This window comes from Haliotis rubra, unplaced genomic scaffold (assembly GCF_003918875.1).
Source record: "Haliotis rubra isolate DU_JTF1 unplaced genomic scaffold, ASM391887v1 Scf275, whole genome shotgun sequence".
Lineage (NCBI taxonomy): Eukaryota > Metazoa > Mollusca > Gastropoda > Lepetellida > Haliotidae > Haliotis > Haliotis rubra.
The window spans coordinates 879,404-985,658 of NW_025766836.1; the positions used below are offsets into that span (position 1 = coordinate 879,404).

At 40.5% G+C, this 106,255-nt stretch overlaps 2 protein-coding genes across 5 annotated transcripts; one reads left to right on the forward strand and one right to left on the reverse strand.

Annotated features, from left to right (window-relative positions):
* The first annotated feature begins 4,489 nt into the window (after positions 1-4,489).
* Positions 4,490-34,061, forward strand: LOC124280858 (N-acetyllactosaminide beta-1,6-N-acetylglucosaminyl-transferase-like). The gene is made up of 3 exons (XM_046716849.1): positions 4,490-4,590; positions 22,533-23,683; positions 33,748-34,061. The coding sequence occupies exons 2-3, from the start codon at positions 22,618-22,620 to the stop codon at positions 34,038-34,040; spliced, it is 1,359 nt and encodes a 452-aa protein (XP_046572805.1). The 5' UTR covers positions 4,490-4,590; positions 22,533-22,617; the 3' UTR covers positions 34,041-34,061.
* A 4,111-nt stretch (positions 34,062-38,172) lies between these two features.
* On the reverse strand, positions 38,173-95,970 carry LOC124280857 (carbohydrate-responsive element-binding protein-like). Of its 4 annotated transcripts, XM_046716848.1 has the most exons (18): positions 95,543-95,970; positions 79,189-79,295; positions 76,422-76,513; positions 74,136-74,261; positions 70,655-70,853; positions 69,750-69,839; positions 69,053-69,147; positions 66,805-67,284; positions 60,985-61,108; positions 59,876-60,108; positions 58,539-58,647; positions 58,221-58,339; positions 51,909-52,025; positions 49,113-49,194; positions 48,100-48,199; positions 46,040-46,163; positions 45,313-45,442; positions 38,173-43,770 (listed from the first exon to the last, which is right to left on the reverse strand). In XM_046716848.1, the coding sequence occupies exons 1-18, from the start codon at positions 95,857-95,859 to the stop codon at positions 43,640-43,642; spliced, it is 2,775 nt and encodes a 924-aa protein (XP_046572804.1). In that variant the 5' UTR covers positions 95,860-95,970; the 3' UTR covers positions 38,173-43,639. The 4 variants fall into 4 exon arrangements, with proteins under 4 accessions (XP_046572804.1, XP_046572803.1, XP_046572802.1 ...); XM_046716847.1 differs by lacking the exon at positions 95,543-95,970 and having other exon boundaries at positions 51,897-52,025; positions 70,655-70,832; positions 76,422-76,496; XM_046716846.1 differs by lacking the exon at positions 95,543-95,970 and having other exon boundaries at positions 76,422-76,496.
* Between the last annotated feature and the right edge of the window lie 10,285 nt (positions 95,971-106,255).

The following is a 106,255-nucleotide window of genomic DNA, read 5'->3' on the forward strand; positions in this document are numbered from 1 at the left end:
GATCACTGGATTGTCTGGTCCAGACCCGATTATTTACAGACTGACGCCATATAGGTTGAATATTGCTGAGTGTGGCGTTAAACAACCAACCAACCAAACAAGTAGTGCTGGTATTGGCATACAACCTGCGATACGATGCATCACGATGCTAAACTTTTAGTCACGACGATGTATTGCCAAAGTATCGTGCACTGAAGCTGCGATACGATACGAATCCCGATATAATGGTGACGATACGATACGCATCACGATACTAAAATATTTAATTCTAACACCAACTATAAAACACCCGAATATCAAAACAAAACCATTTAAAGTATTTCGTCAAATTCCGCCAGCGTTTTTTCAATGTTCATTCGGAAACGAGATAATCAAGTTTATATACACGGACTTTGTGAATGATAATAACATGTGAGCGCTATGTCTGACACAGTTCTTGACGCAAGAATTTCCGAGAAAATATTTACTTATGAAGGGAAAATAAGTAAGCAAATATTTTAATCATCAAACAAAAGTGAGTCTTTTTTCTTGACAGTTATCGCGATTCGGCAATATTCAAAGTGAAACATCGATGTATCGTTGCACATTTGAAGTATCGTATCGGGATATACGACAATGTAAAACTGTGTATCGATTCACTGTATCGACGGCCCATGGATCGATGTATCGATGTGTATCGATGAATCGTCACACCACTACAACCAAGTAAAAGAGTTTTACACCAGTACGATTTTTCTCTGAGTTATGAACTTTCTTATCAGCCAATCAGCGTCGAGGCTTCTATGTAATCGGTACGAGTGAGGAAGCATTCGAGCAAACAATCTGACTTTTTGTATTTCGACTTATAGTTTTACGCCGCGTTTAGCAATATTCCAACAATATCACGGCGGGGGGACACCAGAAATGGGCTTGACACATTGTACCCATGTGGGGAATAGAACCCGGGTCTTCTGCGTGACGACTGAACGCTTGATTCACTAGGCCACCTCCACCGCCCCGGATCGGGTAGTAAGGCAAGCAGACTAGGCTGTAGACTAACAACTAGTCTCTAAAATGAACATCTTTTACTGAAAAAGAATTCATAGTAAAAATAAATAAAATACATCATGTATAATGAAAAGGAGCCCTGAGACTTTCTTCATTTTCAGAAGCTAAGGAAATCTAGACTTGCCACATTTTCTAAACTTGCGTGGGCTTTCTTGGAAATATTTACTTCAGGGTCTGTATGACAGACTAACTAGGCTGTTGCATGTTATCGTATCCCTTTGCGTAGATCGATGTTCATGATGTCATTCACTGGATTGTCTGGTGCAGGCAAGGTTGTTTACAGATCACAGTCAAGTTAATGAGCATGGCGTTAAAAAAACAAACAAAAGAAACCGGCCACCGTCATATGGTGAGTGTGCATTTAACAAAAAACAGACGTATTTTCATTGATCACAGTCCGTGTGCTGTCCCCACCAGTGTACATGAAGAAGAGAGGCCACCCCTCTACCCACTGACAGACCTAGTGAAAGGGAGTGAGTGTGGTTTTACGCCGATTTCAGCAATATCCCAGCACCACAGAAATGGGCTCCACACATTGTACCCATGTGGAGAATCGAACCCGGGTCTTCGGTGTGACGAAAGAACGCTTTAACCACTTGGTCAAGCCCATTTCTGCTGTCCCCCATTGTGGTATTGCTGGAATATTGCTAAAAGCGGTGTAAAACTCGCGCACTCACTCTAAGTAAGATTTTCGAAGCTGTCTTCAGCGCTAAGATAGTCGTACAAGTGCAACTTACGACTATCCTGGCGCTAGGAGAGCTTCGAAACACTTGGTCTAGTGTTTTGTGCTTACCCAGGGTTTCTCTGCCTAGTACTGTAAACTTTATTTTCTTTTTTTTAAATATTTGTTAGATATAAACTTCTGTGCACTGCCAAAGCAAATCCCTAACCAATAAACTCAACTGGTCTGCCCCGAGCGGCAAACCCTCTGTGGGTTATCCTCCACTGATGTGTTGACCCTGAGCGTTTCGGAGTAGTTTTTCAGAAATTCAGCAATTGGAAGCACAACCCTGTCGCACTGATATACACGTGGACGTGAGTGGACGACTGGCCGCCTTCATCAGGTATCTGTTTCTTGAATGGTAAGAGGTAGCCTGTCCGGAGCCTCGTACGGAATGCTATAGACTAATGTTTATTCTCTAGAGCCCTAGAAGGACCAGAGATTCAGAGATTCTGAACCTGAGGAAATCTAGACTTGCTTCATTTAGGGCTTGGCAGTAGGGAAAATAATGTGGTTCAGGGACTGTGAGACAGACTAGGACTGCTAGTCTAACGCTTAGATTCTAAACATGTATAGTTTTTATAGAAACAAGTAATTTCTTATCACTTGAAAAGGAGCGCCAGCTAGATGGAACCTGAGGATATCTAGACTTGCTTCATTTAGAGCTTTAGCACTGCAGAGAGGGCTGGGCGAAGGAAAACTAATGCGGTTCAGGGACTGTGAGACAGGCAAAGACTGCATCTCCGCCCGATTGTCTTGACACTTTTGTTAGCGATAACCTCATCAGTTCCTTGGAGACAATTAACAGTGGACCTTGGGTGTCACAGGATGCCTGAAATCAGCCTAGGGTCAACTGGCAAGAGATCTCCCAGAATACTCCCTGGATAAACATACAGCAAGTACAAATCTTAATTGCATGGTATGCCGTCTTAAATTTTACAAACCGTTTACCCTCTAATAAGCGCCGGGCCGGGCGTTAGTCTAGTTGTAACCATTGAGGTACCCTTCAAAGGGGAGTTAGGCTATTTCGCCACGCCTTGGTTACTGGAGATTGTCTGTTTTCTAACGTCGCACTCAGCAATATCCCATCCAGATGAGTGAGTGAGTTTAGTTTTACACCGCTATTAGTAACATTCACGCAATTTCACGTCGGGGAGACGGGAAATGTGCTTCATTTAGTGTACGCATGTGGGGAATCGAACCCTGGTCTTCGGTGTGGCGAGAGAACGATTTAACCACTAGGCTACCCCGTCGTCCTGCCATCTATATATGCGGCTTTCTGAACCAGACAATCCATTGAATGACATCATGGGTACCAATCTGCGGTATACGACGGCCACGACCAAGTTACGAAGACATTCGTGACCAACTCGTGTTATTCCGGGACAAGCCGAATAGCGTCTTCTTGGAGGTTACGGAAAGGGGCGAGTGGTGACGAATGGTTACGAAGACTGAGAACCCGAACCATTGTGCCACCGTTCACGACAAGCTGGGGATGCTGGGATCCTGTAGTCTTTCGCAGACATGTGATAAAGTATGTATAATAACCTGACCACCCGATCCCCTCATTCGCCCTATAGGACAAGTATGTTTTATGACATGGATGCCAGTTCTAACCCGGGAGCGTGGGGGTAAAGGGGGTGGCGGGGGGAGCTGCTTTAGTCAGTAATATCCTACTCTAATGTGACGGTTGCATCTCGATGTGGCCATTGAGAGAGTGTGAGATACTCCAATGATTCATGCTTTCGCTCTTCACATTATGGTTGTTTGGTTGGTGGTTTTTAACGCCACACACGCATTACACAATCCAGTGATCAACAGCATGAGCATCGATCTTCGCATTTGGGATACGATGGCATGTGTCAACAAAGTCATCGAGTCTGACCACCCGATCCCGTTAGTCGCCTCTTACGACAAGCATGGGTTACTGCTTTTGTGTGTGTGTGCGTGCGTGCGTGCGTGCGTGTGGGTGGGTGGGTGGATGGGTGGGTGAATTCACCTTGTCCAGTGAAGCTGACCCTTATGTTCCTGCTTATAAACTGACGTTGTATGAAGGCTTCGTTGAGTGTCCAGCAGTGCATGTTTGTAGGCTTGCTTGATAGATGCTCCTCATCACTTCGGTTTGAGAAAAATAATTAAATGTCCGATCTCCCTCCTTGCTTCTTAGAAACATTTGCCCTGGAAACAGCTTTTGAGCAGCCTTATTGAAAAGAAATGTTTGTCATTCATGAACTGTAAAAATTACTTAAACTTGATAAAAATTTAACCTGTTTAAACCTCCTGGCTTCTGCCCCAACTGATTCAATCACTTTGGTTTGAAGAGAAAATAATTAAGGGTCCCACGTCCCTCCTTGCTTCTGAGAAACATTTGCTCGAAAAACTGTTCTAGTGCAGCCTTACTGAAAAATAATTATTTAAACTTGATAAAAGATTTGTTTTAACTATTTCGACAGCTTGATTACTGCCTCAACTGTTTCAATCTCTTTTGTTTGTTGAGAAAGATAATTAAAGTTCGGACCTCCATCCCTGCTTATGAGAAACAGTTGCCCGAAAAAACGGTTCTCTTTCAGCCTTGAATTTTTTTTATTTAAACTTGATAAAAAGTTTGTTTAACTGTTTAAACCGCCTGGCTACCTCCTCGGCTGATTCAACCGCCAATAGGGCATCTGCAGTCTCAACCTACTCTAACTCCGCTGTAGCAGGATGCAGTTGAGTCGGGCAGTTTGGTCTTCAACCGCCAAGCTCACAGCTTAGCAATAGGCAAGGTGGCTGTTAGCCTCGCAAGCGCTTTTCATATGCAGTGGGAGCAGACAGACTAAATGGTAAGTGACAACTACGCTTGTGACTGATTCGAACTTTGTTGAAATCATCGTGCCATTTTCGTATTTAATGCACATGTGTTATATATTCATTTTAAAACTTAAAAGTTGTTATCTTTTGAATTATACAGTTTTACTGATGTTTGTGTTTTATCTGAATTATGTACTTGAAGAATCAGGGTAAGAAATTGTGTGATAACAGGCTATGTTGAAGTATTGTGTTTCTGTTGCAACGGTTAAGATCGTAAATATTTAAGAAATTTACAAAATATCGTCATATCTATGAGACAAGCGTGAGAAGGTACAAAATATCGTTATATCTATGAGACAAGCGTGAGAAGGTACAAAATATCGTCATATCTATGAGACAAGCGTTAAAAGGAAGGTACAAAATATCGTCATATCTATGAGACAAGCGTAAGAAGGTGCAAAATATCGTCATATCTATGATACAAGCGTGAGAAGGTACAAAATATCGTCATATCTATGTGACAAGCGTGAGAAGGTACAAAATATCGTTATATCGTTGAGACAAGCGTGAGAAGGTACAAAATATCGTCATATCTATGAGACAAGCGTGGGAAGGTACAAAATATCGTTATATCTTCGAGACAAGCGTGAGAAGGTACAACATATCGTCATATCTATGAGACAAGCGTGAGAAGGTACAAAATATCGTCATATCTATGAGACAAGCGTGAGAAGGTACAAAATATCGTCATATCTATGAGACAAGCGTGAGAAGGTACAAAATATCGTCATATCTATGAGACAAGCGTGAGAAGGTACAAAATATCGTCATATCTATTAGACAAGCGTGAGAAGGTACAAAATATCGTCATATCTATGAGACAAGCGTGAGAAGGTACAAAATATCGTCATATCTATGAGACAAGCGTGAGAAGGTACAAAATATCGTCATATCTGTGAGACAAGCGTGAGAAGGTCAAAATATCGTCATATCTATGAGACAAGCGTGAGAAGGTACAAAATATCGTCATATCTATGAGACAAGCGTGAGAAGGTACAAAATATCGTCATATCTATTAGACAAGCGTGAGAAGGTACAAAATATCGTCATATCTATGAGACAAGCGTGAGAAGGTACAAAATATCGTCATATCTATTAGACAAGCGTGAGAAGGTACAAAATATCGTCATATCTATGAGACAAGCGTGAGAAGGTCAAAATATCGTCATATCTATGAGACAAGCGTGAGAAGGTACAAAATATCGTCATATCTATAGGACAAGCGTGAGAAGGTACAAAATATCGTCATATCTATTAGACAAGCGTGAGAAGGTACAAAATATCGTCATATCTATGAGACAAGCGTGAGAAGGTACAAAATATCGTCATATCTATGAGACAAGCGTGAGAAGGTACAAAATATCGTCATATCTATGAGACAAGCGTGAGAAGGTCAAAATATCGTCATATCTATGAGACAAGCGTGAGAAGGTACAAAATATCGTCATATCTATGAGACAAGCGTGAGAAGGTACAAAATATCGTCATATCTATTAGACAAGCGTGAGAAGGTACAAAATATCGTCATATCTATGAGACAAGCGTGAGAAGGTACAAAATATCGTCATATCTATGAGACAAGCGTGAGAAGGTCAAAATATCGTCATATCTATGAGACAAGCGTGAGAAGGTACAAAATATCGTCATATCTATGAGACAAGCGTGAGAAGGTACAAAATATCGTCATATCTATGAGGCAAGCGTGAGAAGGTACAAAATACCGTCATATCTATGAGAACAAGCGTGAGAAGGTACAAAATATCTGAAGAAGAAAATTCACCTGTACAACTTAATCATATATATGTACATATAGTTATTACCAGAAAAGCACGTACGACAACTTGAGAGAAATTATGTAATCAATCCAGGCTTAATTCCACAAACATTAGTTTCCTATGCAATGATTACCAACGTTCCCAGAAACGTTTTCAGGCACAGACAGTACCCAACCCAAACTGTAATTATATAGCAAGAATATATATCAAGAGGCTAAAACAATCAATTCCCCGTTATAACACTGTTATATTCTCCCTGTGCATTGTGCAGTACATATCGTATATTTTTCGAACGCGCCTGTTCAACATTATGACATGTTACAGGTCGTGTGGCAAATAGTATTAAGTGTTCCGAGTTCCGTACACTAACTATAAGTGCACAGATGGGTTTGTTTACAAAGACGCCTATACATTTCAGTTGGACAAAAATACTCAAGGAGGTAAAAGGGTCAGTTATAGTTTCAGAATATGGATTTAAAATGATTAAATTTTAAAATTCTAAATTTAAATGAAAAAAATATCCGTCTATTAAATTGCTTTCGTTAAATAGTGATATACATTTGTATAACTTATGCATTTACACTCCTGGCTTAATTGTCAGTTGCTTCCAATCGTCCAAGAACAATATTTTCCTTGAAAATATGGTTTACTGAGTAAATCCATCCATGTGTCGAGTTCAAACAGGAAAAGCGCCTACCCTTTGCCAGGAAATGGACACTAAACCTGAGAATCCCGTTTTGACGATATATATAAATTAAATCTATGAAACTTTAAATATCAAATTGCGTCCATTTAATTTAATTCGACACGTCGACTTGAACCTCAATACTAAGGTGTTATTGAGGTAGCAGAGAACAATTGAATGTTTGTTTACATATTCAATTAATTTAAAGTTTCATTTTTCTGAGTTAACGCACATTATGAGAAAGTTATGAATATCCATATGGCAAACATGCGTACGGCCGAGATAATGTGTTCCTACTCGCTTATGTTATACTTGGAAAAATTCCATGTGGTAGAAATTGAAAATTCAAGTGTGTTCGTTTGGCTTAGAACAATATACGTCAGACCACGCTGTTCTGAATGAAATCCGGCTTAGGACACGGTGCTGTTGAAGTTTAAACATACAATACCACGCAGGCTTACTGAGGATACCGAGACATATTGGCGTTGTTTCAATAGCAAAGTTTGTATAGATTCCGTGTTAATGCGTTGTTGGCAATATTTACCAGGTTTTTAAAAGTCTTCCTCTTTAATTTGTTTGTATGAGTTTAAGAATAAATATATTCAACCACAGGCAGTGATGATAGGATTTAAACAGTGTACAAACAGAGTATGTTACGCGATAAGTTGTTTATTTGTCACGACCTGAGGGCACTTGTTGGGAAAATAGCATCAAGGCGCTGATTTTACGCCAGTCAGCAAGGTTTCATTTTCATGGCGGAATGTATTGTGATCATGTCAAACAGTGTCAAACTGTTTGTTTATTTGACACCTCATTCAGCAGTATTAAAACCATATCACGGAGGCTGTAAATATCCGAGTTAGACCAGACAAACTTGTGATTGATAATATAAAATTTATAAGCAACGTCCGGACCTTCTTTGCGGTTGAGGAACATCTCCACCCCATTTAGGGCAGTGAGGTAGCCTAGTGGTTAAAGCGTTCGCTCGTTACGCTGAAGACCCGCGTTCGATTCGCCACATGGGTGCAATGTGTAAAGCCCATTTTTGGTGTCCCCCCCGCCGTGATATTGCTGGAATATTGCTAAAAGCGGCGTAAAACTAAACCTCACTCACTCACTCACTCACTCACTCACTCACTCACTCACTCTGGCTTCTGGGGGGTCTTCAGGACACGGTCGGGGAGGGCGGCCTTTGGACTCCGGCATCTCAAGGCTTCTTTTCTCATGGGGTTGGAAGCACTGCACATAGTGTCAATCCGATCTCAATGCATGTAGTTTCATGTTATTCCTACAAGTCGTTGATACGTACAGGATATGTACTCGGTACTGTATTCAATACAGTGCAGCTCTGTGGACACAGACGTAATTATACCTGTGAAAGCCAAACACACCCACGCCTACAATGACCCACGTGTTGGTCGGTGTTTCAAAGGTTACTATGCCAACGCCATGCCAGTACCAGACATGAATGAAAGTGAAACACTCGCAGAATTCAGTAACTGGGAGAAAATGCGGCTGTTTCCTGTTTCTCAACGATTTTAAGGATGCACGTGATTGTAACTTCTTTGAGTGACGTTTTAGAAGTTGTGGTACAATATTGACAAACTTTACAGATTCTTGTACCGTTGTTAAGCTGGGTTGTCAAGAATCGGTATCGAAACGCCGCACTCACGAAATAAAAGAAGTTGTTATTTATAAACTTTGTCAATGGGATTGTACTTCGATAGCTATTGAGGAGACGATTGTTGTGAACTTTTGACTTTGGAGTTTAGTTAAAGTTCAGGGGGAACCTACAGACAGAGCGGATTTGGGATTAATCTTGACACTATAACTTCGATCGATGCCCATACAGAAATCACTGGATTGGCTGGTTCAGGGTAGATAATTTCGAGACCGCTGTTATACAGTTGGAATATTGCCGATGGCGGCACAATCAAGTAATACACAACCATTAACAATTCTTACAGATAAGGTATTGCAGAGAAAGCTTGTTGCATCTTGAAAATGACCTCAATTGATACGCACGCACACGCTCACGCACACATATATATATTCACACATACATTCACATACCCCAACCAAACTTTGTTATTAAAAGGGAGTTTAGTGTATGGGGTGTTTTTAAGTAGTGTTGGATTTCTCTGAACAAAAGCGTCAGTCGTTTTCCAGTAAAGCACAGCTCCTTCAGAAGACGCATTTCCAAAATCTTGACGAGTAAAGAAATGGACTCATTGGTAACTTCTTTCGCATCAACGGCTAATTGCAAATGCCAAACTGATGTTGAAAATACATCACTGCCGGATGTAAATCAGTTTTAACAATTACAAACCTGTCTTTCGAAACGATGATTGTATTTCGAGCGTATTTGTCCTTCACTCAAGTTGGTTTGTTGGTTGTTTAACGCCGCACTCAGCAATATTCCAGCTATGTGGCGGCAGTCTATAAATTATTGAGTCTGGACCAGACAATCCAGTGATCACCAGCATGAGCATCGATCTACGTAGTTGGGATACGGTGACATGTGTCAACCAAATCAGCGAGCCTGGCAACCCGATCCCGTTAGGATCCCTCTTACAAGTATGGGTTACTGACGACCAATGCTAACCCGGATCTTCACAGGTCTTTCAGTCAAGTCGTGCCCCACGTCCGCGTGACACCGGCGTTATTCAAGGTATGGGGGCAGTGAGGTAGCCTAGTGGTTAAAGCGTTCGTTCGTCTCGCCGAAGATCTAAGTGTGATTCCCCACATTGGTACAATGTGTGAAGCCCATTTCTGGTACCCCCCGTTGTGATTGTGCTGTAATATTACTAAAAGCAGCGTAAAACAGGTTAATAGTGCAGTGAAAAGAGATGCGTTTTATGTTTGAACGCAACAAAAGATGGACACAGTTTTAAGGCGACGGGTAGTTCATTCCACAACGATGGAGCACAAACACTGAAAGAACGCTTTCCATAAAAGGCCAGTCTCTAAGAAGGAGTTAACAATAAGAATTGATCGCAGTTGGGGGGTTGTAGGGATATAGCAGTTCACTTAGATATTCTGGTGTTATGCCATTTAGACTCTTGTATGCGATACAGAGTACTTTGAACACTATCCTCGCCGCAACTGGAAGCCACTGTAATGACTTCAGTATCGGCGTAATGTGAGGGTACTTTGGGGCACGTGTAACGATTCTTGCCGCTACATTTTGGACTTTTTGAAGTCTCCTCATTGATTCTATGCTGATGCCTAGAAGCAAACTGTTCCCATAGTCCAACCTCGAGGTACCAAACACGGCACTAATGTCTTGGCTGCGATAAATGATATCAGATGACGAACCTTACTGATACATCTGACATGATAAAAACAGGTCTTCAGGGCCGTAGGGAGCCCAGGGGGGCAGTTGCCCCCCTAGAATCTTTTTACAGATTAATTTTTGTGCATCAAACTACATGTATTGATAAAACACTGTTTTAACGTGGATGGTACACGTACACACACGTACACACACACACACGTACACACAGACACACACACACACACACACACACACACACACACACACACACACACACACACACACACACACACCTATTAATAAAAGTTAACTACGGCCCTGGTCTTGCACAAATTGTCAACTTGAGAATCATGGTCACGTGATCATACTTTCCGGCATTGTCGACATTACCGTATTTGTGTATTCCTATCCGTAAATTGTTACCAAATCTCAGTTTGAGTTTTGCTTCTGTTTCAGTTAGTTTTACATTATGTCACAGCCTGGTTTCCAAGGCATATAAAATAACAGGTAGGGGTTTCGTTTTTATCATATCAAAAGCAAAATGGGCGGTGCTTGATTAATGTTCATATGTATGCATCACGGCAGTCAGTAAATAATCGAGTCTGGACCAGACAATCCAGTGATTGACATCATTAGCACTGACCATTGCAACTGGGATACGATGACATGTGTCAACCAAGTCAGCGAGCCTGACCACCCGATCCCGTTAGTCGCCGCTTACAACAAGCACGGTTTGCTGAAGATTAGTTCTAACCCGGTTTTTGATGGGTGGAAATTTAAGAACGGACTTGGAATGTATTTTGTTACCACTAATAGTAGTTCTAATCCTTTTCTCTGGAATGGCATGTGTTCATTCTGTAGGTACACAGGCACTGGTTCTGTAAAATTAGTTATTGGGATATTTCATGATTCTTTTTCAAATATCGAAGACTGTAATTACTCGTGACGTGACAAACGGCAGCTGATAAATGTTAAGCGCCATTTGGCATACAACTACGGCGAACGCATTATTTGCAACATGCAGTTCTCAAACTGCAGAACGCAATCTGACATTTAGAGTTGTTTGATAGCGGAAATGGGAGTTATACCTGTCTAAACTGCCAATAAAAATAATAGTTTTTTTAGAAAGAAAGATTATACTAATTGATTGTTTATACCTAAATGTCGCAAGTTAAGTCACTGAGCCAATTAGTGGTTGACAGCAAGAGCAACGGCCATGCTGTCTGTGCAAGATGACACGCAGTCAGCATATCGGGTAGGGAAGAGTTCGCACAAACACAATATCATGCATGCATTAAGGCAGAAATTGCCGGCTTGAATGGCATTCGTTCCCTTGTTTTCTGAACACAGCAGCACAGGCCCTCGTGTCTTTGCGAAGATTAAAGATTAAGAAAAATAATTTTTTGAGATGACCCCTGACTCGAAATGCTTCACAGTACAATACAATATGGTCATAATGTATTGTACTCTGAGGAATTTCGAGTCGGGGGTCATCTCAAAAACATTTTTCAAAATCTTTAATCCTCGCAAAGACACGAAGGCCTGTGCACAGCAGCTATGGCTAGGTTAAAGAGAGATCAACGACAACAAGCCATTGGACGTCTAGACACTGGTCAACGTGGCTTGTTGTCGTTGATCTCTCGAACTATGCGAACTCTTCCCTTTCCACAAACAAACACATGCACCAGAATACAATACATGGCTTGGCACCGCGGCCGTTACGCTTGTTTGGGTGTGGTCCCGTTTGCTATCTTTACATTGAGTTGGATCGTAGGAGAATAAACATAGAAGCGTTAATTGGTCCCCTGTCTCCTTAAAAAGAGACAAAGGTGCGAGGTTTTTCTTATTTGTGGCAGTATGAAGCGTCTACCACTAGGCACAGTGTATGTAGTGAGGTAGACTTACACAAGTCTCTAAGGTAATAATAATAATAATAATAAGAAGAAGAAGTTTATTCGTATTCAAGGCCTCGTGGCCAAAAGTACAGAAGTGTACATAATTTCAGTGCGCATGGACATCGAAGTGATTATTTACATGTAATACAAATTAAATTGGTAGATTTCGTTTCAAAAAGATTGCAAGATTTTTTAAGCATTCTAGATTTTGCGAAGACATTAACAAATTAAACTTTTCATGTGTGGGAAAGGTATAAAATTAACTTGGTAACAACAGTTTTCTGCTTTCATCATAGTATGGACAAACCAATAGAAAGTGACACACAACTTGGATGACATTATAATAACATTTTCTACACTTCAGTTATTCAGTATTTACATTTTTATCATATCGATATTGCTGTACATTAAGTTAATGGCTCATGCATTTAAACTTACACAGTATACGTAGTAGGTCTCTTTTCGGAGTTAGTTTCGAAATGTACAGCTCTGGTTCAAGAACAGTCATGTAAGCACAATTATAATTATGTAGAAATGGCGATGAGCTTAATTTACTTTGCCATATATGAAAAACCAGTCTCCATGAACAAGGTACGAACACGTGACACCCACTTGACACCACCATGGTCGTCATATGACTTAAGCATTTAATAACATGCCTTTGGATAGCGATTAGTTTCCATGTTTAATAGCCTTGTCCAATATTTAATACATCTGTCAAAATAGTTAATACATAGCTTTGGTCTTCCACCTTCACCAAGTATACCTGTACTAGATACAAATTTACTGACACCAAGATATTTCATAACCTGACTTGCTTCATGTAGACGTTAGCATTGCAGGGAGTTGGGAGATTCATAACCTGACTTGCTTCATGTAGACTTTAGCATTGCAGGGAGTTGGGAGATTCATAACCTGACTTGCTTCATGTAGACTTTAGCATTGCAGGGAGTTGGGAGATTCATAACCTGACTTGCTTCATGTAGACTTTAGCATTGCAGGGAGTTGGGAGATTCATAACCTGACTTGCTTCATGTAGACTTTAGCATTGCAGTGAGTTGGGAGATTCATAACCTGACTTGCTTCATGTAGACTTTAGCATTGCAGTGAGTTGGGAGATTCATAACCTGACTTGCTTCATGTAGACTTTAGCATTGCAGGGAGTTGGGAGATTCATAACCTGACTTGCTTCATGTAGACTTTAGCATTGCAGGGAGTTGGGAGATTCATAACCTGACTTGCTTCATGTAGACTTTAGCATTGCAGTGAGTTGGGAGATTCATAACCTGACTTGCTTCATGTAGACTTTAGCATTGCAGGGAGTTGGGAGATTCATAACCTGACTTGCTTCATGTAGACTTTAGCATTGCAGGGAGTTGGGAGATTCATAACCTGACTTGCTTCATGTAGACTTTAGCATTGCAGTGAGTTGGGAGATTCATAACCTGACTTGCTTCATGTAGACTTTAGCATTGCAGGGAGTTGGGAGATTCATAACCTGACTTGCTTCATGTAGACTTTAGCATTGCAGGGAGTTGGGAGATTCATAACCTGACTTGCTTCATGTAGACTTTAGCATTGCAGGGAGTTGGGAGATTCATAACCTGACTTGCTTCATGTAGACTTTAGCATTGCAGGGAGTTGGGAGATTCATAACCTGACTTGCTTCATGTAGACTTTAGCATTGCAGGGAGTTGGGAGATTCATAACCTGACTTGCTTCATGTAGACTTTAGCATTGCAGGAGTTGGGAGATTCATAACCTGACTTGCTTCATGTAGACTTTAGCATTGCAGGGAGTTGGGAGATTCATAACCTGACTTGCTTCATGTAGACTTTAGCATTGCAGGGAGTTGGGAGATTCATAACCTGACTTGCTTCATGTAGACTTTAGCATTGCAGGGAGTTGGGAGATTCATAACCTGACTTGCTTCATGTAGACTTTAGCATTGCAGTGAGTTGGGAGATTCATAACCTGACTTGCTTCATGTAGACTTTAGCATTGCAGGGAGTTGGGAGATTCATAACCTGACTTGCTTCATGTAGACTTTAGCATTGCAGGGAGTTGGGAGATTCATAACCTGACTTGCTTCATGTAGACTTTAGCATTGCAGTGAGTTGGGAGATTCATAACCTGACTTGCTTCATGTAGACTTTAGCATTGCAGGGAGTTGGGAGATTCATAACCTGACTTGCTTCATGTAGACTTTAGTATTGCAGGGAGTTGGGAGATTCATAACCTGACTTGCTTCATGTAGACTTTAGCATTGCAGGGAGTTGGGAGATTCATAACCTGACTTGCTTCATGTAGACTTTAGCATTGCAGGGAGTTGGGAGATTCATAACCTGACTTGCTTCATGTAGACTTTAGCATTGCAGGGAGTTGGGAGATTCATAACCTGACTTGCTTCATGTAGACTTTAGCATTGCAGTGAGTTGGGAGATTCATAACCTGACTTGCTTCATGTAGACTTTAGCATTGCAGGGAGTTGGGAGATTCATAACCTGACTTGCTTCATGTAGACTTTAGCATTGCAGGGAGTTGGGAGATTCATAACCTGACTTGCTTCATGTAGACTTTAGCATTGCAGGGAGTTGGGAGATTCATAACCTGACTTGCTTCATGTAGACTTTAGCATTGCAGGGAGTTGGGAGATTCATAACCTGACTTGCTTCATGTAGACTTTAGCATTGCAGGGAGTTGGGAGATTCATAACCTGACTTGCTTCATGTAGACTTTAGCATTGCAGGGAGTTGGGAGATTCATAACCTGACTTGCTTCATGTAGACTTTAGCATTGCAGTGAGTTGGGAGATTCATAACCTGACTTGCTTCATGTAGACTTTAGCATTGCAGGGAGTTGGGAGATTCATAACCTGACTTGCTTCATGTAGACTTTAGCATTGCAGGGAGGGCTAGGCAGTAGGGAAAATAATGTGGTTCAGGGACTAGAGACAGACACGTCCCCATCACCAGCAGTTTTGTTTTATCCTTTCAGAACCGAACGCCACGCAAGGGTTTTCATTGAAATTGATAGGCGATCTAGTGGCTTAATGGTTAAAGTGCGTCCATCAGGTCGAGGTCTTTGATTCTCAATGATCGTCTGCCCAGACACGATTATTTACAGACCTCTCGTATGGCTGTAATATCTAATATATCTATTTCCTACAGCTACTTCCGTGAAGATCCGGGCTGGAATTGTTTTTTCCTGTAAAACAGGGGCTTGCAAATTATTTTCAGAACCACGTCAAAACCACCGTTAAGAAACACCCGTGAAGATCCGGGTTAGAATTTGTCTTTAGCAACCCATGCTTGTTGTAAGCGGCGACTAACGGGATCGGGTTGCCAGGCTCGCTGACTTGGTTGACACATGCCATCGTATCCCAACTAAGTAGATCGATGCTCATGATATTGATCACTGGACTGTCTGGTCCACACTCGAATATTTGCAGACCGCCGCCATGTAGCTGGAATATTGCTGAGTGCGACGTTAAACAACAAACAAGCAAAAGCTACGTCACTGCATCTTCTCGGAAAACGTTCACGCCTCTTGTGACCTTAAAGCTAAAGTAGAATGCTTGACAACGGTACAAGAATCAGTATCGAAACGTCGCACTCACGAATAAAAAGAAGTTGTTATCCATAAGGTTTGTTCTATATTGTACTTCGCAACTTCTAAAATGCCACTCAAAGAAGTTAAAGTAGAATGGTCTTATGTGTAGAATATCATGAATATTCATCAGTGGGCGGTGATCATATGAACATGTCATACGTGTTTCCTACGCACTACTTCTCACTTAAACACGGAAGTGCCTCTACTTCTGCTTAGTCGTGTAAGGTTGAATAGCGTGCAATGAGGGTACATTTCGTGCTCTACAACATAACATAAACAACCTTTCCTTCTTTACTGCCGTTTAAATATTCGGGGAAATATATCAATATCCAAATGTTTGTTAAAAGTTCGATAGTAATTTGTTTAAGCAATGGTGGTATTAGAGCATCAGGGAACTTATTCTAGCTTTAAGGTCACAACACCCGCCTGATATTGTTATCGACGGGAGGGATCATGCTGAGGGGCCGGTTCTGTAGCCAGTTATTATTTTTATTTAAACAACAAACTAGCAAAGCGATCCTACAGCGACGTTACATAGAGAAGGACGAGGTCAATGTAAGTCTCAGTAAACGTGAGTGAAGAGAAGTCTCACAGTCCCTGAACCGCATTACTTTCGCTTCAACCAGAGACCATATAATAGATAATAGATCTATTATATGGTCTCTGCTTCAACCCAGTATTATCTGCAATGCTAAAACACTCAATGAAGCAAGTCTAGATTTCCTCCATCAAACTGGGGCTCCTTTTCAATTTAAAAGGAATTATTTGTTTCTATTAAAATTATATATATTCAGAGACTAAACGTTAGTCTGGGGAAGTTATAACAACCCACTTTGCATACTTTTTCTGAGAAGTCAAGTGTGATAATGTATATCAATTTAGAGTGAGGTGTATAAACAAAGGAAATGACTCAATTTCACATATGGCACCAATTCCTGAAACATGTCGGTAAGGACACCGCATGCTAGTAGACTTGCCGCGTCCCATGGAAGAATACGTTTCTACATAGCGGTGGACGAGGGGTTCATGTACTACGCCACTGGACCCGTGAACATCCGGGCTAGAATTGGTCTTCAGTACCCATGCTTGTAGTAAGAGGTGACTAACGGGGCTCGCTGACTTGGTTGACACATGTGACTTGCATAAATCGATGTTCATGCTGTTGATCACTGGATTGTCTGGTCCAGACTAGATTATTTACAGATAATATTCCATATAGTTGGAATATTGCTGAGTGTGACGTAAAACTAAACTCACTCACTCACTGCCTGGTGATCGACATTGATGAAAAAACTCAGGTCGGCTTGGAGACAGCGTGTGTGAGAGTAGTCCGGACAAGTACACACCCTCACAAATCATTCGTGACCAACTCGTGTTATTCCGGGACAAGCCGAATAGCTTCTTGGAGGTTACGGAAAGGGGCCACAAATGACAGAATTATTACTTGCAAAGGCACACAGGCACGCACACACACACGCGCGCGCGCACATGATGAGAGAATCGCCCACCGCGATAATTGCAGTAACTTTGAACGCGGCGTAGATAACGCTGAGTCTCTGAATGTCCATAATGTGTACAGAAACAAACAATTCCATTTACGTTGAAAAGGAGACCCATTGAGATGGAACATTAGAGCCAAAGAAGTCGTGACTAAGCTTCATTTACTGCTTTAGCAATGCAGAAAGGGAATGTGGTTCAGGAACTGTTAGACAGACTAAACGCCACGATAACCGCATTTCACCTCATCGCACCTCATTAGTCGGCTCGTACAAGCCCGCGATACTGGGATCTACACTGTCCTGGACTTTGTAGTACCACGGGTTGGTACAGTTACAAAATAGTATCTTGTTCAGTATGGGTTTGTTATGGACCATATGTATCTGTCTCAAGAGGGTGAGATGAGGTGAAATGGGGTTTAACGTCGTACCTGAGATAACTTCGCTCATATGACGACTTGCATGCGTGTGTATGTGTGGCTCCTTGTACTAGCCCAGTGAGTGAGTGAGTTTAGTTTCACGCTGCACTCAGCAATATTCCAGCTACATGGCGGCGGTTTGTAAATAATCGAGCCTGGACCTGACAATCCAGTGATCAACAGTGTGTACGATGACATGTGCCAACCAAGTCAGCGAGCTACTAGCCCAGACTTAAGACTTTTAGTGCTAGCTCACTGCTATAGCATGCCGCAGTTATGCATGAATACCCCACTCAGACACTTTATACTGACTCCGAGCCGACCAGTCCTTGTTGTATCCATTAATGCCGAGCGCCAGGCAGGGACCAACAAGTACCATATTTTAACGTCTTTTGTTATGACGATCGAACTCGGGGATCGAACCCGTGACCTTCCGCTCTCCGGGCGGACGGACGCTCTAACCACTACACCACGGAGGCGGCCGTCTTAACAGGGGATTGTGAGGTAGAGGCTATTGGGGGGCAAAAAGTTGTAATTACTGTCTGTTTGTTTTTGTTATTCTTTTTTAAGTTTTACTCGTTTTATAATCTTGTAAAATAACATGTTTATCTAACAATGTGATCTGATAAAGTTGATATTGTCTTACCTCGTAATAATCTAAAAACAATGGTGTGATTGTTTAAAAGCACATCCGTTTCAAAGTCCAAACGTGAACGTTTTGATTTCTTTCATTTGTGGAATTCTTCACTACACTCATCATGTATTACAACTCCATTGTGGGAAAAGTATTCAAGGACAGGTAGAAACATTGTTTTGATGTCGTTTGTACACTCCTCAAGTTTTAAAAGAAAGCAAATTCACCATAAGCCAATAGATGGTATCGAGGGCAAGGCAACAGGAAAGTACATTCACAGTCTGGCGCCAGCGCAACATACTCAAGGAACCAGACTGTGAATTGACACGCTTGATAATCTGAACACATATCATCAAACGTAGAAGACTGTTAAGCGAATGAGGTAGGTGTCAGACGATTTGAAGAGGTTTTTTTTGGTTATATTGGCCTATCAGCTTATTTTAGCAATTCTTACACTTCTTAACCTCTTTGAGTGGCACTTAATTTAGAAGTTGGTGTGATGAACAAGGGGGGTAGTTCTATGGATATACAATTTTTGTATTTCAATATATACGACGTTTCGGTCTAGATGATGTTATTAAGCAAGTGTTGTGTATCTGCCACTCTTCCGTGTATATGTTAACACTGTTATTAAGCAAGTGTTGTGTATCTGCTACGCTTCCGTGTATATGTTAACACTGTTATCAAGCAAGTGTTGTGTATCTGCCACGCTTCCGTGTATATGTTAACACTGTTATCAAGCAAGTGTTGTGTAACTGCCACACTTCCGTGTATATGTTAACACTGTTATCAAGCAAGTGTTGTGTATCTGCCACGCTTCCGTGTATATGTTAACACTGTTATCAAGCAAGTGTTGTGTAACTGCCACACTTCCGTGTATATGTTAACACTGTTATCAAGCAAGTGTTGTGTATCTGCCACTCTTCCGTGTATATGTTAACACTGTTATCAAGCAAGTGTTGTGTAACTGCCACTCTTCCATGTATATGTTAACACTGTTATCAAGCAAGTGTTGTGTATCTGCCACTCTTCCGTGTATCTCTTAACACTGTTATCAAGCAAGTGTTGTGTATCTGCCACGCTTCCGTGTATATGTTAACACTGTTATTAAGCAAGTGTTGTGTATCTGCTACGCTTCCGTGTATATGTTAACACTGTTATCAAGCAAGTGTTGTGTATCTGCCACTCTTCCGTGTATATGTTAACACTGTTATCAAGCAAGTGTTGTGTATCTGCCACGCTTCCGTGTATATGTTAACACTGTTATTAAGCAAGTGTTGTGTATCTGCCACGCTTCCGTGTATATGTTAACACTGTTATCAAGCAAGTGTTGTGTATCTGCCACGCTTCCGTGTATTTGTTAACACTGTTATTAAGCAAGTGTTGTGTATCTGCCACGCTTCTGTATATATGTTAACACTGTTATCAAGCAAGTGTTGTGTATCTGCCACGCTTCCGTGTATATGTTAACACTGTTATCAAGCAAGTGTTGTGTATCTGCCACACTTCCGTGTATATGTTAACACTGTTATCAAGCAAGTGTTGTGTATCTGCCACGCTTCCGTGTATCTCTTAACACTGTTATCAAGCAAGTGTTGTGTAACTGCCACTCTTCCGTGTATATGTTAACACTGTTATCAAGCAAGTGTTGTGTATCTGCCACGCTTCCGTGTATATGTTAACACTGTTATCAAGCAAGTGTTGTGTAACTGCCACGCTTCCGTGTATATGTTAACACTGTTATTAAGCAAGTGTTGTGTATCTGCCACGCTTCTGTATATGTGTTAACACTGTTATCAAGCAAGTGTTGTGTATCTGCCACGCTTCCGTGTATATGTTAACACTGTTATCAAGCAAGTGTTGTGTATCTGCCACGCTTCCGTGTATATGTTAACACTGTTATCAAGCAAGTGTTGTGTATCTGCTACGCTTCCGTGTATATGTTAACACTGTTATCAAGCAAGTGTTGTGTATCTGCCACGCTTCCGTGTATATCTTAACACTGTTATCAAGCAAGTGTTGTGTATCTGCCACGCTTCCGTGTATATGTTAACACTGTTATTAAGCAAGTGTTGTGTATCTGCCACGCTTCTGTATATGTGTTAACACTGTTATCAAGCAAGTGTTGTGTATCTGCCACGCTTCCGTGTATATGTTAACACTGTTATCAAGCAAGTGTTGTGTATCTGCCACGCTTCCGTGTATATGTTAACACTGTTATCAAGCAAGTGTTGTGTATCTGCTACGCTTCCGTGTATATGTTAACACTGTTATCAAGCAAGTGTTGTGTATCTGCCACGCTTCCGTGTATATCTTAACACTGTTATCAAGCAAATGTTGTGTAACTGCCACGCTTCCGTGTATATGTTAACACTGTTATCAAGCAAGTGTTGTGTAACTGCCACACTTCCGTGTATATGTTAACACTGTTATCAAGCAAGTGTTGTGTATCTGCCACGCTTCCGTGTATATCTTAACACTGTTATCAAGCAAATGTTGTGTAACTGCCACACTTCCGTGTATATGTTAACACTGTTATCAAGCAAGTGTTGTGTAACTGCCACACTTCCGTGTATATGTTAACACTGTTATCAAGCAAGTGTTGTGTATCTGCCACACTTCTGTATATATGTTAACACTGTTATCAAGCAAGTGTTGTGTATCTGCCACGCTTCTCTGTATATGTTCACACTGTTATTAAGCAAGTGTTGTGTATCTGCCACGCTTCCGTGTATATGTTAACACTGTTATCAAGCAAGTGTTGTGTATCTGCCACGCTTCCGTGTATATGTTAACACTGTTATCAAGCAAGTGTTGTGTAACTGCCACACTTCCGTGTATATGTTAACACTGTTATTAAGCAAGTGTTGTGTATCTGCCACGCTTCTGTATATATGTTAACACTGTTATCAAGCAAGTGTTGTGTATCTGCCACGCTTCCGTATATATGTTAACACTGTTATCAAGCAAGTGTTGTGTATCTGCCACGCTTCCGTGTATATCTTAACACTGTTATCAAGCAAGTGTTGTGTATCTGCCACGCTTCCGTGTATATCTTAACACTGTTATCAAGCAAGTGTTGTGTATCTGCCACGCTTCTGTATATGTGTTAACACTGTTATCAAGCAAGTGTTGTGTATCTGCCACGCTTCCGTGTATATGTTAACACTGTTATTAAGCAAGTGTTGTGTATCTGCCACGCTTCCGTGTATATCTTAACACTGTTATCAAGCAAGTGTTGTGTATCTGCCACGCTTCCGTGTATCTCTTAACACTGTTATCAAGCAAGTGTTGTGTATCTGCCACGCTTCCGTGTATATGTTAACACTGTTATCAAGCAAGTGTTGTGTATCTGCCACGCTTCCGTGTATATCTTGACACTGTTATCAAGCAAGTGTTGTGTATCTGCCACGCTTCTGTATATGTGTTAACACTGTTATCAAGCAAATTAGCTCGTGCATGGTGCTGAAAAACAAGGCATCATTATCAGGCAGAACATATCTTCGCGCTCACAATGACGGGCTTCTGCTTCCTCGAACGTCAACACTGACGGTTGTGAAGGTGTAAAGACATAAACGTATTTTAACCAAAGCGAGCTACACATCCATCAGACCGTTCCACCTAGGTTACCACCTTGACTGATATATTTTCCAAACATATCACTTTCAGTCATAACTACTACAGCCGGGTCAGCTAACGCCATCATTGTGACACAATCACATACGAATCGTTTCTCGGTTCGTAAATAACTAGCTCCAGTCTCGTGTTGCTTCCAAATATCCGCCACTGTTTCTGTTGAAGTGTTGACAGGGCGTAAACTATATTTCTTCACTCGCTACTACGAGGTACAGAACTCGTCGGCCCAGTATATACCAAAATAAACGCCGACGTCTCAACGCGAGTGCCGCTAAAACCTACCAAGAAGTAACATTCATCCCTTGGTTCACGAACCTAACAGCGTTCACGCTTTGCCAGTTACTGACAGCAAAATGTAATGGGGAGGATTCGTATCGGCAAGATATTCCCCTAAAGATTTTTTTTAATCAGCTTCGAAACATTGCAATCATCCTAATGTTCAGATAAACAGGCAATGAAAATACACGTTACTTTATCTCTTTCAGATACACAGCTACACACGTGCTCATCGCATCCCCAGGCTCCTGACACGGTAGAGAGTACAGACCAAATTCTCTGCGATTCCTGGCAATGCCCCGCTTCAGAGGCAAACGTGCGTTATTGTTCCTCATGGGATTTTTCTCATCGGTTTACTTGATGTCAAATCTGTCTCTTTTCACTCAAGTGTCTTTTCAATCCCGGATGAGGAGGGAGATCCTCGCAAAGACAAAACACCACATCGATAAGCTTGTTACGCTGACTCCTCTACAGTGCTACGCAGCACACGTGCAATATCACAGTACGGAGTTTAAGTGCGATAAGCTCTTCAAACAAGATGTTCGTGAGACTACTCGTTCACGGGAATATCTGGAGAGAAATAATTTCAAATTTCCGGCGTTTCCTGAAAGTGTGTTTATAAAGGTGACGAAGGATTGTGGGGCATTTAAGAAAGTTCTGGGATACAAAAGGCAATATTCCAACATTGAAATTGAATTTCCACTTGCATTCTCAATCCTGACACATGATGGAATCGAGGCCCTAGAGAGGTTGCTGAGAGTGATCTACGCACCCCAAAATTTCTATTGTATACATGTGGATAGGAAAGCGTCGCCATTATTCTTTGATGCAGTCCAGACGCTCACAGACTGTTTCCCCAATGTTTTTATTGCATCCAGACTTGAAGATCTTATTTATGCCCATTTCAGCAGACTGAGAGCGGATTTGAACTGCATGGAAGAATTGTTGATTAAAGACAGAAAGTGGAAGTATCTCCTAAATTTTGCATCGACTGAAATACCTTTAAAAACGAATTTGGAAATTGTTAATTTTTTGAAGAAATGTAACGGTTCTAATGATATTCGTGAAGTATATAGAAGACGTAGACTGGAGAGATTTGTTTTCCGCTATTCAGTGTCCGAGGGGACATTGGTCAAAACTGACCAGCACTTGCCACCACCTCCTCATAACTTAACCATCACCAAAGGTCTCGCATACGGTGCATTTAGTCGACATTTCTTGGAATTTGCTCTAACCAATCAGATTGCTCGAGACTTCTTACTTTGGACCATGGATACTCACAGTCCCGACGAACACTATTGGGCGACACTGAATAATCTCTACCACAACCCGTTCCTCCACAGCCCCGGGGGGTTTACAGGTAAGAGTGAGTGTGTTTGTGGGATGAGCAGGTATACTAGTGGTCACTAGGCCGTTAACGAGCAGCCATACGATGGGCTGGTTTTGAGATCAGCATTTGTTTTCAATATTTGGAGCTCATGGTTTTTAATAACATAAACAGGTGGTCGGTCTGTTTGTTTGTTAAGTAAACGCTACTCGACCTTCTCGACCTGAAGGTCAAGTTTCAGAACGAGTTAGGTCGAGTCAGATCGAATCAGGTCTACCAAGTTTTTGAAATGTTTTTGACATGTCAAAAATTTTCCCCGACTTCCTCCTCGACCTTCGGTCCGAAATGGGGTCGAGGTAGGTTGAGTTTAGGTCGACATTAGGTCGAGTTTGTCGAGTTGAAGGTCGAGCTGGCCTGACAGGCCGATCTGTGTTCGTCTTAGAGTCGATCTGTACTAGGCATCGACTCGACCTTGAGTCGACCAACTCGAACTTGACTCAACTTGGACTCAACCTGGAGTCGACCGACTCGACTTGAAGTCAACCTATCTCGACCTCAACTCGACCTAATCTAGTCCGCGCCGACCGCATAAATGGTCGCCATCTTCCCAATTGCTTCATAAAAGCCAAACGGCAGCCAGTGGTAGCACATCATCTCCACACCAACCTGCTGCCACCCAGAGGTCCACCCTGAGCACACCAACCTCTCAAAGACGCCGCAAAGCAGCGGAACAGGCTGGTATCTTGCCCAACTTTGACCCCAGTGCTGCAGCAGGTATATCTCTGTACCTGCCAAGCGGTCTCTTGGACCCTACACACACCTCAGAGGATCAGTCACATGTTCAGGACTCACAGCAAGGACAGTGAAACTGAGAAGTAGAACCTGACACTCATATATTGTCATGATCACTTTATAATGATGTGAAATGTTACCTTCAGATTATTTAAATGAGTTTCCAATAAAAGATTTTTTTCATCTGATATGTTTTGTGTATTTTCCATCCATTGCTAAGTGTAAATGTAAATACATCTTGTACGATTGTAATAAAGTTTGTTTTGTTCATCATGTATATAGTTAGTTTTAATTGTGTTTTTTTCGCATTTACCAATTGTAAATAGTGTAAATAAAAAGCAAACAAGAGTTCCTTTGTAAATGAAGTAGTCCTAAATAATAGAGTACACTTTAAAGTCATTTGGATATCATCTTCCCTTGCCAATGAACAGCTCCTGGGCCCATGAAATAGTCCTTCAAATAGTTTCTTTGGTTGGCGCCATCTAGTGGGGTAACGTTCCTCGCACCCCGGTTATCCCCATCAAGCAGCTGTGTGCAGGAGCGCCACTCGCCTGGGGTGAGTGAACAGTCCTCATTCCCCTGGTCTATGAGGTTCATCTGACTGTTCCGGTTCCTCGTTCTCAGCATATTGTGTGAAGTGACGCAGGCCAGAGTTATCTGTTCAGCTATTTAGGGAGCCGAGGAGGATTTGGAACCTCATAGTCAGAATCCCGAAGGTATTCTCCACCACTCGTCTGGCCTGAGACAGTCTGCAAAAGTCACAAATTAAACATTTTTAAGTCAAATGCATTCAAAATCCAAAACCTTTCATATAATATTGCATGTACCCAAAGATAGTAAGTTATAATTTGATTTAGGTATTTATGGAAAAGAATAATTACCTGCAGTTGAAGATCTGCTGATCGGGGTCCATCTGACGCATGGAAAAGGACTTCATCATCCAGGGGCGGAGTGGAAAGGCATCGTCGCCGATGATGAAGTATGGCACACCATATCGGGAATACAAGCTCATCGCCCGCCCTCCATCCGATCTCGTGAATGGTTGAAGACCATCAGCGTCTGATGCTGATCCCTTGGCCCCGACGTTGACCCACGTGAACTTGTAGTCGGCATCCGCGAGTGCCAGCAAGACGATAGAGAAAAAGTTCTTGTAGTAGTAGAAGAGGGAACCGCTTTTGGGAGGCTTCTTGATGCGTATGTGCTTGCCATCAAACGCACCGGTGCAATATGGAAATTGCCACCTTTCCTTGAAAGCACGGACTACAGTATTCCATCTGCTCTGATCGCACTCATCTGACCGATACTCAGCTTTGAAGGCATCAAGGATGGGATTGATGTGCTTACGGCTGAGGCTTTGGCTTAGGAGGAGGGTTTAGCATTCTCCAGGTCATCCACCAGTTCAAGCAGGTGCCAGGCTATCTGCACCCAAATGGTAAGCAGTCTTCGCTTCTCGGGGATCACCAGGTTTACGTCAAGGTTCCTGATGGTGATGTTACTACTTTGCAGTCCTCTAATTGAATGGGTACCTGGTGAAAATGCACCCTGTAATTTATACAATTTGGAAACCAAGGGTCTACTCGGCAGAAAAATGGAATTTCCGTCGAGAACCAGTCGCTCCGGTTGAACACAGGTCGCGTAGAGGTCGGGCAGGTCGACTTAGGACGAAATTAATTCGAAATTAGGTCGATATACAGGTCTAGCTGTTCAAGTATAGGTCTTCTCAACTTAGCCGACCTGAGTCGAGATATGTCGACTGAAGTCGAACTAAAATCGAACTAAGGTCGTAAAGGTCCTTACGAGGTCGTTGTGAGGTCGAGATACCCCCCCAGGTCGAGTAGTTTGCGAGGTCGAGTCGGTCGAGCTCCAGAGGTCGCCACTGGGACCGCACCATATAGTCCGCAAAGATATTTCCAGAAATTCGAGGCATTTGTACGTGTTCTTTTTCTTTAAAACCGGGGCTTGAAAATCAGTTTTAAAACCACGCCAACCCAAGAGGGGCCTAATAATGGGATCGAGTGATCAGGCTCTCTGATTTGGTTGACACATGTCATCATCATATCCCAATTGTGTAGATCGATGCTCATGCTGTTGATCACTGGATTGTCTGGTGCAGACCGCCGCCATATAGCTGGAACATTGCTGCGTGCGGCGTTAAACAACAAACAAAAAAAACTATGGAGAAAAAAAATAAATGGAGGCTTCCTTAATCGTTGACAGTCGCTGAACCACACTACCAGGTGACGGAGGTGCGGTAGTGAGGTATCCCCTCATCTGTTCGTCCTTAATACCAGTCGGGCGGTTGTGTAGCCTAGTGGTTAAAGCGTTCGCTCGTCACGCCGAAAGCCCGGGTTCGATTCCCCACATGGCTACAATGTGTGAAGCGTATTTTTGGTGTTCCGTGATATTGCTGTAATATTGCTAAAAGCGATGTAAAACTCACTTGTCTAACCAGCCATTCAAAGCATGATCTAATCTGTGAAACTGATCCTGAAATTTAAAATATCCAAAATTCCTTTTCTAGCTAAGGAACCGTTCATATAACTGGTGTGTGTGTGTGCGTGCGTGTGTGCACTCAAATGGTAGATAATAATTATATAGATGGATAGATTTAGAGACATGTGGGAAAATAGATAAACAGGTAGGTTTATAGAGAGGGTGTGTGTTGTTGATGTTGTTGTTGTTGTTGTTGTTGTTGTTGTTTACCAAAGACGTCTTACGATGAAACAACGTCAGCCATGTCACCGAGTCTTACCACCTGATGTAGTCGCCCTTTACAACCAGCACTAATTGGCAACAACTCTAACTCAAACTCCCGCGTTGTCCTGAGCTTATGAATGCCAAAACGAGCATGGTAATCAAGATATTTTTATGGATTAAACTTCTTTTTTATTTTTCCCTCACGACGTTTCGGGACCATTCCAGGTCCCTTCATCGGGTGATGAAGAGTTTACCTTATGAAAAGTTCACCTGATGAAGGGACCTAGAATGGTGATGAAGAGTTCACCTGATGAAGGGACCTGGAATAGTGATGAAGAGTTCACCTGATGAAGGGACCTAGAATGGTGATGAAGAGTTCACCTGATGAAGGGACCTGGAATAGTGATGAAGAGTTCACCTGATGAAGGGACCTGGAATGGTGATGAAGAGTTCACCTGATGAAGGGACCTGGAATGGTGATGAAGAGTTCACCTGATGAAGGGACCTGGAATGGTGATGAAGAGTTCACCTGATGAAGGGACCTGGAATGGTGATGAAGAGTTCACCTGATGAAGGGACCTGGAATAGTGATGAAGAGTTCACCTGGTGAAGGGACCTGGAATGGTGATGAAGAGTTCACCTGATGAAGGGACCTGGAATGGTGATGAAGAGTTCACCTGATGAAGGGACCTGGAATGGTGATGAAGAGTTTACCTGATGAAGGGACCTGGAATGGTGATGAAGAGTTCACCTGATGAAGGGATTTGGAATGGTGATGAAGAGTTCACCTGATGAAGGGACCTGGAATGGTGATGAAGAGTTCACCTGATGAAGGGACCTGGAATGGTGATGAAGAGTTCACCTGATGAAGGGACCTGGAATGGTGATGAAGAGTTCACCTGATGAAGGGACCTGGAATGGTGATGAAGAGTTCACCTGATGAAGGGACCTGGAATGGTGATGAAGAGTTCACCTGATGAAGGGACCTGGAATGGTGATGAAGAGTTCACCTGATGAAGGGACCTGGAATGGTGATGAAGAGTTCACCTGATGAAGGGACCTGGAATAGTGATGAAGAGTTCACCTGATGAAGGGACCTGGAGTGGTCCCGAAACGTCGTGAGGGAAATAAAAAAGAAGGTTTAATCCATAAAATATCTTGGACATCTATGTACAACTTCTAAATGCCACTGAAAGAGCATGGTAATGTTTTGTATCTGATGGTGATAGATCATCTGTCACCTCATGCACAGGAATTCATGTAACAAGGGTTTCAACTGAATATTATGCATGAAATACTTGTCGTAAATGTCAAGTGTTGCCATGCTTCACATTTCGAGTATCCTAATCTACAATATAAGCATCCTAGGACAGTAGCTGTCATAAAGTCAATATAGACGAGCCAAAGGTGGGTGGTTGGAATCCTTTGCTTTATCCATAACACATTAAAAAGTGGTTCTTTAAAATTGTCAACTATCTTGACAGCACTTAATTCAGGAATTTGAACAACCAATGCTCATCATAAGACTGCCTGACTGACTGAGTTTGGTTTTACGCCGCTTTTAGAAATATTTCAGCAACATCACGGCGGGGGACACCAGAAATGGGCTTCACACATTGTACCCATGTGGGGATTCGAACCCGGGTCTTCGGCGTGACGAGCGAACGCTTTAACCACTATACTACCCCACCGCCCGCTTATCATAAGAGGCAACTAACGGGACCGAGTGGCCAGGCTCACTGACTTGGCTGACACATGTCATCGTATCTTCGTAATTGCGTAGATAGATGCTCATGCTGTTGATCACTGGATTGTCTGGTCCAGACTCGATTATTTACAGACCGCCGCCAAATGGCTGGAATATTGCTGAGTGCAAACAAACTAAAGGAATTTGACATTAAAGTCCACCTCCAAATAACGCATCTTCCAGTTATTCTACATCGTTGTGAGCTAAATATTGACAACCATACCAAAACTTATCGTTGGAATATGAACCCAACAATTATAGATTATTTATAGTGTTTAAGGACTGACACAGACTCCACTTGACACAGACGCCATTGTTCGTTATTCGGTGCCACGGCCCGGTCGTAGAATCTGAATTCATTTCATCAAGTGGTTCCGTTTTCAAATGATCATTGAGAGGTGAGTCGCTTAAAACTGACGAAAGTGGTTTTTCAAGTAGTATCTTTAAAAATACGTATGTTAGTTCGTGATCTACACAATGTTGAGTGCACATCGTTATGATCTTCCGCCTTTGTGGTCTGATGCACAAGACCGTCCGCCGAATAAGATTCGATCCCGTACAGCGTCGACCAAAAGCCGTCAAAAGATGGTAGTTGTTGTTACCACGCCTGGCGCTAGACTTCATAGGGATGAAATGAGTAAGTCAGTGTGCTGTTACACCGCTTGTAGCAATAACCCACCAATATTACGGCAGAGGACAGGTTAAACTGGGGCATGGTATCTCAGCGGACTAGCTCTGGAACTTTATTACAACACGCACCGTGAAGGCGGTATCAGCCGATGAAAACATGGAGACGTGAATACAGAGATTCCCCCGTCAGATAGATAGACAGATAGATAGATAGATGGATGGATAGAAATTCATTGCAAAGTGAAGCTCCTGTTCAATTAGCTTGAGAAGAGTGAGTGAGTGCAATATTCCACCAATATCAAGGCGGGGAACACCAGAAATGGGCTTCACACATAGTACCCATATGGGGAATCGAACCCGGGTCTACGGCGTGACGATCGAACGCTTTAACCACTAAGCTACCCCACCGCCCCGGCTCGAGGGGAGACCATTGTGCAGATATTGGTGTATATTAACCTGGACTGAACGTATAAAGTCGATCTAAATTAAGTAGGTAAAGTGTCATTGCTCGGAACCTATATCAACATATTTTAGCCTCATTAAGAAGATGTTCCAGTAATGATTACATAAATGCACACCTACCTAATGACAAAGCGTGAGAACCAAAATCACGAAAACATTACACATATGCCCCTACTCTGCACACGCTGACTCCAAGGATATTAGCTGTAATGTTTGGTTCAGGGACCCGTTCAAGAAAAAAATCCCAGCGCTACAACTGTCTTAAACCAATTTCAGGAGTTGCGATAATTAAGCATTAAGATCGCTTTGTGGAATTGGTCCTACGTCCACTTATACAAAACGATCTTGGAGCTACAAGGATCATAAATACTTATACCCGTGAAGATCCTTATACCCGTGAAGATCCTTATACCCGTGAAGATATTGCACGCCGTTAGAGGCGACTAACGGGATCGGGTGGTCAGGCTCGCTGACTTGGCTGACACATGTCATCGTATCCCAATCGTGTAGATCGATGCTCATGTCGTTCATCACTGGATTATCTGGTCCAGACTTGATGATTTACAGGCCACTTCCATATAGATGGAATATTGCTGAGTGCGGCGTAAAACATAACTGACTCTCTTATTAATCCTTAAGATCCGCGGAAGCGCAAAAAATTCAAACCTAGCTGGGGCAACGGATATATCCATTAAGGAAGATTTTCATCAGCTAATCAGCTATCCGGTCATTCTTGACACGGCAACACATACATAGGTCATATTGAAGTTAAACTTTAAACCACTTCCTTGCCACACGCAACAACCTATATCGTACAGTGGGTCACGAGGGACATTGAAACGGTTTCACAATGTCAGTGCGGTTTTCGAAGTAATTTGTTTTACACGTTTTTAGACTTCGTTTCAGCAAATCATTACGCTCATTACACCGGAATATTAAAAAACATATAAAACATTACATGAAGTCAAATAAAAAAAGTTATAAAATACTGAATATTGATAAATGTGTTTCGATTGATGAACATGAAACACGGAAAGAGAGTTTATTGAAACGCACCAAAGTCTCACGAGAATCACAGAAAATAGGAAGTAAACTCAAATATAAAGAAAATATAGTCCATCTCACCACAGTTCAAATGCTGAAAAATATTTAGAGCAGAGAAAATATTTTTAATAGTCTCCTTTATAAATTTGATCTTCCGTTTTACTTTTCGTTATTCGCGTTAAATGTTTATTGTTCTTAAGTGTTTGGCAATATTGAGTGTTTTCCGAATATTTCATATTTTCATATTTATTTTGTACTATTCACACTTTGCTACGGATCAAATCCTGGATTCAACAGAAAACTATGATGTAGGGTCAAATCTAAGCTTATTGTAAGCATGCATGGATCCTAGGTTTCAGTATGTCATTGCATTTTGTGGATCCCATACCTGCTATTGACAGGTGTTGTGTACTTGTCAATGACTCGTTCCATGATTTGCAAAATGGTTGATTGGTGCCATGAAAGCCGTTTTGATGGTTACTCATGTATCAAGTGCATAAGGTTAGATTAAAGTGACTGTTTGCCTAAAGAGGGGTTACCATATTATTATTTATCCAGTTTTAAATGGATACAATTTCAAATTATAAATCTACGTTTAAGTAAAGTTGTGAATTTCTGTGATCCTTAGCAAAGTGTGAGTAGTATATTTTCCTACGTATGTGTACTGCTTAGTCTGTCATACAGACCCTGCAACAAATATATCCAAGAAAGCTACAAGTCTAGAATATATGGCAAGTCTAGAATATATGGCAAGTCTAGAATATATGGCAAGTCTGAAAATGAGGAAAGTCTCAGGACTCCATTTCAATATACATGTATATATGTTACAGTGAATATGTAAAACCAGGGATTATGTAGAGATAATTTTCAAGATTATGTATAATGTCTGATTCACTCAGTGATTATACATAATCACTGAAATTTTCAGGGCTTATACATAATCACCGAAATTTTCAGGGCTTATACATAATCACTGAAAAATAGACAAGAATTTTAGACATATTCCCTGAATCACTTGTGTAGTTTGAGGTATATTTCATCCTAAAAGATGTGGAATCCGTTTCAGTTAGTTATATATTTTGTTTCCTTATGAACTGTTTTTTTCTGTAAAAACTGTTCTTTCAGAGACTAGTTGTTAGTCTATGTACAGCCTAGTTCCCTAATTAAAATGGCAATGCCAGTGTTTATCCTATCCCTCGTTGACATACTATATATTTTGACAACGACGTACTTGCGACGTACTTGACCGACATACTACCTGACTCAATTATCGGCGGGATCGAAACAGATTTAGTCGCGGAGTAATGTAATACTTGAATGAGAAAGCGTGATACTCACAATGTGTAGACGGCCGGTGGGATAGCCTAGTGGCTAAAGCTTTCGCTTGTCACTGCGAAGACACGGGTTCGATTCCCCACATAGGTACAATATGTGATGCCTATTTCTGGTGTCCCTCGCCGTGATACTGCTGGAATAGTGCTTAAAGCGGCGTCAAACTATACTCACTCACCCACTCACTCAGAATATGTCGGAAACGTTTCCATGTCCCATGTGGGCCACCGACTGACAAGTATTTTCTTAATCGTTTCTCTAATTAATTTCATTTGCGTGTGTTTGAAATCCCCCCATACAGATATTACACGAATTAAATCGGAGAATGGTATCCTGTGAAAGCATACAAGATGGCATCTTGATAATCTAAGTGGTAAATATATCTTGTCAGACTTTTAATTTAAAAGCTCTACATCATGTATACTGTACGTGGCGAATATGCTTACGTGGTGATAGTGCAGAAATCTTTTAAAAAATCTCCACTAGTATTTTCGCGGAACATATGTACCGAAGTCTACAAAACCGAAATTAGCTATGGTGCGTTGGTCCTTGGTTCGAATCCCAAAATATTTAGGTGCTTATCGCCACCATTATTCGTGATCGATACATACGGACTGACTGACTGAGTTTGGTTTTACGCCGCTTTTAGCAATATTCCAGCAACATCACGGCGGGGGACACCAGAAATGGGCTTCACACATTGTGCCCATGTGGGGATTCGAACCCGGGTCTTCGGCGTGACGAGCCAACGCTTTAACCATTAGGCTACCCCACCGCCCCGATCGATATATAGGAATGTGGGACTATGCCTGTATGTTTCACCTTGTCAGCAGACCATGTTGTTAGAAGAGACGACTTACCGAATTCGTTTGTGTTTGTTTGTTGGTTGGTTGACGCCGCACTCAGAAATAGCCAAGCTATATGGCGGTGGTCTGTAAATAATCGAGTCTGGACCAGACAATCCGCAGATCAATAGCATGAGCATCGATCTACACAACTGGGATGCGATGTCATGTGGACAACTGCCTTCTGGACGATTAGCGCTTGGACAGTTACCTCCTAGAACAGCAAACCCAGCAAAAATTACGCAAACAAAAATACTTCGTTTGTTCGTTTGGTTCCTAAACGTTTGTTCCGTTCTGACTTTCACTCTGACAAAGCCTTTGGTATGTTCCCCGAGAAATATTGCCGACGCGGTAATGTAATTTCAGCACCCATTAGCCTGAGCAAGCCGTAGGGTGAAAAATAGCTAGTCCTCTGCTAAGCGGCGGTATGTCTTCTTGGGCGATGGAGGAACGTGTCAATATTTACGATGTGTGTGCATGTATGTATGTGTGCTATTGAACGCGCAGCGCTGAACAATTGCCACTTAGATTTCTGTTTTGTTTTACAGAGCATCCAGACAAGAAAAGGTTTATTTCTAGATTTGTTATTTGGAACGGAAAAGAACAAAGGTATACATGCCATGGAAGGTACCGGCATAATATATGTGTCTTTGGACTGGGGGATCTCCCCTCTTTGAAGGTTGCCCGGAAACTGGTTGCAAACAAGTTTGACCTTCAGTATGACCCTGTGACGTACGCGTGTGTGGAAGAAATTGTACGAAATCGAACTGTCAGCGGATTGGTGTTATTAAACCATATACATTACATTTGTTATATTATTTCTTCAAATTGCAGTCTCTAAGTAAGTGAGCTGTACATTTACGTTTACAGCAGTCAGGTTGTCAAGCATGAGTGAGTGAGTACGGTTTTAGCAATATTCCAGCAATATCACGGTGCGGGACACCAGAAATGGGCTTCACACATTGTACCCAGGTGAGGAGGTGAGGTGAGGTGAAATTGGATTTAACGTCGTGCTTGAGAATATTTCGCTCATATGACGACGTGCATGCGTGTGAATGTGCGGCTGCTTGTACTAGCCCAGACTTACGCTGGTTTTATAGTGCTAGCTCACTGAGGCGATTAAAAGGATCAAAGAGGCTTAGTGAATCATAGCATATCACAAGATTTTCCGGTCCATACTTAAAGACATGCCAGCGGACTGGGGCACCTGTTCTGTGGCAGAATCCCTACCAGGATGCAACAAGGAGTGAGTGGTCTGGATATACCAGGAAGCCTTTGAACTTTACTCTAGGTCCCCTATCCCCAAAGTGCTGAGGGTAAGCAAAACTCCAATGATAGCTGTCCTTATTGATTAACAGTGAGTGAGTATGGTTTTACCCAACTTTTAGCAATATTACAGCAATAGATCACATGGACACCAGAAATAGTGGTGGTGGAATTGGGTTTAAGGTCGTGCTTGAGAATCTTTCGCTCAAATGACGACGTGCATGCGTGTGTATGTGTATGTGCGGCTGACAGTACTAGCCCAGACTGAAGCTGGTTTTATAGTGCTAGCCCACTGTGATACCATGCCGCAGTCTATCTATCTATGACGCAGTCGGGGATCGAACCCGCGACCTTCCACACTCTGGGCGAACGCTCTAACCACCACACCACGGAGGCGGTCGACACCACAAATAGGCTTCACACATATGGGGAATGAAACCCAGGTCTTTGGCCTGGCACGTGAAGGCTACCTAACCGTCCCAGGAAATGTATGATCTTGGTTGGTTGGTTTGTTGAAAGCAATATGGCGGCTGTCTGTAAATAATCGAATCTGGACAAGACAATCCAGTGACAGACACCATGAGCAACAATCTACTCAACTGGGATACAATGACATGTGTTAACCAAGTCAGAGAGCCTGACCACCCAATCACAATAATCGCCTCTTGCTGAAAACCAATTCTAACCTGGATCTTCACAGGTAAGGCAATGTATGAAGCTACGACAGACATGTCAAAATACACTGAAAACAGCACATTGGTTTCTCTTTCTTGACATTTAATGACATATGTACATCAAATAATATGTCCTTTTTATATACAAATCTATAGTACACAAAAAGGTTACAGGTATTATTTCAGCACTGACAACTGGACATCTTTAACAAAGGAACAGGGAGGGCCAACACTACAAACGCCCAACAGAGACATGTCCACCTCATGATAAGGTATAAATAAAAACAGCTGCAGTGACTGAAGCATACATATCAAACACACATTCATTAATCACGTTAATTACACATTCCACCAGATCAAAGCTCTGTCATTTACCTTCATTTGTTTATAGTTACCAATGGTTGATATGAATCATGATAATATATTGATGCAAGTGAAAGGTGGACAGTGATGCCTTGTTGTAATCCAGTGAAATTATTCTAGGGCCAAACCATGGTTGCAGAATTACCCTCTAGGCTTTTATATCTTTCACCCAAAACAGCATTTTCCAAAGTAAATGGTCCAGGGACCCCTCCACAAAGTGTTCGTAGCACTACATCTTTCAAAAGCCAATGATACAGTATAGAGCTATGTCGTAACACTACGAACACTTGGTGAATCAGGACCCTAATGTATAAATTACCCTTTCATATGTTTCACCCAAAGATTATTTTCCAGGCTAAATGGGTCCAGGGACCCCATCCACAAAGCGTCTGTAGCACTACGTCATACCCATACCTAAGCCAATGATACAGTATAGAGTTACTATACTTCGTATCACTACGAACGCTTTGTGGATTGTGACCCTCATGTATGAAGTTTCATTGTATGTTTTAATCAGCACGTTTCTAGTTGCACAAATGACACCAGCAATGCCAGTCCTGAGACTGGCAAACCGATGGTGAACCATGTAATGTAACATATAGGGTGCAGATATACATCGGTTCAATTAGGTATTCCCTAGACCACATCTGAAAAGGCACCAGACCTGGATAACTCATGGCCAAACTGATGTTCCTTCTAAGGGCACTGTACAGGGACAACTGATCAAGCCTATGTTAAGGACACATGCAACTTCAGCAAGTTGATTAAACCATCTTCCTTGTGTTGCATTTCACTGTAACTACTGACCATCACAAACACTTTGTTAATGTCACACAGCAGTATTACAGCCAAGTGACAGCAGTCTGTAAACAATTGGAGCCTGGACCAGACAATCCTGTGAGCATTGATCTACACAAATGAATATGAAGACATGTATCAACATTATTGAGGCTGACCACCCATTCTTGTTAGTCTCCACTTACAAGAAAAATGGATAGCTGAACACTAACTCGAACCCTGATGTTTTACAAACACTAACTACCCCTATGTTCCTGTAGGGACAAACAGAGATGTACTCCTGTAGGAATCATGTCTTACACCAATAAACTACAGGAACATAGTGGGTAATTTTAAAAAATAAGCCCAGCCAGAATAGAGAAAAAATCAACACTAATATATTCTATTCCATTTTCCTACCATTGGAAAAACACAGATCAAAGACTGAACATATTTATACTTCAAAAGTTTACATTTTCATGATACCTCAATCCAAAGATCTAACATGCTGAAAATCTGTGATTCAAATTCCCAATTTGACTCATGACAGTTCTGATCAAAGAACAATTTGCATATAATTTAACTCATGAATTCCAAATTGTGTCCATATTAAAGATCCATATAAATTTTTACCATAAAAAAAAGTGAAAGAAATTCCTGAACCACTTCTTTAAGCATAAGGGATTTATGCTAATACCTTTAATGTGTCTAAAGACTAAGATTAACGAATAATTTAATCTCAGTATGTGTAATGCTTTTTCCAAATGAGCGGCAAGATTTGCAAGTAAAGATTAAGAAACTTGTAAAAGATAGTAAAATCTGAAACAAAATTTCAACCTTGATACAAGAGTGTAGAACACAATGCGTTGATTCTGAGATGTAACTGTGTTACATACATGTGGTACATAACCCATCTAGGAAAAACTGAAGAGTAATATCATTGAAATCATAACTATTGTTTAGACATTGCCATCATGCAGTCAGGTTTAAATATTTAAAGAATAACTATTGCTACACTATCTAGATGATAAATAGAAATATTCAACACAACCTGGAAGAAAATCAAACTTCATAAACTAGTCACAAATGTGACCATAAGGCCAGACCAATTTTATTTCTTGTTTTATGTTTTTTTGTCCTCAGAAAACACTAAGGCAGGAGGGGGGAAAAACATAACCAGTCAAAGTAGTATTCCTTTTAAATACTAAAAGTATTTTACTTTTGGCAATTTATGAAGTGTATATGAGGCAAAATACAATCTAAAATACATTTTCTTGAATGTTTATATTTTTGGCCAATAAAAACAGGATTTTATTTTTTGAGTGGGGAAGTTAAGGGACTGTTCATAATTTATGGCAGAGACCATATACCGATATCGGTATATGGTCTCTGTTTATGGCTAGGGGGAGGGTGATGATGATTTTTTATGGAGAAGCATGTACAATGTGAATGATCCCCTCTAAAATTTACGTACAACATAAGTGACCCCCCCTGCAAGTCATGTACAAAATCAGTGACCCCCTTCCTCCCCTTCCTATAATTTCTAAGTATAATTTTAAACATATTTTTATGTACAAAATTGCTGACCCCCCTAGTAAGTGTGTACAAAATTGCTGACCCCCCTAGCTCCCCAGAACAAATTTGGTGACCCCCTTAAAATCATCATCACCCCCCCCCTAACCATAAATTCAGAAAGGTCCCTAAATTGTTTTTTTGTTTTTTTCTTATTCTTGAGAAAACACAACCGGCAGATCCTTAGAACAAGAAACAAAATTGGTCCGGGCCTAATGCAATTAACAAACAAATACAGCTGCCAGGTTTTATACACTGTTAAGTATACTTTTATCCCAAGAACTACAAATGATGTGTTTACAAGGAATAACTTTTTTCATATTGGGGATTGTATAATACACAAGACAGGGACTCATTTGCCTGGCATCTATGTTTGGTAGAGTGACTTGGGTTTATCCCTGCACTGACGTACACTTCATGTACACGACCACCTATCAGCCTAAGGTGGAGCAAAGCCTTTATTTATGAAGGACTGTGTTATGTTCTTAGACTTGGCGGAACTTCATAACAATATACCACAGAACAAATGGAGTGTGCTGATATAACGTGTGCTTGGCTGTTTATTACCTTTCTCAACAAGAGTGATACAAGGGGACGTAACTCACATTGTAAGATCTCAGTCTGACACAGCAGTAGAGCGCCTAACCTTATATTATCGTCAATACACTACATCTCCTCTGTTGTTAATTTAAACGTACAACTTTAAAATGCTAATCAAGATCTTACTGTTTGTGATGAAGTCAAAAGGTATGGAGCTGAATACCAAGACACACAGTCATGGCATATCTGGGATTTCAACCCATCATCATGGGTTTCTTGCAACGGATGCAACTCTGCACAGAATATTTAGGACCCTTGTCAAACTACTGTGTAAGTCTCCACAGGATTATTATGAATTGTTAGATTTATAAAAACAAAACACTTACACATGCACACAATGAGGGTGTGAAGTGCCCTGTCTCACTGAGATCATCTCATAGTCCTTACTACCGGTGCACAAACATCAGAGGGCATCTCAGTGCAAGTCACACAGAAAGACTTTTCACCAACTTTGACAAACTAGCAAGAACTGCCACCTGCACCACACCTAGTCCCCTTTAAACACTGTCTTTCTTGATGCAATAAAACTACTGTCAACTGAACATACTAGGTAGAAAGCACCCCTTAAAGGTTTCTATCCGGCACTAACAAGAAAACAGTTACAATGCCCTTCTGTATTACTGTATTCTCCCATGACACTTAACACCTATATTAAAAACATATATGTATTACCACAATTAAAAAGACATCCAGACAAAAGCAGCTGGAACAAGGAAACCATGGCCCTCCTCCTCAATACAACAAACATACTGGACATTTGGAGATATATTTTGGAGACAGGCTCAACTTTATCTATACCTAACTTCACTCCATGAAAGAGTCTAAAACTAAACATTTCAAGTGCAAGAAGTCCGAAGTAGAAGTGAGTGAGTATAGTTTTATGCCGCTTTTAGCAATATTCCAAGCACTATCACTGTGGGGGATACAAGAAATAAACATCACTTGCTGTACCCATGTGGGGAATCGAACTCAGGTCTTCAGCGCGACAAACAGACGCTTTAACCACTAGGCTACCCCACCGCCCGACTAAGTAGAAAAGGCACTGCTTCACTATACTGTAACTGTCAGTGTGTGTTACATCCTAGACTAAAACATATAAGTAGGCAGCACCATTTTCAAAACACATAACTTGAAAGAAGGGATGCACCATATTACTGGCTTTCATTCACTACTGATGTTTTCCATCGTGATTAACTGACAAATAGGCATACCTTACATACTATAAACTGCAAAAAATGAATACAGAATCCCTAACTATTCAACCTAATTTTAAAACTGCTGTTATGACAACCATGACTATATATTTTTTCGGGATTAGTATGTAGAAAATAGGCTCTGCATGTACAGTGTCACTCACTGTCAAAAACTTAAGCTCCCAAAATATCTCAATAAATATTTTAATAAATTTAGTAAAAAAAACTTGTTTTTACAGCAAAATCCCTGATTCGCATATAGATAGATATACAACAGCAGTGAGCACATATACACCAACCCTGAGGCAGCGTTTTATGTTGGAAATGAACATAAGGGAGATAACTCCAACCAATAAGGTCATCATTCTTTACCAACATTCCTATCAATTTGTCCGGTCTCTACTCAATATCTTAGATAAGATTTCCTATTCTAGATAAGAATGTACGTGCGATCATTTTATCTGCAATATTAAAGTGTTTAATAAATTAATTGGACAGCTTTGGACAATATTCCAGGTATATCCTGAAGCATCAGTTTCATGTAGGAGTGAGTAAGTGAGTAAGTTCAGTTTTACGCCACACTCAGCAATATTCCAGCTATATGGTGGCTGTCTGTAAATAATCGAGCCTGGACCAGACAATCCAGTGATCAACAGCATGAGCATCGATCTGCGCAATTGGGAACCGAGTTTCATGTAGGAACAAAGCCTGAAGTGATGAAGAGAAGTCTCACAGTGTGTACTGCTTTGGAGGAACCCATGATCATGGTAGGGTTATAACATACATAAACATTTCTAACAGTAAAAGTCTTGAATTATGGATGTGATTGTACCGATATACAGCGGATACAGCTTTCCAGAATACTCGTAATCATGGTGGCTCAAACTTAGTTGGTTGGTGGGCTTGTTGTTTAACACCGCACAATATTCCAGTCATATGACAGCGGTCTGTAAATAATCGAGTCTGGACCAGACAGTCCAGTGATCAACATCATGAGCATCGTTCCACGCAATTGGGATACGATGACATGTGTCAACCATGTCGGTGAGCCAGCCTAACTGTGAAACTTTGTAACATAATACTGAAAGCTAATTGCTGACTGGACAAAAAGTTGAATGATAGACACTGGGGAAAACATAACAGTTAATCATGCCTTACAAACCACATATCATGGATCATAGAATTATGCCATATCCATCATGGATCATAGAATAATGCCTCATGGATCACTGATCCAAGATCATAGGACAATGTCATCTGGATCATAGAATAAAGCAGTATGGAACGTGGCTCAAAGATCATACAAATCATATCATCATAGGACAATGCCTTATTCACGGGTGGCAGATAATAGGATAGTGTTTTTTTTATTACATATCAGAATAATGACATGAATCATGAATTCAAGATCACAGAATAATGTCACATGGATCTTGGATCACAAGATACTGCCTTATGGACCACAGATTGTGTCTTATGAATCTTGGATCACAGGTAATACAAACAATTCATAAAGCTTATTGCTGACATTTAACATACAATTCCAGTCTGAAATGTCCAAAATCAACAAAAAGTTTCAAACAATGACATAGTGAAAACACTGCACCCAGATTATCTGTGCAAAGGAAAAGCATCGTGACAGTTTGTACCTGATTACAAAGACAAGCTGGATACTGATGAAATGACATCATTAATCCCAACAGTGCACATCTTGTATGCCTTTACAGACGTGACCTTTCCTCCGAGGACCTTGGAGATGTGATAAGATCAGATAGCTGCTTATTCAAAGAGAAGGTTTATTTTTACAATTCAGGGTAGAATACATCCTCTTTCTGAGACACTACATCTGGCTACTGAGGATGGAAATTAAGTATAATTCCGAAGAAAATAAACACAATTAACACAATATTCAATATTCTGATTCATCCATAAATAAATAAATAAAGATTATTTCCACCCAGACAGCACAGCAACCCCTCCTGCAGTGATACAGACAGGCACCACTGTTTACAATGCCACGAATGTGTGTCCATACTTTCTAATGAACATAGGTCACACTAAGTCCATCACAAACTCATTAACACACAATCACCATCACTATGTTCCATCAAGTTTATTGGCCATGATTCATGTTCCATCCAGTTTCCTGGCCATAAGTCATGTTCTATCCAGTTTCCTGGCCATAACTCAAGTTCCATCCAGTTTCCTGGTCATCACTCATGTTTCATCTTCTTTCCTGGTCATCACTCATGTTCCATCCAGTTTCCTTGCCATCATTCATGTTCCATCCACTTTCCTGGCCATAACTCATGTTTCATCCAGTTTCCTGGCCATAATTCATGGCCCATCTTCTTTCCTGGTCATCACTCATGTTCAACCCAGTTTCCTTGCCATAACTCATGGTCCATCTTCTTTCCTGGTCATCGCTCATGGTCCATCCAGTTTCCTGGCCATAACTCATGGTCAATCTTCTTTCCTGGTCATCACTCATGTTCCATCCAGTTTCCTGGTCATCACTCATGTTCCATCCAGTTTCCTGGTCATCACTCAAGTTCCATCCAGTTTTATGGCCATAACTCATGTTCCATCCAGTTTCCTGGCCATAACTCATGTTCCATCCAGTTTCCTGGCCATCACTCATGTTCCATCAAGTTTATTGGCCATGATTCATGTTCCATCCAGTTTCCTGGCCATAAATCACGTTCCATTCAGTTTCCTGGCCATCACTCATGTTCCATCCAGTTTCTTGGCCATGATTCATGTTCCATCCAGTTTCCTGGCCATTATTCATGCAATGTTTAGACGTTCTTGGTTTGAACATATGTTCAAGTCACCTCCCTTGTAATCAGTGTGGTTCAGATCTTCCACTGATCACTGAGGAATCACTGAGGCATCCATAGTGTCTCACCTGAGCTCAGGCCACAACTGTGATAGTCATCAAACCCCAGCCACTATCAGATAACTTTCCATGTGCAGTGGGATATTTGAGTCAGTTCAAAGAAATACATCCAAGATGGATCAGCTAACATTCAACTCAAAGCAAGACAAATTTACTTTCATTCAAGATCAACCCAAAGACATCTAAAACCTAACTTTCACTTCCAGTAATAGGTCACCAAAATATAAAAATTCAGGGCAACTGCCAGCTTCACATGACACTATGATTGAAGTTTAATAAGACCACATTCTAGATAAAGAGGCATCATTCACAGCCGACTAATGAGTCACAACACTGCCTCCACTGTACACAGAGCAGTTGTAATAGCACCATTAGAACAGGAGCAACAGTGAAAGCAGGAACAGTGCTTGGGCTGCAATATTCTAACTAAATTTCCCCCCAAAGTCCAAACAATCGTCTCCTCTCACATGACTTAACAACAAATCCCTGATCTTGATTACATCCCGAATCTGTAAGCACAATTTTGAAGTGCGATACGAGTATTATAAAGAACACATCCACTGTTTCTGCTATAAATGAACATATTGACAAGTTGTTTTCTGTGGAACTGCCCATGTACAGATTTTCTAGTGACACATCAATACATCTCCTCACTCTCAGTATGTAACGCCTCGTTCTTCTGCAATCTGCCAACTCTCATCACCCTCCATACACCTCACCACAGTCCCTGGTGAGTCACCTTAGTGCTCCTTGCCTCTAACATACTCCCACCACAAGGTGGAGCTTCAGCATCACTTCAATTCAAACTCAACAAGCCCAAATCTTGAAAGGAAGCCTAAGACACAAATCTTGAGACTGATGTTCTTCCATACCACTCAAAAAACACAAGCTTCAGCACTACATCAATGCTTGAGTTCAAATTTTGCAGGCAAGCTTCAAAACTGATAAAGGTATAAGTTCAAAACAAGATGAACATAAAGTCCCACTAACACTTGTCAGTGTGAGCTCCACTACATCTTTGAGCACTGTTTGTAAACTGTGACAGCAAAGGTCTGTTTTCTTTTCCAGTCCTCTCCCAATGGGAGAGAGAGAGTTATCATGACCTGGTGTGTGTGGAGGATAACTGAGAATCCTTCGTGACAGCCTGTGTCGCTTGCTCCTTCATCCGAGACGGCTCGGTCAAGATACTGGTTGTCGTACTTAAATGCCGTAACGCATTCAGAACAGCTGCAAGAAAAATACAGCTTTTAGAGAGATAGTCAAATGTGTTCTTCAACGCTGATTAAATATGGTCCCATTACAACATGACCCTTTATCTTCTGTGTTTTATATCCTTCTGATCATGATATCGTCTTACACTCATTAGCTACCATGGCTTCGTTTTCACTCCAGTATTTCACGGACCATTTTCAATTAAAGTGACTCTTTAAATAGCTGTCCAGTCAGTAACTGTCACAGGTGAGAGAAGAATAAAAAAAATTTCAGGAAAGTGACAAGTGTGTGCCTTTCCAAACGATGCAATGGTAGCAAACTGTCCAAGGGTATGTTTCATAATAAAACAGAATATCATAAAGTGGATCATCCTCGATAATCTCCAGGGTATACATTCCGATAAATCTCCACTAGTACCCTGGATGCATCTTCGGCTCTTTGTTGGCTTTTTATCCAAACAGGTGTCTACGCTGGGAAGTTGAGAGTACCAATCACAAGGCTTCTATCATAACTCCAAAGGTATACCCTGGAGATTATCGAGGATGAAAGTGGATATAAAAGTAACTAATTCCATCGTCTTCAATCTTTCCAACATCGGCAACTGATGCTCTTTTTGTCTTAGTTTCGGTAAGTACACATGGTAATCATAATCTTGGCACATTTATTAATGCCTTGCAGATCTGGGGACATAATTTTAACGCTAAATCTTTATGTCAAGTGATGTTTTTTCATGAAGTTTGTTAATGCATGCTCCTTCATAGCTGAAGTGACTGAAGGGCTACAATGTAGTTTTTTCTGCACACAATACTAAAAAAACATTTCTCCCAAAATTATGACACCTGTCAGTGTATGTGATCATTAACATAGTTAGTGGTTTAATGTGCTCTGAATATTCATTCTCAGCACCCTCGGAAGTATACAGTCGAGCACCGTTGTCTCGATTTTCATAGGACCAAGACAAAAATATCGAGTTATCCGAACTTTGAGACATCCGACCAGGGCATATCGTCACATATCACTATGAAAGAAAACAAACCGCTTCTCAGTATGTTTTGATTCGAAACTATTTAATCCGTTATCAGTCGTGTTTAGTCGTAACAGTGAGTACTTCCTAATTATTTCCTTCTTAATTAATCCTTATTACATAACAAACAAGTGACACCTTCAACTCAATTAGTCCTAATTAGTTTACACTACCGCATGCCTTTGATTCATGCCGCACCATGTGTAAACGTGTGGAAACCTCAGTTCAGAGGGATACTTGCCCACGACAGGTAGGTGAAGATCAAGTTTCTTTGCAAATATCGAGTTAAAAGGGTAATTTTGCTTGTGGGGACCATGAAATTATATCGAGATATCCGAAATATCGAGACAACCATATCGAGTTAAAAGAGCTTGAATAATGATAAATTATGAAGTATTTTGCCGGGACCGAGATGTTATATCGAGACAACCGAGATATCGAGTTATCAGAGTTCAACACAACGGTGCTCGACTGTACTACCAAATCTCTGACAGGTAAAAAGTCACATGACCACCTCTTCCATGTACACTTACTTGGCCTGAGCGAGACAAGGGAACAGTTCTGGTCCAGCCAGGCTAACACAGTCCGACAGAGTTCTTCAATACTAGCCGTTGATACTGTGTTGTTGAATGAACCAAAAAGGTTCCTGATAATTATTGAAAACTGGTCAATTGTTAAGGACATGACATCAAAGAACACAGATATTACTGCTACTGATTTGTTCAGGAAGTATCAGCAACAGGTTTGAGACGAAAGAGCAATGCCCTTGTCAAATCCAACTAGGCAGCTTTCTAACAGATCATGACATTTTTAAGGCAGATTTGATATGACACTGTGGCTCTCTTAAAAGATTGTCTATAAAAGTATAAGTAATACATTTCTATTGACAAACCAGAGGTTAATAGATGAGATATAAGAGAGTGAGCTAAAGTTTCACATTGCATCGACAATATCTCAACAGTAAGACATTAATAACATAGATCATTAGATTGCAGATCAACACAATAACGCAAATATCATAATCATGAGCGGTATAAGAGTCTATCAATCTATGTTTCATCCGTGCAAAATTTTCATATTGACTAACCATTCATGAATGAATAAATTCTTATGTAATAGGAGTAGTATATTCAGTATGTTTTCTTTCTAACTTTCTTCAAATGTATGGTTTAAATTCAAGCTTAGGTGACAGGAGAAAATGCATTTCTCACTGGACAGCTTCACCCTACTTTTCAAAAACATTCAATTCAGAAAGGATACAATCCAAAACTTCCAGTTGGTGAGAGTACGGTTTCGGACATAGCTATCAAACATGTCCTTCATCTGGTCGACCCTCTGCCTTGTAACTGGTACACCGGTCTCAGGCAACTGTGACTGGACAACACTGCAAGGAAAGGTTAAGATTCAAGGACACATCATCTTTTGATAACACTGAAAGTCATTTAATGAGGGTTAGTACAGATTATCAGCCATCAAATATTTAAGGCCGTTTTAGGGGCTTTTCAAGGCCCAAGCAACAATTGTAAGGAACTATCGAAATACAGGTAACACATGAGTAGTTGAATACACACAAGGTTGGTCAAATGTGAGAGCAACCATCAGAGGGAGATAACTCCTAGCTACATCACTGCACTGGGAAAGTAACACCCACTGACATTGCAAGGTATTTATATTATGCATTAGTTTCCGGAAAAATCTTAACTTGACCGATTTTGGCAATTTGGGCCTTTCCAAGGCTAAAACATATTTAAGGCTTTTTCAAGCCTGTGCAAACCTTGCTAATGGTAAAATCAACAGTATTGCAGCATTGTTACTGAGTCAAGACTAAAAGAGTACAGTCTACCACAAGCAATCTGGTATCTGGAAACATTGCAAAGATCTACACAGTGTGAATTTGGCACAAATCAGCCAAGTCACCAAAGGCTCACCTTAGCCAGCTCACAGAGGACATATTCCTATCCTGGAGTAAATGAGTGAGTTTGGTCTTACGCCGCTTTTAGCAATATTCCGGCAATATCAAAGCGGGGGACACCAGAAATGGGCTTCACACATTGTACACATGTGGGGAATCGAACCCAGTTCTTAAGCGTGGCAAGCGGACTCTTAAACATTAGGTTACCCCACTACCCCTCTTACCCAGGAGGCTGGGTGCCTGCGCATGTCCTTGCTTATACTTACCTGGACAAGTGCCTCTATCAAAGTGCTACTAAGGGACCGTTCATAATTTATGGCTAGGGGGGTGATTATGATTTTAAGGGGGGTCACCAATTTTGTTCTGGGGAGCAAAGGGGGTTCATCAATTTTGTACACACGTACTAGGGTCGGCAGCAATTTTTAACATAAAAATATTTAAAATTATGCTTATAAATTAAGGGAAGTGTGTGTGTGTGTGTGTGTGGGGGGGGATTGATTTTGTACATGACATACAGGGGGTCACTTATATTGTACATAAATGGGGGGGGGGGCATTCACATTGTACATGATTCTCTATAAAAATCATCATCACCCCCCCTAGCCATAAACTATGAACAGTCCCTAAAGTTAGATACTATGCCACAGTTTAAAATGGAGAGCCCTTCGAGAGACCATCTACTGACTCTGAGCTGACGTATTTAGGTTGATCCCCATTAAGGGCCAGACATGTTAACAACCACATCTGTAATCAGTGAGCTTCAATAAATCTGCTTGTGACTCACAGTCCTGGTTTTATGCTGTTCTAAGCAATATTCCAGCAATCTCACAGCGGGGGACACCAGAAATGGGATTCACACATTGTACCCATCTGGAGAATCAAACCAGGGCCTTTGGCGTTACCAGTGAATTCTTTGACCACTAGTGGTGGTCCGATTAATTGAAATAATCGAAGATTGGTCGCAGTGACTAAACGACCAAACTATCGATCATGTTTTCTCATAATCGAACACAAACAAATTCTGGAACACTTTTTGCATTAATAATATTTTTCACAAGGTTGGTTTTGTCTGTTACATTTCATGAGCACTACAAGCTCGTTCCAAGTCATGATAGAATTTATCTTAAAGGCCCCAAGAAAGTTATGTTCCTAACATATTAGTCATCCTTTCAAGATGTGAAATTTGCCACAAAAAAAACCCTAAGAACTACCTGTTTTTTCTTTTTGTTTTTGTGCATTAACAAAAATAACCAGGAAAAATTCATAAATGACGCTAACCAATTATTTTCGATGATTGATCGGTTGTAATGAAGCAATCATCAATTATAAGATTTTAACCAGTTCCCAACACTATTCACCACTAGGCTACCCTAACACCCCCTTAAAGTCAAGATAGTAACATAGATACCTGATAGCTGCATTAAGAGACTCTATTTCTTGTTTTAGAATCTCTGCTTCCTTCTGCATTTGACTTCGTTCTGACTTGAGCTTCTTGCAATAATCAGCAGCTGGCAAAGACAAAACCAGACGTAATGAGTGACAGACCTAAATGTATAGACTTCAGAGACTGACATGAAATTACCTGTATTTCAGGTGTGGTACATCAAATAACATTTTGTAATCAAATGATACTATATATATATTGACAGGATTTCAGTGTACATCTATGTTTGGATTTCTATGACAACCCTACAAGACTAAAAGCAAACAAACATTAACCTGAATTGAATATTTCCATGTCAGAGTTTGCCAGTTTTGTTTTTTAACTTGTGCAGATTCATTTGTTTGTTTTTTTGTTTGCTTGTAATGCTATACACAGTGAAATTTCAGCCTGATGACATCAGTGTGTAAATAATTACGTCTGACCTAGATTGATATCAATCCAACATTGGGTTAAGTTGACACGCTGTGAACCAAGTTAAAAAATTTAACCTGTTGCCTCTTAATCAAGCTTTGCTGTAGACATATGTAATTAAAATCCCTATTGGGAGATCAATTTGTTTCTCAGACAAAAAACAGTTTAAATCAACCTTTCCTTACACAGTAATTGTAAGAAGAGTGAGTGAGTGAGTGAGGTTTCACACTGCTTTCAGCAATATTCCAGCAATATCACAGCGGGGAACACCAGAAATGGGCTTCACACATTGTACCCATGTGGGGAAAGAAACCTAGGTCTTCAGCATGATTAGCGAACGCTTTAACCACTAGGCTACCCCACTGACCCCACAGTAATTGTAAGAAGAGCGAGTGAGTATGAGTGGTTTCACACTGCTTTTAGCAATATTCCAGTAACATAACAGCAGGGGACACCAGAAATGGGCTTCACACATTGTACCCATGTGGAGAATAGAACCCAGGAACAAGGGGACGCTTTCACCATAAGGCTACCTCACACCCCAACGTAAGAAGAATTGTACTCACTTTTCTGAAGCATGGCTGCCTTGCTGACCTTGGGGTTGACACTAAGTGCCGGCACTAGTGTATGCAGCATGTCGAAGCCACTCTGTGGAGACAAGGAGTTAATACATGTACACAGAGTAGAGCAAGGAAGAGGCAAGCAGGGAGGGGGAAGCTGGTGTCGCCTAACATTCTCCAACAAGTCACAGGCATTATCAGTTTGTAAACAGATCCTATAGGTTTGGCAGCTGGTGTTTTCACACACAAATATGTTTTGTCTTCACTTCTCTAGAATGCACATGCCATTTTGCAGCAAATGTAAGTAAAAATCATGAGATGTGTACACAGTATTGGTCGTCAGGGACCAAAAACAGATTGACAACCATTAACAACCATTAACATGTCAAAATTAAGTAAAAAAACTAAAATGTTGACCACAATTTTGTTGAAAATAAAGACCTACCAGTATTCTAGACATGGCAAAAGTTTGTCAAAAATAACGAAGTATTTTGCAAAATTTTAAAATCAAAACTAGTGCGGTTTGCTGACGATTAATTTTAATCTGGAATCTCAAGGGACAAAAACATCAATTTAATAACAGGATTGCAAATGGAATGATACATGACCTCTTGTCCAACAATCTATACATATACAGTCTATAAAGTGTACACAGTCTACACAATCATTCATTCGACATCCTTATCTTCTGATAATAATGTAAGTGAGTCCCATTCAAATATAAATACAAGACATTCCGTCACCCCCTAAAATACTGAATGGTTGGTCCCTTAGAATACATTGACAGAGGTCTGTACCCCAAAGCAATCAGTGAGTGAGTGAGTGAGTGAGTGAGTGAGTGAGTGAGTGAGTGAGTGAGTGAGTGAGTGAGTGAGTGAGTGAGTGAGTGAGTGAGTGAGTGAGTGAGTGAGTGAGTGAGTGAGTAGTTTTATGTCGCCTTTTTCCAGCAATATCAAGGCAGGGGACAATAGAAAAGGGCTTCACACATTGTACCCATATGGGGAATCGAACCCAGGTCTTCGGCGTGACAAGCGGACGCTTTAACCACTGGGTTACCTCACCTCCCCCACAGCAGTCAGTAGCACTGCTGCAGTTGCAAGTCTATGTTAAAATATGCGAGGTCACCTTATTCATCTTAGCGCTATGATCACTTTCTGAAACACACCCCTTGGTTTTCAGTTATCAGTACCCAGTTATAAATGTAGCTAGGAGCTCACGAAGGATTTGTCCAACCTCACTTCACTGATCAAGCTATTATTTTATTTTACAACATAAAAACAAAATACTACTAAAGCTTCCGCCAATAGCATATGGAGATGCAACACTAACAGCCGAATTACTTAAGCACAGATACCATTGTCCCAAAGAAATATTCGCAACAAGCAAATACTATCTGTACATTAAAACCTCATATTGAACTCAATATGCTCTAAGTGAGTGAGTGAGTGAGTATGGTTTTTACGCCACTTCTCACTACGCCAGTCCCTGAGTAAGTCAGCTGTACATTTACGTCTACAGCAGCCAGGTTGTCAAGTGTGTCAAATAATTCAATCAGTGAGTGAGTGAGTATGTTTTTTACGCCACTTCTCACTACGCCAGTCTCTGAGTAAGTCAGCTGTACATTTACGTCTACAGCAGCCAGGTTGTCAAGTGTGTCAAATAACTCTGTGAGTACGTTTTTACGCTGCTTTTAGCAATATTCCAGCAATATTACGGCGAGGGATACCAGAAATGGGCTTCACATATTGTGCCCATGTGGGGAATCGAACCCCGATCTTTGGCGTAACTAGCCAATGCTTTAACCACTAGGCTACCTCACTGCCCCTCAACAGAATAAAATGTGAAGATATATGTATATCTAAATAGCGGTAAAAGTGATGCCATGATAGGCCATAATATAATAATCAACAATAGACACTCATCAACGGACAAGAAAAAGGTTGAATTAATATATTTTGGCCTTGCAAGGGAAGAGAAGAAGGATAGGATACAGAAGCTGTGAGCGTAATTATTGAAATTAGATCAATGTTTCAATTTAAATGGACTATCACATGAACATTAATCCCATCTATAGAAATTAATCTGAATCCTTAAGGAATATAATTTTTATAATCACTACTTGCGGATTTGAAAGGAGTGAGTGAGTATAGTTTTACGCTACTTTTTGCAATATTCCAGCAATATCACGCTGGGAGACACCAGAAATGGGCTTCACACATTGTTCTCAAGTGGGGAAATCGAACCCGAGTTTTTCAGCTTCAGGAGCAAATGCTTCAATCACAAGGAAAGACCATGTATCTACAGCACTGTATCTACAGCACTGTATCTACAGCACTGTGAGAAGACTATGTAGCTGAGAAGCCTTCATCCTACAAGCTCCAACCTCTTGCAGTGCTGTGGAAGCTCAAGTTTCCAAACCCATCCTAGAGAACTACAGCTCTAACATAAGCAAAGCCAAACACTGCTCCATAACCATGCTAAACATCTTACTGGATAAATGACTGGGTTCAGTGACACATTCTGGGTTAAATAAACACAAAATGGTTAGCCTCAACTCCAAAATCTCACTACCAAATTATATTCTCTCACAGAAAACAAATTCATTTCTCTGAATCATCCATTATATAGTCCTACTTTTACAATTATTCGTTAAACAGAACACGAGATACATTGAAAGAGAGGGTCTATGCAGGCAAGGGAGTCCCTGACTGTCAGAGTTTCAGGGTTGGAGATTAAATGCAAGCAGGTGCACAAACTGAAGAGGATTTAAGAAAATTGAATGATTCTCACATTGGGGTTTACCTTGAGATTACATCGCCGTTTCTGCTCCGCAGACTGGTGGGCCATCCTCCGCTGTTCGTGGTACTGAACCTTCTCTGGCTCCAGCCCAAAAGATATGTCCACCTGGCCAGGGCTCATCTGAACAGTGTTTGGAAATTTCTCAAAGTGTCAAGACTGACTGAGTTTGGTTTTACGCCGCTTTTATCAATATTCCAGCAACATCACTCCGGGGGACACCAGAAATGGGCTTCACACATTGTACCCATGTGGGGATTCGAACCCGGGTCTTCGGCGTGACGAGCCAACGCTTTAACCATTAGGTTACCCCACCGCCCCCAAAGTGTCAAGAGTAATCCCCCCATCAGTGTCTTGCCAAGAAGATCAAGAAATGGGGACAGTGGCCCTTCAGCACAAATACTTGGTGTCCGTTTCCAAACCTATGGTGTCATACTGTTTCATGTACATAGTGTCTATTAGGAACCGTTCATAAGTTATGGCTAGGGGGGGTGATGATGATTTTAAGAGGAGGTCACCCATTTTGTTCTGGGGAGGCAGGGGGGGTCAGCAATTGTGTACACATGTACTGGGAGGGGTTTTGTACAGAGAAATATTTAAAAATTATGCTTAAAAATTATGGGAAGGGGGGGGGGGGGAGAAATGTAATTTTCTGACTAAAATTGATATTTTATACTTATCCTGACTCATGCTAATTATGCTTGTCTCCTTCCTCTTGCGAATGATAGTGGAACACTTGAAATCCCTTGAAGTTCCCTTCTAAAAAAGCGGACGTAAAATCACTCTCACTCACTCATGTAGTCTCCCTTTCCTCCATTTTGGCGCCCTTTTTGGTCACATGACCAGCCATGTTTGTCACTCTCTCCGTATGTATGCCCGACACCCGGATTTACAGGGAAATCCAGAGTGCCATAAGAGGGGAAGTAGGGAGGGCTAACCTCATGAGTCAGGAAAAGCATAAAATATCAATTTTAGTCAGAAAATTACATACTTTTCCTTATCCTGACTCATGCTAATTATGCTTGCAGAATCCGTCGGAAACGGTGGTAGGTCAGGCCACATTCTGGATTCACTAGTTGTAGATTTACGTCCTGTATTACCCCCAATGGGAACTTATGACGGCACTGTTGAAGATTCTGTTCTTTCAACTTCTCTCTGATGAGTCTGGGGGGAACCACAACTTGTCAGATTTCTTCCGAAACTTCTCCTGACATTTCCGTGTGGATTTTAGATATACTAATCTAATACATTCAAAGTCCAGAGCATGTATTTCTGACATCCGTGCAGCTGTTGCTAGGGCGATCAGGAACAGCGTTTTCTGAGTTAGTAGTTCAAAGGATGTTCGTTCTAGAGGCTCGTAGGCATCACTGGTGAGATGTTGTAGAACTATCTTGAGATCCCAGACACGAGCCTTAAATTTCTTTTGTTGGTCTTCCAACTTGAACGAGCGTAGTAGTGCCAGAATCTCTGGTACTTTGGTCAGCTTGATACCCGTTTTCATGGTGATAACTGTACTGAGGGCAGCCAAGTAAGTTGAGAGTGTTGAACCTTTTAAGTGTCTCGTCTGTCGTAGATGACATAAGTATTCCGCCACTTGAGGATGTGTTGCTTTCACCGCTGTAAAGCCTTTCCTCTTTGCATAATGTTCAAATCTCTGCCACTTGTCGTCGTACAAGTTGCAAGTTGATCTGCGTAGAGCTAGTGTAACTGCTTTCGCTGCTCTGGCGGAGTACCCTCTGGTCTTCAGGCAAGCTTTAATACGCTCCACTAGTGTAGATGGGACAGTGTCTGGTTCCCGTGAGCTTGCTTGGTGTGTGGATGGAAGAGTAGGTTCGACCACTCTGGTAGTTTCAGGGTTGGACTTCCGAGTTCTTGTATGAGGACGGGAAACCATACCCTCGCTGGCCAACAGGGCTCGACCAAAATCAGTTGCAACGTAGTCGTCTGCTTGATTTTCTGTAGTACTTGTGGTAGCAGTGCAGGAGGTGGAAACACGTAAGCGTTTAGTCTTTCCCATAAGATGCTTAGAGCGTCTGTTGCCCATGCCTGAGGATCTGGAATCGTTGAGACGAATGTTGGTAGCTGTTTGTTAAACTATGTTGCAAACAGGTCTATTAGTGGGGATCCTATAGTCTGTATGATGAACTGGAATGCTATGACATTCTTTGCTCCCGGAACGACTATGCGATTCACTGGTGTGATGAGTCGGAATTCCTAGAAATTGCAGATCTTGTTTCGGCTCCAGTTCCGACTTGAGGAGATTTATTAGCCATCCTAGTTGTGTGAGCAGCCTGATGGTGAAGTCTAGTTACAGTCTGAGATGACTGGGATCTTGATGAGCTTGAATCCCGTCGTCCAGGTAGACAGCAATGCGTAGTCGCTCGAGTAAACAATCGGGGGGCAGACGATATTCCAAACGGTAGAACCTTCCACTGGAAGTGATGTCTGTTGAAAAGGAATCTTAGGTATTTCCTCGAGTCTTGATGTATCGGGATGTGGAGGTACGCATCTTGTAAATCTATGCTGGCGAGGTAGTCTGCTGGACGAACGAGATGTCGGAGCTGAGGAAGATGTATCATCTTGAATTTTGCTGGTCTGCGTAGATACTCCCGGTTGAACTTCCTCATGTTGTAGATGAATTCTTCTTCGGTACCTTGGAATGCTTCTTTGGGTATCAGGAAAATTGGGGAGTAGAACCCGGGCGTGATGAGATCTTGATCTATCTCTTCTACTGCCTCCTTGTCGAGTAGGGTCTTGATAGTGTCCTTCAGTTTCTCTATCTGGTCGGCTGCATAGTTGAAGGCCATTGGGTTGCTTGTGAGCAGCGGGGTGGCTTCCGACTGTATCTTGTACCCTCTGCGTAGTATCTGGGACACGTAGTCGTCTTGTAGGATTCCCCAATTTTCCCAGTATCGTTGAAAACGTCCACCCACTGTCGAAGGTTGTACAGGAACGGCTGGGGGTGGAAGACTCCAGTCATTCCGAACATGGCCTTCAGCGCTTGATTCCTCTTGCACCCCTAGGTGCTCGGCCTCTTCCGGGGTTACCTCTAGGAGCTCCGGTTGGGCCACGAAAGGAACCTCTCCCTCCTTTCATGCTGGAATACTTCTTTTCTCTGGCTCCTGCAAACTTGGATTTGCTGGAGTAGCGTTGGGACGTCTGACGAATCACATTAGCCAATGTGTCGATGGATTTAATCATCATAACCTCCCTTGAGTCATGAGAGACTTCTCTGACGACTTTTTCAAATCCTCCTCCGAAGATGTAAGATGCTGACCATGGGGCTCTGTATAAGGACTTGGTGAAGCATTCACTCCAAGTGCATGTTGACAATAACCCTTGTCTTCTCAGGAGAGTCAGGCCCACTGATGTGGATGCTAGGTGCTCCGACATAAACTGATGGCCCTCTTCTGCATTAGTAGAGTGGAGTATATCATCCGGTCTTCTTTGGCGGAGGAGTTCTTGAACTTCGAGATGAGTGTTTCATTGATAGCCCTCGATCTGGCTAATCCGAAGAAGGTACGTCTGGTGGTTGTCCTCAATCTTGTAAGTTCTCTGACGGGAGTCGGTGATAATCTTGTAGTCATCATCAACCTCTGGAGCCTTCAGGAAGGGTTCCATCCTATGTAAAAGGAATTTCCTGGCGTTGAACGTCGGGATGTGCTGATTCTGAGACTTGGTGGCTTTATCAAAAGCTGCGCTGAGGTTGTCTGGTACTTGAGAGATCAGGTCGATCGGTGGAAAGGTGAGCGGGTTAAAATCATCGTTGGAAATCTTGTAGGTAAACGCCTCATCTGTGTCCTTAGAAGGTGATGCTAAGTCCAAGCCATTGGCGATCCAGGAGTTAACTTCCATATCGGAGAATATGCCTTCACCTTCTTCCTCTGATTTGGACATCTCTCACTCTATGGATCCACGATGACTTGAGTCTCTATGGGATGATCTGCATGATGAGCCTCGCGCAGGCGAGCGATCCCGATGCGATCGTGTATCCTTTCTGGAGTCTTAAGATGATTCTCTAGGTCTTCGTGAAGGTGGGTTTCTGGACATAGCTTCCCCTCTGTAGTAGTGCCTTCACGCAGGTTCTTGATGGGCGTCAGAGTCCGATGGAGATGAAGACTCATATCTGCGATGTCTATGGGGTTCAGGAGAACGCCTCTATTTCTTCCTGCGTGGAGACTTCTTAGCAGCAATCCCTGGAGCTTCTACGGCTGAACTGATGTTGGTAGCTGTGTCCAGACTCCTCACTTCAGATGGGGAAGATAGTCGTGTCCGTGAGCCTTCGCACAGGCTTCCCTCTTTATCCGGATGCGGTGGAAGAGACTTTAGAACCTTCACGCAGTCTAGTAGTATTTGTAGAGGTCTTCATAGCATCCTTCTCCTTAGCGAAGCGACGTTCCATCATCGACATCATCTGGTCTGTAAACTGTTGCATGAACAGTCCCGGGTTGAAGTTCTGCGTTATCTGAAGAGACTGCTGCAGGGATGATGCATCTGATGCTGAAGAGACGTCATCTAAGGCTCGCTGCACTTGTGAAGAGTTGACGCTGCTGCTATCTCTGGTACCCGATGTCTGCATTGATAGAAGGTCTTCTGTCAATGTCTGCGCTGATAACAATGCCGATGTAGCTGTAGAAGCAGGCTTCGTCTTCTTACTGACGATGGAGACTTCAGGTATGAGGATGGGTGGATCATCATAAACGTCTGCTTCTTCCGGAGGAACAATCTCGGCTGAGAAAGACTTCGTCTTCTGCGTAGAACTGAGCATAGACTTCGATGAAGTCTCCATGGTAGTAGCCTTCTTCTTCTGCGTAGAAGATGATTTAGCCTTCTTCATCTGCGACGAGGTCAGCTCAGTAGACGATGATCTCTTATGGCCTCCGGTGTTCACCACTGGTACAGCGACCTGCTCCCGAGAAACATTCAGCAATTCACTGGAATTATGAATGTCTGCAGCAGTGGTTAACACACGGTTATCAGTGCCATCACTTGATTTAGACATGACTTGTGAATACCTTCGTACCCAGGCCTTAGCACGTTTAAGGATGGAAAAAAGGTAATTAGTAAATTCAACAGAGGTTAAATTTACACAAAACTTACAGCGAGAGCTGAAAGAACATGAAATAGTGATATTAGGACATAATAAATGAGGGTCAGCCGCAGACACTCGGTACCTACAACGAATACAGGTTTTCATCAAATGTAAACACAATGAAAACACACGTCAAAAAAGGAAAATTATATCAAATTTCAAACCATAATGTAGAATGTAATCTTAAAAACCTAATGTCGATCAAATTTCAAACCATAATTTAGAATATAATCCTAAAAACCGTATACAGCAATAATTTTGATGTAAGGTCCGAAAATATAAAAGGATATATGCCGTATAGGGACCCAGGTGCTCTCACAACCGTCCTCAAGGGCGAAGAAGGAGAGAGTGACAAACATGGCTGGTCATGTGACCAAAAAGGGTGCCAAAAGCGAGGAAAGGGTGAGTGATTTTACGTCCGCTTTTCTAGAATGGAACTCCAAGGGATTTCAAGTGTTCCACTATCATTCGCAAGAGGAAGGAGACAAGCATAATTAGCATGAGTCAGGATAAGGAAAAATATTGATTTTACACATGACATGCAGAGCGGGGTCACTTACTTTGTACTCAAATTTTAGGGGGGTCATTCACATTGTACATGCTTCTCCATCATCACCCCCCCCCAGCCATAAATTATGAACGGTCTCTTAATTCATCAGCTGTGATTATAGCAACATCCATCAGAAGGGTCTATTTTATATAATTATGTGAGTCATTGTGTGTTATAAATATGTTTTCATCTATACAGCTGCTTCAATTGCTTTCTTTGCCATATTCCTTTTGATTTACTGTCACTGCTTTTCATCGGATCAAAGCCATAAATGGTCCAATCAGAATTCTCTTAACAATTTTTTTCAAGTCTAGTGAACACATCTCTGATACTGCCAAAGATGATGCTTCTGTTTCACTGACCCTGGTACTGTTAAAAAGTCCCAACACAACTTCATGGAAACAGCCTGAATTTTGTATCACATGATTTGCAATAATGGTTTTTGCTTTGTGATATGCACCATAATTAGTTGCATCCATTTTCTAACCATTAATTGGCTATGGCCATGAATAATAAAAACTTCCCCTACAGATTTGTTACAAATTTGAAATCTACATGATTGTTTGTTTGCTTCTTTGTATGTTGTATAATACCGCAGAGGGCAATAGTCCAGTTATCCTACACAACTCAAAAGGATCAAATCATGTAAACAGTTGAGGACATCATGATAACTTACCATGCCAGAGAGAGGCGACATGACATCAGATTGTGGGGAAGGTGGTTGCCGTGGCGATAGATCCAGCTGAGGGGATGGCGGACTTTGTGGCAAAGGACTGACTGTTAAGATATTAGCGGCTGGAAATACACATCGAATACTTTAGTACACAGCAAAGAACTAATATATAGTATTACGTCTACCATTCTACCTTAAAACCACCACAATAATCAATGTTCAGTGACAAAAGAGTAGTGTCAGGTTATACTACTTAGAATGAGTTTTTCATGTGAAGTGGCGAGCAATCTTGTTGTCATGGTAACAAGTTCTTCAACTCACATGGTTTTGGTGACATAGACAGCACATCTCTGGAGGAGACAGTAGAAATGGTGCTGAAAGCCTGACTGGCTGCTGCTATTAGAACACTGGTGGGGAAACTAGAGGGCACCTGTAACAGATAAGGCACATCACAGATTAATGAAAGACTTAACTGCAAGTTTCTAGTAAACTTGAATTAACAATGAATGTATAAATATTGCTTCATGCCACATCAGCAATCTTCCAGATATTCGCAGCAATTGAATCGTCTGTGAATCTTACCTCAAAAGACTGGAAGATTACCTTTGTAAGACCTACAGGTAATCCACATGATGGACTAGGGGCTTACCTTTGTAAGATGTATTGGTAGTCCCAGTGATGAACTTTGAGACCTACTATTGTAAGATGTACAGGTAATCCTGGTGTCAACCTGTGAGGATTACCTTAGTAAATTCTCTAGCTACTCCTGGCAACAAACTGGAGGCTTACCTTCGGAAGATCTAAAGGGATCATGACCACGGACTGTGAGACTTAGCTTTGCAAGATCAATAGGTAATCCAGGTAACAGACTGGAGCTTACCTTTGTAAGGTTTATGGGAAATACTGGCGACGGACTTGACACTTACCTTTGTAAGATCTATGGGTAATCCTGGCGACGGACTGACACTTACCTGTGTAAGATCTATGGGTAATCCCGGTGACGGACTTGACACTTACCTTTGTAAGATCTATGTGTAATCCTGGCGACGGACTTGACACTTACTTTTGTATGATCTATGGGTAATCCTGGTGACGGACTTGACACTTACCTTTGTAAGATCTATGGGTAATCCTAGCGACGGACTGACACTTACCTTTGTATGATCTATGGGTAATCCTGGTGACGGACTTGACACTTACCTTTGTAAGATTTATGTGTAATCTTGGCGACGGACTTGACACTTACCTTTGTAAGATCTATGGGTAATCCTGGTGACGGACTTGACACTTACCTTTGTAAGATCTATGGGTAATCCTGGCGACGGACTGACACTTACCTTTGTAAGATCTATGGGTAATCCTGGTGACGGACTTGACACTTACCTTTGTAAGATCTATGGGTAATCCTAGCGACGGACTGACACTTACCTTTGTATGATCTATGGGTAATCCTGGTGACGGACTTGACACTTACCTTCGTAAGATCTATGGGTAATCCTAGCGACGGGCTTGACACTTACCTTTGTAAGATCTATGGGTAATCCTGATGACGGACTTGACACTTACCTTTGTAAGATCTATGGGTAATCCTGATGACGGACTTGACACTTACCTTTGTAAGATCTATGGGTAATCCTGATGACAGACTTGACACTTACCTTTGTAAGATCTATGGGTAATCCTGGCGACGGACTGTGTGCTGGTGATAAGGACCCAACAGCCACTGCGGGGCTGCCGGGCGATGGACTGGATGGCTGTTTACTGTTGGAGCGTGTGGGATCAGCAGGGCGGATAGGCTGGTATGTGGTGGTACTGGGGGATGTGGTGGGGGTGGTGATCTGGCCTGACACGGGCTCCTTCTTTACACTGATTATTGCACCTGGGTAAGTTCCTGCAACAAAAAACATCATAATGATACAGTGCTCCTTTAAGAGCTTGGCACAGCAGCTTTTTCACAAATGGCAAATATAATTAAATTGGGGTTATATTTCATTTGTAAAATAGTTTAACTTTTAATAACACCAATCCAGTTTTCATAATATTCACCATGGTTGCAATAAACTTGAACATATACTGACAGAAGCAAACATGCCATTACAAAAGCTATGTCTTCATGGCAGAGCCTTCATGGCAGCATCATCAGCATATTACTACATTGTCTCTGTGGTGGTACTTGTTGTTACCTTGCCTTTCACTCCATATAAGGAGATGAAACAAGGTGGGGTGAGGTGAAATTGGGTTTAACGTCGTGCTTGAGAATATTTCGCTCATATGACGACGTGTGCATGCATGTGTATGTGGATGTGCGGCTGCTTGTACTAGCCCAGACTGAAGCTGGTTTTATAGTGCTAGCCCACTGAGATACCATGCCGCAGTGAAGCATGAATACCCCACTCCGACACATTATACTGATTCCGAGCCGACCAGTCCTTGTTGTACCCATTAATGCCGAGCGCCAGGCAGGGACCAACAAGTACCATATTTTAACGTCTTTTGGTATGACGCGGTCAGGGATCGAACCCGCAACCTTCCGCTCTTCGGGCGGGTGCTCTCACCACTACACCACAGAGGCGGTCAGATGAAACAAGGACTAGGTGGATCGGAGTGAGTATAATGTGCGAGTACACCACCCTAAAATAGGGAAATGTTTATAATCTGGAACACTTAGGCTTTCCTCCCACATTGATCCAGCACACTGATAACACTGATATAATGTTCATAGCTGTCACTCCTCTGATTCTGGGAACTTGAGTAAAGCAGTAGTTACCTTTAGTGAGTAGTTGGGCGAGGTATGTACTGTGCACTGAGGGGGACGATGAAGGCGGTGATGAATTGATAGGAGGGGCAGGGGCAATGATTCTGTTCTTGCGTGGTGTCTGGACTGGCTTGCCCTGAAAATGGATCATCATCATCATCATCATCATCATCATCATCATCCTTCACAACAACTGATTTAAATTGTGCTACAACAGACCTGAAAAATGTAATTTTTGGAGTAAAATTGATATTTTATACTTATCACTGACTCATGCTCTTTTTGCTTGTCTTCTTCTTCTTAGCGAACATGAATGGAACACTTGTATCTCCCATAATTGAAGCTCCCTTCAATTTAAAATCACTAATTAGTATTCACCACGAGTTACCTCCCCTTTCCACAAGCACGGGAGCCTCCTTTCCACAAGCTGAGCCACCTCTACCCATGTGCCTCACTCTCTCCTCATATACTGAGCCCAACATTTGAATTTACAGGAAATCCAAAGTGTTATTTGGGGAGGATGGGAGGGCTGACCTCATGAGTCAGGATAAGTATAAAATATCAATTTTACTCCAAAATTACATATTTTTCCTTATCCTGACTCATGCTCTTGCTTGTAGCATCCTCACAGGACGGAGGTGGGAATATCTAATACTTTGGATTTTTAATAATTAGTGATTTGAACTGTGATGATTGTAATAACCCTATGGGAACTTCATAAAGGCACTGAATTGATGAATTCCTGCTGCTAACTTATCAGCTGCCATATAAAAGGTTATTACCATGTACTTATTATGATAAAGTATATATAACATTAATACAATGCTTAAGACTAATAGACTTAAGCTTGTTAATATGCTAGTATAAACTCCTTAGAGTTTGTTAGCTAAAATACTTTAAGATATAACATAGTACTAAGCTTAAGATATGATTAAACTTAAGCTAATTATATAATAGCAAACTCTTTAGAGTTTGTTAGTTAATATACTTATATGATATAGATATAATGCTGAGCTTAAGATATGAATAAGCTTTAGCTACATATATAATAGCAAAAACTCTGTAGAGTTTGTTAGCTAATATATTTTTATAATATGAGTATAGTACTGTGCTTAAGCTATAATTAACTTAAGCTACATATATAATAGCCAAACTCTGTAGAGTTTGTTAGCTAATATATTTTTATAATATGAGTATAGTACTGTGCTTAAGCTATAATTAACTTAAGCTACATATATAATAGCCAAACTCTGTAGAGTTTGTTAGCTAATATATATTTATAATATTAGTATAGTACTGAGCTTAAGATATAATTAACTTAAGCTACATATATATAGCAAAACTCTGTAGGGTTTGTTAGCTAATATATTTTTACAATATGAGTATAGTAGTGTGCTTAAGATATAATTAACTTAAGCTACATATATAATAGCAAAACTCCATTAGAGTTTGTTAGCTAATATATTTTACAATATGAGTATAGTAGTGTGCTTAAGATATAATGAACTTAAGCAACATATATAATAGCAGAACTCCATTAGAGTTTGTTAGCTAATATATTTTACAATATGAGTATAGTATTGTGCTTAAGATATTATTAACTTAAGCTACATATATAATAATAAAAACTCTGTAGAGTTTATTAGCTAATATGTTTATAGTGTAACCATAGTACTAAGCTTATAGTACTGAGCTTAAGTTATGATGAAACTTAAGCTATATATATATAATAACAAAACTCCGTCGAGGTTTTGTTAGCTATCTGCTATAATGTAACCATACTGCTTAAGATATGATGAAAACTTAAGCTAATTGTATAATAGCGAAAACAACCCTTTAGAGTTTGTTAGCTATGATATAAACCTAGTATTGAGCTTATGAAGGAAAACTTAAGCTACATATATAATAGCAAGAACTCCGTGAGAGTTTGTTAGCTAATACATGTTATAATGTAACTATAAAGCTTAAAATATGATGAAACTTAAGCGAAATATATAATAGCAAAACCCTCTTTTAGAGTTTTGATAGCTAATATACCTATATGATATAAACATAGTACTGCGCTTAAGATATGAATAAGCTTAAGTTACATATATAATAGCTAAAACTCTGTAGAGTTTGTTAGCTAATACATGTTATAATATAACCATATTGCTTAGAAATATGATGATACTTAAGCCAAATAGCAAAAACTCTTTAGAGTTTGTTAGCTAATCTACTTATATGATATAAACATAGTACTAAGCTTAAGATATGAATAAGCTTAAGCTACCTATATAATAGCAAAACTCCTTAGAGTTTGTTAGCCAATATATTTTAATAATATGAGTATAGTACTATGCTTAAGGTATAATTAGCTTAAGTTACCTATATAATAGTAAAACTCCGTAGAGTTTGTTAGCTTAATTAACTTAAGCTATGTATAAAATAGTCAAAAACTCTGTAGAGTTTGTTAGCTGATGCATTTATCATGTAACCATAATATTACTCTTAAGATATGAATAACTTAAGGTAAATATATATAATAACAAACTCTGTAGAGTTGTTAACTTATATATTGTATGATGTAATAATCATAGTACTGTGATGATAAAAGGAACTTAAGTAAATTATATATAGCATGAAGCTATTTAGTATTTTTATGCTGGGTAGGTTATTTTCCTGGTTGTCGTGAAAGTAATTTCAGTTTTGAATATAATTCCGACTTCCTTATATATAAGGGTATAAACAACTTGCAAGTTGTGAGCTTGTAGACTGTATACATGAATGTATCGTCATAATTGTAGAATTAACGTTGAACTTGTTGTACATATTTCTTCTCAGAAACTTTGACGATTAAGAGTTATACTCGCTGTAACAAGGCTGCTGTTCAATTTCGATATTGAATTGTCTGCAGATATGCGTAATGGTCCGCATGTGTAGATAATCGTGATCGTCGTCGAGGGATTGTATATTAGCAATTTATACGGAATAGTTGATTTCTGTGAAGATCTATGAAATGTCGTTGACTAATAATACAGCGGCGTTCTGTGTTGTAAATAGCCTGAGCAATTATCTTCGTGAAGCTTATAGGCGGCATCTGGCATACAGTTGATAATCAACTTATGCGGCGTCTTGAACGGACTGGCAGTAGCTATATATGGCGAGTGGCTGGTATATGGAAACCTTGGAGGAGACTTCCTCGGTGAGCGCCCGGAGACTCAGCGAAGTTCTCGAAAGTATCCCTTCTAGATCTTCTGGGTGAAGTAGACTTGGAGCCACTTAGCCTTAGCGACCATCGCGCGAAGGTGTCGAAATCAAAGCCCGATTAGTATATATATATATATATAAATATATATATGGCTTGTTGTTTCGTGAACAGCCTCTGTGTTTAACAGGATGTGGGATCGTGGCGCTTGCCTAAGTAGGGGCCGCATGGATCATCTTATCATATTCAGAAGTCGTGTTACACGAAGTCTGGTGATAAGTGTCTAATTGATCGTTCTAGATCTATTTAGGCCAGCGAACATCGTCTCGTCATGGATTCAACAGAACCAATATACGATTGTAGTTCTTATACTTGATATCGATGATCAACTTGTCTATGGGTTGATCTTCGAGGAGACTTGTGAGGGGAGCGTTGATAGTTTGCGAAGCTCTTGTATAGTCCCTCGATGTCCTTCTAGATGATGATGATCTGGATTCAGGTGTCGCCAGCATGCCTTGGCGAAGCTTCCTCTGCGTCGGTCGGAGGAGGCACGCGATATGACCTTCGCGAAGGCTTCCGTGATGTCTGATGGTCCGAGTCCACATCTAGGGATGAAACCGCGCCAAAGGTGATGATCTATCCTGCCTTCGCGAAGTCCTTCGCGAAGGCTGTATCTAGGTTCTTTCCGCCTTCGCGAAGGCTGTACATCTAGGTCCTTTCCGCCTTCACGAAGGCCTTCGCGAAGAGCTGTACATCTAGGTCCTTCGTCAAGGTGGTCCATTGACTTCCTTAGCGAAAGGTGACATCGTCCTGGCTGCTTTCGTTGGCGGGGGTGCCTCTGGGGTGCTGTCGTTGGAGCCTTCGCGAAACTTTCGGACCCTGCTACGCCAGATATTGGTCCTCCATGATGTTCATAATTTGTCGCATCATGTCTTCTGGGATGGTCTGCGGCGAAGGTCGTCGGTGCTTTATCTGCGGTGTTAATGGAGGTCCACGGAAAATCGTCCGACATCAGTGTAGAGGCATCAGGCTGCATGGTGATCTCTGCTGATGTCGTTGTAGCTGTCGATGTCGTTTCTTGTGGCGTCGTCGGGGATGATGATCAGCTGATCATCGTAGAGGTCCAGGTCATCGGCTGGAACAATCTCGGTTGAAAGTCCTAGTAGACCGTTGATTTTCCCTCAGAGGTCGGCGCTGCCCTGGGTGTCGCGGCGTCTGCGTTGAGTGTTAGTAATGATGGGACCCTCAGGGCGATCATCGCCATATCTCGCGTTGGTACATCAGGCTGCATGCTGATCTGTGCGACATCGGTCAATCTTAGATGTACATCCGGTATGATGACGGCTGATCATCATACAGGCCCAAACTTCGATGGGAGCGGTCTGGGTTGTTGAGATGTAGTAGAAAAACCCTCTAGTCTTCTGCTGCGGCGATGGGATGTCTGGGGAAGCAGAATGCTTCTTGGAGATGGCGGACTACGTCCCACACCTCTCCACCACTCTAGCGGAACACCACCGCGGGAGAGTGACCAACAGCAGTAGACTGGCGAGGGTTCCGTGTATCAGTCATACTAGACTCTGCATCTGGCGACCTATCTGCTGTGCGTGCCAAGCGCCAAAGTAAATATTAATAAAGAGGTAGAATTGGATAAATTAGTACGCAACTGCAATGTGAATATAATAAACATGGCCGTACATCATATTAAAGGTGGATCAGCAGCAGCATAAAAAGCGTAATCTGCAATAGTACAGAATTTTCATCAAGCGTAATCCACTGAAACAAACCGGCGGCGTCCGTGAATAAACTGTAGAAAAGCGACTAAATATCAATATATAATGGTTGAAGGATACTAGCTAAACCTCTATAGATGTCTATCACGGGGTAACTAACTAAATATAATCAAAGGATATAGTGTGTCGGGAGACACAGACGCTCTCACGTCCAGCTCACTGGGCGAAGAAGGAGAGAGTGAGGCACATGGGTAGAGGTGGCGCCCTCGTTCCCGCGCTTGTGGAAAGGAGGTAACTCGTGGTGAATACTAATTAGTGATTTTAAATTGAAGGGAGCTTCAATTAGGGAGATACAAGTGTTCCACTATGTTCGCAAGAAGAAGAAGACAAGCAAAAAGAGCATGAGTCAGGATAAGGAAAAATAAGTTGTTTAACAATCTGTCATTAAAATATTGACACAGTTCACTATTTGTTACGAGGGAGGAGTGCAGAGAAAGGGACAGTCAGGTGTTCGAGAACGGATGGAGACGGCACAGCACAGGTTAATGAATAAATAACTTTGTCTGTGAACGTGCTTCTCGAACACCTGGCTGTCACTTTCTCTGCACTCCTCCTTCGTAACAAACAGTGAAGTGTGTCAATATTTTAATGATAGTTTGTTAAACAACTTTATTATTTTTGGGACAAAAATTCTGCAAAAACCTCACAGAGTGGGTATGATGTTTTGATTATGATCAGCGTTTCATTGAGTATGTTATGTTTATTAGTTTTCGAGTTAGATTGCAATTCATCGGTCCGCTTTTGAGCCAAACGGACTGTACATGCGAGCAAGGGATACTCAAACCTTTCTCAATAATACATGGATGCTTTGATATCATGACTTTTAGTACTAATAGTGTTTCACATTACACTCACCTTTGGTACAACAAAACCATCCTTCTTCTGAGGCACAAACTCCTGCTGCACTAACCCTCCTCCAACCCCACCCGCTTGGGGCTTGGTAGCCATACGTGGCACCGAATCACCTGTCTTTCTGAGCACATCCTGTGATGACGTCACTGACGTTGGAGCAATATGAGCACTTGGTAACACCTGTGCAACCCTGCGAGTAGAGGACTGCTCCATTATAGGCTGAGACTTCACTTCAGGTTTGTTCATGACATTAGACTGCATGAAGTCAGTGTTTTGTCCAAACTGATCAGTCTGTAGATCAACAATGAGGCCTGACTGACCCATCCCAGCACTGCTAGGCTGACCAAATGATCCTGTGTTGCCAAGTGCCTGAGACAACTGGTATTCCAGGACTCCTGTTGGATCGGGGTAGGCCTGCTGCTGTAGGGCTGCTAGCTGCTGCTCCACTGTCATGGTAACCTGCATCGGGTCAGAGTTGCTTGACTGAAACCAACAAGAAACACCTTACAGGGTTTGTACAGATTATCAGCCATCAAATTTAAGGCCTTTCTAGGGACTTTTCGAAGGCCCATCAACAATTGTAAGGAACTATAGAAACACATATAACACACAAGTAGTTGAATACACACAAGGCTGGGCAAATGTGGGACCAACCATCAGGGGGAGATAACTCTTAGCTACACCGCTGCACTGGGAATGTTTTGCTTCGCGATGAAGATTAATTAACACCCACTGTCATAGTAATGTATTTATATTACGTATTAGTTCCCTGTAAAATTATAACCTGACACATTTTGCTAAATATAGGGTCTTTTAGGGCAAATCACTGGCAATTAGGGCATTTTCAAGCCTAAAGTGAAGGTAGATCCTTTTTAGGGTAAAATATCCAAATTTCACACTTTTTCAAGCCCGTGTGAACCCTGCCTTAGTTTGACCCATTGAAGTATCTAGGGCTTTGATTCTCCCCTTCATTTATGCACATCTAGCACATATGGTATCTCTATACCTCTTTGTTCACACATCGGCATATGGGTACCTGGTAGGACATGGCAGTGTCATTGTTAACCTCCTGGCACCACAAAGACAACTTGGTTTGTATACTCCCCAGGGAGGTCACAATGACAACTGAATACAATATTGAACAATGGATAACAATTTCTCTTATTTCATGAGTGTGACGTTTTGATACACATTCCTGTACCATTGTCAACAACGGAAATACCCTGTGTGACTTCACGACTTCTAAAAAGCCTCTCAATGAAGACAACTGAATACATGATGATCCATACTAAAAATAATGTAACGCCATGAACATTCATTCACAGTAATATGGAGTGTCAAAAATGGACCAGACAATCTAGTGACTAAATGTTAGTAACAATCAATATCGAAGGGTTGACCCTGACCATTTCATATATTTGGTCAACTCTTACACTTGTTCGTTGTCTAACACCACATTTAGCAAATCTCCAGCTATAATATGGTGGCAGTCTGGACCAGACAATCCAGTGATCAACATCATACATATCAATCTATACAGCTGGGATGCGATGACATGTGCAGAGGCCCAGATAAGCTGCGTATTCGGGTAAAATTTCACATAGAAAATTTCCAATTACACACTGAAAAATAATTGTTGCGTACCAATTACGCATTTAAAATGTTAGATACGCATAAAAGTTTAAAACAAATGCGTACGGAATATATTTATAAAAATCGCTTGCGTAATGAAAAAGACATCGATTGCTATCAAGTTGTACTGTTAGTATAGGACAAGTGTTGTACTGTCAGTATAGGATGAGTGATTTTTTATGAAATAATTTCCATTATACTTAAGTTGGTTTTGATTAGGTATGACATAAGGCAGAACATACCTGCTTAGTAAACTTACTCAATGACATAATACTTAGGTGAGTAAAATGACTGAAATACGCACATTTTTTAAAGCAGTGGGTAATGGAAAATGAAATACCCACTCAACATTCATAATCCCCACTCCAAAAAAATACAGTGCGTACAGTACCCACATGAGCTAAATCTTATCTGGAGCTCTGCATGTGACAATCAAGTCAGCAAGTGTGACCACCAATAAAATTTGTTGCCTCTTATCACAAGCATGGGTTGCTGAAGACCAATTCTAACCCAATTCTTCACGGGTTACCTTTTATGACTGACATAGGTTGCGATGGACCTATTCTAACCATGGGAGGAATAACTAGTGGCAATAAATCTCTGTGTTCTCCCAACCTACCTGCAACGCAGACCCTGTAGGCATGATATCAAGCGAGCCTGTTGATCCAGACAGGAAGTTGGTCATCTGTGTCCGAGAGGAGTTCATAATCATATCTGAAAAGACATTCCATTCCTCCAAATAAGTCTTTGCTCACAGGTAATTTTGTCGGTAGATATTAACATTTTTTTCTGGTGACTATATTTTTTCCCATTCGAACTAGCTGACTGGGTATTTTAAACTAATCAGTTGACATTTTAAAAAGAGAAATAATATTGAAAATTAACACAGACCTGTATGGAAACACAGGTACGTAAGATGAAAAGGACACATTAGGTAATTAAGCAAGCAGTTCAAAATCAACTGGGAAAAGGTGAATGTAATTCAAATGTTCTGGAGATATACTGCTCATGCCTGGCCCTGAGGTCAGGAATGAAAGTGATATTTAGTGATAGAATGATTTAACTCCAGTACTTCCGTAGGTGAGTATGGTTTTACGCCGCTTTTGGCAATGTTCCAGCAAAATCACTCCAGGGGACACCAGATCCAATTCTTTAACATTGACTTTCGAATCTTCCTTGAGAGGAACCTAACCTCTACATAATTATCATAATCATCTCTATTCTAAGTTAGAAATATTCATAACTGTCACAGCTGAAAGAAACCTTGATAATGGCCCTTTCTATATAATCCCCCCTTAAGTGTAAGAAGGACTCACCGTGCACACTGTCCACATCCATGAAGTCCTCAAGGTTGGGCTGCAGTTGAATCAGTCCTGGCTGGATTAGGTCAGCACAGCCGAGTTGAGCTGCATCGACAAGGACATAGGAGTGAGTTTAGTTCTACTCTGCTTTTAGCAATATTCCAGCAATATCATAGCGGGAGACACCAGAAATAGGCTTCACACATTGTACTCAAGTGGGGAATCAAACCCAGGTCTTTAGCGTGACGAGCGAACGCTCTAACCACTAGGCTGCCCCACCACCCCAACAAGGCCAAAACTGAAGAATTGTAGGAAATGGCATTTTACACCAATAGTCCAGCATATTTGGAAGCCTTTCCTAAATAGTCAACCCCCGTCTTGAAAATCACTGGTTGACTTCATAAGCAATGATCCCAAGTGATTGTGGCGTCCAGATTCCACTTTCAGTTGACCCTTATGACAAGGATGGCATTTGGGAGACTTACTCTGTTTCGAAGGCTAAAAAAAGAAGGTTATAATCCCTCAACTTTCTATATTGATGAACTACAAACCATACACTTGTGCCTCAAAATGGGACCTTTTATGATAGTTTAATATAACAGTCACTATCAAATTTTGTAATCCTTTCTTGTCGAAGTGGAAAGCTATATTCCAGCAAAGGAATATCTGTTCAGTTACTGATTCAAGACATACAGTATTTTATTATGTTCTACCTCTTTTTCAGGACAAATGGTATGTCCAGATTTTTTTTGATTTCTTTCATTTCGGCAAATATAAAAAAATATCTTCTGGATGAATGCCTATTTAAAAAAAACAAATACCTTCCAGAAAACCTAATTGCCATGATCAAATCTGTTACCTGACCTAAACATCTACTTGTTTTTCCTGCAATATAAATGGGCATATTTCTATACACTTACACAATTCACGAGGATTGGGAAACTGAAACGGTTCCTTCAGTGACGAGAAAAGATTATCTGTGAAATCCATCTCCTCGAAATCATTTGTGATCAGTAAGTCTGTGGCCGATGCTTGAGACGGTCTTGGGATCATTGTGGAATCCTTGACCCTTTCCAGCAGTTCAGCAATGGTTGCCACCTGGTGAGGGAAATCATCGTCCTGTAATCGGTATTAGTAATAGTTAGAGCATGCGGGGTTAGTAACATAGATACAAGTCTCAGTAGTTGAGGTGAGTGAGTGAGTGAGTGAGTGAGTGAGTGAGTGAGTGAGAGTGAGTGAGTGAGAGAGAGTGAGTGAGTGAGTGAGTGCGAGTGTGAGTGTGAGTGAGTGAGTGAGTGAGTGAGTGAGTGAGTGAGTGAGTGAGTGAGTGAGTGAGTGAGTGAGTGAGTGAGTGTGTGAGTGAGTGAGTGGGTTTTGGGTGGGTGAGTGAGTGATTTTTATAACCATTCTTTACTCATGTCATTCAATTTGTCTATTTTTGGGTCTGGGTATATGAGTGAGTGGGTGAGCGAGAGTATGAGTGAATGAAAGACAGTGAATGAAAGAGTGAGTGAGCAAAAGAGTGAGAGTGAGTGAGTGAGTGAGTGAGTGAGTGAGTGAGTGAGTGAGTGAGTGAGTGAGTGAGTGGAGTGAGTGAGTGAGTGAGTGGGGGTTTTGGGTGGGTGAGTGAGTGATTTTTATAACCATTCTTTGCTCATGTCATTCAATTTGTCTATTTTTGGGTCTGGGTATATGAGTGAGTGGGTGAGCGAGAGTATGAGTGAATGAAAGACAGTGAATGAAAGAGTGAGTGAGCAAAAGAGTGAGAGTGAGTGAGTGAGGTTTTACCCTGTTTCAGCAATGTTCCTACAAACCGGTGGTTGATAGCATGAGCAACACTCCATATGGATCAAGTATGGTGACAGAACCAGCCATGTTACATTTTATGTTCTACAAATAAGATTCTGAAAAGAACTCTCCTCCAATTTAAATACAGGCCCTATGTATTGCTTTGAAAACGCACACATTCAAATGTTTGGAATTTCCTGTATAACAATGCACCAGCTCAGTTCTTGCCTAATGTCTGTACAATGTTTTATGTGGAAGTATAAAATGAACAGCCTGGAGAATTGAGTTCTTTTCTGCACAACAACTGTGTTGAGAATAACGTTCAAAACTTAAACAAAAAATGTTATAGTAGCCTTGTGAACACTGTAAAACCTACTGGGTTATTTTGCACATGTTATCTTATCAACCTACTGGTTTGGTTAAATGTTGTTTGTAATCTGTAGAATGCATTAGAAACAAAGAGAAACCTGCTATCAGAGCAATAAATTTACTTTCATTAAGGCTACAGGCATTAAAAGCAGTGAAGCCACATGCATCAAAATCAAAGAGGCTACCTACATGTACTAAAAGCAATAAAAATGCATATACTATCCACAAAAAGAAAAGAACTCAAAACATATATTGTAACTAGATGTGTACATGAATACAGATGTATAAGGCAAAAGGTGAAATGAATTGAACATTTGCATGAGCTACGTTTCATGACGTCAGTGGTTTTGTGCACGTTTGTGGATGTGCACCTCAATGAAATTGTGTGGAGCACATAATGTCAAAAACTGCTGTCTATTTGGGAAGTTGTTATGACATTTGATTGTTAAAAAAATGAAACAACTTATGAACCACACATGAAGCCAAGGCTCATGACTGAACGTACAAGGCTATTGCAATGGACCGTGGGGAGATGTCTCCAGGTTACGTGGCTGCGCAAATCACTATTTCAGCACTGTTGACTATCTCAGATCAATAATATAGTGCTGATCACCCATGTTCATGAGTCCACACATGACAAGAACGGGTAACCAATCTCTTGCACAGGTTCCATACTGCAGCGACCACTGCTCGGACCATTCCAGGACCATTCTACCCCTACAGGCACCACTCACATCATTGATACAACCAGGTCGTCCCTCCATACAACCTATCCTCATGCAACATCATCAAGAAAGGTAATCGGTTGTGGTGGAGGATGAGTGTAGATTTAATACTCTCATAGTGACAGAAGTCAATGTGTCTACAGACATCTTGGGCATTATGCTCAAGCTTATGTCATGGAGAGGAATTCAGTTGTTTCCGTTATGATTTAAGGTGGGATAGGTGCACGTTAGAACACCTTCAGTTGTTTACCTCAGTTTGACAGGTAGGGCCAATAAAGATCAGATTCCTGGACCAATTGTAGCAATTCTGTTTTTTCAATGTCATGGCTAAGGACTGACATTCCAACAGGAAAATGCACGTCCTCACATGGCTATGGCTGCAATGGCTTTTCTCAAGAGCACCATGTTCAAGTACTGCCTTGGCCTACCAAATCACCAGGGTGCCATTGTTCAAAACAACCTTAGGGCTAAGGCTACCTTAAGTCAGTGTTAAAGTATGGGAGTTACGGTCACCTTAGTGCTAAGACCGCTTTGTACAACGGCACCCAGATCTCTCCCCTGTAGAGCATGTGTGGGATGAAATGAAGTGACGTCATCACCATGTACCAAATCCGCAAGATAATCCTGCCAATTTGACAGATTTATGCATTGGTGATGCAGTGCTGTTCTCGCCGCTCACGGTGCAGTAACCCATTACTGGATCCTTGACAATGTTGCTTGACAACATGCCTCGAATTTGGACTGTCATGGACATTAAACATGCTGTTCTGTCACCATCTTATGACATCAATATCTACCTAGTAAAGTTTACATGCAAACTTTTCATTGTTGTTATGGTTTCAAATTCAGAAAGAATTTAACAGTGCATACTTTCTTTTAGTGGTCAGTATACACCAAAAGCAATTAGGTCACTTGCACTTAACACAATGAGGCTACATGCATCAAAGGACTAAGGTTACTTGCATTCAAAGCAATGAAGGCTATAGAATTTCAAGCTAAATATTAGCTCTTCTCAAAAACAAAACATGCTATATAACAAGATACTTTGCAAAACCAAAAAGCATTTATCATGTAGTGAGTGAGTGAGTTGAGTTTTACGCCGCACTCAGCAATATTCCAGCTATATGGCGGCGGTCTGTAAATAATCGAGTCTGGACCAGACAATCCAGTGATCAACAGCAGGAGCATCGATCTGCGCAATTGGGAACCGATGACATGTGTCAACCAAGTCAGCGAGCCTGACCACCCGATCCCGTTAGTCGCCTTTTACGACAAGCAGTCGCCTTTTATGACAAGAATGGGTTGCTGAAGACCTATTCTACCCCGGATCTTCACGGGTCCATTTATCATGTAACTTTTAACAGTTTCAAAATAATAATAAACAGAACATTATGATCCTGATAACCAATGTTATAATAAACTTCTTTGTAAGTCATATCAGAAGTACATTATTGCTAGTATTTACAACATTAACTTGTAGATAGCTTATTAGTTTATTATAAGAAAAGGGTCTCAGTACCTCTTGCATCTGTGAGTCTGGGGGGTTCCTAGATACTCGTTCTTTGAAGTACCGCCTCCATTTCTTGTACTCAGCTGTAACGGTGTCTAACCGTCTCTTCCAGTACTTGCCCTCCAACACAACAGCCTGGAAGGATACATGCAAATAGCTAAATATTTCACATCGAGCTGCATTGATCAACTTCAAAATTCCTTTTTCAAAGATTGCAAATCAGAGAATTTCTTTCCTTAAAACATAAATCTAAAATTTATGACATCAAGAATATCCTATGAGCTGGTAGAATGTGCATATTCTTGTTTGCTACCATTGATGACGGGCAGACCCCCTTAAAGAACAATACATAAAGAGGTATTTTCCGAGGAGTCATTTTCAACCAGATCCTTAACAGGATATATATACATATATTTATTCTATGTCAATATCCCAACCCTGTACAGTTTTTCCTGTCCCATTTCAGTTTTTCTTCACCTTAAATATCAAGGTCAGTTTTCTTCCTTTCTATCATTACATGTAACACCATGCATATTGAAGCTTCAAAGATTATAACTCTTCCCTCAACTTTCTTTTATTCAGCAGCAGGAAAATATTACAACTGTCTTGCTTGCCTGTTTATCAGAGGTGAAAGATTATAATCACTCTTTAAATAATCTAGCTATGAGATGGGTCAGTTGCCCTCTCGTAAAAATCCATATCAAGTCAGGTGCTCAGCCTGTACAGGCAGCAGGACACCATATTGTCATATGCCTACATGTCACTAAGGAAGTGAGTGAGTGAGTGAGTTAAGTTGTATGCCGCACTCAGCAATATTCCAGCTATATGGCGGCGGTCTGTAAATAATCGAGTCCGGACTAGACAATCCAGTGATCAACAGCATGAGCATCAATCTGCGCAATTGGGAACCAATGACATGTGTCAACCAAGTCAGCGAGCCTGACAACCTGGATGGATGAACCACTTCTTAATTAAAGCAAGAGAATCGTGTCGGTGTAGGTTCTAACACAGCTATCAAGCAAGTAATGAAGAGAATAAGGATTGAGAGGCATCTAGACATGTGTATTTGCCTCTTAGGGGTGAAATGGTATGCTCTTACCATGGTACAGTATATACTGCGGTACAAGGCCTTTCTGTTCGGTCCATTTTGTTTCAGTATATGAGATATGATCATAATGCAGAAAATTGACAAGAGCCAACCTTACATTGTTTAATAACCTGGGAAAAAAAATAACCATAATCTTTGTCATTTTGAATGAACAAAACTGTCAGTTTATGACTAGATAGAAATGATGGTACGAAAACCGAAAATAACTAACTTTCTGGATTACATTACAGTTTATCATCCAAACTGTGTTTCACAGGAGATATCGCTTTGACAGTAGATTTTGTACAATGCCCTGACAATGCTATAACATCATCAACTTGATGACAACACAATGCTATGACATCACTGCACTGCAAGTCTAATGGTAGTACTGTGTTCAGAGATGTACATTTTTCATTGAAAACTAATGAAGAATGATTTTTGATGATAAATGGAATCTCACCCTCGTGTCTACTAATATCAATCATATAAACACTCGTTGATAAAGGTAATAAAAAACGATATTTGTAACTTTATCAACTGATATAATTGATCTTGGGTGAGACACTTGGGTGAGATTGTCTATATACCGAACTGAAGACAACATACTGTGGTTCTACTAATACTGTAGTATATCGTTTCACCCCTAATGCCTCTCAATCCTTTTTCTGTTCATACAAGTTTATATATATGCCTCTCAATTCATACTCATTTTTACTGCATTTTTTGTGATTGAAAGCATGTCTAATAAAAAAATATCCACAAATAATTCTCAGCTTGAGGCACCAATATGACAGCATGACAAAGCATGTTACTACAAAGCAAACAGTCATGTGTAAATTGGTATTTTATGTCCTTGTACTCTTTGTCATACATGACTTACTTCAAGTTACTTGAGTATGAGCATCCGGGATATAAATACTGTATCCTAAAACCTATCCTGCACTGTATCCTGCACAGTTAATGGTCTTTTCTAAATATGTCATTGCACATGAATACGACAATCTTCACGATCTTGAACCCCCCAATAGATCCTGATTTCATACATATCTTCAATAAACACTTGCCTCCTGGTTGTAACTATGGTTATACCTTGTATCAGCAAGACAAACAGATGTTGAAGGCCATATCATGCATGATGTTTGAAGTCAGAATGTCCTTTTAGAGTGAGATGACGGGATGATAAGATGCATGAAAAAATTACTTACCTCGGGCTTTGTGTGAATGTCGTCTGACAACGGAGTTGCAAACTGGCAAACATTGGGTATTTTCCCGAAAAACATCTGAAAAATATAATTACCTTTACAAAATCATACAATTACAGTTATGTTGAAAAAATTTATGATAACTTGAAAACAGGGTGACGTACAACTTCACAAAAGTGAATTCTCAGCAGTAGTGAAGAAACTGCACTGGCAAGGAAAACATACTGAATATGGTTTAAAATATATAGTGATTCAATGTGCGTAAGTGAGAGAGAGTGAGTATTAACATCACAATATAAAGCCATAAAGTGAGACTTTAGCCCTTCTCATGTCTCACACGATTTGATGTGTCAATTTATAGTCAATCTCATAATATCTCAAACCCATGCTTGTCATAATAAGTGAATAACAAGAAGACAAAGTCATCAATATCTCCCGCAATGGCAAAATACTCTTCATGATTATGTCTACGAGTTATGATTATGTCAAATATTTAGGTGTGTATATAGAAAAGTGAAGGAGAGTATTGAAAAGTCTTTAAAGTTCTGCTCCAGAAAATAGCACTATCACCAATTCCAGTCAAAGTGCAACTTGTTGCCATGGAAAAGCCAACATATTTTATTCAGAATTCCAAAACTACCAAAAGGCACCAGTACACCACTAGATATATGTATGTGCCAAGTTTTGTGAAGAAACATTGAACGGTTTTAGAGTTGTGCTCCGCGGAAAAGAGCACTACAACTAATTTCAGTTTTAGTCAAGCTTGTTGCCATGGAAATGCCAAAAATATATTATTCAGAAATCCAAAACTACCAAAAGGCACCAGTACACCACCAGATATATCTATGTGCCCAGTTTGGTGAAGAAATAGTGAACGGTTTTAGAGTTCTGCTCCGGTAAAGACAAAAGTGCACGGACGGACGGACGGACACACGCACGGACGGAGTCCATTTTAATACCCCCCGCAAAACGCGTTGCGGGGGGATAATTAGATCGGGCGGTCAGGCTCGCTGACTTGCTTGACACATCATCATATCCCAATTGGGTAGAACGATGCTCATGATGTTGATCACTAGACTGTCTGATCCAGGCTCGATCATTTACAAACCGCTGCCATAAAGCTAAAATATTGTTGAATGCGGCGTTAAACAACAACCAACCAAAACAAAACAAGCAAAGACATCTTGCAATATTATCCAAAAGTCTGGAGCATACTTATCAGCAGTATCCTGCTGTGTTTATATTGTGTTTCAAATGATCTCTCAGAATGTGGCCCTGAATGTTTTTAAACAGTAACCCAAGCTTGTAAGAGGGGAATGACGGGATCGGGTGTCAGGCTCGCTGGCTTGGTTGACACATGCCATCGGTTCCCAATTGCGCAGGTCGAAGCTCATGCTGTTGATCACTGGATTGTCTGGTCCAGACTCGATTATTTACAGACCGCCGCCATCTAGCTGGAATATTGCTGAGTGCGGCGTACAACTAAACTCACTCACTCTATGGTGAACTGTGGGTCCTAGCCTACTTGTTCAATTTCTTGTCAAAACACTGAAGTACCCTTTTCAGGCATAGCTCTACTGAAAATGCTTAACTGTTTGGAATCACCTCAGAATTGGTCTTTTCAAGTGGGTGATAACTCCAGAAGGCAAAGATAAAAGGTATCACACTTTGTCACAAATACATTATGGCGAGAATACAATATGTTTTCCGAATTTATAGTAACGAATACGAATATTTATTCACGAAATGTACTTAGGTTCAAGCAAATTAAATTGCTTAAGTTGAAACATTTAAATGATATTTTCTATGAAGCCAAAAAATAAATGCAATGCAAACAAGAAGACAAAGTCATCAATATCCCCCGCAATGGCAAAATACTCTTCATGATTATGTCTACAAGTTATGATTATGTCAAATATTTAGGTGTGTATATAGAAAAGTGGAAGGAGAGTATTGAAAGGTTTTTAAAGTTCTGCTCGGGAAAGCAGCACTATCACCAATTTCAGGCTAAGTCAAACTTGTTGCCATGGAAATGCCAAAAATATTTTATTCAGAATTCCAAAACTACCAAAAGGCACAAGTACACCACCAGATCTATCTATGTGCCAAGTTTGGTGAAGAAATAGTGAACAGTTTTAGAGTTCTGCTCCGGAAAAGAGCACTACAACAATTTCAGGCTAAGTCAAACTTGTTGCCATGGAAATGCCAAAAATATTTTATTCAAAATTCCAAAACTACCAAAAGGCACCAGTACACCACCAGATCTATCTATGTGCCAAGTCAAGTTTGGTGAAGAAATAGTGAACGGTTTTAGAGTTCTGCTCTGGAAAAGACAAATGTGCATGGACGGACGGACGCACACACACACGCACGCACGGACGGAGTCCATTTTAATCCCCATCGCAAAACGCGTTGCGGGGGATAACAATGATGAATATAGCCTAACCACAGTGCCATAAAGGGCCTTGGCAAAATAATGTTTGGCAATATTCCATACTGTATTCCCACTTAGATAAACAACAATCTAGTTCCATGTAAAAAGACTCTCTGACATACATATTCAATTCTAGTGGCAATGACTAATGAATTGAATTCATGAAAGAAAATGGTTTGATTCACCGAATACAAACGCAAATCTTAACGGGACTAACTGTCAGTCAATCCAAACATACATGCCAACCAAACGACAACAAAGTCTTATCATATGGCCTAATATATATTAGAAAATAAGGACCTAAGGTCGAGGCAGAATAAAGGGACATCTACTTACACTGCAGGTGCCATTCCCTCCAGATGATGTTGTTCAGTCTGATCTTGTCCTTTATTGACAGGTGCATGCCACGGAACGGCTTCCATTTTGGACTTGTAATTTTCCCACTGCAACATCAAGAAAAGATGGTTAGGAAGTGGTAAAAAAGTCGCAAGTGGTTTTAATAAACTTTGAGAATAGAAAAGTCATACAATTAGAGCATTTTTTCACAGCCTCACTGTGGGGAACACCAGAAATGGGCTTCACACATCGTAACCATGTGGGGAATCGAACCCAGCTGTGACAAGCCAATGCTTTAACCACGAGGTTACCCCACCACCCCTAAAAGTGTTAACATAAAGAATACTGCTGAGTGCAATGTACAACATCAAACCAAACCTAAGGCATAGCAATAGATATCACTACAAATCAGGGAAGCAGATAATGTTTTAAGCCATTGTGCATTTATTTACAGGTATCACTGCCATTGTGTATAGGCTAGGTTTATTTAGTATTAATATATTCTAATCATTTGGATTCAGTCTATTGGGCATTTGAAGTACATATAACAACCAATGTTCTAAATGATCTTACTTGAAATCCCATTAGGGTGACAACCAGTGCATTATTCATTGCATCAGAATTCACATAGCTGTGAAGCCTGTATTTGTACTGTATTTGTACTCTGCTTGTACAAGTCCAGAGTAAAGCCAGATATATATAATTATCCCACAGTGTAACATGGTTACCTCACACTACACCAACTCGGAGTTGACCTTGTGTTACCTTCTTAATTCCAACCGTTAAATAGGATAACAAATACATTATTCGACTGAGTGAATGAATTGAGCTTTATGCCACTTTTAGCAATATTCCAGCAAGATCACAATGGGGGACACCAGAAATGGGCTTCACACATTGTACCCATGTGGGGAATCGAACCTGAGTCTTCAGCTCGATGAACCATCTAACCATTAGGCTACCCTTCAATATTTTAAGTTCTGTTGGTATCAACCGGTAAGAGGATACGACTCATAATACCCTCCTTACTTTCTGAATACCTAGAATTATAACATGCAAAGGAGGTTCAGATAGTTATTTTATGTGTGTCCATTTCACTTGTGAAAGTACAGCCCCAGGTTTCATGTTTATCACTGGCTTCATATTAAGAAACAAAACATGATTTATGAATGCATCCTATACTTAAAAGTCACCTGCTTTACCTCAGTAACCCGAGTCCTTAACACATGACTTAAACAGAGCCACTGGCACTCTAAGGAATTGTGAACCTAGACTAACCCTTAGTCTCTGTATATATATATATATATAATTTTGATAGTAACAAACAAACCCATTTAAATTGAAAAGGAGTCCCAAGGAGACCAGAGATTCAGAACATGAGGAACATCTAATCTAGACTTGTTTCATTTAGGGCTATAGCATTGTAGAGAGGGGTTGGCAGTAGGGAAAATAATGTGGTTCAGGGACTGTGAGACAGACTATTGTGAACCCTGAATATGTCCCATGTTGATGCTACCACTGTAACATGACCCATGTGTACCCATCTATCTACCATTGTGTCTACATGACCTAGATTCCACATACACCTACAACAAAAGTAGGTCAGCTCTTATCAAACTACCTTTGTAGGTCAAAAGAAACATACAACTTGTTTTGGCCTGATGGCAAGACATGAATCTAGAGTTAGCTGGGTTTAAAAGTTTCAGTTATATTCCAACAGAAAAGCCCTGGACATATAACACAGTAGTGAAACAAGTGCTTGTGTTGACAAACCATACATAAAAATCGGGCAAAATAGGAGATTTAAAAAAGGATTAACAACAATTACACCCACTGGCAAGTAGTGTTGGGAATTGGTTAAAATCTCACAATTGATTATATGTTTGTTAAAGCAGAAAACAAAGAAAATTCATTTGCAAATTGCACACATTACATTTGCAAATTTCACATCTTTAAAGGATGACTAGTATGTTAGGAACATAAATTTCCTGGAGTCTTTAAGATAAATTCAATCCTGACAAGGAACAAGCTTGCAGTGCTTCTGAAATGTAACACTAACTGACAAAACCAACCTTGTTGAAAACATTATTAAAGCAAACAAGTGTTCCCAAATTACCACTACTGCAAAGTCATATACCTCTGTCCCCCAACATTACACACACCTCCCATACACATCCCAAATTCATACCAAGTAATAAAAGCTGACACTGAGCTGTGGACTACCAGGCTAACAAAGCACCTGGTGTATGTCCTTGCTGTTGTGACCTATGTTAAACATGTCAAGGGAGGGCTGGGCCTTATGCCCAGGTTCACATTTCCATCCCAAGTCTTGATGTGTAGTTAAAGTGTTTTGTTAAAATGAGACATTATCACCATTAAACAATAACAGCTGAATTGATATACATCATAAAAAAATAAACACTTGTAGTGTTTGAATGACTTGGACTTTGGACTGTAGCTATGTTTAGCCATGCTCCAATCTGTACTGAATCAGTGAATGTACAGCAAGTCAATCCTTATATAAGATAAGAAGATAAGAGGATCAAGTCTTTCACAGGGACAACATATTCTTACTATTTATATTATACAGAAATTATGACTGACTGACTGACTGAGTTTAGTTTTACGCCGCTTTTAGCAATATTCCAGCAATATCACGGCGGGGGACACCAGAAATGGGCTTAACACATTGTGCCCATACAGAAATTATGACAATGTGAAGACAATGAAACTGTGGATCAGCACTAAATCTGTCTGTCATTTAAGGTAAATGAGTGAGTTTAGTTTTATGGCACACTGAGCAATATTCCAGCTATATGGCAGTGGTCTGTAAATAATCGAGTCTGAACCAGACAATCCAGTGATCAACAACATGAGCATCGATCGGCACAATTGGGAACCAATGACATGTGTCAACCAAGTAAGCGAGCCTGACCACCCGATCCCATTAGTCGCCTCTTACGACAAGCTTGGGTTACTGAAGGTTCATTCTAACCCGGACCTTCACGGTTAGTTCACCATAGAAATATGGAGTCATTTTAAAAACCTCTTACGACAATCATGGGTTACTAAATCTCAATATTCTAACCCTGACCTTCACGGGTTCTGTCATTTAAGGTGTCATATGGGCAATACATGAGTTCAGACTTATTATTAAATCAGGGATAGAAATGCATTTTTTAAAAGGTGCCATAAGGCACAAGTCAGATCATTTAAGTGTCCCTTTGTGGGACTAAGTGTGCCCATACCTTTAAATGATCCAATTAAACTTATAACATCACAAGGATTATGTCAATTCAATTTGCTGTTAATACATACATAAACCTGTCACCCTGAGAGCTGGATTTCCTGAATACTATCATGACTGCTAGAGTAGTAAAGCTTCATTTGCCCTGGACCCATAAACAAACCCATAAATAACAGGTATATTGTCATCCAACAGGATTTTCTGTCACATGCACTGGCATTCAAACAGACCATGCCCACATTGAGCTGTAAGATGAGAGTGCCACCGATAACTAATTGGATTATGTGAAAAAAAAGGGTTTTGAATCCTTTAAATTAGTCAAATTTATTACATTTTCTATAAAATGGTGTATATTATTTTAAAAATCTTAGGTATGCTAGAAGAGCACCGTGAAAATATTTCATCCATGCCATATTTCAATGTACACTGGCATAATTTCATCCGTGCCATTTCAATATACACTGGCATGGCACACAAATGAACACTATTCCAGTCCCTGTAAATATAATTATTTACAGCACAACCATGGTTTGTAAGCCGAGTGGTTAAAGTGTTCACTCGCTTGTCATGCCGAAGACCCAGGTTCGATTCCCCACATGGGTACAATGTGTGAACCCCATTTCTGGTGTCCTCCACTGTGATATTGCTGGAATGTTGCTAAAAGTGGCGTAGAAATAAACTCACGTGACAAAAGCTTTACCCACTAGGCTACCCTACTGCACCTGCAGCAGCTGCAGGTGTAAGTGGCATCCTGCAGGTGTATCAAGTACACAGTCTGTCCTCTTAAAGTACAAGAGACATACACCTTCCAGGGCTCGATTTAGTGCTTTGTTACTTGCACTGGTGCTAGCAAATATTACAAAGTGCAACCTAGTTATTAGTCTAACTTGCACCAGGTGCAGGTCAATTTGTGAGTGGGTAAACTTGTGAATAAAACATCTAAATAGTTCAATAGCATATTTTTTTCATTACATATTGCAATAGAAGCAGTGCAACTGGGTCAACATCTCTTAAATCGAGCCCTGCCTTCACTGAGTAATTCTTCATGCACTATGGTGTTCATTATGTTCATCAGAGAGTGGCTGTCTGAATAGATGTATGCTTACATCACTTGTTTAACTAAATTTACATGTTGTGTTCTATCATGCATAATAGTGAGTTAACAATTATTTGAACAATGAATAACTTCATAAATTTCCTGAACTTCAAGTTCATTAGGTATCGCCATGATTGTACATATAGCATTATCTGAGCCGGCACACATAAAGGTTGATTTGTATGAGATATTTATAATCATGCTTCAATACTTTTTGTATTTATAGAAGAACAAACTTGAAAACACTGGTTATCGCTCACAAAATGCAGATCAATAATCGGAGCTCAGTAATCGATCAATAATCACCTGTAATCTTAAACCCCACCACAAACCTCACGTAGGGAATAACAGGACACAATCATAACATAAACAGGCACTGATAAATACTACGACCAAGACGATCGAGGTTACTTCCTGCTGAGACACGCACTCCAGTATGTTTACATGGCAGTTTCTCAAGTCAGGAAACTGCATCAGTTGTTTAAGGTTGATTTAACAAACATAACAATAAGAAACATACTTTCTAAGGTTGAATATTGATTAGTCCCCAAAGATCATCGATAATTGCTGCTGCAAACAAGATTATTCTATCAATTGCTCTAGTGCTATATATAACAAAGTGTACATACAGCACAAAACATGGTTAAGCAGAGATGTTTACTGTATGGACACTGGTATGTACATTTATACCTCTACAAATACTTTGAAAGTCAATTCTCAAAATCAATCAATCAATCAATCATTCAATCATTCAATCATTCAATAAATCAACAAAACAAAACAAAACAAAAATAAATAAATAAATAAATAAATAAATAAATAAATAAATAAATAAATAAATAAATAAATAAATAAATAAATAAATAAATAAATAAATCACTGACTAGTCATTAAAATACAAAAACTTAGACAACAGTAGAGACATGAATAATGAATTGGCTGAATAATGTAACCCAAATCCCATCAACCCAATTAAAAGCTAATCTGAAAACAGTAGTCCACTTGCAGGCATTGAATAATTCATTTTTGGTTTTTGCAAACATAAACACACAAAAATCACTGGTTTACCAAGGCCATAAAATCACTTGCAAATTATTCATTTCAACATTAAAACAGTCATTTTGTATTGCATTCAGCATGAGTATGTACCATTAATCTGACTGGTCTGCATCTCATTTAACATTGGTGCATGTTATACAATAATGTTTAAACATGTTTAATTAATAGTCTTTTTTAAACAGGCCACATTTTTTCAAGCAGACATATGTATCAAGTAATTTCAAGTTCCTGAAGAGATTTGTTTACGTACTTAAGATTTTGAGAGAACTCAACATTAGAGACTTATCAAGTATGGTTTGACATCACTAGGCTATACCAATTTTATTTCTTGTTTTACGGATCCACCGGTCATATTCTTTCAAGAATAAGAAAAAAAATTAAAATTAACTCTCCCCGCTGAAAAAATAAAATTCCTAATGTAAATGTGATATAAGTGAAATACTCTTGAAGTCAGTGTGCAACCTAAACTCACTCAACTTATTTATAGTTGATATAGACAAACCAAAAGAGTTCACATGGAAACTCATGCGGGTTTTTGTTTTGACTGATGATTTATTTTTTTCCCCTACCTGCCTTTAGGTTTTCTGAGGACAAAAATCTGTAAAACAAGAAATAAAATTGGTCTGGTCTTATTAGAAATATCCTAACAAAACCACAGGACACTAGACATTTAAGAAATCCACTTAAAGATCACATATACTCAAGGGGGGTACAAATACATAAATCACTAATTGGCATCGTTATAAATGAAACCCCGTCATAAAAACTACTCATTTCGATCTTTAATTAACTTAAATTAACCTTTTTGACAACAGTGCACAATTCTCACCCGCGAACGAAATTTCAACCAATCAGAGCGGCACGTCTCTGTGACGTCATATGAGGAATAGATATGAGGGCCGATGCAGAATTCATCTACATTTCAGGGGGTAAATTATCTTGTTTATAGGTTTGTATAAACCTGAAATCGTTCGACTATTTGTTCGAGCCAGAACGCTTACGGTTAATATCTTCAACCTAAACAGTGCAACATTAAGAAGGGTGGATGCTCATCAGATGCAGTTATTTGAAAATATCCCCGTTAGTTCTTGTCTGATTGTAATAAAGTATCAAAGCAGTATGGGCTTTTTCAGGTTTTCTAAGGCCTGGATGGTATAATGATTGATCCAAATTGATCCCATTTCTGTGGGGTTTTTTTTACCTCGATATTTAATCATGTCATGTAAAAATATGATGTCTGTTACGTATGATAATATAAATTGACATTTGATTTATTTGAATCCGTAAACTAAACAACCCTACTTTGCCATTGCTAGAAGAATCTGAAAATTTACTTAGGTAAATAGGTACATACAGTTTTAGCACACAGCAAATGCTTATATGTATTTCTTATGCAACAATGAAGTTCTGTTCGTATTCTCAGAACCATAAGTTTTCACATGCAATTAAAATTGCATGCAATACAGCGATTAATACTCCCTTGTTGTAACCCGTGTTAGGTGGTATAAACCTACACGTTATTTGTCATCATTCACTTGATGGTCAGTTAATGAATTTATAACAGGTATAATTAGTGGTAACACACTTAGATTACCCGACAAAGGTTCCAATTTGGCATTTCTTGTGTCTGGAGTAAATACTCAACATTATAAACATCGATCAAAGGATTACCCGATAACATGCTGATTGATTAATTACTTTTATCTTACACAGCGGATTTGTCAAAAGGAAGTGTTCATGTATGTAGATTTACTAATCTATACTGAATACACTCTGTCGTGTCGGTGTCTGTGTCTGCATAAAAACAATGTCCTTCTTTCAAAGGATTAACCGCCAATACAGTGATTGATTGCTCATTATTGGCTAACTAAATTACTTTTCTTTTAAAGAATGGCGGACATTATGCAATTAGTTGCCAGGTGTGCTATCTTGGGTGACCAATGAGACTATACACCAATGTGAAATACCTGAAATGATATATCACTTTTTCGGATATTAGACTGTTAAAAGACACATCACTTGGAACAGCTGCAGATGAATGGCATATCACTCGTTTTTGTTGATATTGATGGATACATTCTTCGAACAAGGTAATAGCCCGACATTGTTCCTAAAACTTTAATGTGTTTTAATTTTAATATTTGCATTTTGTTTTTATTCATTTGTCGTAGCATTCAACAGAATCATTGTTTTCGCCGTGAAGTGCAATGAGACAGACAACATACACTAGGGTGTGTGTGCGAATTATGATTCACATTGGCAAACTATAAAATGTCTAGATATTACAGTCCTGTTATAAATTCACTATAAGTATCAGCAGATCGTCTGCTTATTTAGTTTCAAAATGCATACAAGTATGATAATAAACTAATTAGGATTATAAGACCAAATATAGAGACGTACATTGACTAGTATCTACATACTGGCGAGTGGACGTTAACCACATGAATGTAGCAAGAAATTTGTAGCGCAGTATTGTCACTTCGACCCCCACCTAGCTCGCTTCCGTGGAAGAAATCGTTATGTTATCAGTTGTGTCATGCAAAATCCTTTTGGTCATGAATCAAATACATATTTAACTACGAGTAGAAAGTAGTTTTGATTTTTTAACTTGATGAAAACAGACCATAATCTCATTAATTCTAACAGACTTTAGCCTGTGATTTTACAATTTCAAAAACGGGGGCGCCCTGTCGCGAACATCCGCCAGTCTGAGGATAAATGCTATTTAGGTTTGTTTTCACTGAGTTAGAAAATCAAAACTACTTTCTACTGGTAGGAAAATATGTATTTCATTGAAGGCCAATAGGATTTTGCATGAGTAACTTATAACATACATTTGTAACAATTTCTCTCGTGGAAGTGAGGTGGGTGTCAATACAATACTACTTACAGTATTATTGTTACTTCGGACCACAACCTTGCTTCCGAGGAAGAAATCGTTATGTTACAAGTTGTGTCATGGAAAATCTTTATGGTCATCAATCATATACATATTTTACTACAACTAGTAAGTAGTTTTGATTCTTTAACTTCTGTGAAGCGATCTGAACACAAGTAAGATATCGTTTCAGGCTTACACAACGCTCGCTTCGCACTCACAAACATAACCCATTTAGCACGCACTGCGGGGTCTTGTGGAAATCTGTGCATGGTGACACCATCACCCGACCCCTAGGAGCAATTGACGACAACGCAGCGATTCGGCATGTCATCGTTGATGTCGAGAAATCATCAAAATGACGAGCTTGCTATACACTTTATGTACAACTAACTGAAAATCCTTCCTCATATGACGTCACTGCAGTGCTCTGCATGGCGACAGATTTACATAACCTGTCTGTGGTTTCGTTGGCGGACGAAAGTGAAGCAGGCGACTTTTTGGCAACTTTTAATAGCTCGGTATTAATTAACCACAAGTTTTTTAAGAATGAATTTGGTGTTCCGCATAAGACTAACCACAAATCTTTCATATGTAATAGTTAAAAGAGTACAAAAAAACAAAGTTTATTTGTTCTTTAACACATTGTACCCATGTGAGTGAGTGAGTTAAGTTTTACACAGTTTTAGCAATATTCCAGCAATATCACCATGGGGAACACCAAACATGGGATTCACACATTGTACCCATGTGGAAAATCGAACCCTGGTCTTAGGCATGATGAGTGAACACTTCAACCACTAGGTTACCCCACCACCACTGTACCTATGTGAGGAGTCATTACTCAAGCCTAGGTGTCTGCGAAGATGAGCAAATGCTTTAACCACAAGACTCTCCAACACCATTCCATTCCAACTGGGACAGACCAGCTAATAAAGAAACACAGAAGACCCTCTCTTTCAGCTGTAAAAAGGAAATCTTACAAACATCTCTTCCTTTTAGAGTTCTAATTGCAAGAAACCACACACATGCTTTGTAACTTAGCAACAACACACTAGCGTCTGGAGGTTGAACGAGTTTCTGATGAAACACCAATTGGGAACAGGGTCAAACTAGAAGCAAATAGCAATATTTTGAAGGCTCACCACTTTGGCCACGTTGACAGCAAATTACATGACCTTTGCATAGTTTTGTGATGTGTGTTACCCAAAAAAGTAAAAACGTATTTTGAAGTGGCTTGTCACATGTGAAGAAACAACACAGGAGGGTGATTGGGGAAAAATATTGTGCTACGAGCAAGCTAGGATGTTATCAGTAGCCTTGAATTCATCTGTAACCTTGAACAAGACATGGCTATCTCTATGAAGTGGATCTTACAAACATGTGACGAAACTCTGATACAGGCGAGTGCCTGTTAGTTGGAAACAAACAAGATACTCAAGTTATTTCCAAACTAAAACTTAAGCATCAACAGTTTGGCCACCTCAACTCAGAATCACTGGGCAGAGGCAGAAGTTAGATTAATGCTAAGTCTCTGAATATATATAATTTTAATAGAAACAATTCCTTTTAAATTGAAAAGGAGCCCCAGTGAAAAGGGAGATTCAGACATGAAGAAACCCATGTAGAATACTTGGTTTATTCCAGATAACAATCAATTAACCAATCTGAACCAATGAGATCAACATTCTTTCCATATGAACTGTATGCCAAATCATAATACAATCTATCCTAAACTAAGGTGCTATCGATAATTGACAATCTCAAAACCCAGTAATCATGGTAATACCAATCCTAACTCAAAGTGCTGTCTATTATTGTGTCTGGCTTACAATCAAAGTACCCTCTGTGCTCAACATGTTCATTCTAAGTGAAAGATGTACTTTGTAGTAGTAGTAGTAGTAGTAGTAGTAGTAGTAGTAGTAGTAGTAGTAGTAGTAGTACATAAGTAATCTTGGTAATCGCGTGTTGTAAGTCCATACAAAAGTATATTAACCATATTAACAGTGAGTGAGTATGGTTTTACGCCGCTTTTACTAGGTTTTAGCAATATTCCAGCAACATAATAATGGGGCACACCAGAAAAGGGCTTCACACATTGTACCCATGTGCAGAATCGAACCCTGGTTTTCGGCGTGACGAGCGAACGCTTTAACCATGAGGCTACCCCACCACCCAAGCAGGGTAAATAATATTCAGAGGATGGGAATCGATGGTATCGTGATCAACTCATACTATCCATCCAAGCTGTTGACATCTATGTTCTTCATTAAAATAACACAACAGCTTGTGTTAAATATGGTCAATAAAACTGATAATACATCATGTACAACCATGATTCGATGCTGTTCATATTGTTGTGACAGTAATTAACTGCAGACTGCTGTTGCCATTTAACAATGTATATGATTATGATCTTAAAAAAAGAAGTGAAAACAATTAATCATTCTCCATGTAATGGTTCATCCCCAAACATGACAAACAGAGGAATGCCTCTTCTTCTAAACTGCAGAGTCAGAGAAGACTCTCCTTCCAAACAATGACCCGCGAATATCCGGGTTACAATTGGTCTTCAGCAACCCATGCTTGTGGTGAGAGGCAACTAACAGGATCGGGTGGTCAGGCTCGCTGACTTGGTTGACACATGTCAACGTATCCCAGTTGTGTAGATTGATGTTCATACTGTTGATCACTGGATTGTCTGGGCCAAACTTGAATATTTAAAGACTGCTGCCATATTGCTGGAAGATTGCTGAGTGTGTCGTTAAACCACAAACGAACAAGCTAAACAATGGAGTCTGAGGTGACACTTTAACACTGACCAGATGAATATTGTCGGTACCCAGAAGTAAACCTCATAGAATGGATAACTTTGTTGCCATGATTAAATGACATGACTCATGGTCATCGTCATCTGAAAGTCAGCTGTTTCATAGCGATTACCATGACACAATTATTCATTGGTCAATATTTAACGTTTTCTTTGGGGTCCGGACTGGATTTCTAACATACCTCTATGATAAAGTCAGTTATGCCACTATTTGATGTGCCAACTTTTGTAACCATGACATTAAGGTCTTGAATAAATGACCACAAATAAGCTCAATTTGCAAAGAAAACAACATCAAAATCGGTAGTGATCAGGGTTCAAGATTGACATGAATAAGCATGAAAGTCACATCCCTTCTGCAAACAACATTGACTTGCCGGATTTAGCAGTGTCAATATGGACCCTCCCTCTTGCTTTATCTTTTAACGTGGTAATAGGAACCCCCCATTGAGTTGCAGCCTGTTGGACAGAGGCATCTTCTTCAAATACCACAACGTATGTGTTATGTAAATCTTCCCGTGAGTATCTAACTCTGTATGAACCTCAAGCCGATGATGGAGGCTGCAAATAAAAAATACCACTACAACCACTATTTACTCTATTTAATTTATTAACAATGTTATTTATGCATTATCAAGTTAACCATCCTTCAATTAAACATTCGTCTTAATGAAATTGGCAATAAGTAGTGGCCTTTTCAATCTTCCATAGTTATGTTAGCGGCGAGCGTGTGACATCATTAAAGATACAATTTATTTCATCACTAGATTCAATAGTGTGAGTTGTTGTGCATAGGGAACACGTTATTCTCAGTGACTAGATTTTGCTATTACAATGCACAGTCAAAACGTAACAGGGAAAAAAACTTTGACAAATGAAATATGGATTTATCTACAAATACATTGTACAGTACAACAGTACAGTACAACAGCTGCAAATTCCAAGTCTTATCAAGCACTTCGAATTCTTGCAAACTATCTCGGCTGTCTGGTTCTATTCAGTTCGTGGTTTGAAAGCCTTAACAGCTTGTATAATCCTCTACAAAAGAAGTGTCATATATATTAAATGTATTATGGCACAAGCTGTGCACTAAGTTGGCTATCAGGAGAACAAAAATACTTCTTGCACATCACGTGAATTTCACTTTATGTTAGAATGCAATGAGTTAAACGAATTACGAAACAAATATCTCCCTCCATATTATTGAAAACCCTACTGTGGATAAATATATTTCACTTATGTCTATCACATACAAACCAATACTTGTTAAACTTGCTCTTTTTGTGAAATGGGGCTTGCGTAATATGTATTTGTTTCATTGTTTTGCACATGTATTTGTTTTACTCTATGTCATGTATATGACTCATGAGAATAAACTTTGAATTGAATTGGTGACAACCTGTGTCAAGATGTTAATTGTTACCAGAGAAATATGCACACTAACGCTTAGTCTCTGAGTCTGAATACATATAATTTGGATAGTAACAAATAAATCCATTTAAAAATTAAAAAGGAGCCCCCAGGAGACCAGAGATTCAGATCTGAGGAAATCTAGACTTGCTTCATTTAGGGCTTTAGCATAGCAGGGAGGGCTTGGCAGTAGGGGAAATAATATGGTTCAAGGACTGTGAGACAAACTAGGAAAATATGGTGTGCCATGTGTAATCTGATAACTTGGCAATAATTACCTCTTCTTAAATGTCTAGATATTATCATCACAAACAAATGTATAGTAATCAGCCTTGACATTAATGGTATACCTATATCCATGTGCTCCCTTGCTTGCAAATCACAATAATGGTGGTAAAATGCACAAGGAAAGGTTGCTACAGTTCTACGAATTTTATAAAGGAGTTTTTGTTTACCATCCATTCATGACAACAGAGATCTTAGGGAGATTGTTATATTCACTTCATTTCATTTCAGATCAATTACTTTCCATCATCATTGATTTCTAGTGATCGTAATGTTTTCCAGTGACAGATACTTTATCACAAATCAAATATTTTTATATGTATTTGTTTTTTATCTATTGAAATACTATCAAGGAAGCTCTCTATATATATTATTCTGTGGAAATAAAGATGGAAAAAAATATGAAGGAAGCTCTAAAATTGAGTTGATGAATTGAAAGCTTTTCATTCATGACTGTTAACGCTGGAGCATCTGGTAGTTTTACTGAAGTCCAGAGGTCAGTGACAGCTGTCATCTGAGGCACATGGTGTAAATCACTGTGCGGGAGCCAGTGTAACTGACATCAGTTGATGCATCATCTGGTATTCAGATTCTGTGAGTATGCCAGCCATGGATTCTGTGTTAGTATCTGTAGCTATGATAAAAAGACTATAGTTACTAAGGAAGCCTGCCTTTAAGAACAAGAAAATATGGGCTATACATACACTCTGAGGACACTACAGTATGTTTGTTCAACAGGGCCATGGATGTCAAATGTGGCAGAAGGTTTGAGCAACACTATATATCAACATGGTCAGTTTATATTTACTGAAACCATGTATGTTGATGAACAATTTATGGGGCTGGTGGATAAACAATAAGATTACCATGGTTACAAGTATTTAGGATATAATTTGCTCATTTCTATGAAGTGCATCAATGCCAAATGAAATCCCTATCATTGTCATCAACATCTGTGAACAATAATAAATCAGAAGAAATAACCAGTCTCTTGACATCTTAAATATAATTATTGCAGCAAATATGTAATTATGACATTTAATTTCTCTGAAATATTATAAACTGACAAGTGATAACCCATTATTTATAAATGGCCCTTCCATTTAGTTTTGAGGGAGACCACTGACACCTACCCTATGCTCCCTTTGTAAGTAGTGTTAGAGTAAGTAGTATCAGCAAGCTTGCACTATGACATAGTTCATGACATCATCACTTACGATTTGTGCTGCAGCCATGACTAAGAATAAATGTGTAACAAGTCTCAATATCTTCATGCTTATGGATGATTACAAAGATAGGCATCACTGTGAGACCACATGGAGAAACATTACCATAACAATTAATCTCCATGGTTACACTACATATTGCTAAATGCTGAATGCTTTCATTCTGACTGAACAAAGTTTGAATGAGGGTAAGCTTTGGTGTATACATGATAACATTTTATATGTGAATCTGAAAGCATTCTGCCAGGAGTCTGGTAAAACAATTCCCAACAGGTCATTTTGTACCCAATTTGAGGCCTACTGTGGATACCTGGGGAGGGTCAGGTAAGAGCGGATAGGGTCCCAGGATAGTAATTTGGACTCATCCCAGCAATACAATCTACAAGTTTATTTAGAATTACATTTAATGATTCAAAGAGACATATCTGTTTGTCTCCTTTTGTTGAACCAGTATTGTTTGGAATGATATTGTTAAGATAATGAGAGATTTGGGGGTCAATCTTAGCCATAGTAACACTTAGTGCAGGATAGCAACACAGCTTCAAATAGCACAGCATACTCCAAATAATCTTTTTCCAAGATTGATTTTCAGGTTGCACGACCCAGTGTTGTTTTAACCCCTGAGCTTTAGAATGATGATGAAAGATATCAACACATATACAATGAACAAAGATTTTACTGGTGGTCAGGGTGGTATTGCATCAGCTCCCTTAGATATCACGCGATCAGGTGAACAGACTTTCATATTGAAGGAGTCAAGATGGCCGACACTGGTGAGGACATGGTTGACTGCTCATTACCGGAACCCCATGGCCATGACAGACTACTTCAGATAAGATGATGAAATCACATACAAGGGGGAATAACAGGGGTGGAAATAACTTTAAAATTGATAGCGTACTCCGGTACAGTGGCACATGTAAAATCACTTGCCCTGATAATTTTTCCACAATACCGACCGTTTTCCTGCTGATCTTTTAAATAAACAACATAATTAACATTGGAAAGTCAACTGGACACCGGTACAGTGTCATATACAAATTTGCTTGCCCGACAGAACAAAACACTGGACTCGGACGTCGGGCAATGGGTTATTTCCACCCCTGAATAATCAATGTGAAAACTCCAAGACTGTTACATCTTAACAGTATTCACATTCATCTATTATACAAAATAATTTGTTCATGATAAAATAAACTTATAGCATATTTATCGAAGAGTAGGTATCTGTCTATGATATAATACTCTTGTACCACTGTGGCTGGTTTAAAAATAGAAACCTTCAAACCTTTAACCTTGACAAAGTGTTCCAACTTTCTATACCACATTTTAAACCCATTTTTAAAATGTATCATCCAAGTACCAGTTCTGTTACATGCTTTGGTGAGGTAATGGCATGTGAATGATGCAATAGTACAGTTTTACCTGCAAATGCTTTTGACAATATTGCCATTTTTGTGTTTGTGAATAGCGAAGGAATGTGCATCCTGTCATTACTTAGTAAAGTGACGTAATAACGTAGTGATTTATTATTCATTATCTTTGAAAGAAAAACACTAATCAGGTAGAAAATGAATGTAAACATCTTGGTAATCCCGTTTTAAAAGACTGACAGAGTTTGGTTTTACGCCGCTTTTAGCAATATTCCAGCAATATCACGGCGGGGAACACCAGAAATGGGCTTCACTCATTGTACCCATGTGGGGATTCGAACCCGGGGATTCGAACCCGGGTCTTCGGCGTGACGAGCCAACGCTTTAACCACTAGACTACCCCACCGCCCCCGTTTTAAAAGAAAAATTATAAGTAATATCATGACCATGAAAAATAACTGCAGAAGTGTGTCCATATGCCAGTGCATCAACACAAAGAAACAACAACATGTTTTGATTTAGTAACAATGTGTGGTGATGCATTCCGATTGTTACGGAACAATCAGCTGATAGACTTGTTCAAGGCCGTTTCCTCATTTCAAAACATCGATGCAGAGGTGCCTTCTGTATGCATGCTGCACGACTTCAACAAATGTTCACGTTGCAAAAAATCGAAATTTACAATATCAAGGTCGCTGCAATATTGTAAACAAATGCCAAATGGGTTAAGTAATGTGAAGAGTATTGAGGTCAAAGATAACTCTGGTCAATCATGCCCAACATACTTCCATCTGGGACAGTACGTGACACACGACATTAAGCCTAGGGTAAACTTGAATGTGTGACACAGTTTTAAGATGAATCTAACAACTCGGATTAACGTGCACTGCGTAAAAGAATGTAGGCCATCATAGTCCCAAACATTGAAACAACAGTACGGGCCTCACCTGTACGCGAGTGTTAAACACTGGAATAGCTTCGTTAGCGACGCGTCGATTGCAAGCGTCCTTGTGCTTCTTGGACCAAAACTATAGGTTTGAGAAGTCTCTTTCGTCGCTTCCATAAAATCGTATCCGACAGAATCACCGGACTTGTCGTCATATTCATCGAATTCGTCAGTAGCGGGATCGTGTACACGGCTTATCATGAAATGCCCACTATGAATGTGGCTCGTCTTTTCGGTTTTCATTCCTTCCGATTTGTTACTCTGAATTTCCAACATTGTTTCCGGTGAATGCGATTTCAAGGGGTCTTCTATGGCCATAACAAATCCAAGACATTGAACTGCCAGTACTTCAGTGCCAAATACTTTTGAGAAAACAATTCAAGAATGTCTATGGTCGACATTACTCTCGTGATCACTCGCTGAGGGTGTGAACGCTAGCCAATCAAAACACAGTATTTCAAGGTTAGGAAAAGATAACTCATGAGTACATGTTTCCATGTCACTTCAGGTTGTAATCATAAACAATCAGTTCAAATCCAAATATACCACCTACGGTATTTAGTTGTTGCAAGACCAAAGTAATGATTTGGGTGGTTTTTCACGTATGATTTTATAGGAATCCTTTCTTGTTATGATGAAATGCCGTTTAACTTTGAGAATAACATACTGTTGCCTATGAAACAAAAACGACAAATTGAATAAAAAAAATCACACCGTGTCTATGCTTTATAATAATCAGATACCATTGACAATTTCGATTATACCCCAAGCATGTGTTTATGAAACATTATCAAGTATATAGGATGCTGTAAATAATACTAACAAAAGTCGTAATCAGTTTCAAAGATGCATATTATTACGTTGTTAAGGAGTTAAATGAAAAGAAATATTGTCACATGGCTTACTCCTTTCGTAGCCAAATGATCAATGAATAAGGGTTAAAGAGAAGTTATATTTCCAAGACCTGCTATGCTTTTAAAGTGAAGAAATAGAAAATCTTATCCTGTCGGAGTGAGTGAATTGGGATTTACGCCACCTTTAGCAATATTCCAGCAATATCACGGCAGGGGGCACCAGAAATGGGCTTCACACATTGTGCCCAATGGGAATCGAACCCCGGTGACGAGCGAACGCCTTAACCACTGGGCTACCCCACCACCTCTTGTCCTGTTGGAAATCGAGACGCTTTGACTATGTTACCAGGGTTACCAGCCATTCAAACACAGACAAATGGGAATACACTAATCGCTAGAATAGCGTTGCTTTATCACCTGATCCGCCATGCAAATTGGCCTCACCCTGACACCTTTATAATTGCTTATTGGTGCTCATTAATGTTAAATGGTAACCGACTATTTAGTAGACAACCTTCAGTTGGCTTAAAAGAGCACAGCCTCTAACGACAAGCATGGGTTATTGAAAGCACATTCTAACCCGGACCTTCACGGGTATTTACGAAAATAGAACCATTTTGGTACCTTTGCTTGGTGTAAGTGAAATAGCACCACTTAGTGTTCTTTTCACAAACAAATCATTGCTACATATCTATCTTATTCATCTGGGGAGACAACGGGTGGAACATTCGGTAAGAACAAATAAATTTGAAAATGCATCAAAAACTAAATTTTGGGTGGAAGATAAAAAAAAATGAAACAATATCGCATAATTTCTGGTATTTCATAAACGTTTATATATGTCAAATTAAATCATACATAAAACATCGAACAGTTTGGAAATTGTTTATCTAAATGCATAGGACATGTGAATAAAAACTGTTTACAACCAGTTTAAGGCTTTCTCTTTGTTTGGTCTCTGTGTCTATCTTAAAGTAGCAATGTCATTTTCACTGATGGAAATAGAAACTGAACTAAAATCATTCCACCCTTAAATTTTATCTAGCAAATGTTTCAACTGACATTTGTATTCTAAGAAAGCACATCACAAATGTTCAAAACGCTGGAACTATTTTGGTACTTTTATGTATTCGTAGGTAACATAATACATGTGTTCTGAAGATCACCCCTTTAGGGTCCTCGACGCGGCTGGTCACCTTATCAAGTTGAAGTGAGATTCTACCATGCCTTCAGTAAATACTGGATTGTGAATAATCAAAGTCATTCAGAGGTATATAATCACGTTATATACCTCTGATTTTCCAATACAGTATGTATTTTTTTTAAATCTTAATAACACGGCTATGGTAGAATGGCGATAAAAATATAATAGATCTAAATTTTGTATTTAAAACCTCACGCTACACGTAGAGTTTTTAATTCAAATTTAGAGCTATTATAATGTCGTTATAAACCTCTAAATTTTCCAACACAGTATGTTTATCTCCTAAATGGACATCTGCACAAGTTAACTTCCTTAATACTAATGTGATATGATGTGAATTTGTGATATGATGTGAATATCATTGTGATCGGGAAATGACAAATAACAGAATAAATAAATAACTGACAAATAACAGAAATAAATTCTTTTTGTCCTTCAACTAATTTAACTAGGAGAGACTACTTTTAGATCATAAGGGTGCCACTAGTTTACCATTGCGTAATCAACAGTCAACAGACCATGAAATGTTGTTTTAAGACTGTAGACGAATTGGGATGTAGGCAAAATGAGATCATGCCGTTAATGGTTGAGTGTACAGCACTGGTTGAGTGTGCAGCAGCTCAACTGACTGTAACCTCATTGATGACAATTGGATACCCATTCAGGCGCGTAGCAAGCCAATGTGCAAGCCCGATAGGTTGCAAAGCTTTTTACTTAGATTGTATTGAGGACGTGCCCAACCGTTTTAGCAACAATCATGCGTAAGCCCGGGCCTTTGTTTTATAATGGTAGCTACGCCTCTGCCGTTAAATAAAAACAAACATAGGGTTGAAACTTGAAGTTATTTATTATGAAAGATTCTATTCGGGTTTTACCATGTTGCGTGATGTGTGTCTGTAACACAACATTAATGCATAAATATAATGTACAGAAACCACTACACAGCTTCCAGATACTCGAGAGGAGTCCCTTTTGCTTTTTGAACTTGGTCCTTCAGACGGGACGTTGGTTTAAGTTTCTTTTATAAATATACGTTTTGCGGGCTGTTGGCGGTGCTGATCTATAGTTTAGCTTGACAAGTTTGGTCCAGGGTCCCGTTCTTCAAAGCGATCGTAACCCTAAAATGATCGTAACTCTCCTCCTTTAACATAGACTTATACTACTGTCGTAGCACTACGATCGCTTTGGGGAACGGGGCCCTGTTACAGAGTACAATATGTGTTTCTGGTCTCGTTTCTCAGAGCGATCGTAGCGATACGACTGTCGTAAGTCTATGTTAAAGTATGGGAGTTACGATCACCTTAGCGCTACGACAGTCGTAAGTCTATGTTAAAGTATGGGAGTTACGATCACCTTAGCGCTACGACAGTCGTAAGTCTATGTTAAAGTATGGGAGTTACGATCACCTTAGCTCTACGACAGTCGTAAGTCTATGTTAAAGTATGGGAGTTACGACCGTCTTAGGTTTACGGTCGCTTTGAAGAACGCGGCCCGGTATCTGTTGGTCTCGTAGCCATTCCACAGGGGCAAGGGGAATCTGGCTTCGTTGTCTACCCAACTTTCACAACGTCATCGTTGACGTCAACGTTGATGGCTCGTTCTTGGCTTTCTGTGGGTGTTCTTTGTACAGCACCACGGGTCCAAGGTTTTGGTGTTTCTACACAGGACTTGACAGCAGCGCAAGAAGAATCCCTTGATGACAGCTTGGGTAGATTCCATCTCAATGACAAGTGTTTGTTAGGAGGTCCTTAACCCAGTCATACTGAAATTTAACAATTGAAATTTTATGTTTCTGGCACAGGTTACAGTAATCTAGAATGTTAAGTACTATTTGCAGATAGTCAATAAATTACCGTAGATCCTGGAATAATATTGTCTTTTTTAAGTCTTCATTTGATATTTCTAGTGAAGAGATAAACCTATCTGAAACCTCTTTGTTATTTTTGACCATTCTGAGTGGTTACACGAGTTTTGGAATGACAGGTCAGGTAAGGCACCTACACACAGGCTGTTTAAAGATTCTTTATCGATAATTAGGTCAAACTGGCGTAAAACTGTCATTTTCTATTCATCATTTATCCGTAGAACCATATCTCAGTTTATTGTCGACCAGATGTCAGCGTAGTGTTTCCTCTAATAAGCACCGGGTCTCTAATACGTGCCGGCCTCTAATAAGTGCCGGGGATAAAGCAACTGTTCAAAACATAGCCGGGTCTCTAAATAATCTACCTGTGTGCGATGTTTACAATGGAGTTTCCAAATAATATACCAATGGAGAATCTATATTTATTTCCGTTGAAACTTTAAGCGACGGGGCTCCAACAAGCGCCAGCTCCGGCCTTTTAAGCGCCGGGTCTGAGAGTTCGCTGACTTAATAAGCGCCCGGGTACTTATTAGAGGAAATACGGTAAGTTTGAATGCGACTCTGTATCATTAGAAATGGAATTAGGCATATTCAGTCGTCCCAAATTCCGATTAAATAACGTACTTGTAAATTATTGAACAATAATGTTCCTGATGATGAGACGTATATTTGCTCAGTGATCACTCAAGTCATATTTATGCTTTAATCTATGGAATGTTGCTTATAAGTCAACTCCTTACTACATGCCGCCTTCTGACCAGACGGAGTTCTTTAGTAGGTTTGTTTCGCAAATGTACCGGCGAATATTCCTCTGTCTCACTATTTCGTACCAGTTTAGTGTATGTTTTTAATATCTGGATGTTCTTCCTTCACCCCTCCTGAGAGGGTATACGTAAGTCCCAAAACTTTCAAAGTAAAATGTAAATTTACCATTTTTGAACTAGTGTCTTTGTTCTTTTAACTACCGGCTAAATTTTCCTACACTCGCCAGCGGCTGAAAGGATGGTGTAAATCCAGCTAGGGTCCATGCAGGTAGCAAAAGTACTGTAAGTCCCCATGGTTCCTAGTATGGTGATCTACCTTCAGTTGTTGGCGATCTATAGCCCGTGTTTTATACTGTATTGTCCTCTTTAATTGAAATGTTTTTGCTTTGCTCTCTAGTTTTATTCATATCTGTGATTCTCTAGTATTTTTACTGTCCATCGTCGACAGGTTTTAATCTTCAAAATGTTGTCTCTTTATATTGTATAAATTGTTTTCGTCACGATATGGCTGAGATATTTCCGATGTGACGTTAAATAATAACTCACTCACTCACTCACTCTTTCTTCACCGACCTATCCGTGAAGATCCGGGTTAGAATTGGTCTTCAGTAACCCATGCTTATCGTAAGAGGCGACTAACGGGATCAGGTAGTCAGGCTCGCTGATTTGGTTGACACATGTCATCGTATCCCAATTGCGTAAATCGATGCTCATGCTGTTGATCACTGGATTGTTTGGTCCACACTCGATTATTTGGTTGGTTGGTATGTTGCTTAACGCCGCACTCAGCAATATTCCAGCGTTAAACAACAAACCAACCAATCCTTCACCCAATATAAACTAGTGCCTAAAAGAAACTATACACCGCAAAAATATTACATAACAATTCACAAAAATAAAAATGAAATGATAAAATCACACTAAGCCATGTCACACACGTACAGACCCATCCTTTCCGGGAACAAACGGCGAAACAAGTTAACGAATTGCCTAAACGTCGCAAAAAATCAAAAACGACTTTTTCTGATGTAACACGAAATGCAGAAGGTTTAAAACATACTACGCTACACCTGAGCAAAACAGTAGTAAAAGGGAACACAAAAATATGTCACGTTTGAGGCAAATCGAAAGAGAGAGATCTGTTGGAATGGCCCAACAAGGAGCTATAACGACATCGTCATTGCCAGAACCTTCGGCTGCAACCGAGCAACTATCATCAGACTGATACAACGACTAAGACAAACAGGCAATACGTCAGACAGGCCTAGGAGTGGTTGACGAAGGGATGAAGTTTTGCAACCTGTTGATTTATTCAGCAACAGCCACGTGGCAGTTTACCAACATGAAAACGCAAGACCTCATACAGCAAGACAGACAATCGACTTTCTGCACAACACTAACATTGTTTGTGTGTTCTCCCGACATGAATCCGATAGAACACTACTACCTGGATCGACAAATCAGCAACAGCGCCACGTCACCAGTAAAACAACTGGAACATTGTTTACCAACGGATCACGAACGTCATTCGGTGGTCATCACGTCACGTATTGATTCAAAACTTATGATTCATTTGACCATTTTGCAGAAAAAAACCCGCCTTGTTGATTTGTGTAAAAGTTCAGACTATGAGTCTTTCAGTGTCAGTCAAACGTACTTTCGACTTTCTATGAAATGAAATTGTGTATATTTGCTGTAGAATTGAATACTCTATTGAAATTAAACAGTTCATATATATGCTTTTCTTTTCAAGTTTGATCAAACCACTGTATACTTTTTATTGAGCACTAGTGTATTACAACAACGCCTGAGTATATTGTACAGATAACATCTCTGCTGTGATTACTTTCAATATTTATATCTACGTATGTGGTGTCCTAAATGTCTTATAGGCCATTTTGCAGGACATTGTATATTTTACAGACTATTGTTACTGTCACTTTTTATGGAGGGACGGTGGGGTAGCCTAGTGGTTAAAGCGTTGGCTCGTCACGCCGAAGAAGACCCGGGTTCGAATCCCCACATGGGTACAATTTGTGAAGCCCATTTCTGGTGTCCCCCCGCCGTGATGTTGCTGGAATATTGCTTAAAGCGGTGTAAAAACCAAATTCAGTCAGTCAGTCACTTTTTATGGATTTACAATGTGTGAATAGAAGCGCCAAAACCCTGCTCACATCCATAAGTAATCTCTGCTAAAAGCAGAGTCGATTGTACAATTCTGACTATATCATGGTATTTGTTTCAGCAGCATTACAGCTGTATGATGTTGTTTGTAAACAAATCGGGTCCGGGCCAGACAATTCAGTGATTTTTACCCTGCGATACAATGACGGGTCACTATAATGACACTGTAATAAAATCATCTTCTTCTTCTTCTTCTTCGAACTCTTGAAGATCCGGGTTAGAATTGATCTTCAGTAACCCATGTTTGTCGTATGACGCGACTAACGGGATCGGGTGGTCAGCCTCGCTGACTTGGTTGCTATACGTAATCATCCCAATTGCGTAGGTCGATGCTAATGCTTTTGATCACTGGATTGTCTGGTCCAGACTCGATTATTTACAGACCGCCTCCATATAGCTGACTGCGGCGTGAAACTAAACTCACTCACTCACTCAATATCTACATCTATTCTCAAGACAATTTTGGATTCGACAAGGCATACTGCTAATCAAACGTACATTGTAAGGTGGCACCAAGTTTGTTGCGATGCGAGTGGTCAGTGCTTGTTGACGTTTGACGTTGGTGCCGTCCAGGACTACCCCAGACATGTTCGATGGGTGACAAGCCTGGAGTGAGTGCTGGCCGTGGTAAGGTGGTTATGTCCTGTTTGAAGCGTTCAGTAACAATACGAGCTCCTTGTGTGCGCTTCGGCTGTCATCGTGAAACACAAAAAGACGTCCATGTAGTCGCTCAAAATGTACCACGTGTGCCTCCAGGATGTTGTCACAGTAGCACCGCCCAGTGACATATCCGGGAATATAATGTAATGGTATGGCGGTGGGGTAGCCTAGTGGGTAAAGCGTTCGCTCGTCACGCCGAAGACCTGGGTTCGATTCCCCACATGGGTACAATGCCCATTTCCGGTGTGCCGTGCCGTGATATTGCTGGAATATTGCTAAAAGCGGCGTAAAACCATACTCACTCACTTATGTAATGGTGTTCAGCCAGCCACAATGATCACAACCCACAATTATTGAGCTATCCCCGGAAACGATCGGTAACCACATGAACACGCTCATATCGCCTGTACCACACTCTGCTTCACATGTTAAGGAAGTCCAAATTGACCCGAAAACACTTGCCCAAAGACGATTGGTCGAGAGCTGCCGCTCTTGACATCAAAGGCGTCTTGCGGTAATGTGACGGTGCGTCAGTCGTGGGATAACACCTGGATTTGTCGCATGCAGGTTCCATCTGTGTTACCGATTACCAATAGTCTGTCCACTCACTATAACACCTGCAGTTCTCTGAAGCTCAACTCCAATATGCGAGAACTTTGACCGCGGTTTCGTACTTCTGATGAAACCTCGCCAGGTGTCGCCCTGGGTCGATCAGATCGAAGTCTGTCATCAACGTCATTTGTCTGTCGATATCGTGATTGTAATATGCTAATTACTTAATTATTGACCGTGAAACGTTAATAGATCGTGCCACAATGCTTCGTTTTGTTCCAACTTCCAACTTCTAACATGTCAATTGCACGTAGGAGTCCCTGACGTGACTATGGAATCCGAGAAGGGACATTATCGCTATGTCGTATTGTCGCCCTCTCAAAAACAAGTAAAGTGAGGCAAAATAAACCAAAACGCGACACGCAACAATGCGACAACGCGACATTTCATCAAAATGTCGCGTTGTCGCATTGTCGCGTGTCGCGTTTTAGTAATTTTTTTAGGCTGTTTTTACACATCTTACATAGGGCGACGCGCGACAACGCGACATATTTTGACCTTGAAAATTGTCGCTATGTCGCGTGTCGCCCTTTGGAGGAATAAAAAAAAATATTATTCAAAACGCGATCACGCGACATCGCGACAATGCGACAATGCGACAAATGGGCGAAATGTCGCGTTGTCGCGTGTCGCGTTTTGGTTAATTTTGCTTGTATTTGAGAGGGCGACAACGCGACAATGTCCCTTCCAGGATTCCATACGTGACAGATGCTTCATGCCCAAGACTGACTGACTGACTGAGTTTGGTTTTACGCCGCTTTTAGCAATATTCCAGCAATATCACGGCGGGGGACACCAGAAATGGGCTTCACACATTGTGCCCATGTGGGGATTCGAACCCGGGTCTTCGGCGTGACGAGCCAACGCTTTAACCATTAGGCTACCCCACCGCCCTTCATGCCCAAGAAACGTTTTATTGAGTTGACTACAACATCAGAACAACTTCCTCTCTGGTTTGTATCACTGCAGCGCCACCTACACTAACACGTCTCACTGTCATTTTCGAATTGTACCCCGATCATGTCCACGGGGCGGTAGGTAGCCTAGTGGTTAAACCGTCCGGTCGTCACGCCGAAGACCCGGTTAGATTCCCTACATGCCTACAATGTGTGAAGCCCATTTCTGGTGTCCACCGCCGTGATATTGCTGGAATATAACTAAAATCGGCATAGAACTAAATTCACTCACTCACATTACGAGTTTACACGAAATTCGCAACACGTTGTGAATGGAGTTATCATTTTCTAAATCATATACAACCATTCATGTATGTATGCATGTCTCTCACAATCGTTTCCCCTGTTCCTTGGTCTGCATATATGTATATACATGTCTATTAATATGTGTATCTTAGCATGTGTGTATGTTCGTGGCTGTTTAGATATTTTACACTTATTGTCTTTTAGTCTGTTTGTGCGAGATCTACCCCTCAAAACCGCTCCCTCGTTTTAGAGTTATGTGAGTGTTCCTGTATACCCTGGTTCTAGTCTGCATCTATGGGTGTGCGCTCCTCTAAACCTCAATGTTAGCCTGAATGTACGTTTGTACGCGTTTCGTAAATAGTTGTCTCCATTTGTATTGTGCATTAACCAAAAAACAGTCGGAGTTTCTCCCTCATCCTGCCAGCCCGTCTTAGTCAACACCCTGTGTCTCTCTCAGCCCCTGTCTGCCAGTCTTAGTCTACACCCAGTGTCTCCCTCAGCCCCTGTCTGCCAGTCTTAGTCTACACCCAGTGTCTCCCTTAGCCCCTGTCTGCCAGTCTTAGTCTACACCCAGTGTCTCCCTCAGCCCCTGTCTGCCAGTCTTAGTCTACACCCAGTGTCTCCCTCAGCCCCTGTCTGCCAGTCTTAGTCTACACCCAGTGTCTCCCTCAGCCCCTGTCTGCCAGTCTTAGTCTACACCCAGTGTCTCCCTCAGCCCCTGTCTGCCAGTCTTAGTCTACACCCAGTGTCTCCCTCAGCCCCCAGTGTCTGCCAGTCTTAGTCTACACCCAGTGTCTCCCCTCAGCCCCTGTCTGCCAGTCTTAGTCTACACCCAGTGTCTCCCTCAGCCCCTGTCTGCCAGTCTTAGTCTACACCCAGTGTCTCCCTCAGCCCCTGTCTGCCAGTCTTAGTCTACACCCAGTGTCTCCCTCAGCCCCTGTCTGCCAGTCTTAGTCTACACCCAGTGTCTCCCTCAGCCCCTGCCAGTCTTAGTCTGTCTCCCTAGTCCTGTCTGTCTGCCAGTCTTAGTCTACACCCAGTGTCTCCCCTCAGCCCCCTGTCTGCCAGTCTTAGTCTACACCCTGTGTCTCCCTCAGCCCCTGTCTGCCTGTCTTAGTCTACACCCTGTGTCTCCCTCAGCCCCTGTCTGCCAGTCTTAGTCTACACCCTGTGTCTCCCTCAGCCCCCCTGTCTGCCAGTCTTAGTCTTACACCCTGTGTGTCTCCCTCAGCCCCTGTCTGCCAGTCTTAGTCTACACCCTGTGTCTCCCTCAGCCCCTGTCTGCCAGTCTTAGTCTACACCCTGTGTCTCCCTCAGTCCCTGTCTGCCAGTCTTAGTCTACACCCAGTGTCTCCCTCAGCCCCTGTCTG

What these genes read in the sequence shown, in the direction of transcription:
- LOC124280858 (XM_046716849.1), top strand. Translation starts at nt 22,618, where the DNA reads ATGCCCCGCTTCAGAGGCAAACGTGCGTTATTGTTCCTCATGGGATTT. An exon ending in CAGCCCCGGGGGGTTTACAG is followed by an intron (nt 23,684 to 33,747) that starts GTAAGAGTGAGT and finishes TTTGTTTTACAG; the next exon opens with AGCATCCAGACAAGAAAAGG.
- LOC124280857 (XM_046716848.1), bottom strand. Translation starts at nt 95,859, where the DNA reads ATGGCCATAGAAGACCCCTTGAAATCGCATTCACCGGAAACAATGTTG. An exon ending in ATGGTTTTGTTGTACCAAAG is followed by an intron (nt 61,109 to 66,804) that starts GTGAGTGTAATG and finishes ATCCATTTTCAG; the next exon opens with GGCAAGCCAGTCCAGACACC. An exon ending in GTCTATGTCACCAAAACCAT is followed by an intron (nt 58,340 to 58,538) that starts GTGAGTTGAAGA and finishes GTGTATTTCCAG; the next exon opens with CCGCTAATATCTTAACAGTC.